At 38.4% G+C, this 109,091-nt stretch overlaps 3 protein-coding genes across 12 annotated transcripts; 1 reads left to right on the top strand and 2 right to left on the bottom strand.

Annotated features, from left to right (window-relative positions):
• Positions 1–732: 732 nt before the first annotated feature.
• Positions 733–10,239, bottom strand: LOC121865777 (cytochrome b5-related protein-like; the record flags this gene model as incomplete). Of its 2 annotated transcripts, none has more annotated exon segments than XM_042365337.1 (4): positions 733–871; positions 1,337–1,515; positions 2,210–2,438; positions 10,105–10,239. In XM_042365337.1, coding segments are annotated over 3 exon segments (544 nt in total), but the record flags the coding sequence as incomplete, so codon positions are not given.
• Positions 10,240–14,240: 4,001 nt separating this feature from the next.
• On the top strand, positions 14,241–34,589 carry LOC121865776 (protein phosphatase methylesterase 1-like). 2 transcript variants are annotated; one of them, XM_042365335.1, is made up of 10 exons: positions 14,241–14,453; positions 16,719–16,926; positions 18,197–18,306; positions 19,856–19,974; positions 20,967–21,093; positions 21,690–21,755; positions 23,319–23,502; positions 26,516–26,681; positions 28,693–28,825; positions 29,711–34,589. In XM_042365335.1, the coding sequence occupies exons 1-10, from the start codon at positions 14,386–14,388 to the stop codon at positions 29,727–29,729; spliced, it is 1,200 nt and encodes a 399-aa protein (XP_042221269.1). In that variant the 5' UTR covers positions 14,241–14,385; the 3' UTR covers positions 29,730–34,589. The 2 variants fall into 2 exon arrangements, with proteins under 2 accessions (XP_042221269.1, XP_042221270.1); XM_042365336.1 differs by lacking the exon at positions 14,241–14,453 and adding an exon at positions 14,500–14,790.
• Positions 34,590–45,793: 11,204 nt separating this feature from the next.
• On the bottom strand, positions 45,794–84,969 carry LOC121865774 (calcium uptake protein 3, mitochondrial-like). Of its 8 annotated transcripts, none has more exons than XM_042365326.1 (13): positions 84,756–84,969; positions 76,794–76,935; positions 76,269–76,379; positions 75,868–75,915; positions 75,646–75,728; positions 72,792–72,959; positions 67,521–67,599; positions 65,832–65,952; positions 64,493–64,621; positions 55,742–55,899; positions 54,848–55,005; positions 53,654–53,749; positions 45,794–46,830 (listed from the first exon to the last, which is right to left on the bottom strand). In XM_042365326.1, exons 1-12 carry the CDS (start codon positions 84,855–84,857, stop codon positions 53,678–53,680), a joined length of 1,371 nt encoding a protein of 456 aa, XP_042221260.1. In that variant the 5' UTR covers positions 84,858–84,969; the 3' UTR covers positions 45,794–46,830; positions 53,654–53,677. The 8 variants fall into 8 exon arrangements, with proteins under 8 accessions (XP_042221260.1, XP_042221262.1, XP_042221263.1 ...); XM_042365328.1 differs by having other exon boundaries at positions 45,794–46,827; XM_042365329.1 differs by having other exon boundaries at positions 72,804–72,959.
• Between the last annotated feature and the right edge of the window lie 24,122 nt (positions 84,970–109,091).

Here is a 109,091-nt window from a genome sequence, read left to right as displayed (position 1 = left end):
ACTAGCCAGTATAACACAGGAATGTGTACAAATTGACCTTGGCATGATCTGACATTTGATCGGCCGTGATTTAGTGTAATGTGACGCCAGGTGAGTCTCATGTGAAATGGGGCGTTCAACTGAACCCCCACCCCTCCCATGAATCCACCACTGAAGTCTGTCTGGTCTTGAATGAACTTACACTCAGTGTTGTCACAACACTCTCTGGCATACTGTTTCAACAGTTCACAACTCTCACTCCAAAAAAGTAACCAGGCATAAAACTTTGTTTGCATTCCTTCACATTACTGTTCCATTGCAGGTAGTCCATTAGAGAATTGTGTATAATACTCTCTAGTACGTACTGTATTTTACACACTATGCTGGCCAAATTCCCCAATCTGTAATTATTCATACAGTAGTGACTGTCCGTTTTGAATATAGCTCTCACATATGCTAATTTCCAGTCAATTAGTTCTACATGTAGTTAATACAGTACTGTACACTCTTCTGAGAACTCCATATACTGTAACAAAATGTTTCTTCAAAAGAAGGTAGGTTATTTGCATCCTCCCTTGCAAACACAGAGGCAAAGATTCCACTTTAGGCATCCACTTTGCCCTGGTCCAAGTCTACATACGATAACTACGATACACCCAATACTGTATCGTTAATTTTATTGGTCACCATCACCCCTATTAAAAGAGTAAATAGTCTTAAAATACTAATACTGTCAAAGAACACATAACGTACCTGCAAATATGATTTTAGTATAAGACTGGGTTATCACACTAGCAATCATCAGTGCCACAAAGGTCAGGGCTAGTGAATCTTGTATGAACCTCATGTACAAAGTGGGTCCCTTACCAACCCTTTTCAGAACTGGTTGTACCTAAAAATGAAACAGTAAGTATACCATACAATTTTACAAATAAATTAAATAAATAAATAAAAGATAATGAAAAAATCATGACATAAAATCGAAAAAAGACAAAAAAAACAAACAATATAACTTGATCTTCTTTGAAAAATGATGATAAAAAATTCTGTACTGTATACAGCTGCTCCTCGTCTTACGACGGGGTTAGGGACCCAAATCCAGGTCATAAGTAGAATTGGTCGTAAGTCGAAAATGCTTAAATAATACATAGAAAATCTAAAATGGATGTCTCGTTTTCTTCTCAGCACCACAAAACTTTCACTTTTAAACTTGCCAGCCATTTTAAAGTGAATTACAAACGAAAATTTTGTATATATATAAAATCACCAATGGAACAGAGACAAATAGTCCAGTACAGTACAGTACAGTACTGTATTATGATGTAATAATGATGTGCTTGAGGATGCTTACTCCTACCTTTCTTTTAAAAGTTTTATAAAATCCATTTTCGTGGAAGGTGTACGGGGAATTACGGGGTGTTAATATGTCATTAACATAATACTTGTGGAGCAAATTTTCAGCCGCTGTACCGATGTGAGCACTTTCAAAGGCCTCAGTGATGTCTGTTCCTTTAGTTGCCAAAAGCCAGTCCTGACCTATGGAAGTAATAAATATTTCATTACCTATCTTACTTACATGCTGCATAAACTGGAATCATAAGCTAAACATTTTAATAAGTTATCAATCGCAATGTTAAAATTACAGTAGTTCCCAAAATAAGTATTGTTACCCATGGGGTTGATGTGGTTCATGGTTTTGTGAGCAGTGTTAGTCCACTAGTTTTGGAATGGTTGATATACACTATTACTGACTTTGTGGATCAAATTATCTAGTAACCCTTTTTTGTAGAGAACTGCCAGAATTTAAGAATGACCAGTTAGATTGAAGTAGGGAAGATAGCCTAGATATATACTGTATAGCTAGATGGGTGGAGGGAAAAATTAAGAAGGAAGTAAAAGGGAGAGAAAGAAAGAGACGAGATATAGTTAGCTAGATGAATGGAGAGAAAAATAGATTTGGAAGTAGGAGAGAGAGAGAGAAGTAAGTGGGTAGAGGAGACAAGGAAATATCAGAAGAAATGTAAAAGAGGGATTATGTCCTGTCTATCCTTCATTGATACCAAAAATACTCTACCTGTACTTCTAAATGAAACTGAAGATGTGTGACATGACACCTTAAAATTCATCACATTTTTCATACTGATACTAATTCCACCTAAGAATTTAAGGTTTCTCCTTTAATATAAGAAATATTATATCCTAAGAAATAAGTGTACTGTACTAGCCATACCTCCAGGATGCTTCTCTATAAAATCAGTCATATCATATAACTTGTTGTGTATTCTCCAATATGGACCCACATCATCATCAATCCTCTTGCCATTCATCCATCCATGTGTTGTTTTGACGAGTTGATCACGACCAGTTGGGTAATGCAGGAAGCCTGTGTGTGATAACCAATTCTGATTCCCTTTGGATTTGTGGGAATCTTGCTTGAGGTCTTGTCGAGGTGCCATTTCCTGAAAGAGAAAATTACAATTAACTGTAAAGTATAAGATAAATTAAAGCAACATTACCACTGAAGGTGATGAAGGGTACAATTAATGCACTTGTAAGAATTGGATTGCTATTGTCGCTTTGTACGTGAAGAAATGAAATATTTACCCTACTTTCACATCCACAAAAAAATTTAAATTTCACCATGCAGCTTCCAGAAAGATGCTTCATTGGTACCAGATATCAAAGTAAGTACTTTCTGTTTAATATGTAAGGGGTCCAGATAAGGTTAGGTAGGTTTCTTTGGTTAATTAGGTTCTGTCCATTTTTTGTATATTTTTATTACTTACTATCATCCAAAGAACATCTGTGGAAAAAATGAACGAAATCAAACAGCGAGTTCTTGTGTTAGCCATCTACTCCAGGATTACCCACCCATTTCTTGGGCAAATGCTTTGTTTGGTAGATAATTAGTCCCCTAAGCTCACACTAGCAGCACTACTTTGTTTTTCTCGGTGGTAAAACAGTACTGCAGCCTGATCCACATTCTATGTTGTCATCCACTTTTTGTTTGTTACAGTGCAACAACTGAGCCGCTTGGTTCAAGCGTACTCTCAAGTCCACAAAAAAAGTAAACTTACACCATATCAAAGTGAATGCTTATATAGCCACTCAATTCTGGGCGGTTTCTCTCATGTCCACAAAAATTTTTAAATTACACAGTATCATAGTGAGTTCTTTCTGTTTAATATGCTGGGGGATCTGGGGGATGGAACCCCTCAGCTAGGAAGTTAGGTAGATTTCTTTGTTTAGGTTGGTGAGGTCTTCTAACAACGTTTTTGCCATACTTCTTTTTATCAACTAAGATTAGGTGGTAATTGTGCAGATTACAGCAACCAAAGAATTCAGGAAACTCACTTCCCTCTATCGATAGAACTACTTTTTCTATTATCAATTTCTTATATACACTTCCGTTGCAAATTTATAATAATGAAGTTATTGAATTTTAAAAAGAATAAAATCAGAGCACCTGTCCCGAACTCAGACTCTGACCCTGACTCGGCATAAGGTAAGAAATACTGTAACGGCTATTAATATTATTGTGAAGGCTGATCACACGACTCTGGGTTATTACTTAGAATATGGCCCTAGCCGGGGACGAAAGCACTGGGGGGGTGGGGGTAGATGAGGTTTAGTTTGGTTGTACTGGTATTGTATAATCCACAAATCACTTTGGGTTATTACCTAGGATATTCGTCCCCGGCTAGGGTTACTGGGTGGTTACGTAAGGTTTAGTTTGGTTGTATTGTATAATCCACAAATCACTCGTTTTTTGGCTCTCCACCACCCAAAACCCTGAATTCCCACGCTCTTCCCCAGTACAGCTCCTCCCCGACTTACGACTTACTCGACTTACGACCACCCGCACTTACAACCTGCCTCAGTCGTACCAAAATTTGGTCAAATTACGTATTATCAAGTCCTTAAGTCAGTACACAGACAAAATTTTCGTTTGTAATTCACTTTAAAATGGTTGGCAAGCTTAAAAGTGAGAGTTTTGTGGTGCTGAGAAGAAAAAGAGACACCCATTTTAGATTTTCTATGTATTATTTACATTTTCGACTTACGACCATTTCGACTTACAACCTGGATTTGGGTCCCTAACCCCGTTGTAAGTCGGGGAGGAGCTCAATTGTTATAGGAAGGGGGGGGGGGATAAATTACAAACGAGTGATTTCTGACAAAAACGAAGGTCAGATTTGAACAAGAAAGTCCATCAGAAAACCATTTTTTTTCAAATTCCATGGTTGCTGTAATATGCATATTTATCGATTAGGTTAGGTTTAATTTAGAAATAACCCCATTTTAACACATTTGCCCAAACTACGAGTGTCCACTGCAAAACAGTGAAATTGTGACAGTTTAAAAATAATTTTCCATGAAAAATCAGTAATGGGTGTCATCAATAATTACGAATAATCATCTAGTTTCCACACTGATTATATACTCATATGGGCTTAAAAATCATATACAGGCAACATGAGAGAGAGAACTAGCATAATATAAACTGTAGTCTGGCTACTGTAGTGGAATTCTCCCCTACAAACGCTGTTTGTCGCTGCCTAGCCGACCCCACCAATTCCCCAGTGTATGCCTCGTGGTCTAGGTCAACCAGCGCCGCCATACACCACGGAGCGGGGGTCAACTGCTAAGCCACGCCTACCCCCGCTATTTAAGACCTGACCTCGTGGTGATCTCTCTCTTTCTACCTACACCAACCAGCCAGCAACACCTCCGCCTGCCTTGCGGTCTCGCTCCTCGCCTGCCTGGCGGTCCCTCTCTCCGCTGAGCATGGCGACCCACAAGCTGTCCTTCTCTGAGCGTCCTCACCAACCAGCTCTCTCTACATCACGCTTGTAACCATGCTGCCTTCCCAGCACCAAGCTGCATTGTACATCCAATACAACATGTATATAGAGAGCACATTGTGAGTTTCCTTTCTCAATCCCATCCTGAGTGTGAACACCAAACAATTTCATACCCCACACTACCATGTGTGGCATGACATTGACATATAACAAGGAAAGATATACATACATACCCTGTACTTTCTTTCTCAAATTGTATGGATCAACTTTCACCTCAGCCAACAGTCTATATCCCACAGCAACAATATTACCAAATTATGGATCTTTATATCTTTAGCCCAGGCCTTGAAGACAAGTTATCATGAAACTTATCCCCTTTTTATTGTGGGGAATTGCCCTCCCGGGCACAGATAATCAACCCACAATGTGGCCCGGGTGGGTGGGTGGTGGGTGGGTGGGTGGGTGGGTGGGTGGGTGGGTGGGTGGGTGGGTGGGTGGGTGGGTGGTGTGTGTGTGTGTGTGTGTGTGTGTGTGTGTGTGTGTGTGTGTGTGTGTGTGTGTGTGTGTGGAATAAGAGTAAAAATAGAAATTAGAGATAAAGACTATCTTAATCTAAAGAGCACCACGAATATACAGGAAAACTATACAAGGCCATTCCTAACTTACATATTGTGTTTCATGGATATACAGTACTTGTATGAGTATGTTACTGAATATTGAACTTACATATTGTGTTTCATGAATATACAGTACTTGTAAGCGTATGTTACTGAATATTGAACTTACATATTGTGTTTCATGGATATACAGTACTTGTATGAGTATGTTACTGAATATTGAACTTACATATTGTGTTTCATGAATATACAGTACTTGTAAGCGTATGTTACTGAATATTGAACTTACATATTGTGTTTCATGGATATACAGTACTTGTAAGCGTATGTTACTGAATATTGAACTTACATATTGTGTTTCACGGATATACAGTACTTGTAAGCGTATGTTACTGAATATTGAACTTACATATTGTGTTTCATGGATATACAGTACTTGTACGAGTATGTACGTCTAAATATTGAACTTACATATTGTGTTTCATGGATATACAGTACTTGTAAGCGTATGTTACTGAATATTGAACTTACATATTGTGCTTCATGAATATACAGTACTTGTATGAGTATGTAATCTAAATTTAAAATCTAATTTAAAAGCTTCATAAGAAAAATATGAAGTTACCAATTACCCCAAAACTTCAGAGGGTAGCAAACTTCGGTGTTACTATAGTATGTGGTCTCCTGGGCTGGAGCTACTGTAGTATGCGGTCTACCGAGCTGGAGCTACTATAGTATGCGGTCTACCAAGCTGGAGCTACTATATTATGTAGTCTACCAAGCTGGAGCTACTATAGTATGCGGTTTACTGAGCTGGAGCTACTATAGTATGCAGCTACTGAGCTGGAGCTACTATAGTATGCAGCTACTGAGCTGGAGCTACTATAGTATGTGGTCTACTGAGCTGGAGCTACTATAGTATGCGGCTACTGAGCTGGAGCTACTATAGTATGCAGCTACTGAGCTGGAGCTACTATAGTATGCGGTCTACTGAGCTGGAGGCTACTATGATATGCGGCTACTGAACTGCTGAGCTATTATAGTATGGTGCTCATACTAGGCTGAGGCTACTATGGTATGGTGGTCTATACTGAGCTGGAGCTGGAGCTATAGTATGCGGTTACTGATGAGCTACTATGCTGAGCTGGAGCTACTGATGTCCACTGAGCTGGAGCTACTGGAGCTACTATAGTATCTACTGAGCTGAGCTGGAGCTATAGTATGCGGCTACTCACTGGCTGCTGAGCTGGAGCTACTATAGTATCGCGACTACTGAGCTGGAACTACTGAGCTGGAGTATTTATACTGAGCTGTAGCTATTTGCAGTATCTGTCTGAGCTGGAGCTATTATAGTAGCGGCTACTGAGCTGGAGCTATTATAGTATCGCGGCGCTACTATAGCGGAGCTACTATAGTGTGCGGCTCTGCTGAGCTGGAGCTACTATGATATGCGACTACTGAGCTGGAGCTACTATAGTATGTGGCTACTGAGCTGGGCTACTATGATATCTGACTACTGAGCTGGAGCTATTATAGTATGCGCGGCTACTGAGCTGGAGCTACTATGGTACTGAGCTGACTACTGAGCTGGAGCTATTATAGTATGCGGCTACTGAGCTGGAGCTATTATAGTATGCGGCTACTGAGCTGGAGCTACTATGATATGCAGCTACTGAGCTGGAGCTATTATAGTATGCGGCTACTGAGCTGGAGCTACACTATAGTATCAGCTACTGAGCTGGAGCTACTATGATATGCGCAGCTACTGAGCTGAGCTGCGGACTGAGCTGGATACTATAGTATGCGGCTACTGAGCTGGAGCTACTATAGTATGCGGTTACTGAGGAGCTATTATATTATGCGGCTACCGAGCTGGAGCTACTATGATATGCGGTTACTGAGCTGGAGCTATTATGGTATGCGGTTACTGAGCTGGAGCTACTATAGTATGCTGAGTGGAACTATTATATTACCGAGCTGGAGCTATTATAGTATGCGGCTACTGAGCTGGAGCTACTATATCTGCGACTACTGAGCTGGAGCTACTATGATATCGACTGAGCTGGAGAGCTATAGTATGCGGCACTGAGCTGGGAGCTACTATAGTATGCGGCTACTGAGCTGGAGCTATTATAGTATGCGGCTACTGAGCTGGGCTACTATAGTATGCGCTACTGAGCTGGAGCTACTATGTATGCGGCTACTGTTAAGCTACTATGATATGCTATCGAGCTGGAGCTACTATAGTATGGGAGCTTGGCTACTGAGCTGGAGCTACTATAGTATCGGCTACTGAGCTGGAGCTATTATGGTAGATATGCGGCTACTGAGCTGGAGCTACTATAGTATGCGGCTACTGAGCTGGAGCTATATAGTATGCGGCTACTGAGCTGGAGCTACTATGATATCGGCGGCTACTGAGCTGGAGCTGGAGCTGCTACCGAGCTACGGTATGCGGTCTACTGGGCTGGAGCTACTATAGTATGCAGCTACTGAGCTGGAGCTATTATAGTATGTGGCTACTGAGCTGGAGCTACTATGATATGCTACTGAGCTGGGAGCTATTATAGTATGCGGCTACTGAGCTGGAGCTATTATAGTATGCACTACTGAGCTGGAGCTACTACAGTATGCGATCTACTGGGCTGGAGCTATTATAGTATGCAGCTACTGGGCTGGAGCTACTATAGTATCTATGAGCTGGGAGCTACACATGATATCTGACAACTGAGCTAGACTATTATAGTATGCGGCTACTGGAGCTGGAGCTACTATGATATCTTGACTACTGAGCTGGAGCTATTATAGTATCGCGGCTACCGAGCTGGAGCTACTGCATGCGATTCTACTGAGCTGGAGCTACTATGATAGCTATTATGGCGGCTACTGAGCTGAGCTACTATAGCGCGGCTACTGAGCTGGAGCTACTATAGTATGCGGCTACCGAGCTGGAGCTACTACAGCATGCGACTACTGAGCTGGCGCTTACTATGTCACGGCTACTGAGCTGGAGAACTACTATAATTATCTGCGGCTACTGAGCTGGAGCTACTATAGTATCACGGCTACTGGCTGGAACTATTATGGTCGGCTACTGAGCTGGAGCTATTATAGTATCACGGCTACTGAGCTCGACACTATGGTATGCGGCTACAGGCTGGAGCTATTATAGGCTACTGAGCTGGAGCTACTATGATATGCGGCTACTGAGCTGGAGCTACTATGATGTCACGGCTGCTGGGCTGGAGCTATTAGCATGCGGCTACTGGGCTGGAGCTACTATGGTATGTGCGGCTGCAGAGCTGGAGCTACTATAGTATGCAGCTACTGAGCTAGGATGGCTACTGAGTATGCGGCTACTGAGCTGGAGCTATTATGATGTCACGGCTACTGAGCTGGAGCTACTATGATATGCGGCTATTGAGCTGGAGCTACTATAGTATGCTACTGAGCTGAGCTGGAGCTGGAGCTACTATGATATAAATGCTCTTGAGCTGGAGCGAGAAGAGCCTGAGCTGGAGCTATTATAGTATGCGTTACTGAGCTGGAGGAATACTATGATATGCGGCTACTGAGCTGGAGCTATTATAGTATCGGCTACTGAGCTGGAGCTATTATAGTATCGCGGCTACCGAGCTGGAGCTACTATGATATCGCGGCCTGCAGGCTGGAGCTACATGCTGCGGCTACTGAGCTGGAGCTATTATAGTATCTGGCTGCTGAGTTACAGAGCTGAGCTACTATAGTATGCGGCTACTGAGCTGGAGCTATTATAGTATGCGGCTACTGAGCTGGAGCTATTATAGTATGCGGCTACTGAGCTGGAGCTACTATAGTATGCGGCTACTGAGCTGGAGCTATTATAGTATGCGGCTACTGAGCTGGAGCTACTATGATATGCGGCTACTGAGCTGGAGCTATTATAGTATGCGGCTACTGAGCTGGAGCTACTACAGTATGCGGTCTACTGAGCTGGAGCTACTACAGTATGCGGCTACCGAACTGGAGGTGTGTCTACTGGGATATTTACACTGTAGCATCCATTAACCTAACCTAACAAAACTTAACTTAATCTAACCTAGGTTGGGATAGGTTAAGATAGGTTAAGTTACCTGTAGGTTAGGTTAGTTTAGGTTGACATATTAGATTAAGTTAGGTTAGGTTGGGTTAATAAACGCTACAGTGTAAATATCCCGGTAGACCAACTCCAGCTCGGTAGACCACGTACTATAGTAGGACCCAAACTTCACTTTAACTGTAGTACTCTACAAAGTGATATTACTTAACTTAAAAATATCTAACTGCACAGAGATAAATGCAAGGTAAAAATTCATTTTTATGCCAATTTTCCCAATTGGTATAAGATACAGTATTATTTGTCTAGTATATTTTGGTGATTTTTAATTGACCTAACCTAACCTAATGGTAAAAATCCCGAAACACCTATTTAGATAAAAACGAATACTGTACAGTATTAACCAAAAGGGCAAATCCGAGAAACACCCAAAAAAACTAAGACTGACTCTACCGTCTGTATATTGAAGTTATTACGTTTGTTAAAAGATTTTCGTTATTACTTTTGGTGATTTCGATGTTCAGTAAGACAATCCAACTATATTTACTGTTTGGTTAAAATATATTACTCCTTTAACACAGTGAAACATATACTTTACCATGTAGAAATATATATATCCATAACTCACCGCTTTTCTTCAGCGACAAACACAACATCACTATCTCGTTGTTGACTGAAGTTTTTCCTTTAAGTGCGCCGGGTCAAGTTATCAAGTTATTCATGTCATCATACCGCCGTTGCCATACAGTACACCGATTCAAACAATATTCCAACTATCTAAATAATTCCTTACTACGGTATATAATTTGATATTTTTATATGGAAAACAATTTATTAATAATGGTTAATCCCAAACATGGATCAAATGAAAAATAAAAATAACTTAAAAAATAATACTAAAGATGATAAAAATCTGGAATTACGAGGAAAAGTAAACGACCAACTTTCGTGTTTTAAAACAAGGTGTTTATTTATATCCCAGTGATAACATCTTGATAAAAGAAAAAAAAAAGAACATCTTCCTTATTTAGTTGTAACTTAGGTCTGGGACAGAAACCTCTTAGCGAGACTCGGCAGCATTCCTTTAAACCAATATAGCTCATGTTATGACTGCCACATATTCAAGTTAACTTTTCCTTATTTTCGATGGTTCGGATGATGAATATTCTCGCAACTAATGTACTTTTCTCATATCTGTGGTGTCTATTCTTACTTTTTACTTTTATCCTCTTCACCACTGATCGGCTCGTTAGCCGCTTGGGCGATCGGTCACGTCTCTGTCAAACTGTTAGATAGGGTGGAATCAAAGGCATTTCGTCTTATTAGCTCTCCTCCTTTAGTTGATAATCTCTCTTCCCTTTCTCTTCGTCGCAATGTTGCTTCACTCTCTCTTTTACAGGTACTTTAACGGGCAATGTTTGGTGGATTTGGCATCCTGTGAGCAAGGCCGTAGACTCGTAATACACGTCTTGGCGGCCGCTGTGCCCGCCGTTTCTGTATGGATGTCGGTCACACAAGAACAAACCATTATAGTACATCCTTCTTTCCTCACACAACCAAACTGAGGAATGCTCTGCCTTCTTCTGGGTTTCCATCCTCTTACAATCTGTCTCACTTGAAAAAGTTGGTTTTCCGGCATCTTCGTGGTGTAGACGGTTCGACACAGCAGTGACCCAAATTGTGTTCACAGAAGAGGGTATTAGAAATAAACTGTCCAGGCTAAAGGTCCATAAAAGTCTCGGCCCTGACATGGTGTATCCTAGATTGCTAAGAGAGTTGTGCAACGAGCTTGCAGAGCCCCCGAAGATTCTGTTTTGTAAATGCCTGGACAAACAAATGGTCCCCAGTGAATGGAAAGTGGCTTATGTTAGTCCTATCTTCAAGAAGGGCGATCGTCACTCCACGAACAACTATAGACCGGTGAGCCTGACCAGCATAATATGTAAAGTACTTGAGAGTATTATCAGAGATGCCGCAATGGAACATCTACTACGAAACAACCTTGTAAAGGATTGCCAACACGGTTTTATGCCGGGGCGCTCCTGCTTAACACAATTGCTCAAGGGATTGGATATTTGCACCCATATTCTGGAACGGGTTGGTAATATCAACAATATTTACTTAGATTTTGCCAAGACTTTCGACAGTGTACCCCACGAAAGGCTGAAAATCAAACTGGGAGGGTACAGAATCCGGGGAAATGCCCTAGCGTGGATAGAAGACTTTCAACATGACCGCAAGCAGTGTGTGGTGATTAATGGCACGAAATCGTCATCTGTACCTGTCACAAGTGGGGTACCACAGGGCAGCATATTGGGCCCGCTGTTGTTTGTTTACTTTATAAATGACATACCTGACGTTGTACACTCCTCCATACAAATGTTTGCCGATGACGCCAAGTTATTTCAGGAAATCAAGAACCAAGCGGACTGTGAAGAGCTGCAGAAGGACCTCTGTGGGCTCCAGGAATGGTCGAAGAAATGGCTGCTGAGATTCAATGTCACGAAGTGTAAGAGGATGCACCTGGGGCGTACCAACGGTAAGGAGGCGTATCATATGTCCCAACGGGATGAAGAAACTGCACTAGTTGAGACTGAATGTGAGAAGGACCTAGGTGTGTATGTTGACAATGAGCTGAAGTTCTTAGGCCATTAAGAGAAGAAGGTAAATTAGGCAAATAAATTATTGGGTCTTATAAGAAGGTCGTTCAGATATCTAGACGGTCCGTCCCTCGTAACGATCTTCAAGAGTGAAGTGCTTCCCCATCTGGAGTACTGTCACTCCATCTGGTCCCCGAGATATGCTAGGGACTGTCAGTTGGTTGAAAATGTTCAAAGGAGGGCCACCAGACTGGTGCCTGCACTTCGGCACCTCAGCTACGCCTGAACTTGCCTAGCTTATACTTCAGTCGGGCAAGGGGGGACCTAGTTGAGGTGTATAAGCATCTCAGGGGGCACTACTCAGTCGAGTGTCCTTACTTGGAGCTGGCAGACGCTCGCCCCACAAGGGGTCACAGCTCAAGATTGAAGAAGCCGCAAGTCCAGAAAACTGTGAGGGCAAACTTTTTCGGAGTGAGGGTTGTAATCTCTTGGAACAATCTACCAGAAAGTGTTGTGACGGCACCGAGTGTGAGCTCTTTCAAGACAAGACTTGACCAACACTGGAGCGGGTTCAGGTACATTCAGGAGCCGGTGCATGCCCACTGCCCAGTATTTGCCAACAGTGCGTGACAGACGTGACCGATCGCCCGGGCGGCTCGTGAGCCGATCTTTTGGTGAAGAAGATAAATGAAAAGGAAAAGTAATCAGAGACGTGACCGAGCGCCCAAGCGGCTAACGAGCCAATCAGTGGTAAAAAAAACAAAAAAACATTTCATTGTTATCCTAAAATAAATGCAGTATTAATGAATCTTAACGTTCGTGTTCTGTGGTTACTCTAAAGCGTGTATGAAACCTCATGTCTCACATAGTTGGTCTTAAGGGCAATAAAAAGATACCAGCAACATCAGTAAGGGCAAGCTTTTTCGGAGTGAGTATTGTAAACTCCTGGAACGACCTGCCAGTGTTGGGAACACCGAGTGTGAGCTTTTTCAAGACCCAGACTTGACCAACAGCGACGGAGGCACAGAATACAGACAGATACATTCTGGGGCCAGTATATGCCCAGTACTTGCTAACAATGCGTAACAACTATGTGGCAAATCGCCCAAGCGGTTTTAGTGGATCCTCTCCCCTATAACTGCCGACTGATCACCTGCCGTTCGCTTACCAGCCAATCAGCTTACAGCCAGCGACGTCGACAGACAATGTCTCAGGTATGCAAATATCCAATACCTTGAGCAATTGTGTTAAGCAGGAGCGCCCCGGCATAAAACCGTGTTGGCAATCCTTTACAAGGTTGTTACGCTGTAGATGTTCCATTGCGGCATCTCTGATAATACTCTCAAGTACTTTACATATTATGCTGGTCAGGCTCACCGGTCTATAGTTGTTCGTGGAGTGACCGTCGCCCTTCTTGAAGATAGGACTAACATAAGCCACTTTCCATTCACTGGGGACCATTTGTTCATCCAGGCATTTACAAAACAGGATCTTCAGGGGCTCGGCAAGCTCGTTGCACAACTCTCCTAGCACTCTAGGATGCACCATGTCAGGTCCGGGACTCTTATGGACCTTTAGCCTGGACAGTTTATTTCTAATACCCTCTTCTGTGAACACAATGTGGGTCAGTGCTGTTTCGAACCATCTGTCCTCAAACGCAGGAAGGTTAATTGCATCCTCTCTTGTGAACACCGAGGAAAAGAAGCTGTTCAATGCCTCAGCTTTATCCTGGTCAGAATCTGCGTAACTACCATCTTCAAGCCTCAGGTCTGATACTCCTACTCGCGTTATCAATTTCGACTTTGCAAAGCGGTAAAACGCCTTTGGGTTTGACTTGACCTCGCTTGCAACCAGCCTCTGGAACTCCTTTTCAGCCCTTCTACACTCTATCTATGCTTTGGTTCTGGCTCTTACATACCAAGGTTGGTAGATAACCTACCTTGCTGGCACACATCCTCCTGTCCTGCTCACCGTTTGACCCAACCCACATCTTGAATTTCTGGGTTTTCTTCTTTGGGGTTATCCTTCGTTAGATAGACTTACTGTTTGCTACTGAGCATATTCCTACACTTTATTGGTTTTTCCTGAACCAGTGTAACTTAAATAAAATAGCTGCTTAAACATGTATTTATTACCATCGGCGAAATAAAGTGTTTAGTGTCGTCGTCCACCATCATGTTTATGTCTGGCTGAGGGAGAACGAGTTAATGTATCGTTAAGTGTACCTGTCTGTCAGGTGTTACTGACGTAAAGTACGTGGCGAAAGAGGTTGCGGTTGACGTGAGATAAGTTGGTGGCTGAGGTTAACGATGTCTGACATAAGAAGAACATTAATGAAGAACTCGCTACCCCCTATGGGACCCCCAGGGGTACCTGGGTGAGTTAACACCTTACTCCTCGTTCACCCTCACTTAATAACACTGACCAGTAACACTTGCGAGAAACATTGACAACTAACACTTACCAGTAATACTAATCATTAACACTATCAGAAACACAGACGAGTAACTAATCAGTAACACTGACAAGTAATACTGGTAACTGACTAGTAACACTTGCCAGTAACACTACTAACCATTTATACCAGTAACAGTGACAACTAACACTAACCAGTAATACCAGTAACAATGATAAATAACTAACTACCGTTAGTAACACTTCCCAACAACACAAAATATTAATTTTGGTAAAAGTGGAGCAGACAGCAAACACCAGTAAGAGTTGTTCGATTTCTTTAAAAGTTTCCACATGTTCTTTGGATGATAGTAAGTACCGTGATAAAAACAGTATGACTGCACAAAACCTAATAGAACCTGATCTAACCTTACCTTACGTAACCTGACCTGACCTAAGGAGACTGCTAACACTAGAAGCCGTTGTTCGATTTTAGTAATAAAATGATATGACAATAAACAAAACCTTATAGAACTTAGCTTAACTTCCTAACCAGGGGGCTCCATCCTCAGGATGCCCCCAGCATATTCAGCAGTGTTGCTAAAACAATCATACAAACCTTGAACATGTTAGCATGGATTAGTCTTGGAAATCAAAAATAATTTTTAGTTATTTATCCATGCTACCGTGTTTGGGGGTAAGCATTGACTTCACACCTTGGCTGACCACCGATTAATTGCCTGGTTTGTATGTTTCTGGAGGGAAGGAAGGGATGGACCGATTGAAGCTGCTGGTAAGGAATTTTGAGGCCACCAGTCTGTGTGGCTTAAAAGTGTCATGGACTGTACTTTTCTACTGTGTGGTGGAGACAACAAAAGACAACTTTGTGCTATATACGAGTATATGTACAGGTGCTTGTTTGTGGTGTGTCTATTGAAAGGAAATGGAAGGATAATTGTGACACACAATATTGTAGCCATTTTAGGTAATTTTTCATTATCTCCCACAGTTTCCGTGTAGAGGGATAGTGATATTTTAGGCATTTATATGTTTGTGTATACAATCCAACTTTGTAAACATAATAACTTAAACAGATAGCAACAAAATCTTAGATTTGTTTGATTGTCAGTACCGGTATATTCTATCATTAGTGTCCAGTTATGGCAGCTTGACTGTATTGCAGAGCAGTAAGGGATGTGACTACCTTTATTTGTGCCCCTCCAGGTGCACAGCAAGATGTGATTTACTAGTAAAACATTTAAGCTCTTAAAATGATGAATTTTTCCATAAGAAATATACTATTACATACTGTAGCGACTACTTATCGCTACAAGGCACCCTGAACAGGCTACAGGCATGGACTATGGAGAACAAGGTCACCATCAATCATACCAAAACCGTAGTCATGCACATCAATACCGCCACCACTCCAGTGCAAGCTCCAGCAGTTACAGTGGGTACTCATCCTCTCCAGTTAGTGCAGTCTGCCAAACTCCTGGGTGTACCTATAGACCACAAACTGGACTGGAAGGCCCATGTAAACAACACAATCAAGGCAGCCTCGTACCGACTTTACATGCTATGACGACTCAGGTCACTTGGGGTACCCACGCCAGAGCTGAGGACTATGTACAACGCATTTATTCTCCAAAAATTAACATACTGTATGCGTCACCAGCCTGGTCGTCTTCTCTCAACTCCACCCAACAACGTCAGCTAGAGAAGGTACAGAAGAGGGCCTGCAGAATCATGCTCGGCTCAGACTACTCCGGCTACAACAACGCTCTCTCCACCCTGGAAATGCCATCCCCCAGTGACCTCCACCACCATGCACTTGCAGGGTTTGGCAGTAGACTACTGCACCATCCTCGTCATCGACACCTACTGCCACCGGCAGTCCCCCGCCCACCTTGCGCAGTCTGCCACTACAACAAAATTCAGCCCATAAGAGTTAACACTGATAGATATAAGAATAATAAACAGCTCCTGATTTATGTACTGTACAGCCCTGTAAATGTATTGAACGTATATTATTATGTCTAAATCACATGTAAGTTTGTATATTTTCAGCCACCGGCTGCAACTCTATTAATAAACCGTTTATTATTATTATTATTATTATTATTATTATTATTATTATTATTATTATTATTATTATTATTATTATTATTAACAACTCTGCAGATTATTCCAAATGTGAATTCTTCACAAGGTAGAATTGTTACAACAAAACTTTTCCTTTCTGTAGGTTGAATCGAGGCGGCCGAGGACGTGGAGGGATGATGGGAGGTCGGCGGGACTACACACCAACATCCTGGAAGAAGTACTGGGACAGTAGTGAGGACGTCACCCTGGAAGGTGATATTTTCCGTGTGTACAAGCGTGGCACGGCAGGTCCTCTGTTACTGCTCTTACATGGCGGGGGATATTCAGCTCTCACCTGGTCACTCTTTGCTGTAAGTTCTTCTTCTAAAACTTATTAATATAGCTATAGTTACTGTTTAGATTTTGGGATCATTATAGTAATGGTTATTTAATTTTAATTTCTTTTGGTACAGCAATTGCTAATTTAAAATGAATGACTTTCCACTAGTCTATTCAATACAGTACAGTATCAACAAAGTGTTCTAAAGGAATTAGAAAAGGAAGTTCTTGAGTGCAGTACAACTTTTCATCCATCTTGAGTGTTTGTTCATGTCATCTCATTGTGCTAGTGGTATCTCACTACCTTTGGATCCTTTAAAACCTATCATAAGGTTCTCTTTAACTGTAACTTTGGATCAAATATCTAATTAATATAAATTTAGATAGATAAACACCGCTATGGATTAGGTAACACAATAGATACATAAATACTGTTGAAATATTGTACTACTGGTACAGTAGTAATTTAATAAATCTTAAACATATATATTGGCTCCTGAATGATTGAGATTCTTGCAATGATGATTCAAGATGTACCAACACATAAATTTAGGCCATAATATCTATCAGACTTGTACTATGCTTGCTGCCCTATTTAAGTTTATGTCCCATGTCAGGAGCACGTCGGAGAGAACTACCAACAACCTTCGCTGCACTTCTCCCAACCTGCGGGAATGTGTTACAATCAGTTTTGCCTTGGCAACCATTGTTTGTTTATATTTTTAAACAAAAGGGAGTTGCTGTCATGATTATGTAGGGATGAAGTTTCCCAGCTTGTTTGTATTTTGCCACAGAGCATCCACCTTGTCTTTCAAGATTCATCTTCTGGCCAGAAACATAAAGCTGATGTATCAGCAAGCTCAAATAAAAAGTGTCAGCAGGATTCCTTTCCCTAGCAATCAATGAAAGTTTTGATTACCAGGCCCAAACTGTTCTTATATTCTTTCATGGTTTGCAAATAATGGGTATACATATCACTTATGATATATTAAAGGATTTAACTAACTAGTGCAACTTTTAGCTAAATATTTTTGAAAGCTATTATTGGGGATTTGATGGAAATTTAAGAGTTCACTCCCAAAACCCATATTTGCCAAAAGCTGACTTCAATCCATACAAGATCTTTGGGAAACACGGTAATCAGATTTCCAAATAGCTAAAGTTGTTACCTGTTACAGTATTATTTATATAAAAATTTACATTGAACTCAAAATGCTGGTTGCTGTGATATTTTTATAGAAGAAATTTGTGAACTAAAACCTGTGATAGTTCAATACAGCATGATATTAACACTTTCTGCAGGAGAATGTCAGTGAGATGGTGGAGTGTCAGGTGATGGCCATTGACCAGCGTGGACATGGGGACACTCACACCACAGATGATACGGATCTTTCTGCTGAAACACTTGCCAGGTATGTGTACCACTATGGATTCTCTGGTTTAGTTATGTAATTGTTAACTGTTGTGTGAGTTTTTATGATTTACGTATTTGGAAAAGATTGGTATTGAAGAGTTGATGGAAAAATTTAAGAAATGGAGTGATGGAATGGAGCCAGAGGGTATGAGAGGGAATGTGGTGAGAACAAAAGTACAGTAATAATTAGTGGTGTGGGTGAAAGACCTGTAGTGGAGAGTGGAAAATGGCCTTGTGTTATTTATAAGAAAGGTGTTAGGAGTACAGTAATTCAGAAATGTGTAGTGAGTGGAACCATTGGTATACAAGTGATGTAAATGAGAGACTGCAGGGGTGGAAATGCTCAAAATCAACAATGGGGATATATCCCTGGATTGTGCCAATGAGTTCTGCTGCCTGGGTGACATGATTAGCGCTGGAGATAGTGCTGATGCTAGCTTAGTTGCAGGAGTCACGTGGCTGGAAAAAGTTTTAAGGAGCTATTGCCTTTATTGATGGTAAGACGACCTTCTCTGCTTGAAAGGAAAGTTATATGCAACTGGCATGAAAAGTATGATGTGTGTCAGTGAAACATGGGCATATAAAGTGAATGACATAAGTAGGCTTGAGCGAATTAAAATGAGAATTGTGAGAGGTTGTGTAATGTGAAGTTGAGAGGTAAATAATCCCAGTTCAGAACTAAGAGGGTGGCTGGATATTGAGAGCATTGGCATTGTTTTGCTAAGAGGTAGGCTGAGATGGCTTGGGCATGTGTAGAAATTGGAGGAAACCATTTGGGTCAAAAGATGCATTGGGTTGAATGTGGATAGGAGGAGAGCAAGGGGTAGGCTAAGAAGGACATGGGGAGAGGTTGTGAGAAATTACTTCAGAGAGAAGCACCTGATGATAGAGGCTGCAAGAGACCACTGAACTGAGGGAGTTGCCACCAGGTAATCATGGCTGACCTATGCAAGCATGAAAATACTCTGTAAAACAGTGATGATGATGATACCAATCTCAATATTTTGCACATCAGGGTTTTGTTGAATGCACCTTATTTAGTGTATCAGTTATCATTTTTCTTTTTTGATTGAGGATGGTTGAGGCTGAATATCTAACTGGTAACTTACTCACTATGTGTCACATAAACATGTTTGTCTGGTTTTGATATCTCTTATCATTTTATACATTATTAATATTGCAGCATTTTCTTGTACAGTACAGTATTGTAATCTTGCTTCTGAGATGAACTGTATAGTTCATAACATTATTCATTCTTGCTGCTGTATATTAAATTTAAACTCCATGTCTTTGTATCTAAGATTTTATTAAGGCAGGTAACTTTGTGTGCACTTTATCTTTCTTTAAGGGCATTAGCCCACCCGGGCACGGGTCATTTTTAATGACCCACATCAAGGCCCGGGGGGCGAAAATATAATAAAACAATAATAATAATAATAATTATGCCAATGATGATGATAATGGTAATAATAATAATAATAATAGGTAACTTTGTGTGCACAGTATTGTGTTAAAATATATACAGTGTACTCTTTCCATGATGACAGTGACATTGGTCGAGTTGTAGAGGAGGTGTATGGGCGTCAGCAACCACCATGCGTGCTCATCGGCCACAGTATGGGTGGAGCCATTGCTGTCCACACTGCATACCATGGATATGTTGTTGGTACGTATATAAATACAATATTAATTTGGTATATCCTTAGAGCTGTGTAATACCATAGTTACCGGTATGTTACTGGCACATATAATTTTTTGGTAGTTCAGTACTGCAGTACTTTAGACTTGTGTTATCATATAATATTATAATCATGTTAAGTAAATATGGGTTTTTCAGTTAAAATTTACTTCTGTTCTTACCTTTGGCATTTTTGGTGTTCACTAATTAAATTGGCTTGTTAAAAAAAAATTAAAACTGGAAGGTGAAGGGAAAACAGTTGACTAAACAACACAAAGACTAAACACCGGAAATATAATAATGGCCAAATATTTTAAATTTACTGAGAGTTTGATGACATGTTTCATCATATCAGTGTTAGAGAGAAGTGCCGAGAAATAGAGCTCCAATATTAAAGTTTGGATATTGCCGGGAACTACTATTGAGTTAATTATTGATGGATCCGCAAGGCCTTGGGCTGTGGATGATTTGAGTACCTTAAAGTGAATTATACTATAGTCAAAACTTTGTGAACTCAGAAACAGTTACTCTCACCCAAAATTTTGTGGCAGTATCCCTCAGGTTGGTCATCACATTTCTCATTTTATCACATGAATGGTAGTGTTCTTATTCAAGAGAAGTTGCCATAAACACTCACAGTGCCTCCACACCTTCAAACTAATTACCAACTACTGTGCACCAAAAGAAGCCAAAGTTGAAGATCTCACTTTTTTTTTTTTAAGAAAATTGTTGAATCCAGAATGGGATAAGATTTGATTGGGCAAGAAGATTGTATTACATCTCACTTCAGCATAACTTTGTCATCATGGATATTGCCTTTTTGCCACTTAGTATAAAACATTTTCTGGGAAATAGCCAACTTTGCCTAGAGGCTTTTGATGTTTATCTCATCTCACATGTTACTCACCTATTTCTGTGGATATAAAAAGGGATTTTATGTCTCAATCCTCAATACTGTGTATATCTACTGTTTTCTATAGGTCTAGCAGGTTTAGTGGTAATAGATGTAGTGGAGGGGACAGCCATGGATGCCCTCAGCTCTATGCAGAGTTTCCTCCGTGGCCGCCCACAGAACTTCAATTCACTCCAAAATGCTATTGAATGGAGGTGTGTTCTAGCAGTTGTTTTTAAATAAAAGTGTTCTGGTAAAATATCATGTAGTACCAGGAATGTGTCAACATCCACAAGTTTTTCTTGCTTTCAGTGTGCCTTTTTTTTATACAAAGATGAGTGCCCTTTTTGCTTTCAAATTACTTTTAAAGTTACTTGTATAGTGAACTGGTGACTCAGAGAGCATATTTTCAAATCAGTTAAAACTAGATGCAAGTGAACTCAAACAGGATCCTTCATACCATTTACAATGGCTTGATAATATTATTGATTTCTTGTACAGTAATAAATTTGTGTTGCTATTGACAAAAGCAGTTAGCTGTAGTTTTTAAAACAATTTAAATTACACTATATCTTTAGAACAACATAAAAATGAGTACAGTATATAAAACATTTAAATAAAAAATTTCTGACTGCAGTTTATTCAAGATCAATCCTGAAGCCCTCCTTGACCCTTTCTCTGTACCTGCCATGCTGTTATCCCCCAGCCTACCCTCTATTTCTTAAGTTCCTTCAAGTATCATCATTTTAACGATACCCTGACAATGAATCTTTAATGATGTTTGATGAATAAATAATCATTCTCCTTTCAGTGTGCGCTCAGGACAAACCAGAAATGTTGAAGCAGCCAGAGTATCAATGCCAGGACAAGTGAAGAAGTGAGTATTACTGTGGTGTTCTGTGGAGAGTTGGTTGAAAATAAAAAATTAAATGCCAGCTGTTTTAACAGAATGGAATATGTGTGTGTCATATGAAGTTGCTACTTATTTAATATATAACTGGGCTTATAAAATTTACACCTTGATGAACTAGAGCTTTAAGCTCTGACACCTTTCTTTTAGGGAGTTGAATCCTTTCAGAGGCCTTTAGATCAAGAAACCATTCTCATGTCTGAGGGTTGGTGATCATGGTCCTCTAACTCAATTAATTTTGAGCTCTCTCTACCAATCATTCTAGATTTTGTCATCAGGGATTTAGGTTTTAATTGTATTCATCTTTTCTAGTCTGTCTTTCCCTGGTACTTTTGCCTTGAGTATTGCTAATTAATATTTACACCATTATCCTCTCATCCCAAAATATATATTGCATATTTATCTCATTTTCCTCATTCTATAAATTTAAAGTATTTCTCATGTTTCTCTTGTCTTGCATAATACGGTACTTATTTATTTGTTTTCATATCAATATAACTTATCTCAAGCATTCTCCTGTAGCATCATATTTCAAATGCCGCTCACCTCTGCTGAAAGCATCCATGATTTTTACCCAAAGAGTAAAACTGATCATAAAATGCATTTCAGCAGCCTTTTTTCAACTTCATATTAATACCCTTCATGATGTTTATGCTTGATCTTATCTTGTGTTAATTTCTTTTACACATCTTCCACCGCAAGTAAGGTTACTGTCCATACAGTAAACTGAAGTACAGTACACAAAATTTTCCACTTGTTTTGTGTCTGCTACCGACCATAATTTTCATATTAGGATTTATTTTTAATTAAGAATAAATCATTACTTTTGTCTTTACAGCATATTCTTCACCTTTTCCAATTATCAGTTACCGCAAGCAACTTTTGTATAGAAGACTCATCACTGTCTGCAATAAGAACAATAAAATCTGCATATCAAATAATGTACATACTTGATATAGTTTTACCATTCTGAGAAATTATTTGTAATTTCCAAGATTTATGTGATTAATAACAGCCATATGAAACCAGTATAATCCAGTTTGTAAATATTGAGCTAAATAATCTGGATGTCTGAAGAGCAGTGAAAAGCCTGGTATTATGGTGGTCATTTGTGTATCACTATGATGTACTATGCCTTCTCTTGTGTTGATGATACATGCATAATTTTTTCTAACCATCCCCATCATTCAGACCATAGTACTGTACTGTATTGTCTGAAATATCTTTTAGAGGAATCAGTATGGTCATTTAGGTTTGACATTAAGGGAATGTGTTGCCATTTTCCTTTCACTTCAAAATATATAACAGTTTCAAGAAAATGAGGGAAGCATGTTTACCCTTTTGGTGTGGAAAAAGCATCTATGCACTCACAAAATAGTTTCCCTTGTCTGCATAAAATGCTTACGGTATTTGCAATGACCACTAAAATCGAGCTAACATTATGGGGAAATTTTTTTGAACAACTGATAAATTTTTCAGATGAATACTGTACATAGATAAGATAAATTTTCATGTACTGTATTATCACAGCACAGAGACTGGTTGCTGTGGAACTTGTGATGTGGAGTCATCCATGGACTACAGTAACCAGAACCAGGAGACTGGGGGCACAGTACGAGCTGATGTAATCCTTGAGGAAGGTAGTGACTCTGATACAGCTCAAGCTAACCAGCCAACACCTGCACCAACAATACCCAATGAAAACAAATTACCGGTAATGATTGTACATTTATCAGTGTAGCTTTCAATACAGTGGACTACTGAAGTTGTAAAAAATGGTTGTTTGTGTAATTTTTATAGTACAGTATTTGTAGAAATTTATGTCTATCAGTTTGATGGTTCATGCAAAATTTCCTCCACACAGCATTATGTGGTGCATCTCCTAAGGGTTCCTTTATCATTATGCCCCTCTTGAAGAAACACTGTACAGTAGGGAGTGACAGTTTGGCAAAAGTTTTCAAAATCTAATTGCTTGGGTTGGATTATTTGTCTATCGGCCACGCTAATTCCGAATATGTTTGAGTTTTTTACATCATTGCATTAGAAGGTTTGTGGATACTTTTGGGTTTGGCATGAAAAACGCGAAAAAACTGTAAATAATAAAGGGACTGGCAATGTGGCACAACCTGTTAAAATCAAGTTATTGAATTGGATTATTCGACTACTGTGTACACTGGTTCATAATATGCTATTGTTTTACAACTCAATGCGCTACAAATTATGCCGATATTTTTGCTGCAAGTCACCACATACGTATATTTCGAAAACCAGGGCCCAATATTACCAACGGCGTGGATAGATTCCGTGGAATGAATTCAGGACATTCCCGCTCATGGAACATTACCAAACTCCGTATATGTGCCAATGGCAGGCCAATGGCAATATTTACAGAGTTTGTTGAGGCTCCCTGGACGGGAATGCCCTGAACTTTTCTTTTTTCTGTTCTCGTGACCTCTTCCTGACTCTCTCCACTTTCTTCCAGTTAGTCACTTTAGACTTGTCCCCTTCAGTTATGATGTTGTCTGCAGCTCTGATGGTGTTTGCGATGTGAGCCACTGCATCATTGGATACCTTGAACCTGTCAGCAGTTTCTCCGATCCTGTCCTCGGCTTCTTTCTCCCTTTTCCTTTTCTCTGATCTTGCTCTCCTGTCGACCATAGCCTTGAACTCATTGTCATTGACATCCTTATAATCACTATCTTCTTCCTGAGCACTGTCATCCACTGCCGACACTTTACACGACATCCTCTCCATCTCCTCCTTACTCTTTGACCTCATCTTCTCAGTTTTCCTCTCTTCCTCAGCCCTTTTCTTTGCCCTCTTCGCTTCCTTCTCCCTCTCTTCTTTCAGCTTGGCAGTCACAATTTTGTCAACGCCATCAATGCAGCCCTCCCTTCCCGGTTTCCTCTGGGCTGCCAGGAAGCTTTTCTCTCGTTCGTGCACTTTGCTGTCGTCTGCCACATCAAACAACTTCTCAGCTATATCCTCGAACCTCATCTTCAGCTTCCCGTTCTTCGTTTTCTTCCTTTTCTGTTTCTGTCCATTTCCCTTCATCATCATCGTCTCCCTCCGCATCCTCCACAGGTCGTGGACTCTCATTTTCACCCTGATTTCAGAGATAGTGGGGACAGTGGCCTTCCTATACACATCCAGTACCTTCTCAGTCACCTTGTTGGTGGCATCCATATAATCAAAAGCATTTGTTCTTCTCCTTAACCTCTCGTTTTCTGCTTCATAAGCCAGGGCACTTCCAACTTCCTTGTTCAGAGGCAACTTGTTAGATGGCAGAGGCATCCGAACCCCGAACACCTTATCGTTACCCTGGCGCAGCTGAGTGTTGCTAATCTTAGGACGACCCATCTTGGTGGCGGCCCTTTGAACTAACTGCAAAACAACACAGAAAAAACAACTTTCAGCACTTCAATATCACCACCTATTGAACAATATTTTATTCAAAAGTACGGACTGAGATTTTGTCCTTAACTGTCCAAGTCAAGCTACTTGGGCTGAATTCGTTGATCAGTCCTGGGACGAATATTACCAACGGCGTGAATAGATTCCGTGGAATAAATTCAGGGCATTCCCGTCCAGGGAGCCTCAACAAACTCTGTAAATATTGCCATTGGCCTGCCATTGGCACATATACGGAGTTTGGTAATGTTCCATGAGCGGGAATGTCCTGAATTCATTCCACGGAATCTATCCACGCCGTTGGTAATATTGGGCCCTGGTTTTCGAAATATACGTATGTGGTGACTTGCAGCAAAAATATCGGCATAATTTGTAGCGCATTGAGTTGTAAAACAATAGCATATTATGAACCAGTGTACACAGTAGTCGAATAATCCAATTCAATAACTTGATTTTAACAGGTTGTGCCACATTGCCAGTCCCTTTATTATTTACAGTTTTTTCGCGTTTTTCATGCCAAACCCAAAAGTATCCACAAACCTTCTAATGCAATGATGTAAAAAACTCAAACATATTCGGAATTAGCGTGGCCGATAGACAAATAATCCAACCCAAGCAATTAGATTTTGAAAACTTTTGCCAAACTGTCACTCCCTACTGTACAGTACTACTGTATGCTCTTCCTCCATGTTATATTTAGCTTTACATTTATATTTTCTTCTAATCACTCCACTCTAAGTACCTGTACTCTCTTAGTCCAGCCACCTGACTTGTTTTATTGCTTTTCCTACTATTTGTTATGTGGCAAATTTCAGCAGCCTTAAATCTCTTTAAATGTGTAAACAAAAATCGTGGTGTCTGGGAAATGTATGGGGGAGAGAGAAAGAGAGAGGAATGAGTTAGGGTTGGGCTGGGTATCTCTCGACTTTACTCCTTCCCCCATACAGTTCACAGTTGATTGATTGAGTGATTGGGTAAATTATGTGGCGTCATAGCCTGTGGCTATTTGACGCCATAAATGAAATTCACAAGCTAAAACCCACACAGTTCACAGGACATGAGTATACAGTATTGGATTATTGAATTCATAAATGGCCACTTCAGAATCACCCCCCCCCCGTCCCCCCAATTTACATGCACACACATCTATGGTGTTATTGTATTATTGTAAACAATGTAAAGAAAGTCTAATGACAGCCTAGGATAGCATGGGATTTCTTTTTTCTTTTTTTTATACTAATTACTGAGCATCCTGATGTAAATGTACTGTACTTTACTTGGAATTCTTTGATTGGTTTGATCAATTTAACCACCAGGTAAAGAAATATACATGGCGCATAAACCTTGGAGAAACAGAGAAATTTTGGTCTGGCTGGTTTCATGGGTTATCATCAAAGTTCCTGGCAAGTCCTCCCTCAAAGATGTTGCTGCTTGCAGGCATCGACAGACTGGACACTGACCTCACTGTTGGGCAGATGCAAGGTGTGTCATTGTTGTGTATTAGCTATTAATTGTATTTGTTGATTTTGGGGGTAATTAATGGTTACTCCTCATTTTCTTTTACGAACACCCACCGATACAAACGAGGTTAAACTTTAAATTTACAGTATTTTATTTCTTCTTTTCTCTTAAATTAAGTGATTGTAGATGTATATAAGGACTTAGTCTATGATGTACAGTCAGTTCTGCTATAACGCGATAGTTGTGTTCTTGTAAAACATCGTGTTATAGAAATTCGCGTTATAGAAATAACAGGGCTTATGGAGAAAATAGGATTAGGTGCAGATTACTACTCGAAATCGAAAAAAATTTAGTAGTTAGCCTAACACAAAGGTTAGCACAGTCTAAATAAATGTTACATTCATATCTAATAATGAAATCATACAGTAAATGTAACACTTTACCTTGAAAAAATATGAATAGTTCTTGATAGGGGAGAAGGGTGATTTTGAGGATGATAACATCGAGCTTCTCTTCAAGGGTTATGGCCTTTCTTTTACGATCATCACCGGGAATGCGACCACCAGAACGCTTCTTGGAGATATTCTTCTTTACCATATTCACAGTTAATACCACAAAATTGGAGAAATAGTAAGCAAAATTCGCGTTACAGCAAACAAGCGTTCGCATTATACAAATATCGTTCCTCTATTCATAAATCGCGTTAGAGCCAATTCGCGTTGTCAAAACACGTGTTATAGCAGAACTCACTGTAGTGGGATTTTAAAAAGTATTCTGTAAGTACGGTATGCACATAGTATGTGTTTTGACTTACGTACATTTTCGACTTAAGAACGTCCTCAGGAACGGAACCTGTTCGTAACTTGGGGACCCCCTGTATGTAAAAATGACTGACATAAGGTGGTTAACTATACAGTATGTGGGAGTGAAATATGAAGGGTTGAAGAAGAATGTAAGCAGTTTGAGATTTATGACTAAGAAAGAATATCTAAAGAAGGAAAACAAAAGAGAATGGTGGGATGAGAGGGTGGTAGTGCTCCTAAAGAAGAGAAGGGCATATGAGTGTCAGTTATAAGAAAAAGGTCACAAAAGAAGGGGGAGGAACATTGAAATTAGAAAATATATAAGGTAATAATGAAAGAGTGCAGGATAGGATATTACTGATGAGAGGGGGAACATTGTCACAGGGCTTTAAGGAGAGCAAAAACCTGTTGTGGAAGAAATACAATAAGGTGAGAAATCCAAGAGAACAAATGGAAAAGGCAGTTAAGAATGAAAGAGGGGATTTATTTCAGAAAAAAAGAGGAAGTGAAAAGACTACAGGGAGACTACTGTATTTTGAATAATTGCTAAATGTAACAGATAAGAGAGAGAGAGAGGTTTCAAAGGAAGCAGAGACAATGATGACAGAGGAATTGTTGAACTAACATTATTATGTGGGTGTGAAGTATGAACTCAGGATGCAAAAGGAAGGAGTACATTAGAAGTGACAGAAATAATGAGTTTGGGGTAAAGAGGGTGAATATCCTGAAAGCAGCAGTTTGTATGAATATACAGAGAGCTGATGTTAGGCTTCGAAGCAACAAGGATAAACCAGATTTGGGTCTTGTTATGGAACAGGAGTATACATCCTTTAGAGCTAAGAGAATAAATGAATGACAGCAAATGAAGGGAAATTTTGTGTTTGTATGTACAGTATTTTTCATTCTAACCACCCTGCATGAAGCTGGGAAAGGCATAAAACAGAGATAGAAAGAGAAGATGTGCAGTCCTCTTCACTAGTGCATTTAAAGGGGCTCGTCAGGTTTTGTGCAGTGTGGCAGCCGTGTTTGTTTTCATTCGACAGAAGGAAACTTGTAATAGTAAACATACTATGGAATCAAAGTAAAACAATATTAAAATAAATATCTCAATGTAATGATTTGTGGAATGTTTATATGACGAGCCCCTGTAAACGCACTAGTGAAGGGGACTGTACAGTTATATTTTCAATTATTTTTAATGTTAAATATTTATATATACCAATTTGCAGGAAAATTCCAAATGCAAGTGTTGCCACAGTGTGGCCATGCTGTGCAAGAGGACACCCCAGACCGTGTGGCTGAGGTGCTTGCTACCTACCTCCTCCGACACAGGCTCACCACTCCCAAAGCAGATTTCCATCGGTAAATAAATAGCTTCTATTTTGTATTTCATTAATTTTCCAGTATGGTACAGTACTACTGGTAGGTATTGATAAATGGATTGAGATACAGAATTTACACCTTTATATGTAATGACCAACAAATGATGAAGTGTATTTTCATATACAGAACTGTATTGAGCCAGAGTCTTAAAGCATCAATTTTCCAAGAACTGACAGCTACATCTCAAAAATGGGAGTATAAATTTTCCTGAAATTTTCAGGGATTAAGACAGTTGGTAGCTGAAGGATGCACCTAAGAGGATAGTGGCTAAAATACAGTATTTGTTTCTCTTAGGCAAATTTTTAAATTTATTATTATGGGAGGGGGTATGGGTAACCCACCCAACTGTGGAAAATGGCTGTAAAACATTGAAATTGATGATATAGCAGCCAAGTGGATATGGCATTTGCTTCTTGTTTTAAATGTTTAGTTTGTGCCTGGGGCACCCTAAGTCCACTCAGTTGACAAGGGGTCCTAATTTTACATTTGAAAAAATAAAGGCTGTGAAGTGCAGTGTTGGCCACAATGCCTTATTGTGTTCTGCATAAAGGCTTAGTTTACAGTGTGCTGTATCTGCAGTACGGTACTCCTAATGGTCCATCACTCCCACAGAACCCATTTTCAGCTCTGCAGAGGTGCAACAGCCTAAATAATTTTAGGATCTTAAGAATATTCTTGAATTTTTCAGTTTTATCTGAGAACTTAGTCTATGAACTTTTCTAAAATATACTGTAAAATTAAGAGGGTGAAGGCCATTGGTACCTGATAAATGGACTTAAGGGGATTAGTTACTTAAAACATTTTTGCAGTTTTAAAATTATTAGTCCCCTTTTCATAAGTCTGATTGGATTATTTTTCTTACAGAAGTTTTCCTGCTTGCTGATGTAAACATGAAGACGATTGTGAAGATTCCTCTCGAATATTCGAGTGTTTGTGTTACCCAAATAGTGTAACTGGTAATATACTTGTGCAGTGGGTAGTAATGTTGTATTCACCCAACACATAAAAAGGTAAGGACATGTGCCTAGTAATTGATCGTAGATGTGCAATTTTTTTTTTTATATGGTGTTATTAAATCATACCTGTGACATACAATAAGTGTAAAGGTTATTTTTTAAATGTCTAATTCTTCATAAATTTATGTGTCCTTGTACAGTATATACGGTATTTGTGTGAGGTCCTTAATACTGAGGAAATCTATCAGTTGCAGAAAATTTTCTCACAAACATTGCAGCTCACTTAGATTTACTATACTGTAGTATAAAAATGAATTGTTATTTGGTCTTAACAAAATTGCTCAGGGTTGGGAAATATTGGTGAGTGGTTTATACCCAGTAAAATATATTGATTTGAAGCCTTCAGTAAAGTGAAGAGGTATTCTTTATAACCATTATAAATTTTTTATCAATATTAAATGAAAAGTAAGTTATTGCTCTATCTTGCTACCAGTAACTTTTAGGTAAATTACATCCCATTTATAGATACAACTGCAGCTAAAAAAATCTAATTTATTTTTTAATACTGTACATTTGATTACATGTGAGAAGTGAACATGACCTGGCATCTCGGGGAAATTGATGATGTTCCTTTGCTGTTTATAAACTGGGATAGAATATTTGAAAGATATATCTTCAGTTTGATTTTGGGGTACAGTCCACCTCAGTATGTCCCAAGTCTCCTGTAAACTCTTGTAAGTTTGCAGGATTCACAGTTACTCAAGATCAGTAATTTAAAAATTGTAAGTTATTGTTTTATGTCGTTTCTTAATATGATGTGATCTTAAATGTTTTTTAAGTGATTTTATAATAGAGGTAAAAGGAATTTTTTTTTAGGCCATATGAAGGACATTCACCTATCCACGACAGACAATATGGCTTTATAATTGACAGATCTACTGGGCTCTAATTACCATAAGTACTGGACACATAAAAGATACTGTATAATGAACATAGGAAAAACATTAGATACGACTTGTATAGACTGTGAAAACATTCAACAAGGTGCTTCATTGGAGTCTGCTTAGTACACTCATTAGCTGTAATAGTATTACCAGAAAGACACACCAGTGGATCTCATTCTTCTTTCTTGATAGACAGTTAATGTAAATGGATTCTGCTCCAGTTGGGTTACTGCTAAGGCCTGATCTTATTCACCACATACATCATTGACTTAACTGATTGTACAGTATATCTTCTGAGGAGGAACTTTTCATGGTTCAAAGAGGTTGCAGCATGAATGATCAATTTAAAGTTACTCCATTTTCACCCAGACAGACTGCCAGGATAGGAGAAAGAAGCCATGAAATATATTACATTGAGAATGCACAGGTTCAGCTAAAAAGACCAGAAGGAACAACTTGGTTGTTATGGTTGACAGTACACTGTCATTTGAAGGTTTAAATGAGAGTCAACAAGGTGAACTAGATTGGTCTGAACTAGTTGTCTTTCACTCTTTGATGTAGAACAGATAGTCACACATCAAAATGTGCTAATTTTAGAGCAAACTTTATACAAATTAAGCTAAATAAGTTATTATGTACTGTACAGTTACATAGCTCTTGAGTATATAAAGTAGTAGTGCTAGAGCCATCCATACTAAGTGTATGTAAATGCAGGATGGTATGCAGATACTGTTTGGCATTCCACACAGTGAAATACATGCAAACAATTTTAAGAATTAAGAAAGGCAGTGAAGCTGGTTCTCAGGTTAAGGAACTTGATCTATAAAGACTGTCTTGGAAAGCTCAAGATTCCAACCACAGTGTACCATGGAATATGTGGGAATATTAATAATAAGTTTCAAGATAATGCAAAATACAAATGAAGAAAAGTGCCTTGAGATTTAAACCACACAAGAGCATTACAATAGGGTCTTTTAAGCTGCACAGACCAGACTGAGGCATAACTACCCTGTAATAATAATACCCTGTGTGTATTGTAGAAGTATGGAACAGCCCACTTGAATCAATTGTCACATCTCCAAACGTGCTAACATTCAAGAGATGATTTATGAGAATAAGGATTTTTAAGATACAGTACAGTATTTTATATAATTACATAGCCCTGAGTATATATATTAGTGTCACTAGTCTGCCTGATTTACTACTAATTATTGTCCTGCATTGAGATGAAAATCTAAATATACAGGAATAATGTCTGTCCGTAATACATACAAGCAGAAGCTGATAAAGATAGGCAGAATATAGCATGTATGATCACAGTATTTATATTATGCAAATAAGGTAATTAACATTTCCATGTGTACTCTCATCATCTTTTGTTATCAAATGGAAAATTTCAAATGGTAGAAACCATTGTATAAAGTTAATTTTAAAAGTAGAATACTAATGTAACAACATCACATGGAAGGAAAGTCTGATTACAGTACTCTTAATTCTAGCCACTCTGTACCATAGCTGCATAGGACTTACAAGAGCAAAAATTTAGTATTTTGGAGTACATTTTGTCTTATTAATGAAAATAAATTAACATGCAAGGGCAATTCATTATTCAAAATGAATTTCTGCCATGGAAGAGTAACTTCAAAATTCAAATAGGCCTGAGGCATCTGGTTTTGCGAAGAATATAGTAATCATGGGGCTTGAGGGAATACAAGTGAGTCATTAGCCATTCTCCTGCTCACTGGAAACCTGGATTGTTCAGTTTTGTGAGGCAAGTATTGTTTTGGCTATTTAACTTCTTTTTTGGTCTGTGGTTTTGACTATTTTGACCTCAGGTTTTATCAGGAAAGTGTCACAGTTGTCACACTATTTTTTACCTATGATAAACACATTTTCATTTACAGTGGAATTTAAAATAAATTTGGATAACATGTTTAGTGTTTAAAACATTATAAAAGATGGTACCCCTGTGGTAGAAATATTGGATTAGTTTGCTAATCATTCTGTTGCACATGGAGATGCTTTGCCAGCTTATATAGGTTAATGGAAAGTACAAACATCGAGCTGTAGTTTCTACAGGCTTTAGAGCAAGTAGGATTTTAACCAGAGCCTTCATGTGTACAAATTATTGAACTGAAACTTCATATGGAATCCATTTTTGTGCAAAGTTTGCAGAGAGATTTCATTTCATTATTAAATTTAAAAGAAATGTTTATGGTGAGTATCATTAGCTACATATGAGGTAAACATACACCAGTATTGTACAGTACAGTATATTCATAAAATAAGAGAATTTATTACCATGTCCTACAGATTTTTTTTTATAGAGGTACAGCATTACACTCACTTTCTATACAGTACACTTGGAATAGATATCTGCAATAGAAGAAAACTATTTTCTCTAATCTGTCATTTAGATGTGAGTAATTCATAATTAAATAAATGAACTGAACCAGAACATATTCAGTGGCCATTAAAAATTTTTATGACTTAACTTTTCCCAGACATTTCTAGGAGTTAAAAGGTCTGATGATAAAGAAAGTTATTAGCAACTTGTGGACCATGTCAGTTTCCTCAATTGTATCATCACATTATTTATGATGGGAGTTAAATTTTAACAGATATTAATAATAAAACAGTACCAGCATCCTCTTTATGAAACTTGGTTTATGTGTGTGGCAATTTAGATGTTGGTTTCTCTTTCATCGAGGTATGGCATACATTTAACATTTTAGTTCATGTGGAAGCAGTTCATGAATACAAGTGGGATGGGTGTCTCAATTTCTATGGTATTTTTTAGAAGAATCACATACTTGTGTTGATGTCAATTGTCATAAGTACAGTATATGATTAACCAACTCGGCTTATATTGTCAATCTCAACAATATGACAAGAACATCTTTGGTTGTTCAATGGTAATATTTTCTACAGGATATTTTACAATTATGTGTAATTGTAAATGTTGCCCCTTATATTTTATTTAGTTTTTGTGATATACATTTGGGTTAAATATAGGCAATTCATTTAGTCATTGTAACTATTCACATCTCTGTAACTATACACTGTGTACACATTTATTATAAGCTCACATATTTATGCAAAACACATCATAATATCATTACACTGATATTCACCTGAGGAATTCTCAAATAAGGTCAAGTGTAGCCCATGTATCCCAGCACGTGCCTCTTGGAGGTGGATGATGCATGGGGACATTGAAGGTTAGATGAGTAGTGTAGGGTAATGTGGCAGTGATCGGTTTTGTGGGAAAGGTTCCAAAAATTATTTTATCATTCTATCCTTACTCAACTTCATACTCTCGCCTCACAATTATTATAATAATGATCTCTTGCTCTTCCACTGTGCATACGTCATCAAACTCAGTCTCCCACGTTGATTAAGGTCTTGTTATTACAAATTATATTGTGTATGGAGCTATTTCTTCTTTAATGTAATTAAATTTCAACTGTTATGTCACACAGTGTCATAAAACAAGATACATGTTTAGCTACTTTTGGCTCCATTATTGTGCCTGCCCAGCTCGTCTGTAAGTAACATGTCACTGCTTTAACCAGTTATGAGGAAAGAATAATGGCTTCTGAATTACTATTGAAGATCTTATTAGTGTCCCTTTTATAATATATAACTAGTCACACTGGTATGGAGTGTTGTGCCATTTATCAGCTGAGACACCACCTTGAACATAGTATAACCAACACAGGTTCTTGTGGTGCCTTCAGAGGTAAGCTACCCATATCATCTTCCTCTGCTCATGAAAAATGTTCCCTTGATTAAGAACTCATGCAAACAAAATTATGTGAATATAAAGTATGTCAAACAGCAGCAGACTTGTTTGAAATGTAATTCCTCTACTATTTTTTCCCAGAACATTTTCACAGGTTCTGGATTAACATCTCCAATTCTTCCTTACCGACTCTTCTAACTTGTTTGTAGTAAATTCATTTACAGTTCCCTTCAATATAAAATATGATTATTTTTTTTTTTTTAATACAGTTATCCCTCACTCTATGAATATTCTATTCTCACTACAGTACTGGGGATATGAAAGCTATTCTTTCTTATAAAAATATGGACCTTAAGGTAGTGTACAAGAGGTCCTTGCCATACGTTGTGCCAGCATATGCCATTTCACATACTAATTGTCACTAACCATTACGTATAGGAAGAAATTTTCATGATACGTCAATTGTTTCACGTGTGTTGCCTGCATCGTCCACTGTTTTATACCAAGTCTGTGTGTACCCGAATATGACGTACAAAACATTGTTAAAAACATCTAATACAGTAGTCATCTCTCTGTTACCTGGAATCTTTAATCCCAGGGAACTCTCCAAGAGCTGGATTTTTTTTTACCGAGAAATTTTGGGAAAAATCTCTCCATTACGGGCATGGGAACGAGTTTCCGAGGATGAAATCGTGTGCATTTCCTGAAATTTTGTAAGAAAATCTCTGTTCCAGGCACGGTTACAAATTTTTGAGAGATTGCATCATGTTTCTGACAAGGGAACGCATGCCGGGCGCATGGGTGGGTAGGCTTAGAGTGCTTGTGAGCAACTCTTAGTTCATTGTTTGCTGCCAGTGTACGAGCTTGATCACTGCTGTTTTTGCACATGATCTGTGCTGTGCAGTACTGTACATTACTGTTTCTGCTCATAATCAGCCAAGTATACCATTAAAGTAGTGTTAAGACAGAAAAAGTTGTTTTATAGTTATGTATGAGTATACCTGTACTGTACATTCAGATATGTACAGTAATGTACATATCAGAGTGGATAGCATATGCTAGTGTGTAGAGGTGCATGTACAGTAGCTAAAACAACTATCTGTGAATACTTTGTGGGAAACAATACGAGACCATGGACGATAAATTTTGGTATATGAGGGCTGTCAGTAGTCACTTGTAAAATTTCAGAGCATATCGACCCCCAACAGTACAGATAGTTGTTTTAGCTACTGTACAATCCCTCTTTCATGGAGGGAGAGAAGAGTGACAGTTATCAACTCCTGCTACAGGAGATGGTACAGGACAAAGGCAGGCCATCCTGTATCATCATGTCACTATTTGGCCTGCTTGCATGCATTGCTCAAGACAACAGCATTTGCTGGTGAGTACAGTATGTTATACATATATAGTAGTATATTTTGTTTATTTACAATATATTGTATGTGTCCAGTGGCGTTTGCACAAATAAATACAGCTCTCTGACTGTCCTTGCGAGATGCATAGTTTAGACTCTTGGAAAAGTTTCCCCAGTACAGTACCCAGAAAATTTCTGGGGATGAGAAAATTTGTCTACCTAGAAATCTCTCAATACTGGAACTGCTCTGCACCAATTATTCTGGCTAATAGAGGTATCAATGTAAACATAATAATAAGTAATAAAATAGTACTATAAGAGTTAAATTTCTACCACCAAAATACGTCAGTCACCTCTGACATGACTTTGCATTATATGCAAGTGCGGTAACTACAGAATTTTCAGAAATGTCTTTCAATGTACTAGTGTGCCTTATGAATAAAAAATACTGTACTGTATGCTGTACAGTAATATAAAGAAATAAGAGTGTAGAGGTATTTTCTGTGTAGAAGAATATCGAGTCATTGGGGAACCTAATCCATTCATATAGTGAGGGATACCTGTAATGTACCCCAGGAACTGAAGTACCACTGGCACTCTATTATGCATCTGTTCTTTTTAAATTGCTTAGTTTTATTTCAGAATGTTGTAATTTTGAAATTTCCACAGAACTGACATATTCCTTATCTAACTGTCCTAAACACACAAGAAAATGGCCAGAAAGAAAAAAGAGGTACCTCAAGATTCAATCTATTTAATTTGCTTAACACAAACATTTTACACATCTTAGTCAATTCAAGAACCTTGTCCTGAATACAGTATATCAGAGCAAGTCCAACAAAATATTTAATACAAATTCAGTCACACCATTCCACAAGGTAATTTTTCAAATTTATTTTCTCAAATACAATGGAATTTAATGGTACTTTCAGAACTGTTTTGTAAAACTTATATCAACTTTAAAGCATAAAATCTGCCACTTGATTAAACCTCTGTTATTCTCTTCAGAATGTGAACTACCATTTTAAACTATGTTGGTGCAATCTAACAAAATTTTTTTTTGGCTTTATGACTGTACAGAAGTAAAATTAGAAATGCATGCTTTACTGCAGCTAGATAACTTCAATAGCCCATAGGTGTTCTTGACCCTAAGTGTTATCTCTTACCCTTGTCATCTCGGTATTGGATTTCAATATGAGAAAATCTCAATGACTTCTTGACTCCACTAGGTATTGTTGTCACACTACCTTGACATGGATCTCAGAAAAAAATAATGGTACAGCGCATTTAAAGAATTCATGTTACAACCCCATGGTGAAAGTTGAGTGGGATAAGCAAGAAAAAGCCCCAAGTGGGAATAAATGAAGGGTGCAAGGCATAGCAACCCTGGTTAAGTTAAAGGGATAACATGATCCTACCTTGCTAGGTGAGAGCACTTGGAAGTTCTACATATAAGCCCATTTTTTATAAACATTCAGGGCAGTAAGTCCAAAGATGAATCCCAAACGTTGGGTTACTTATCGATGTTCAGGATTCCTCTTCGGAATTTCTGTCCCAAATGCTTAAAAAAACGGGCGATAATGTCAAATTCCTTATCTGTAAAAGTGGGTTGCCGATAGTAAGGGCATCCAGCCATAAAACTAGCTTCAAATTTACCTGATGGCAACTACGATACCATGCCATCAGGTAATCACAGCTAACTCGCACAAGCATGGATAATGGCTATAAAAGGTGTTGATGATGGGCATGGATATACCTGTACTGTAAAACTAACCTCTTATCCAACAGTCCTTTCTCCAACTTCATATTTACAATTCTACCATTTCTGGCCACTGGTAGCTCTGTAGAAAAATTTATATTAGGTACTTGAAAACTGGGGGGTGAAAAGCTCTAACAAATATAAGCATTACTTCTAAAAGAGCATTGGCAAAATGAAAGTGAATCAGAATCATTACACTTATTCCCTTCGCGACAGGGACGTCACTTTTAAAATTTTATGTGACAAATGCCATTCGATTTTATTTAGCTTAGAGGGGAGCCCAGACACAAGGGGGTTAAAAACTGCTCTTGGAGATCCCTGATTTGGCAACACAACCAGCACTTAGCTGTATAAAAACATTTGATTTTTGTTAGACTATTACTTATGGCTGACAAAATGTAAAAATTTCCTACAGAGGATACATACTTCAAACTAGGATTTGTTATGCTGAAGTAACATGCAATTTATAACTACAGTACATGGCCTCTGTGCTTGCTGTCACTTGTCAGAAATTCACTAAATGTGCATCAGTTCTTAAGACTTGCTCTTTTACAATGGCAGATGTTTTCACTAACACTACCGTGACTACATTTGGGATTTATTTTTGTGAGAAATGGCTAAATAATATTTGCTTAATTATTACACCTACCCCGGTAACAATCAGGCACTTAAATTACAAGCATGGCAATTAGGGATGAAAATAAATAACATCATTATTCTTTAACAAAACTGTAAGTTAATACTGTACATGAAAAAAAAAGGCTTACGACTAAGCACAGTCCACAATATAATTTGAATTCTGATAACAATAACAAATTAAGTACAAAATATCGTGTTATGATTGTAACATTTATAAAAGTGACATATCTAGTATTAACAATGAAATTCATGATAACTAACTGTGAGAAATTGTTGATTGGCAATTTGCTGTCAACCTTGCAGCTGCCGTATGATTTGCACAATTTCTTATTGCATAGACATGGCATTTTGTTTTAAGTCTTTTAACACAAAAACATAAATTATGTACATGCAGGGAACCACTCAAGTTCAAGAGTGTTGCACATGACAACAGACATGAGAGATGGGATTATTTATTGATATTTTTTTTTACCAAGGTGTATGTTGACACTGGTTTTGAATAACTGTATAGTTGTCCCTCTTTAATGCCGAATTTGCAGGAACACAAATTGCATTTTAAAAACAAAATTTCTCAAATACAATGATTGTTCATAAAAAGCGGTTGTGCACATTGAATACTTCAGCTGTGACGAATTAAAACAATTCTCCAGAAAGCCTTGAAAATTTAAAATTTTTGTCAGTATGAGGAGAATCTTCAACAGCTGACAGTTTGCTGGTGAGTGTCACTTCGATAAGTTTAAGAGGAGGCAGCCTCTTCACCCTGATGCTCTTTTTCATGGTAACATTGTCTACCCAGTGGTTACTTCAAGAGAGATAGAAAAGTTAAGCCATCAGTGTGATTTTTGGAAACCCTAAACTATCTGAGGTTTCTTTGAGAACACTCATGCTGTGTGATATAAAGCAACCAGCATGACAATGAATGGAGTTTGAAAGGTAGTATGGAGGGATTGTGTTTACAATTTAGTAAGTTTTGACATAGACAAGATGCTGTTGTAGCCCACATAACCTGGGATAGAACAATGAAAGTGTTTTCAACAAAGTTGTTTTTGATTCGAGTACATTATGGCATTTAATACACTACTGACTGTACTCTGCACAAATTTGTTTGGAGTACAATATCTTTTACATTTTGTATGCGTAAATTTGTTGAAGTGAAAGGAAATACAGTGAACCCTCACTTTACGCAGTCAATTGAACCCACGGCGGCCCGCGTAAAAGTGAGAAACGTGTAAAGTGAACAACATAACATATGGGATTAATTGAAATAGAGACCGGGCCGACCCCCAAACTCCACTTTTTCAGACACAATACCTACGTTGTAGTAAAAATAACTTCTTAATTTTATGATGGTATGCACACACAATTAATAATTAAGAGAAATATCAATAATATTAGGTTTTTTAACACTTACATTAGTAGAAAAGATGGCTGGGGATGGGGGGTTGGTTCCGAGGCAGAGGGCAGATTATTGGCCCTCACCTGTATCAATTGTATCACTATCCACCACAGAGGCTTGCAAGGCCTCTTTGTCAAACCCCTCAAAGTCCATATCCTCACTATCATTATCACTATCACTGACTTGGGCCGGCTATGGTGGGTGGCGGGTGAAGAACTCGGTAATGTTTTGATGACTGGGCGACCTTGTGTGCACCCTGCTCGCGCTGCTCTTTGCATAAAAGGGTACACACACTGCGAAAAGTGAGCATTCCGGTTTCAGCAGGGTACCGCGTAAACGTGGAAACGCATAAACTGAAACCTCGTAAAGTGGGGGTTTACTGTACAGTATTAACAAAAACTTTCAAGAACCTAACCCATGATGAACACCACCACAAGGGACATCCTTTCAATTATGACCAGATTCTTTGGCTTCTCATGGTGGAAGCCTATCAGTGTCAACATACTGTGGTGGCCTTCAGGCAAATACAGATTCACCAGTTTTGCTGTATCTTTGCCCCAGACCACCTCTATTATATTTAGTTATTATCAGTACTTTAAAAAAAAAAAAAAAAAAAAAAAAATATATATACAGTGGTACCCCACTTAACGTGGTCAATTGAACCCAGAGGGTCCCGCGTTAAGTGAAAACCGCGTTAAGTGAATAACAGAACATATGGGATTAATTCCAATAGAACCCAGCCCGACCCCCAAACTCCACTTTTTGACGACAAATAACTATGTTGTAGTAAAAATAACATCTTAATTTTATGATGGTACATGCACACAATTAATACTTAAGAGAAATAGAGAAATACAGTCGCCAAGTTAATGTCCATTCAAATAATGGACTCAACTCCCTCCCCCTCTTCTCACACTACACTCACTGGCTCTTCCCTCTGAGAAATTTTTGGGGGAAAACCAGGTATAGTAATAAATAATTCCTCAAACTAAAGTTAGGATAATATAATTGACATTGCTGGATTCCTTGTAAGACCAGGAATATTTTGAATATAAATGTCATATATTTATCACAAAAGATAACATAATTACCTAGAACAATTTTTATCTAAAAATTGTATGTTTAATGCAAAATATATGTTGTTTATATTCAAAATGATCACCAAATTATAAGAATTCCAGCAATGTAAATTATATTCTGGCTGGGTAATTTGTATGAATTTTATGAGCTAAAACAGGCAGTCAGGCAGGGTGGCGGGTGGGGGGTGGTGCGAATCTAAAAATAGCTCTCGAGCCGGACACTCACCGCGTATATGATGAAAAATGCCGCGTTAAGTGAAAGTTCAGCTTTGGCAAGGCACCGCGTATATGCGAAAACGCGTTAAGTGAAAGCGCGTTAAGCGGGGTAATACTGTGTGTATATATATATATATATATATATATATATATATATATATATATATATATATATATATATATATATATATATATATATATATATATATATATATATATATATATATATATATATATATATATATATATATATATATATATATACACACAGTAGTGCCAACAGCTCATTGCTGGAATTCTTATCAGACATTGATGATCATTGATTCTCAAACAACATATATTTAAATTAATTTTAGATAAAAATTTAAAAGTATTAAAATTTAGTGGTTATCCCACACATCTCCTTGTGACGGTTGGTGGGGGGTGGGGGGTGGGGGGTGGGGGGGAGGGAGGGACCGACCGACCGACCATCTGTTACCCCGTGAAGAATTATTTTTTTTTTTATTAACTGAAGATATTTGTTTTAGCTCATAAAATTCATACAAATTACCCGGTCAGAATATAATTTACATTGCTGGAATTCTTATAATTTGGTGATCATTTTGAATATAAACAACATATATTTTGCATTAAACATACAATTTTTAGATAAAAATTGTTCTCTAGGTAATTATGTTATCTTTTGTCCAAAATATATGACATTTATATTCAAAATATTCCTGGTCTTACAAGGAATCCAGCAATGTCAATTATATTATCCTAACTTTAATCTGAGGTATTATTTAATACTAAATGTTAAAAACTCTTGAATGGAGGATTGGTGGGGGTGGGGGGAGGGTTGGGACTGACCACACGGTTGGAAGAGGGGGGGAAGGCAAGGTGGGGTACTTTGATTGACAGATAGTGTCGAAGAATATTTTTTTTTTTTTATTAACTGAAGATATTTGTTTTAGCTCATAAAATTCATACAAATTATCCGGCCAGAATATAATTTACATAGCTGGAATCCTTACAATTTGCTGATCATTTTGAATATAAACAACATATATTTTGCATTAAACATACAATTTTTAGATAAAAATTGTTCTCTAGGTAATTATGTTATCTTTTGTCCAAAATATATGACATTTATATTCAAAATATTCTTGGTCTTACAAGGAATCCAGCAATGTCAATTATAGCCCATCTAGCTTTAGTTTGAGATTATTTATTACTATACCTGGTTTTCCCAAAAATTTCCACCAGAGGGAAGAGGCCAGTGGGTGTAGTGTGAGAAGGGGGAGGGAGTTGAGTCCATTATTTGAATGGACATTAACTTGTGACTGTATTTCTCTATTTCTCATAAGTATTAATTATTATTGCATGTACCATGTAAAGTTAAGATAGAATTTTTACTACAACATAGTTATTTGTCGTCAAAAAGTGGAGTTTGGGGGTCGGGCTGGGTTCTATTGGAATTAATCCCATATGTTCTGTTATTCACTTAACGCGGTTTTCACTTAACGCGGGACCCTCTGGGTTCAATTGACCGCGTTAAGTGGGGTACCACTGTATATATATATTTCTTTGTGCTTTTTGTTGTGTATAATAGTTTATTTTAGTAAAATACCAAAAGATGAGGTAACTCTGTACATGGTGACTTTGGAAAAAATGTTGAAGAGACAACAGCATGTAGACAGTTACAGCAAGTAAAGTTTTCGTGATATTAAACTGTTGCCCTAACTATATAGTTTTCATGTGTGAATATCATTTACTAGTTGCAAAACTTTTTTTGGCAGGAGCATACCAGTAAAATTATTAGAAACATGTCTATCGTGAAAATTTTGAAACAGTTTGGGGTGCCTGACATATCCTATAAACCTGAAAATGTGAGATGAAAAGTTGAATGGCGGTATGTGAAAATTTTCTTCAACCTAGGGTCACTTTGGGCAGCTCAAAAACGACTTGGGAGACACAATCCAAATATTACTCATGCATATTTACAAGATTGCATGATATAAAAATTGTACAGTAATGGCATTATGCATGGTACTGATAACAATACAGTACAATGATAGAACTAATCTACAGCTGGGGGGGTAAAACAAGTGGCAGGTACATGCATACTGAGCACCGGTACCTCATACAGCACATGTAATTTTGTTGCTGCAGATTTTGTACTTCCTGAGTTCACGAATGCCTAAAAACACCCTCAGACTGTCTGACCAGGCTCTAACAGGTACAGCCATTGAATTAACGCTGTTGTCCGAAGTCACTTCAAACTTTCACAGGAAAAGTCTGTTGTTTGCTGAATTTCTGTTGACACTTATGGATAGCCCATTAGTTGATGCACCAATAGCATACTTAACAAATGCTTTTAGTCTTCAAACTTAAAATGGCAGCTTAAAAAACCTCAAACACTGTCCAAAGTCACCCCATCTTACAGTATATAAATTTCCTAATTAAATTAATTTCATGACATTGTAAAATACTGAAAACAAAACTATTAAGAACTCTAGTTGTAAAAATCAGATGACAGACATTATATTGTTCTTGCCTGTCCAATAAATCAGTCACTGGATTAAATAAACCAGTCATTCAGTAAGATAACCTGTCATTTGGTAAAATATAATAAAGCTAGAGCTAGAAATTCATTTGAAGGGTGGAAACAACAGTCCTTGTATCACAAACACAAGCTGAAGATTAACAAAGTGTTCCACAAACTCTTGAGCTATGGTTAATAACCTCAATACAGTAGATTTTTTACAATGTGAACACATGATACAGTATTTTAAGTTACATTATTATAATCTAAATTCTACCCCCAAAATAAGGTGACAAATTCATTGGTAATAACAAGTTATAATAATTTATAGCTGGTGCCTATAGTACTGCCCAATAATCATAATATAATCACTAAAATACTAATGGACATTAATACCAGTAGCTAATACACAAGACAAATATAAAATCATCTTTGGCTATCCACATCAATAAGGCTCTAAATTCAATTCCTTTTACATATTTCTTCTAATTAAATAGCTCCATTTCTTAGTACAATATCTTTAATTCACAATTATGTGACAAAATTACTATACCAATGGAGTTTTTTTCCAGTTTATTTAGCATTAAACTACCAATGATATATCTCAAGAGAGGAAGTCTGGCAATCCACAGGTGAAAAAGCTTTATGTTCAGACCCTGAATGTTCTTGAACCCAAGAACTGTGTGTTAATGCACAATCTTACATGCTGTTACTGAGACACACACACAAGGAAGAAAATTCTATCACAGGAGGTAAACCATTCCATTGTACTACGAGAATAATAACAAAGTGAAGCAGTGTGATAACATCTCATTCAAACAGTAAAGCAAGATAAATGGGAAACTGTTGATGTATTAGTACGTCAAGTTGTGGCATTTAGGTTACTGGTAATGGAAATACCCTTCCAATGTCTCCACTTAAAATGTCCACTTGAAACAAAGAATATGCCAAGCTGAAGAGACCAACTGTTTCACCTGCTTTAAATGGTTAATTCTATATCATGATAATACAAGAATGATAAATTTAAGATGAAGTACAATACAGTAAACATTTAAAATAAAATATTCATACAGGTTGACAATCCCTTATCCGAAATCCTTGGGACCAGATGCATTTCGGTTTTTGGAATTTTTCAGTTTTCAGAATGGGTAGGTTTTTTTTTTTACAGGGATCAAGCCCCACCGGGCACAGGTCACTGACCCACATTGGGGCACAGGGGCTAAATATAATAATAATAATAATAATAATAATAATAATAATAATAATAATTCATAGGTCTAGGTCGTGTTTCTCACTTTTGATCTTTTATCATTCTTGTACTGTATTTCTTTATTATTATTATTATTATTTTATTATTACAGTATTATTGTTATTATCATTATTGTTATCATTCTTATTTTATTTTTGTGTATTTTTTATTAAAATTTTTATTTACTATGAATAATTATTATTACTACTGTATTATCATTATTATTATTATTATAATTATTATTACTATTACATTTTCACCCCCCAGGCCCCAATGTGGGTCAGTGACCTGTGGGCTGTTACAAAAAAAAAAAAAAAAAAATTGCTCCACAAAAAAACTTTCGGTTTTCAGAGCTTTTCGGTTTTTGGAATTTCGGATAAAGGGTTGTCAACCTGTACCAATAAATCATGGAAATAGAAAAGCTGAAAACACAAAAAAAATGTTTTACTGTTGCTGAAGAGAGGAAATAGAATTATTATTTTTATTTGTATACAATCAATCTTCAATCATTAACAGCAAAGATAAAGTTTGTTAGGGTACAAAATAAGAACTTTAACTGGGCATAAATATTATTACATTACTAGCCCCTACCTGACCTATCTCCATTCATAATTATCACTTCTTCATAATCCCAATATTTTAATAAACATATAGAGAAAGATATTAATGACAACCAAAAAATCATGTAAAAATTAGCTTATAACAGTAAATCTTGGTTTGTACCATATTGTTGTGTCACTACCTTTGTGAGAATCCACCAATATGTTTGGGGAGATGGAAGGCCCAGCCTCTTTCCCAGCCCAAGCCAAATGATGTGTAATTTGAAATAATGATGAATGCACTCTTCAGATATGGATTTTCACCTATTCAGAGAATTATGTTAATATATTGCTGGTAACCCTGAATATACCTGCTTTACTTCACAGTAAAATTTGTGTTTCTATGCTGAACAATAGTTATAATTAAACAGAATCTCTTAGGTATAAGAACTTAAAGAGGGCCAAATTATAAAAGTCACATAACTCTCCCAAGAATTGCTGTCAGCACAGTCAGCCTGCTCCCAAAGCACATCTCAAACCCAAATGGCAGACTTACACTCAAGTTTGCCAAGACTCTCCGTTCCAACAGTACAGTATCTAGAAGAGAAGTGACAGCAATTGAGGTATAGCCATCTTCTATACTGTATATACAGTATATACAGAGTATATATATTTTTCCGTGGAACATTAGACCTAGCCATACACAATTTCCTCCATACAGTTCAGCCACTGACAATCATGTTCTCACATTTAGCTACTGCCTGTCATTCTGCTTTACATACCTGACAAACAAATTTCTCTATCTCCTTGTGAAACATATTGTTGTCAGCTCAATCGGGTTGGAAGAGGAGCTCCATAACAGGAATCTCTCTCTCACCACCACCTTCCGATCTTTTGTCTTTTCTTACAATACAGTACCACAAGGACTAATCATGTATGGTACAACCTGAAAGCCCCAAAATTACTTGAGAAAGATTCTATATGAGTAAAAGATATAGAGCCATACCTCATGGTAATGCTTTAAACTCCCAACAAAGAACATGCAAGTTTGACTTTCAGCCAGAAAGAGTTGGAGGGGCACTTCATGACTGTCTGTGCGTCATGTCAAGTCCCCAGACTCCAGAGACAACTCTCACCTGAGTTAATATCCGACAAACTCTGTGAGAACGTCAAAAAGATTTTGATTTTCTATAAGTGCACCCCAGCATTGAATACATGTGACATACATAAATACATAAAATCAATTAGCAATCATAACTCTTTAAGTTTGATTTAAAGCCAATCACTAATCAGACTTCTTTTGTATAGTTAATGAGATTCTGCAATAAAACTAGGTAATGGTGTACCAGACTGTGACAACTCTAGCACATCATGCACCAGAGATGACAACCAAAATCCTTTACTGTAAGCAGTACCTGACCACTCGGATGATCACAAGAATCCTTTACATGAGACTTGGCTGCTGGGGCTGGTCAGAATTCATGGCTTCCTTTATGTGAGACTTGACTGCTGGGGCTGGTCAGAATTCATGGCTTCCTTCACACATGCCTTGAAACCTTCCCAGCCTTCCCTCACTTGTTGCTGCTGAAAGAACAGATTTGTTGGGTTATTTATTAGTATTAAATATAAAAATTAACCTTGGACAGCGTATTTTGATATTACACTGTTCTAGAAAAAATTATGGTAACAATATTGAAAATAAAACTGACCAACTTAAATGTATGAATAATAACAATACCCTGTAACAGGAAAAAAGCCTATAATACAAGGTGATTTTTTTATTTAAGAACCCTAAAAATTCCCATACAAGTAAAAACTACATCAGTTAACACTCTTGGGTTTAAGGAGGTGGCCTCCGGCGAGACTCTCGGGGTCTGGCTGTTTACTCACCTCACCACACTTGACTGCACTACAGGAGAGATAATTGTACAAAATGAGTCATAGCAAGCTTGCTATTAAGAGATAAAAAGGTGGAGTTTGTTGCATTAGCATTGTAATACATTATCTATAAATGGTTTTAAATAGGTAATCACAATAAAATGATTAAGTCTATACGTAAGTGACAGTATAACACAAATTGTAGTGCATGAGTGCTTTGGGGTTGTTGCGGGTCGGGTCGTGTTGCGTCTCTGTAACAAGCGTGTTCGGCATTTGGTGCCTTCATTGTTGAGCGGCAGAAATTGGACAGTGATTACATAAGAACATCAAGATCGTCTTAGTGATGTGAAAGTGTAAATCGATGTAGGATTTTTAATGCTATGCGCAATTGTATTTTTGAAAACTCTATCTCTACCGAGTTGAAGGTACAGCCCAGGTCAAGAGGCCTACAACCACAAAATCATTGCCATATGACAAAACTTTTATATATTTTTTTTCCGGAGTTGTGGTCACGGCTGTGATAAAGGCCAACCAGGGAGTGTAGTACTGTGCCTTTTGTTAAATCAGTGACCGCGGAAGAGGTCGTGTTATAGGTGCCACAGACTTTTAATTTTAATTTGTTTGTGTGTTTTCTCAAGGACTGAAACTGTGCCTACAATACACCATTCACAGGGAGATACAGTGTACACAGTGATAGCACAAAGAGATATAGTCGTTGATGAGAACTGGAAAAGAAAGTATGAGGAAATAATAGTTAAAATACAAAAAATAAAAATAAAAATCAACAAGCTTGGCTATCCTAAAAGTTATATTTTATTTTTCCTTGTTTCTAAAGTACTGAGTGGGCGTATAAAATCCGTTATTCATAGCAAAATGCAGTGTACATAAAGATAGCACATAGATACCGACAAATTGCCGAAGTGAACTGGAAAAAAAGAAGAAAAACAGAATACAACTCTAAAGGCAACAGGGGAAATTAAAACCAGTAGAGGGCAGCTAAGTACTGTTTTTTTTTTCCATCTTTATTTTAAAATAGGTGTAGATCTATACACAGTCTGCACTCCAACCCCCCCCACCCCCTCCCCTCCACAACAGCAACAACCATGAGGGGCATGATATGTGATTACTGTAGGGGAGCAACAGATATAGATGGTACAGGCCTGACCAATGCAGTGTTTAGGACGATGCAAGTTGCCATAAAGCATGAAGGCTGTTGCTGGTATTGCCCTGACTGCATAGTCAAGGTGAAAGAGGCGATTGCAAGCCATAGGGGAACGAGTTCCCTAAGGATGAAAATAGATGAAGCTGGAGCCTTGCTGGTTGCCAAACTAGAACAAGTTGGGAGAGAGATCCTTGCTAAGACTGAGGAAATAGCTGATAGAATGGAGGTGGTTGTTAAGAGGAGTTATGCTGAGGCCTTAGCAGGGCCATGGTAGGTGGCAGAGAGTAATGCAGGATCAGAACAGGTTCTACAGCTGCTAGGGACTCTGAAGAACTGAGGAACAACGGGAACGTTTCCAGCGCAGGAACATTGTAATAGTTTTTGGAGTCCTTGAGAGCCAGGCAGAGGGAACTGAGAGTAGGATAACACACGATAAGATGCAGCTTAAGAATATTTGTACAGAGGTTCTGAAGATGCCATCAACCCCTCAGGATATGAGGAGGCTGGGGCAAAAGCAGGGGGATAAGCCTCACCCCCTCAGGATCTTACTGGTGAGTGAGAAGGAGAAATAGGAGGTTATTCAGCAAGCAAAAAACTTAGCAAGGAGCGAGGCATCTCGGAGTGTATTCATTCACCCAGATCGCATGGTAATACAGAGGGAACAGCACAAGAAGCTCTTGCAGGGTTTGAAGCAGAAAAGGGAGGAATCAAGGAGGAACGGGGACGGGTGTACATGGGTTATATTCAGGGGGAGGGTAGTGGAAGCAAGTGTGCCGACACAGAGCCAGGGGGCAGCAGCACATCCTCCACCCGCTCTATCTCCCACCTGGGAGGTGGCACCAGCTCCACCTACCAGCTGGGAGGAGGCGATCGCTGTGTAAACAATGACATTTCTAACTACACTCTGCAAAATACAGTGTACTTTGCAAATGCTGCAGCTTCTGAGAATGGAGGGGGGCCGGAGTTATTACTAAAGAGCAGAGACGTTACCAAGAACAAATTCTGGCTTGAATGCTATGTACACTAATACTGACACATTCCTTGATAAGAGAGAGGAATTTGAAACACTTCTGAAGGTACAGCAACCCAATATTGTAGGAATTGTAGAACTGTTGTACAAGAACAGGAGAATCGACCCAGAGGAATGCGAGTTCAGAATTGCTGGATATGACTCATTTACAAACCTTTCTCAAGAAACTTGCAAGAGGGGTGTGGTTATCTATGCTAGGCAAGACCTTAGAGCCAACCAGGTGAGGGTACAGGGAGAGGATGTTTTTGAATAGTCCAAGTGGTGTAAAATTAAATTAAAGGGAGGGGACTTACTTATTGTCGGGTGTATCTACAGATCCCAAACTGTGGCCCACTAAATCAAAGGAACTTAAGAGCCTTAATAGACGATGCAGCGATGCTCAACCCTAGCCACCTCCTTATCATGGGGGACCTTAACTATGGCAACATCGACTGGAGAAACGAGTTCATCCCAAATGACTTGAATAACCCTGCTACTCTTTTTGTAGAAACTTGAGATAATTTTCTGTTCCAACATGTTAGAGACCCGACACATTACAGAGGGGAGCAAACGCCCAAGCCACTAGACCTCATCATAACAAATGAGGAGGGTATGGTGGCCAAACTGGAACACCTTGCCCCAGTTGGCATCAGTCACCATATAGTGTTGTCATTCAGATTTAACTGTTACCTAGTTCAAGATAAGGCCAAGCCAAGGTGCAAATATTACAAGGGAAATTACAATGGGATGAGGGAAGAGATGAGGGGTATCCACTGGCTTGACTCATAACTAGTAAAGTGACCCATTTGAACGATAAATATATACCCAAGACCAAACCCAGTGCCTCTAGGAATACGAGGGGATCCCTACACATGAACTGTGCGGCAATCGACAAAGTTAAGAAGAAAACCCAGAAATTCAAGACGTGGGTTGGGCCAAATGATGAGCAGGACAGGAGGATATATGTAAGAGCCAGAAACCAAGCAAAGATAGAGTGTAAAAGGGCTGAAAAGGAGTTCCCAAGGCTGGTTGCAAGTGAGGTCAAGTCAAACCCAAAGGCATTTTACCGCTATGCAAAGTCGAAATTAAAAACGTGAGTAGGAGTATCAGACCTGAGGCTTGAAGATGATAGTTACGCAGATTCTGACCAGGATAAAGCTGAGGCAATGAACAGCTTCTTTTCCTCGGTGTTCACAAGAAAGGATGCAATTATCTTTCCTGCGTTTGAAGACAGACAGTTTGACACAGTACTGACCCACATAGTGTTCACAGAAGAGGGTATTAGAAATAAACTGTCAAAGCTAAAGGTCCATAAGAATCCCGGCCCTGACATGGTGCATCCCAGAGTGCTAAGAGAGTTGTGCAACGAGCTTGCCGAGCCCCTGAAGAACCTGTTCTGTAAATGCCTGGATGTACAAAAGGTCCCCAGTGATTGGAAAATGGCTTATGTGAGTCCTATCTTCAAGAAGGGCGATCATCACTTCACGAACAACTATAGACCACTGAGCCTGACCACCATAATATGTAAAGTACTTGAGAGTATTATCAGAGATGCCGCGATGGAACATCGACTACGAAACAACCTTGTAAAGGATTGCCAACACGGTTTTATGCTGGGGAGCTCCTGCTTAACACAATTGCTCAAGGTATTGGATATTTAGACCCATATTCTGGGATGTAGTGGTAATATCAACAATATATACCTAGATATTGCTAAGGCTTTCAACAGTGTACCCCACGAAAGGCTGAAAATCAAACTGGAAAGGTACAGAATTCGGGAAAATGTCTTAGCGTGGATAGAAGACTTTCTACATGACCGCAAGCAGTGTGTGGCGATTAATGGCACGAAACCATCATATGTACCTGTCACAGCGGGGTACCGCAGGGCAGTGTATTGGGCCTGCTGTTGTTAGTTTGTTTCATAAATTACATGCCTGATATTGTACACTCCTCCATACAAATGTTTGCCGATGACGCCAAGTTATTTCAGGAAATCAAGAACCATGCGGACTATGAAGAGCTGCAGAAGGATCTCTGTGAGCTCCAAGAATGGTCGAAGAAAATGGCCCAACGGGATGAAGAAACTGCACAATTTGAGACTGAATGTGAGAAGGACCTAGGTGTGTATGTTGACAATGAGCTGAAGTTCTCAGGTCATTGCGAGAAGAAGGTAAATCAGGTAAATAAATTATTGGGTCTTATAAGAAGGTTGTTCAGATATCTAGACGGTCCGTCCCTCATAACGATTTTCAAGAGTGAAGTGTTTCTTCATCTGGAGTACTGTCACCCCATCTGGACCCCGAGATATGCTAGGAAGGAACTATCAGCTGGTTGAAAATGTTCAAAGGAGGGCCACCAGACTGGTGCCTGCACTTCGGCACCTCAACTACCCTGAGAGATTGGAGAGCCTGAACTCACCTAGCTTATACTACAGACGGGCAAGGGGCGACCTAATTGAGGTATATAAGCATCTCAAGGGGCATTACTCAGTCGAGTGTCTTTACTTGGAGCTGGCGGACGCTCGCCCCACAAGGGGTCACAGCTCAAGATTGAAGAAGCCGCAAGTCCAGAAAACTGTGAGGGCAAACTTTTTTGGAGTGAGAATTGTGAAATCTTGGAACAATCTGCCAGAAAGTGTTGTGAGGCACCGAATGTGAGTTCTTTCAAGACCAGACTTGACCAACACTGGAGCAGGTTCAGGTACATTTAGGAGCCGGTGCATGCCCAGTACTTGCCAACAGGGTGTAACAGAGACGTGACAGATCGCCCAAGCGGCTAATGAGCCAACCAGTGGTGAAGAGGATAAAACACAAAGCACTCAAGCTCCCAAATGTGAATATTCCTCATTTAAAGTTTCTATTTTTTTTACATAAATTATACCTAATGCATTTCTAAATGCTCATTATTTTTGCTATTTGAATGAAATAATAATTGTAAATGATTGGTTAAATGTAATGCATAAAAATATTACATAAATGTATTATGAAAATAAATGAATTTTTATACACCTGTACTTACATGTTGTTAGATGTTGGAGCACTTGGTGTTTTCCCCCCTTCCCCTCCCGCCCTCCTCCATGCCATACTTAGCCTGAACAAGGCGACTATATCTAGTTTTAGTGGGAGTACAGATAGTGTGCACTTGTGAGGGAGATGAGCGGTCACGAGGTAAGCCATGCTGTGATGGCTGAGATGCCACATGTACAACACTGTTTTATTTTTCCTTTTAGCCACAACAACATGCTGGGCAGTTCCTTTACACTAGGACTGCTTGTTGAAGGGCCTGATAAACTGTCACTTACACTAGAAGGGCCAGTGACACTGGGAGAGGCCTCAGGGGCCACACTATCATCACATGGTGTAATCTCCTTGTACTTTTTACGTTTTCCCACCCCTCCACCTTTGCCAGCAACACGAGGCATGGTTCAAAACTATGAAAACCCTGTTATCTATAAATTAAATCACTGTGATAAACGGTAAATCAGCACAAGCCACGAGAAAATGGTGGGAAATATACGGTAGGTCAAGGTTACGTCCTGTGCCATTGAACAACAAAGGACGACTGTTGTGGTCACTCATGTGCGTCTTGAGTATCTAGCGTTCATATGCAAAAAAAAAATTGTTTTATTGTATTTTTTTTAATTCATACCAAGTTTTACTTTTTTTTTCATTCATAATAAATGACTGTTGAACAGGACTCCTTTATGTTTTATATTTTATTCTTGGGTGCTAAATAATACAATACCTTCAGAGTATAAATGACAATAAATTTTCTCATAAATACTAAGGGAAAAGTAACAAGAAATGTTTATTTAAGCATATAATTTATCTAAAGCCCAAAATTGTGTTTTGTTAACATTTCCCACCTCACATATTCATTAAAGAAAGGACATAAACATGGTAAGCATAAATATTATTTCAATTCATATTTTTTATTTGACATTCACTTCAACGTAACACAATTAATGTATATCTTTTCATTTTGACGTCCAATTACTGTAGAACTCTGCAAATTATTCTTGTATGTCCTTGAGAGATAACTCATAGGTCATATTATTTTAATTCAAAATATACTATAATTTTCAATAAAATATTTGTTTTTACAATATTCTTATAAAAATGCTGTAGCATTTATGAACTAATTTCTGTTACTATTTCACAAAGTTGTGTTCCACCTCGAAAAAATTAAGCAAAAATAAAGCGAGTCTGGTAGTTGCCAGATACCAGTTTCTGATAGTATAATTTAAAATGCACAAGGATTAGTGTACAAGGAGGAACCAAGCTTTCCATTCCATATCTAAGACAATGCTATAATGCAGTCTAAAAATGTAAAGTAGCTGATACAAAGAAAAACACCACCTTCAGACTTAGTACGGCTCCTCTTCATACAACAGCCTTCATTTCACTCTTGACACACTGCTTGAATGCATCCCAACCTTCGCTGCGGGACGTGTGCTGCACGGGGGTAATCATGGAAGCCACATTGTTAAGGTATGTTATATATTTCACACAAATTACTAAGCATTTAAGTCACACAAGCACAAACACACAAAACTGAATCATGATATAAGATGATTAGTCATTAGTAATAATGAAAATCTGAAATTCTATTGTTGGTAACTTAATCCAACACACTATGATCTATGGTGTCAAGCTGTGTCTTGTATGTTTGATGAATAAGGTGAAGTTAAGGACTAAGGCAAAAGCACCTGAACTCATGAGAAAGGTGTGACTGATAAGAGGTAATATGTCATCCCTAACAGGTAATCAAAAAACAAGGGTAACTCAAGAGCTGGTCAGAGGCAGTGTCAGCAGGGGTTGGTAAAAATTTTCTCAGTAAATGAATGGGAAAGGACATGAGCCTTAAGTATAGTTATGTCTGCTGAAAAGGGAAGATGCACATCTTGTTGGTGAGACCTAAAAGAAATGTGGGTCTGCAGTGCTTCTGCCCAATCCACCACTTCACTCACAGCAACCAAGACAATTGGTTCAAGGAGAATTTTCCTGGACATGGAAAGCCACTTGGGTTCCAAGTAGGAGTTACCGGTATATCATGTTAAGATCTGACGGGTCAATCTTAACAAGCTCTGGCTGAATGCACAGGTGAGCACTTTTTTGGCCATTACAGTATCATTAAAAATCATTCTTCTCATTTAAAATATATATTTCAATATGTTCATCATGAGTACAGTACCAATTAAGAGATATTACTGATACCTAATGAAGCCCTCACAATGGAGTGTAATTTCTTGAGGAATAGGAAGGTTGTACCCAACACCACAGTAACAATATTTCCCCTAAAACAATGAACTTATGACACAGGGATTATATGACAGGGGTGACTTTATCTATGATAAATTAATTGGAAAAAAATAAATAAATAAAAATAAAATATAAAAAGATCCTAAAAGTGAAGTAGAGGATTGCATATTACGTAAGTGGGGTGAAGGTGTACAAGTTATAGGACACCACATAAACCAGACTCCACACCATGCCAACCTGAGAAAATAACCTCACACCTGCAATCTTACCCATAAACATCATTCCTCCTACCTTAAAACCACGATGAAGACGGTCTCGCATTATAGCTATGAACTCCTTGTAACTGAGTTGACCATCCCCATCATCATCAAAAATCTTGAAGACTGTGTCAACAATGTGTGGGCTCAGCTCTGCTCCTGTGCAAATCTTGACTGCTCGGTGAAATTCCTCTGTAATGCAAGAAATATGTTCATGGTGATGTTGAATAGAGTTAATTTGTACATAACAGTTCATCAATTTTAAAAGTTCCTTCAATGGTGGTTTTCATAATTTAATCATTTGATAATACAGAAGCTTCATAATAATTCTTTGAATATCTCTAAACTTTCATTCACACACATGCCCATACAGGTATATTCCACTCATAGTATATCTGAGTAGCATAGTATATATGGTGGTGGAGTTAGGGATACAGTCTGAAAGCTAGAGTGAGTAAGTCTACTGGGCTAGCCACAGAGCCTTACACTGTGCTTTCATAACTAAAAGAATCAAACCACTATACTGTACATCTTTTTAAAAACCTCAAAGTTTTTCCAAACTCTAAACCACATTACAGTACATGGAATAATGGATAACTTTATATAAATATGTTGGCTAATTATTCAGCCATGTTATTACAAAACTATGTGAACCCTTAGGCCCAGGGTGATGTTCCAGAACGTCCGCCTATTTTCCCACCAATTTTTTTTTTAATTATTATTTTTGGAAATGTTGATTTTTTCTTGATTTAACCCCGCGTGGGGGGGGGGTACTGCCAGCAGCACCCTAACCCGGGGCTTAAGGGTTAAGAGAGGGATACCTGTAAACAGTACTTACATCCATCTTGCACTCACATATTCCCTTACCCATACTTTTGGCTTTTCTGAAATTCTTAAGTCCCATAAAATAATAATTGTATTAACTCACCTTGAGAAATAGGTTGGTCAGCTAACGTGTACATTCGCATTGCAATGGCAAAGTCATCAAGGGTGTTGAGAAACTGACAGAATGACTTGAATTCACTAAATGTGATGCCTTTCCCTTCAGGAATACGATCCAGCAATCTCTCGAGGTACATTTCATACCTAAAATTAACCAAATGTCTATGACACAAAGATATCAGAGACCAACTTCTAATAAATATAGCATAATACTGGAGTAATAATTATGAATTTCAAATATTTGACTGCAAACTTTGCATTTAAATATCTGCCTCAAAATGAAAGACCAGTAAATGAGGCTTGATGACATAGGCAGAGCACCACCCTATTAATAGTAAAATGATACAAATAAAATAGTAAGAACCATAATCAAAATTTCAAAGTTCTAAAAATAATACCAAACTACAACAATTTACAAATACGTACAGAACAATATCATAAATCACTGCTAGTTTTACAACACAATATCTATCTATGTATGTCACGTAAGCTTTCTTCAACAATAAAAGATTTATATTTACATAATGTAAGCTTTTTCCAACAATTAAATTACAGTAGCACATGGAAGATCTTTCCTTCAATATTTCGGTTGCTGATTATCTCCACACACTTTAGTAACAAGATCCAACAGAATAAGTTGAAAAATTTGCTGGGGAATTCTGCAGCCTTATCTAGCTATTCTATAATTGAAGCAGTTACCCTTTGCTTGTAATAAATATAGACTGCATTTAAAGAAACAATCACAGCAAGGGTTGCAAACGAGGAAATCTGTTCTTAACAAGAAATAGAGAATATTTACTGGGAGCTACAGAAAGACTCAAAGAAAAGGCTGGTCAAAACCTTGCTTGGCAAGACCTGGACTCTGAAATAATTGGAGAGACTGAGATGTTGATATGGAGAGGGATGGAGAGAAAGTCATGGCTAGAAAGGAAGACCAATGAGGAAATGCTGTAAAAAGTCAAAGAGATAAAGCTGATTTGAAACTATCAGTAGCAAAGAAAATCTGGCTTAAGCCATGTTCTGAAGGGTTCCAACATAAGATTTAGTTTTGGGGGGATGCTGTGATGGAGAGGCTTCCTGATAGGAAGAGTTGACTTGATGTTCCCCTTGGCAGGAACATTTATGGAATGCTCTTAGAGTTAGACCAAAGAAAAACTGTTGTGGAGAAAGAACTGAACCATGAATCTGCTTTTGTGTATAAAACATAAAATGACAATCAAGACAGACTTTGACTCAGTGTAGTATAAACAAGATGTAAAGTGAGGAAATAAAGGTAGGATAACACAGATGACAAAATAATGCAGAAAACTGAGAGAACAGCAATGTTTGAAAGATTGTATGGAGTTTAGGGGGTGGTGAAGCAGTTATGTATGTGACAAAAGAATTGTAAATGTGATACTAAGGCCTCACTGTACACCTCCATGGTACTGCTTCCAAGGCAAGCTGCTTAATTAAATATTTTACTTTATGCATTAGAGAAATAATGCAAAAGAAATTAAAGGACAAACAATAAACAAAAACTTATGCCCAAGATCCATAATGAATATTCATTATATTATACCAATATTAAATGCTTAAGTTATCAATTCATAACAAAAAAAGGGTAGTTACTCTAATGGAAAATTCCCAATTCAGTAAAACCTTCATATTTAAGCTTTCAATAAGGTTGCCACTAAAGTTGGAAACATCCTCTACCAAGACACACCAAAGTCCAAAATGCCAAAACTGGACAATGGTGATAAATAATGTTAATAATTGAAGTCATCTGAGATCTTGAGATACATCAACATCTCAAGTTTGGATAAAAGTCAATACAAACAGTTTGAGTTGTCATGTTTACAACTCCTATATGCAAGGATGGACATGGAAAGCATGCATTTCTGTGTCCCCCTCTAAGGATGAAACAGGACTATTACACTCCTGGGATACTGTCTATTCCTTAAAAACTTCAGAGAAAAGTTATCCATTTCAGTCAGAGGAAAAAGACAAACAGCACAAAAGGTGGCTGAGTTACTAACAAGGAGTACAGTACTTCACACCACAGGAACAATTGCAGATTAAGTGCAGTGGAAGCTTTGTGAGTGTCAGTGAAAACGTGAATATAAAACTAAACTATTCCTGGTCTATGAGCAACTATACCGTCACACACAAATTTGTTTCTTCAATCAGCATTTAGATACAGCATTAGTTTTAACCTCACAACACCAGAAAGCTTGATTGATTCTCCGAGTAACTACCACAACACTTCAAAATTGACTTATTTCCATCTTGAATTTGTAATCCTTAAAATCTCATAAATCAGTTAACAACTTTGCCAATATATTAGGGAGCAATTAACAAACAGAATATCTAAACAATAAGAACTTTACTATTTAGTGGTGCCGTGGATGGCACTAGTCACCCAAGGATAAGAAGCCATGACAATAGCAAAAATAGATATGCACGGTGTTCAAACAGTGTACAGTACTGAAATATTACAGGACACTGAGGGGTGGAGTGGCTATCATCCAGAACAGGTGACTTGGCATTTGTTCCCTTATCTGTGGTAATTTCAGTTTCATACATGACAAAATTATTTTCTTGGCCACCTTTACAATGCTTCTCCCACATGGTTGTGTTTGACAAAATCCTCAAAACCGTAGCTAGCCTTTAAGTATCAATGTTATCATACATCTACCTCTTACTTCATTACATTATTTCTAACCATAATCTATCTTTCCCCATTTCTTTGATACTCTTCTGTCCTTATACTTCCCTGCTGCCATCTGTAGCTACGACACTCTTTGTTTTCTTCTGAACATTCCCATTTCATATTGTAGCAATGAAATGAGGTTACCTTACTTACTCCCTAGCTAAACCCATATGCAGAGCTCCTCAACAATTTTAGTTCAAGTGTTTTGAGATTTGTCAGTGTTGTTGGTCTTAGATACTTCTTGGTGATACTGAGATGGTCAAAGACCAAAACATTTGATGAAGGTCCTGCATGTGAGTCATGGCGCCTTTAATGTGGAAATGGGAGATGTAATGAGGACACAGGGACATAAATAGACAGAAAGCAGATATTGAATATTATCAGTAATTATCATCACTGTTATTTCAAATACAGGAAATACAGTAACAGAGAAGGGGGTTTCAACTAAAGTTTAGGTATAATTTGGAATACTCACTATAGTTTGGATTTAATGAATGCATGTACAATATTTTAGGTATACTGTATCAATGTCTACTAATTAAGGAAGAGTATGTTAATACAAAGCACTATATGCCAAGTGATGTTCAAAACATCCCACTTTACTACATTAAACAAACAGCCACAGAGGAATTTTTACTCTCATGTTGGGTTGTAAAATATTTAATTTGAATATGTAACTGTGGGAGCCAAACAAAAAAACATTTTCCTGGTCCAGTAAAATTCAAAATCTAATTTATGACACTTTATATAGTGTATATGCTTAACTGCAAAGTTACTGGTGTTCCAGCCACTTAAGTTTGATACACAATAAATGTCCTCCACCAGTAAATGGCCAATGGCAATGCAATGTGAGCTGACTTCTTGCCAGTTAAACACATCTCCATAGATTCCTTATACATTCAGCACAAGTTTGGGCTAACAGATGAACATGAGCTACGCATGATGGTTTTCAAATCAATATATAAATAGTTATGATAATGTACAGTAAACTCTTGATTTACAAAGTGGTTAGGTTCATGGAAAACACTGCACAAAGTAAATCAGTATACAATATATAAAAAATACCCTGGGCTTGTGGATAAGTGGGTTAGGTTCCAGGCTTCCTTTAGTTGCACATGACTGACCACAGGGAAGGTAAATCCTATCATCAGCAGGCCAGTATTGACATAACCCACTAAAGATGAATTGTTCTCTTTACTCAAATTCCCTTCAAAAGATATTATTCTCTGTAGTTTCACTGTAATACTGTATACTGTACAAGAAATAACCTTTCTACTGGTACCAAACTTGGCAATCTAAAAATAAGAATTCAGTTGTAATGTTTAACCAGTAATTTTAAACAATACCACAAAAAGATCTTTTAAATTTATGAATGAGAAGTTAAGTGTACCATCTAACTGAGATAAGTCCACCATCTAACTGAGATAAGTCCTTGCATAATCAATTAAAGATGAGTGTGCATGACCAGTGAGTGTTGGATAAAGCAAGGAATACCAACTGTTGAAATTTACCTTTGCACGAAATGCACAAATGAAAACTCTCTTCATATAGAAAATAAGTGACTGCATATCTTGTCCTTTGAAAGCAAACTTTTTAACGTAAGAGAACTAGCAAGTAGACACGATCTGCGTTTACAAAAGTTAATCAATTTGTAGCTGCTACGCATTTCAATACAGTCGTGTTATAAATACCCTTTAGTCATCCTTACTCGTCACTGTTACTCAGTAGACTTCTTAAGTCCCAAATTTCTAGGGAGGAACATTTGGCAAGAATCAAACATTCTTGACCCATTTGGCCACTATGCTATATTTTGGATCAGTGAGTTTATAGTTTAAAAAATTGGTCACAATTACTTGACTGAATAAGCAAAATTGAGCAAAACAGATACCTGTAATGTGTAAATTAAGGGTTTACTGCATTTCAGGTATTGGCCAAGTGTTTTTATCACAAAAATGGCAATTGGGTGACCCTGTCCAAGAAAAAGAATTACATACCTGATTATTAACAAATAAGGCAGTGCATCATCATTTTGTGCCAAACATGTAAGAAATCTGGAGTATCAGTGTACACCTAAAGAATGAGGAGATGGATGGAAATCAAATCTACAGTTCCCTTCTAAGGGTCGGTCCAGATTGAATCTTCTACGTGGGACTTACTCAGCGATTCATTAATTTTGTCTCAAATGCAGCTCATATTATGGTGTCTTGTGGGGACTGGAGTGCCGGCTCATCATAAACCATTTTGTGATAGTGTATATTGTGGGATGACACTTTAATACATGTATTGTATTAGCAATTACCATGTCAATTTTCTACAATACTTGTGGCAGTCATATTTCTGGAGATGTCTGATGACAGCAGTCATACATGATTGCATGTTACTTAAGAAATTAAAATACTATGTATCTTTAACATGTATCTTTAACATTAATTTTCTAAACCAAAAAGTCACATGACAATAGATTCATTTAAATCAAATTAGTAAATTATTCAAAATATATTTGCCATATACAGGCATACATAAGTCAAATTTAATGCCACAAAACATCTCTACACATCTGATATGATGGGAAAACTCAGTATATGAGGTCTTTGGTGAATCTGTGGAATTTTAATGTGAAAACAAAACCAAGTTTTATGGAAGGTAACCCTCTGCTTACAGAACATTTCCAGAAATACAGTTAGTGTACACATTACTGAGCATGTACTGTACACAAAGACTAGTACAGTCCTGCAATCACTGCTGCTCAAGGTTGTTTACTTATTATCCAGAGTGCAAGTGTGGAGTGTTGCAAGAGGAGAAACATGTAAGTATGTACAGTCACCTGGACATCCTCTTTGTGGGCCTGGATCACAACAGAAAGTCTCTATCATAACAGACAGTAGTTAATCTCAACTCATCACATATAAGCTTTCACTAACTTCTCACATAACTTTATATTTTTCCCCCATAGCAAGTTGGGCAATAAAGCTGGCCAGTATTATCATAAATTGTACAGACAATGTGCCAATGATATCACAAATAGTAGACCAATAAATCACAAATAGTTTAATTAAACTAAAGAATAGCAAGTATTTCATATATGTGTTTCAAAGTCGCAGCCATCTTGACATTCCATGTGGTCTAATATTCAATTGTTAAACTGAAAATCCAAAGCACATCAGAAACATGAACATTAAATAAATAAATATACAGTATATACTGTATATACACTAGACCCTTGCTTTATGCGCCTTCACTCTATACGAATTCGCATTTATGCGGCGACCCTATTTCTACTCCAAATTCATTTTATGCAGAAAAGATTCCTTATTATATTTTCTGTAGAAGATATGGCACACTAGTTTTTATTATATTATATTATACTATCTATATTTCTAAGCTATATTAGAGTATTTTAATTAATTTTCTACAACTCTTATAGCATTAATGCTCCAGAAATGGTTGTGAAACGTGGCACAGTGTGTGTGTGTGTGTGGTGTACCGCACTGTATGTGACGTCACAGACGCGGCTGCAGTGGTGAGTCAGCCACTCCACACACTTTCACTTTCCACACATACATCCATGCTCGTCATGTGTCTTAGTTTACAGTTTTATATTATATATTATAGTTTTATATCACATTATCTTTATTTTTAACCCAAATTAAAGTATTGTAATGATTTTTCCACAACTTTTATAGCATTACTGTTAACTTTTAGTTGTGGAACGTATCCTAATTTTTCCCATAAAATTAAGTATTCACTATACAGTATGTGGATTTCCATTATGCTGTGTTGTCGCAGAACGCAACCATAGCATAAAGCGAGGGTCAGGTGTGTGTATATATATATATATATATATATATATATATATATATATATATATATATATATATATATATATATATATATATATATATATATATATATATATATATATATATATATATATATATACACACAGTATAGTCTGCATTTGCGCGGTCAATTGAACCCGTGGAGGTCCGCGTAAAACGAGAAACGCGTAAACGAAATAACAGAACATATGGGATTAATTGAAATAGTGACTGGGCCGACCCCCAAACTCCACTTTTTCCGACACAATGCATACCTTGTAGTAAAAATAACATCTTAATTTTATGATGGTATGCACACACAATTAATATTCAAGAGAAATATCAATAAAATTAGGTTTTTTAACACTTACGTTAGTAGAAAAGATGTGTCGGCAAACGTGGATGGCGGCTGGTTCCGAGGCAGAGGGCAGATTAGTTGCCCTCCGGTGAATCACTTTCACTACTCGCAGAGGTTTGCAGGGCCTCCAATACAAACCCCTCAAAGTCCATATCCTCATTGTCACTATCACTGACTTGGGCTGGCTGTGGTTGTGGTGGGTTGCGGGCGAAGAAGTCCTTAATACTACGTTGACAACTAGCATTGATGTTGTCGAGATAGATCTGGATATACGGCTCCATAACTTTCGTCAGATGGTTATTAGACTCTTCATACCGATGCTTGTCTGGGATGTTGTCAAGGATGAGCTTAATTTTCTCCCCCAACTCGATGATTTCCTTCACACAATCCTGGCTTGGTCCAGGTAATTCAAGGCTTTTCTCGGGTGGTGGGGATCCAGTGGAAGCCATTGTGACGGGAATAGCGGGCACAAGAAAGAACTGCATACGCGGACTGAGAACAATGAGACTGGCCCAGCTAGGTCAGCGACTTCTACCCTCTGGTGGCAGGGGCACGTCATGTTACATTAGACCAATCACAGCTAGCGGCGGAGGGAATGTGTGGGTGGTAAGGATGCGTGGCCCAATCACAGTCCGATACGTCATATGATGTCAGCGATAACATAAAAGCGGCCTAATGCGCACCCCTCACCGCGCCGCTTCCTGCGTATGGTCAGGAATGGACCGCGTGAGTAAAAAATGGCGCGGCGGTCTAGACTTTTCCAGCCGCTCGCCACGTAAATGATGAAATTTACTGCGTAATTAAAACATTTCATCTGGCAAGGCACTGCGTAAATGACCAAATGCGTAAACAAAAACCTTGTAAATCCAGACTATAATATATATATATATATATATATATATATATATATATATATATATATATATATATATATATATATATATATACTATGATCAGGTGTATATATATATATATATATATATATATATATATATATATATATATATATATATATATATATATATATATATATATATATATATATATATATATATATATATATATATATATATATATATATATATATTTCATTTTTAGTCCATATAACACGGACTTTGAACATATAATCAACGACCTCACCAGCCAGGACTCGAACCCTGGACCTAATGCATGGGACCAGGGAACGCTACCGACCATACCACAAGAGCACTAAAAGCAGTTCTAGTCTGTGTGATATTTCACACAAAGCCTGTTCATCGAGCTGATGGCGCCGTGAACCTCTCAAAGTCCGCGTGTTATATGGACTAAAAATGAAGTATACATGGTACCTCGCGTTTCATACCAGCTGGATTCGGTAAAATGCTACTGACATCCACATAAGCAGCACGGGCAGTTCCCACTGAGAGGTTCACGGCGCCATCAGCTCGATGAACAGGCTTTGTGTGAAATATCACATAGTCTAGAACTGCTTTTAGTGCTCTTGTGGTATGGTCGGTAGCGTTCCCTGGTCCCATGCATTAGGTCCAGGGTTCGAGTCCTGGCTGGTGAGGTCGTTGATGGTTGTTATATTATGATATATATATATATATATATATATATATATATATATATATATATATATATATATATATATATATATATATATATATATATATATATATATATATATATATATATATATATATTATATAATTTTTTTAAAAGTAAATACAAAAATAATTAGCACATCTATACTATGATCATTGAATCACAGTCACTATGTACTGTCCAATTTGCTTCACAATGGAGTTTTATGTCACAATTTGTGTTATGGTGCAGGTTATTTTGCTCCCTGTATGTCTATTTTTCACAAACTTGAAATATACCTACTGGTCAGACTGAAGATAGGTGTAACGAAGCAAGATTTTAGCAAAGTCTAGCTCAGTGATTGCTGGCAAGCCCTTGGAAAATTCATTGAATTCTATTTCTAACACCTCAGTTTGAAGGTTCTCCATAAACCTGTTGAATGAAGGAATAACAATATTATTACATCTTTGCATTTTAAGTACCTGGGCACTGTTAAATTCTTGGATGCTACTACTCATGCTGAAATTAATGAAATAATATAACATTTCAGTTTAAATATTGCTGCACCTTTTCAACTCCTTAACCCTTCATCTACCAAGGAAAGATTTTATGGTTATCTTCACAATAAGAGGTGATCAGGCTGTAAAAAAAATTAATGTCTTTATAATAAACTGTATAATATAAGTTAATCATATCAGAGGATAAAACTAATGAATATGAACATATAGGCCAATATGTACTCTCTGATATGGCGAGGAAGGGAGTCACCTACAGCTACAAAGGCTATTTTTAACCTGTTGCTTGACAATCTAACAGCAGAGCCTTGGCATATATATAGTGGTACATGTGCTGCATACTGTATACATATACGGTATATACGAGGAGGGTAGACTAAGAGTTAAAGATAAATTATACCCATCCACATGAAAACAGCACTTAATAAGACAATTCTTAAGCTATATGGTAACAAAGCTTGGTCAGTGACAAAAATACTGCAAAGTAAGTTACAAGAGACAGAAATAGGTGTGCACAGACTTGAAATGAGAATTATGAAGATAGAATTATAAATGATGAAAAAAAAAGAGAATTATTCAATGTAGATCTAACATTGTTGGACAGAGATAAATCATTTGCAATGGTAAATTCATCTGAAAACATACAAATTAACTGGAGACCTGAAGGGAGATAACTGATGGGATGACCAAGACTTAAATTGATTGAAAGTATTGAAGACCTTGAATAGAGAGAAACTTTGTTTAAGGTGTGCTGGACTGTTGGAGAATTCTAATCCTTACCAAGGCACCTCACTTACTGTAAGACCCAACTACTACTGTATAATGATCCTGGTGTGCATAAATGAGGTGTTCCTTGGCTGCAATTACATTATTTGTTGCAATAAATTCTTCTTGATGCTTAAGAGTCAGGACCATGACACTGACAAGGTCTGTCATGAGATTTTTAATGTGCTAGGAATCCTATGGGTCACTAATCAAGAACTGTAGGGAATAAAATTTTATACAGCATCTAAGTCTGTCTCTTGAAAGTGAGTTCTCCTTTTGCTAAGCTTTAAAATCAAAATAAATTCATCCTTATTTAGGTGATATGTTTATCTGTTACAAATAGACCTTTCTGAGCTACTCACATCTGGAACTCTTCAAATTTGAGGTCTTGTTTCCCTTTACGTCCAAAAAAATGAAGTAAGAGCGTAGTGTCAACGACGTGACTCTTCTGTAGCTCATCCTCCAGTACTTCAACATCGTCACCTGTAAAATTATAATTGCACTCGAGATACAACCGATAGTTAACTTCCTAGGAACACAACACTTAAACCAGAAAGGTAGTAGTAACCTTTCAGTGAGGTAATTGGTAATGTACAGTTCAAGTAATCATTCTTACAGTCTTACTCATGACAGAACTACTCTATGCAGGAAAACTCTATCTTAGCCTTTTAAAAAATAGTTCATCCTCTACCCGTGAAACCATCTCAAACAAGTGTACTATTGGAGATAATCTTAGGCAACACTATTCTGATCCCTCTTGCCTTTTTTATGAACATTAAGGTTACTCATGCCAATGTACATCCAGTCTGGCTATCACATCAGTTGTTGAATTTGGTTATAATTAACATGTAAATGAATTGCACAACTGTGAGTCATTTCAACTTTTTCAATTGCAAACAAAACTCAAGTAACTTTATCTTACCAGTCTCAATCTAACCATCAGGGGCTAACATGATATGCAGTGGGTTAATTACTTTCTGCAGAGGTATTCAAATAAGACAATCACCACCAAGTGCCATCCAGATATAGAGTTGGTGACATGTTCATTCACTTTGTATGAAGAGCACAATAAACATGCCTGTCACTAGCTCCACTGGATGCCATCCAACATCAAATATTTCACTGTGTACCTACAGTTAATCTAAATTAACCATCCTAACTTCAACTTATTTCAACCAAACAAATTACTTTAACTGGACTTAATCTAACCAAGCCTTACCCAACCCAATATAACCTAAATTAAACTATCAAAGTACATGAACTTTAACCTAACCCAACTTAACCTAACCAATCCCAAATAAATATATCCTACCATAACCTTACATAATAACTCCAATAAACCAAACTTAATGTATCCCTATCCATACCTTACCTTATTTGTCAATTTGCGGCCATTTTGAGAACCTAACCACCGCGAATTTGGGGGCCCCCCTGCAGTTTACAACTGCAGTTAACTTGAGACAAATAATTTTCATCATTGCTGATTGTACTTTGTACTTTCATTACTTGAGTTCTGTACCTAATATTTGGGATACTTTTTTACTTTTACTTAAATACATTTTAGGATTGTTACTTTTACTTGAGTAACTTTTTAAAATTGTAACAGTACTTTAACATAAGTAGTGAAGTCTGGTACTTTTTACACCTCTGCCATTCGGACTAGCTGCATCACAAGCCCAAGATGACACCATCTGCTGGGGGAGTACAGTATAGTGTATAAGAGTAGTATATCTGGCTTTTTTTACAATATCTGTATGTGTACAGTGGTGTTTGCAGAAAAAAATACAGCTCTGCGCCAACTATTCTTGCTAACAGGGACATCACTGTATATCGCAATAATTAGGTTATGCCACGCAACAAGAACTTGTAGCCCACACCTCTGACATGACCTCCAGAATCCTCTAAAGTTTTGTTCTGATATTATTGTTCTTTTATTACACGGGGGAAAACAAATAAAAGAGTTAACTTAACTCACCTAACCAAACTTGACCTACTCACTGTGTAAATAAACAAAACCTAATCTGATCAGTTCAATCTAAACTTAAGTTTACCTGTATCACTTGACTTGACTGCCCCCTCCAGGGCTCGGTTTAGCCGGTCTCTTCGAGCAGTGCTGAAGATTTTTTCCAGCTGCAAATATAGGTAAGTGTTACATCTTTTCTTCCTAATATATTAAGTACTTGGCTGAACACTTCACACCACAACAATCACTTCTGGCATTACATAACATAACTAAAAACATTAAGAAATTTAATATATAATACTTTGTTGATGAAGAACATTACATAATTAGGCATGATGACTTTACTCAAGTTGCATTATAACTTCCACAACTTTGTGGGGGATTAAAAAATTACTTATTTATTCTCAAAATTTACTATCCACCACTAAACTGTATAGTTTAGTATTTTCCTCATAAAAGTAGGGAAATATATTCACAATATTCCTCAAGTATCCTGCCCACCAGCCACCACAATACTGTATACAACATACCATCACAAACTAAATGTTGAATAACCAGTGCTAACAATCTACTAAACTACTAAAAAATTCTGTAAGTATGATTACACAGAAGAAACTGCTTGCACTACACAGAACATTAAAAAAATCTGAGAACAAAGATTTATTTAATGATGTATCAATTAAGAACCATTACAACACTATTAGACCCTGGTGTTGGTCTTCCTCCATCACCACATACCTGCTACTCCTGCTTTATTAAGTTTCCCATTGGCTCGGTTAGATCTTCTCCACATAATACTTTTTAAAGTCATGTCTTCCCTATTTAATCTATAACACACACACGAAATATATATAAACACCTATCTGAACCCAACAAATTGTCTCACTTAATTTTTCAACCATTGTTTTTCCTCTTAAGATAATTTACATACAGTGTACAACCTTTGTATGTTTTCAAACTCTCTCAAATAGTCATTACACTAACTACACTTAACACAACTAAATAAGTCAGTCACATTCATGAAAACCAGTCAGTGATGCTCTAACCCAACTACCAATTCATCTACTCTGTAATTTAAAAATAATCTACAATCAATAAGACCATTTACTCATGTACACTTTTTTCTGTTAATATAAGGTCACTTTTACTTACACATACAGTAGCCTTTTGTGATAAACCCGAGACACCAAAGAATTCACGTCTTAAACATCAACTTATACCCACACCTTTCTTTAAAGACAAATTTTTCAGAATTTTGTCAAATGTACCTTTTATTCACTGAAATCACACACAGTTTATATATATATATATATATATATATATATATATATATATATATATATATATATATATATATATATATATATATATATATATATATATATATATATATATATATATATATATATATATACACAAATAAAGTTATACCAGAAAACAAACAAAAACTGGTCATCTCTTTAATTAAAAAATATACAGTACTGTACAGACCACAATTCACAAAAAAAAATAAGTTAATATAAATTTTTGCACTTGGACTTACTTATCTTAAAAGTTTTAATTCTCTGTCAAGCAACATGAAAATTACATCCAACAGGTTATATCAGGAGTTCAATTCTGGGATGATACCGTTTTTGGATCCCAACTTTGAACCCCTGACATGACCTCTCAACCCACTAGACTTGGTCACTACTGTATTAGTTTGGCTTGTCTCTACAATAATGATTTGGAACATATAGGCTATATCTAATCCTTAATTTTACATTGCTATATTTCTTAATATTATACAATAAAACAGTGAAAAAACCTTTATCATATTTGAATGAACTGAGCCTCAATGAAGTATGGCAAGTCATTATTAGAATCCTAATCTGTTTTTTCATACTTTAAGAGCTAACACAATTTTGGTTGATACAGGACACCTCACACATCCCCATCACATACACAGGATGCTTAAAAATTTCATCCCTCCAGAACGTTTAGGAACAATTTCCTCTCAATAAATAACTTTCAAATGATGTCTTCCCAAACTCTGCAAAGGTAATACTTAAAAAAAAAAAAGTAATGTCCTATCAAACTATGTAAAACTAATAATATATCTCCTAAAAATAAAAAGAAATTGAAATAAGTAATGTCCTACGAAACTCTTGTAGAGTAAATGAAGTCCAACTAAACTCTTGTAGAGTAAGTGATGCCCTACTAAACTCTTGTAGAGTAAGTGATGCCCTACTAAGCTCTTGTAGAGTAAGTGATGTCCTACTAAAGTCTTGTAGAGTAAGTGATGTCCAACTAAACTCTTGTAGAGTAAGTGATGTCTTACTAAACTCTTGTACAGTAAGTGATGTCATTCTGAATAAGCAAGAATCAGAATCCTTAAAATCAAAATAAATTAAGCTCTTCTAAACACTGTAAAGCCAAGTCAAAATCCTTAAATTATATAAAATAGGCAGCATTCTCAACCATAAAATTAACAAGTCAAATATCTTGAAATATAAGTAAGGAAAGGCCTCTTAAAACTCGGTAAAATATGGAGACATGGTACAGTAGCTAAATACAATAAAATAAACACAAGCATTGTTTAGCAGAAAAAATAGCAGAGAAGAGGAAAGGTAAGAATTGGCTTCTTGAAGCTCCAGTGGCAGCACGCACGCACGCACACACATTAGCTAAAATTTTTTTATTAATTACTTTACTGGTCTCAATATGACACTATCAATCCGAGGCAGCAAACAGCCTAATTACCAAATATACTTCATTCTTCCATCAATCTTCTTACCTTAGCATCATTTCTTAAACTCACCTTTATTACTAAAATAATTTTTTTAATTTTAACTAAAAGTAGTTCATTAAGTTTGAGGTTCAATAAATACTGCACCTGACTCCAATCAATCTATGTGTTCCTAAACATCATGGTATGAACACATATTAAGACAACATACAATATTCTCAATGCTAAAGGAACCATACTCATTGTGTCTTCAACTCCTGTAATAATATTTGCTCAAAGCTTCTTGCATAAGCGTAGCTTATAAAAACTATTCTTATAATAACAGCAAATCTAAAAGTGCTTCTCTTAATATTTCATTTGTTTGTTCACTGTTTCATGTTTGCTACATCAGAAGAACTATGATATTATTGTTTTATGTTAATCACTACCACAAAGTACAATTAATATAAATCATACAATTGCTATAATATGGTAATAGTTTATACTACAGACGCACGGTACCACACTAAGACACTGCTTCCACAAATTCAAACACATAATACTGTACCACACAAATTTCCCCAATATGTTATTCTCACAAAACTAAGCTGGACACACGACAAACAACATGGCAGCAGTCTCAAAAAAATCAGTGAGTATCACACTATGTCGATATATCTCCAATATTAGGAAATTATATTTTGACATATAAAACTAGTTTTCCTCATATAAGGTGGGTTAGATAGATGACCCCAAAGCTAAGGATGGAAACATGTTTCAGTAGAAAATCAAGAGAAGAAAATGAAAAGCAGATGGTCAACAAATGTACGTACAAGTTTTCAGGGTCCCGATCTTACTCTAATTCTGTCAAACTAAATGGCTGTATGCTCCAGATGGCGGGGAATAAAAGTTTACACTATCAAAGAGGAAGTAAGGCTATCTTAAGAAAATATTGATTTTCCTTGTCTAAATCACATGTGGCAAACAATGTCCCTCACATCTAATGGCATGAAAGCCCACAGCAGGAAATCATGGTTACTCAAAACCACTTCTGCTGGAAATACAGTTGACTACATATCTTCTTTGCCTACATATTAACAATTACTGTACTGATAATCTACACTTCCAATCAGATAAACACATCATCATTAAAGATCCCTAAATGTCCTAGTTAATGTGGTGAGAGATACACACCCCACCCCCAAAAAAATACTTGAGACAGGGATTAATATGCATTCTTGTCGAGGAACATACTGAAAAATCACAAGAGCCCTAGACAGAAATTTGGATTTGAAGAGAGAAAACTAGGTGAGGTCTCCTGATTCTGGACTTCTAACCCCAAACATATACAGACCACCTTTTTTTTTTCTTTCCATCACATTTTACTGAAAGATAAGACCAACCTGAACCTTATGCTGATGAGGATGTCAGGTCAGAGGTGTGGCAGTGAGCGAGTGTATGTGAGTGAAGGGATGACCAGGTGGTTTAAGTTCCTACAAGAATGTCAATGAAATGTAATTCAAGTGTTGTGAGTATAGCACTCGTAAAGCATGAACATGTGATTGTTTTCAAAGGGACTAAAATGAGGGAATACATAGCACAATATTCTAACAAATTAAGTTCTTTGTTTAATTATCTTTAACATAACAGTTAGCTAAGGTGAAGTAATACTACTCACCACAATCTGATAAACTAATGTAGTGCCAATGTGTATATGTAAAAATACATGAGAATATGTACAGTATAAGACTTTTCTCACTAGTGTATAATGCAAGCATATATATGTGTCAATTGTATGTACCAATGTCCATGTATGCATATACAATAGCATACCAGTCTGTGTATAATAAAAATTATATACTGTATAACAGTATATAAATGTTGCCAGTTAAGTTTTCAAAATGCTATTTCATTATAATGTCTTCTATAAATACCATACTAGTGGTATTGTATGAAGCCTTCTTTTTTATTATTAAGATAAAAAAGTATATTGGAAGAGTGATTTATTCATATGGTAGAATGTTCCTCTTCTTGAGTCGAGTACAGGTCTTGTGTGTCTTATTTGTGCAGAGTTTGAGTGATGTTATGTCTAATGTATAAGTATCACAGGCATCTACTGAGGATATGATGTATGCTATAATGCCAAGGCAATTTGAGTTGCAGCTGACGGTAGGCAAATGCAACTTAACTCAATCTACCACATAGTCATGGCCAAGTCTTTCCTATAATGTGCACACAATTTATCTGAATAAAAAAATTATTTAAAAATTCCTTCTGGGTAACATAAAAGATTGTATTTATAATCTAACAAATACACATAATAAATTATAGAATTAATATGTTCTACATCATCTATCTATAAATAAATATTAAAAACACTCATGGGTTCTCAACAAAAAATCTTCAATTAACATTACACATCAAGTCTTTTTGATGACACAGTGGTAGAATGAGCTCCAGCATTTCTGTATTAGCAAAAGTGTGTGACTGCTGTACAAAAATAGTGAGGAACAATTTGGGATGATAGCCCTATCTTGAGCTATCACCCGTCACACGCCACAGTGAAGACCTTCAGAGACAGAGCAGTTAGAAGTTGAGAAATAGCGAGGCACTGGTGGTACGCGGCACGCACAACATCTGCAGCTATATTACCCCCACACGTACGTTGTTGGGTGACTGGCCCACGAGCAGCTCACTTACGACCTGCCTTGTGTCTTGAAGACTCTTGAGCTTCTTGGAGTCCATGCTATCACTCTTGGACGTATCAGATACCCAAGAGGCATAGGCCCGGAATACACCAGCAGTGATCATCTCCATTAACTGTTACACGAGATGCTGTCATCAATCCCAAATACTGTACTGAAGTAAACACCTGACTACTTGGATTATAACATCATTCCTACTGTACCTTAACTCTGCTCTTGTACTTATATCTCTGCATAGTTTGTGTATCTGGAAAATCAAGTAATATTGAACTACAACCTAAATATTCCAAAAGTAGTAATAAACCAAACATATCATACCTGAGATAAGGAAGGTTAAATGAAGCATAACCTCTCACACTTACACTTAAGGAATTTCAACGACTATTTAGGTAAACAGCCCAAAGATGATGCGATGAAACTGGACATCATAGGACCCCTGGCTAATGTATTGTCAGTCATTAAGCATATAGGTTAAAAATGGTGACTGAAAGACGAGATGACCAAATGCCCTGCTGTCTTATCTTTCATGTACTCACTCTACTGCATCCTGCTTGTCCATTCCACTCACTTCTGGTGCAGTACATACTTCCTTCATCCTATCTCCTTTTTGGTCTTCCTCCCCTTCCTACCAACCACCTCTGAATTATACACTCTGCTTCACTTCCTACAATATATATATATATATATATATATATATATATATATATATATATATATATATATATATATATATATATATATATATATATATATATATATATATATATATATATATATATATATATATACACACACACACACAAGATACTTTGACCTTAGTAAGTAGCATTATACATAAAGGATGATGAAAAACATTAAGAAATTGAAGTTTTTGTGAAAACAAAGCATTTATTTTGGAGATTATCACAGCCATAAAGGGGCTGATCTACTGTGTCTTTAGGTTAAATAATAACCTGCTCCCAGGTCACAGTGGAACAAGGTTGATTTTTTCCACAACAATTAATTCTGCCCAAATTCCTACTCTACTCTAGAAATTAAAGGTATTTTCACATTACACAAAACAACAACAACTAAGTTTTACTTGGTAGTTTTTAAATGTTACAATTACCAAATTTTTGAGAAAATGACTCGATCCAAAACAATGGATTAACCTCAGTATAGTGTATCGTTTATATACCAGATACAGGCATACCCTGATAACCAATGCATATAGGGATGGGGAAAAGTCGTTGGTTAGTGAATCAACGGTTGTCAAAGCAATTAATATCCCAAGAATATAACAAATTCAGGGGGTAAGGGATAAGCCACCCTTCAAAAATTCCCATCTACCTTTGATATAACTTTGTTGTTCACACTGTCAAGCAAAAAAATAAAGCAGACAAATAAAGAAAGCATAATAAGCTTTAAATGAGCAAAGTCTAAGTTGAGACTGTTATTTACCTGTGTTGAGAATGGTAGAGATGGTCTATGGTGGCAAGTTCAAGTCTTTACCAATCTTTGCTCGTCCATCGCCACTCTTATTATGCCTTATTACATCACATCAAGCTGCCCATAAAAGTGGCAGCATAACATATGAAGTTGGAAATAACGAAAAACACGAAGTCAGAGACAAATGTTAAGTGTAAACAAGAGCAAAGAGGAGGGAATGTGTCAGAGGCAGTACGCAAATCCCTTTCAGGGCAAGAAATTTCACCATGCCACTGCCAGCCAAATTAAAACCAGCTCTGCCACTCCTCTCCCAATCGTCAGATCTCCTGGGTGTCAATGAAACTTGCGAGGTATTTCCCCTATATGTAATCATTGGTTATGCAAATCAGCGGTTATTGGGGCATCAGTTTTTGGGGTATACCTGTATTATGTAGGTGGTACATACAATTTTACCCCAAGCATTTTGGTTACCACTCATCAAAGCTTGTGGAGGTGGCCAACATCTAAAACCAGCATGTAATCAGTAAATCTGTGCAGATTGGGCTGGCTACCACACTAAAGAAACCACCATCAACTGCTTGTGATGGAATTCAGGAGGAAGAACTTGGATAATGAAGAGATAGTTCTAGTGATCCCCTTGTTACTATCTTTTAAGTACAGTCCTCCAAAATTCAGATGTTCAGCATGATTTTAAGTTCCTCTGCTGCAGCTGACAAAATACATGTTGGTTTCCCCAATAGATTGGTATTTTCCATAAAAGTTAACCCATACACGCCCAAAATCATGTGCAGCCACAGACCAGATGAGGCAGGATAGGGACATATCCCCTCTAATTAATAACCTGAATATGACACAAAGTAAAATTATTAAGATAAGCCGGAAGACATAAGGTCATATCACTGATAATGACTCCCGGTGGTTATCAGTGCAACAATGTCCCTATCAATGGTAATTTAAACCACCAGTATTTTAGTTGTCAATTAAATACTGTACAGTAATATAAAATCTATACCATTGTATCCTAAGCCTATACACCCTACAAGTCTCAACAAAATAATGATTAACATACTTATACAGTAATACCCTATACTGTACTGTACAATATACTACAGTGTACGGTTGTATATCAATAATCAAGAATAACAATGAGAACAAAAAAATTCAGATATGGTACATAATACTGTGCAGTATAAAGAAATAGGTTTCTTTGATAATTATAGAAGAGCTTGGAAAAAACACAAAAATGCCAACATATTGCAGGTACATGAGGTGGTCCTCTGTAATATACACTGGCATCAGCTACATCCCTCAGCTGAAAAGGAGCTTTTTTCTATCTATCAACTGAGAGAAGATGAATATGGCAGAAACCTTACCACTAGAAATTCTTCTTTGTCAACTCGCTCATTACCATCTGTGTCGAACATGTTGAAAGCAATGCGAAATCCTGTTTGAGGCTCTGAAAATAAGTTCTCATGTTTACTTCAAACTATATTAGGTAAAATACTTCAATATTTCAAAAGAATATTACACAGTACTAGCAATATTGCAGTTAAAATGTTCATTACAAGCAAATTCACCCTCACTCACTCACTTACTTGTAAGAATAGAAAGCAAAAACAAGTACTCTGTATAAGAAATAATACCTGCAAAAGAAAAAAAAAGTTTATCTGAATGCAATTATTATTTAGGTTTCCTATAGTGTATACATACTGTACATATAGTGTGCAGTATATAGGGAATACTATAGAAACTGGTTGTCCTGGGGTCTTATAGTCTCTGATAAAAAATGATGAGCAAATGTGACCATGTGATGTTTCACCCTGGCTGCTGTTTAGTAATAATTGTTTCTCCCGCCTCTTCTATTTTATCTAAATTTGACAATTTCCATTTCCTATTATTACAATATATAATACAGTATCACCCTTCTTAAGTATGGAAGGCATTATTTGCACCTACAGCAAGTTTGTTACAGGAACACCCAAACATGGTCACTCACCCTTGTCAAATATATTTCTGAACATATCTGGTGATCCCTTAGCTAAAATTGGAGTTTCTTGAGCAAAACGTTCAAGGTCCTTCTCAAATATTCTCCTTCGCTTCAAACGTGCTGTGGACAAGATATGAAATTAAAAAAATATATAATTCTAGTTATAATGGCTTATATTGTAATACAGTACCTGTAGTGTATCCCAGTACTGTACAGTCAGTGAATCCTGTGGCCCACAATTTATGTAGTACTGTAATTGTAAGGTGTTACCACACCTTACAATTGAGGCCTAAGCCAAAAAATTCTTCACATTCCTGTTATTGTGTAACCTGGCTAAGGAAAGCAAACAAACCATTTGTACAGATATGTTTACCCCACAGGAAAGCGATTATTACCTGGTACATGAACAGGTGGCAACCAATATATTGTGAAGAACTTTACCTGGAAATAATTGTTTATCCTTATGACTACAATTCTAAAATTGCAACCCCCACTGACAAAGGTCTCCTGTCAAGTAAACAATGACCAACTCACGCCTGGGCTCTGAGTCGGTGACAGATTCTATGAAGTCCTGCGGGGTCATGTAGAGCTGACCCTGGTACTCTGCAGAAGCAAACTTGATAAACCGGCGCTCACGATGATTGAGTTTTAGACCTCGCAAAGACAGCTCATCAGTCTGTGGGGAACATTATGTAATACAATAAGAGGTACATAACTGTTTTATTCTTGTATAAACTGCCACAACAGCTTAAGCTAAAGATTTCTTAACAATACACTACACAGTAAATATTGATTACACGTATATGATAGTGGCTCCATGTTAATTCTTCTTCAAAACAAACAGGCACACACACCCCAGCCCTCAAGGGATGAAGATGTACCTGGCACCAATCCTCACCACCTTAGTCAGCCTGTTGATTTTTCCCTTAACTCCTCCTCACCATGATACTGTATATCAACACCCTTCCTTCAACAAATCTGTGCAGTATAAAGGTTGATCAACCACAATTAATATAAAAAAGTGACAATTTCAACTTATAAAGGAAATAAAGTGTTGAACAGTGGATATTCCTGACATATCCGTGCACAATGGTTGCAACCGATGTAGACCTCAGAAGTCCATGACAAGATTGAATGAGAAATCAAGACTCCCAGCTACACCAGGTGAGAAACAAGAGTTCACCCCAACACCTTGTGTGAGCTAGGAAGACGTGTCAGGACCACGTGATGAGTGCGACCGGCCAAAGGGAGGGAGCTATACATGAAGCTTTGTTGTACCGTGGGAAGGATCTTGTCAGCACCAATTTACAACTCAAGTGACAGTTTACAAGACCGGTCTCCTTATAACCACTGAGAAAACTTCCAGATCCATAGTTTGCATGTATGTTCCCCCTATGTTTCTTCTCAAAAGCTTTTGTTAATTAAGCAACCCATGCCCCAATGCCACCATCTGTAACTTTATCTGCTTATTGTTTTTCAGCCTTTTGGATGCCATGTTCTTTCAATAAACCATACATTAGTATTATTGTTAAAAGGTACTGTATTATTATTATTATTGTTATAATTATTACACACACACACACCACTATAAAGAACATGACTGGGTTGGTTGGTTGAAAGATGGACAAAGGTGAGAGGAGTTATATGGGTGGACAGGAGCAGGAGTGAATATGCTTGTGGCTAGGTATATGAGAGGGGGTATTGGGCAAAAGTGTGTGTGTAATAATAATAATAATAATTAAAGGTTTATTGAAGGAGCTTGGCAGCCAGAAGGCTGAAAATATACAGTTACATATCTGGGGAATGGGTTTTGAATTACAAATAATATACAAATAACATAAGTGATATAAATAAAATATATAATAACTAGATGGGGAAAAGCTCAAGCTACAGGGCATTTCAACATAGTGACAGTGCAAGAAGTAGTATTTACTGGGAGTGAATACACTGGTTTATTACAAGTTATTGATAATTTTTACAATGGTTGGGACTGGGCTGTCCTTATAGCGATCAGTTCGTGCACGTATGGGCTGGATGCGGTTGTGGTGTCGAACAGCAATTCTCGGGCTAGGGATCTCAGGTGGTAGTAGGAGCCGGTGTCGAGGACGGTGCAGAAGCTTCTTAACAAATTTGCAGATGAGGTCGTGGTGATGGTCAGTGAGAGTCGAAAGGGTCAGTGTGTTGAGCGCTTCTTGATATGTGGAGTAGGAAGGGGAGAGAATAATCTTGCATGCCCTCTTTTGCACTTTTTCTAGGTGTTTACGTTGTGTGGCATTTAGGGAGGAAGACCAGGTAGGGGAGGCATAGGTGAGCTTGGGAAGTATGAATGTTGAGTAAACACTGAGGAGCTCGGAAGCAGGAACTCCGAGGGACTTGAGTCGGCGGAAGAGGTGGAGACGGAAACTGGAGGATTTGACAACTTCACTGACGTGTGGTTTCCAATTTAGTTTGTTGTCTATGGTGATGCCGAGGAGCTTCGTGGAATCTACAACCTGGAGTGTGTTCGGACCTAAAGTAATGGAAGGGTGTGTGTGTGTGTGTTAACATTCTTGATTAATCTTAGATTTTGAGTGTTTTAAAAGTTTAGCAATTCATTTCACTTATTTGCTTTTGTTAACCATAGATTCTATCCAGTGACACAGTACTAGTAAGAGAAGCAATACTAGTACTGTACCAAAGTAGTAGTAGAAGTAACAATACTAGTACAGTAACAATATGGCTTTAAGGGGAGGTTGGAAGCCATTGTCTTTATAAAAAAGTACAGTACTAATAGTAGTAACAACAGGGCTAATTGTATTAGTAGTAGTAACAAAATTACTTGTACTAGTAGAAACAGTATCTGTAGTAGTTAGTAGTACAGGGTAGTACATACAGTACCTGCACTAGTAGTAGTAACAGTAGGTAAAGTATGTACAGTACCAATAATAATAGTGTAATAGTAATAATAGTAGTATTATCAACAGTATTAGCAGTACTGTACTAAGAGTACCACAAGCATTAATATCCCCCAATGTCTATAACACAGCTAACCTTCTGGCCCAACCACCTCAGCTAAAAATACCCGCGAGGCCTACAGGTAAACATAAAAGTGTCTCACGTCCGATGACTTGTGGTAAATATATCCCCCAAGACTATATTTCTATGACAACATGAGGTAAAAATATCCCCCAGGCTCTGGGTGACATTATGTAACCCAATGTACAATGGCAGGAGGAAAATAATATATCCTTCAAGTGTAGATGCGAGTTGGCTTGAGGACATATTTAGGTAGATTGCATAACCCTACCTGCCACCACGACAATACCTCACACACACAATGACGCAACATTAAAACAACACATTTTTCGAGGTCACCCATTATTACACCCTACTTGTCTTCTCCACTGCCCACACACTCAACTTTTTATCAGTGGGACATTTCACTATGACAAGTATTTGTGTGGGTGCATGTGAACTGGAGACACTAAAAACATGTTTATGGGGCCAAGATGAATTACAGCTGTAAGTCACCCATGAACTTTTAAGGTGAACCCTAAAAAATTTACAAATAATTCACCTGTAGTGGGGATACAGTATACTGTATTAACGTCTCTAGTATATTAAAAAAAAATTATATATATATATATATATATATATATATATATATATATATATATATATATATATATATATATATATATATATATATATATATATATATATATATATATATATATATATATATATATATATATATATATATATATATATATATATATATATATATATACTATATAGATAGATATATATATATACTATATAGATAGATATATATATACTATATAGATAACCAATATATGTATATGTAATGTGCTCTATATATATATATATATACTATATATATATATATATGTATATATATATATACTCTAATAACTAACCATATATATGTATATATATATATATATGCTATATATATATATATATATATGCTGATAACCACAAGGAAAAGAAAACGAAGTTCCCAAAAGCTTTAGGTGTAATCTTTGAGAGGGTGAGAGTACTGGCCCTTGAAGATGTGAATTACAGCTTGAAGCTGTATTTTCTTTCACTAATTACCAACATATACCTGAATCAGATGCACCTACGGTGATTTATTTTATATATACATATATATATATATATATATATATATATATATATATATATATATATATATATATATATATATATATATATATATATATATATATATATATATATATATATATATATATAAAAGGCTTGAGTTAAATGAGCTCCTGTAGTTCAGTCTGCAGGTCAGTAGAGGACTGGGTAGGTCAGAAGAGGCCAGGCTAGGTCACAAGGTCAGTTGAGGCCAGGAAAGGTCACAAGGTCAGTAAGAGGCCAGGCTAGGTCACAAGGTCAGTAGAAGCCAGGATAGGTCACAAAGTCAGTAAGAGGCCAGCCTAGGTCACAAGGTCAGAAGAGGTCAGGCTTGGTCAACAGGTCAGTGGAGGCCAGGCTAGGTCACAAGGTCAGTAGATGCCAGGCTAGGTCAAAAGATGAGACTAAGTCACAAGGTTCAGTGGAAGCCCAGCTAAGTCAACAAACCATAGGGGTTTATTCAATTAGTTGACTCAGTAGAGGCTGGGAAGCATACCATGGTGTGTGTGTGTGTGTGTCTAACTTAACCACTACACACATCCTTCACCTGCAACACTAACTTACATCCATACTCCACCTACACTACCCTACACCCACACTACACCTCGTTCACTTTCCTATGCCCACTCTACACCACCTACACTACTGTACCTTACACCCACAATACACTTCCAAAGCCCTTCAATAAAATTCAAAGCCCACACTACTCACTCGTAATGCCCAGACAAAGAACTGACCCACACTAAAACACATTCCTGACCATGCCATAATCACCTTCCCAGTAATTTTATTGTGGGTAATGTCACAATATCAGGGCATTATCTTTCTGGCGGTTAATGAAATGTTTCGATATTGCAAGGTTAACCTACGCCTAAATAAAAACAAGGGGGCTCATAGAACTTAACCATCATCCTCAAATGGTTAAGCAGCCGCAGTAAAGAGTCTTATCCATTAGGCCTACACTTCAAATTTGAAACATAAGTGAATTTCAGAATCAGGGTAGGAGTCCATTACGCTTCAAAATTTGTAGCTAATAATGAAAAATTTAATTTTTAACATTTCTATTTGTTGACGATGAGAAACGTTAATAAAGTGTCATCAACATGTTCCAAGGTGTCGGTTGTCACTTTATCAAATAGCTGAAGGACAGACATGAGAGAGATTGCGTAATCTTGTTTACATCCGCCGTCGTTACCTACAGGAAATCTCACCCGTGGACTCTTTTCTCTGGTCATTATATAAAAGCAAACATATACCTGTACATTCATACAGAGACAGACATAGATTCATAAACATGCACATAGAAACACATACGTAGAAGCACATAATTATACAAACACACACCAAATTCCAGAAACACACACACTTACACATCCAAACACATGTAAACACACATACATAAACATCCAAATGCATAAACACACACACAGACCACCAAGGAGGACCAGGATACTGTGAGGTGAACCATCAGGTATGCATGAAGGTGGCTCAGGAGGGCCATACAAGGTCACCTCCACCATCTTCTTTATTATGTCCTGCTGAGACACCACCTGCCCGACGCCTCAAACTACACCACCACCACCTGGCCTTCACACTACACCACCACCACCACCAGGCCTTCACTACACCGCCAGTGCACCACCACCTGGCCCTCATACTACACCACCACCACCTACACCACCACCACCTGGCCCTCACACTACACCACCACCACCTGGCCCTCACACTACACCACCACCTGGCCTCACACTACACCACCACCTGGCCCTCACACTACACCACCACCACCTGGCCCTCACACTACACCACCACCACCTGGCCTCACACTACACCACCACCACCTGGCCCTCACACTACACCGCCACCACCTGGCCCCTCACACTACACCGCCATCACCTGGCCTTCACACTACACCACCACCTGGACTTCACACTACAACACCACCTGGCCCTCACACTACACCACCACCTGGCCTTCACACTACACCACAACCACCTGGCCTTCACACTACACCATCACCTGGCCCTCACACTACACCACCACCACCTGGCCCTCACAGACTCACTGTGACCAAATTTAAGGAAAGCAGAACAGTTTATAACCTAAATAATGGGGTAAAATTATCATTTCGGTCATCCACCTATATGGAAGTTGAAATTATGTTTTACCGATGGTTTTTTATATGTTTTCAACAATTCTGACATTCATTTCTATCACAAATCACTACATTTTGAGCTATCCCCCCCCCCCTGCTTATCCAACAATAACGGGGGACCCCAAGTGGTAACCAGGGGTTTTGGGTGGGGGGAAATAAAAAATATAATAATTTGTGATAGAAATGAGGGTCAGAATCATCCAAAACCTAACCTAATCTATCCACCTGTGTGCTTACCTTAATTAGACTCATAAGACTCTGAGTTGGGGTCCCAGACCTTATGGAGCCAATGATTGACAAATAAGACCAGTTTCCATGGTTCCAGATTTGCGCCATAGAGAAATGTTCCTTTGTAGTGTGACACTATAATTGCACCTCTTCCTCTTGCTAGACTTGGGAATAACATTTCTTCTCCCACAGTACCAAAGGTGTTTTTAAGCTTGGTAACTACAAGGATGCAATTCGTGTAGAAATTTCCACGCTTCTCCAGCTTTACCGAAATAATCGCTGTTTAATCTGGGGATGGTTTGTAAGTAATTGAAATCACAGTCATTGCACAACGGAGACACCTTGGAAATAAATTCAAATTCATGTGGGTGGTGGCGGGGGCCTATACCAAACTGTGATTGGTTGATCCCAAATCATACCCAACAATCAACATCCAAAGAACAACTGTGCAAGCATCAGACTCTAGCACATACATAATGCAGTATATAGTAACCAACAAATGAACACACAGGAGCTCTTTGTGACGGTGGTAACATAAACAAGAACTTAGAAAAAAAAAAAAAAATTCCAACAATTTATTGCGATTTTCTCGGAAAGTAATAATTTGCGTTAGATATGCTACAGAAGAAACGAGTCTTAGAATTGCCTAAACTACCAATTCCAACACTTAAAATTCTAAAATCCACTGGATGACTGAAATAATAATACCCGTACAGTACCAATTAAGGGGCATCAGGTATACCAAAGACCACAAGGACACAGGAGGAAATTGATGCTGTGCAGCACTTGGTGGTTAACAGTCCACGAAAAGGGTATCAGAGGTGTTCACAAAAATTAGGTTCTTCGACCAATGTCAAAAATAATATTTAAAAAAAATTTCCCTCCCAATTTTATGGTTAAGGGAAGCAACAGTCATAATGTATTACCAAATATCTAATTATGTCAATGATTAAACCTTGACACTCAACTTTCATTTTATCTCCTCACACAAACATTTTGTAATTTGTTCACAGTTCACCTTACACCGATATTAGGGTAAGAAAGCATGAAGTATGGGTGCATTAGAAAATTAGCCATCGCATAGCTGGGTGAAGTTCCTATGGGGGGTCCGACTAATTACCCAAATGTAGCCGCAATGAAGTCAAATAATGGTCCTGGATGAATAAATCGGACTGCCAATCACTTCTCGACGAGTATTTGGTGTCAGAAAGTCACAAAAAATTGGAAAACTTACTTTAATCTGAGTTAATAGATCGCGTGCATGTACCGACGGAGTGAGGAATTACCCAAATATAGCCGCAATGAAGTCAAATAATGGTCCTAGATGAATAAATCGGACTGCCAATCACTTCTCGATGAGTATTTGGTGTCACAAAGTCACAAAATATTGGTAAACTTAATTTAATCTGAGTTAATAGATCAAGTGCGTGTACCTAACCTAACACAACACAACTCAGATTAAATTAAGTTTACCAATTTGTTTTTGACTTTATGACACCAAATAATTATTGAGAAGTGATTCACAGCCCGAATTACGCTTGTACGACCATCATTTGACTTCATTGCGGCTACATTTGGGTAATTCCTCGCTCCGTCGGTACATGCACGCGATCTATTAGCTCAGATTAAAGTAAGTTTTCCAATTTTTTGTGACTTTCTGACACCAAATACCAGTCGAGAAGTGATTAGCAGTCCGATTTATTCATCTAGGACCATTATTTGACTTCATTGCGGCTATATTTGGGTACATTTGGGTAATTAGTCGGACCGTCCTATGGGTGGTACCCTGGCACCACTGTGTTGCGTCAGTGAAAAACATGTTTTTTTGTACATAGTTTAGGACAATAGCTTGCCTTGTCACTTTTCTAAAATATCATGAAATAATGAGGTGCAATCTGAGCTTACTTTCTACTCTGTTATTATACCTCGCATAAGAGGCAAAAATACGTTTTGTTATCGTAACTCACCACTCGACGAGTAGGTTTGGCTGCTTGAACCACTGCTTGTTTCTCAAGCCATTTCCATCCAAAGTATGCAGAGGCTGCGACTGCCGTGCCATACAGGTACATTCTTGGGTTATTACTGATGTTTCCATGGGACACATTTGTTTTAAAAGTCTTTGAACATTGAGAAAATCGGTTTCGTAACTGGAAATTCGGGAGGGTTCGCCTGGCTAAGGCCGCCATGTTTGTTATGAATCGATCAGCTGATACGGTGCCAAGAGGTTGACGAGCGCCAGGTATGAAACATCACCACGTATTACAGGTGTTTAACAGTAATTACTGCTTTGAAATTAATTCAATTTATTTTGAAACTCATTGTTTCCACAATACCAATAAGAACAGACATAAGATAACTAAAATCCGAATTACCTACAGGGGTTGGGTGACGAAGAGTTGAAAATTCATTATCATCTTATCCTCTCCTTTAACACGAAAGATATATCTCTCATAATTTTTAATTGTTGATAAAATGGTGTAGTTACTAACCTTGTTACGCGCTTAAACACCCTAGTTGTTGAAACGCAGGTATAACAGTAGGCAACTAACTAACAGGGATGTATTACCGCCTGGGAAGCTATTGGAAGCATAACGTATTGTCTAATGGTAGACCCTGCTGCCATATGGCATCACTAAAACTGTGACCATGTCCCAGGCTGCTGACCCGACTTTCTGCCTCATTTACACACAACTGCAGGGTTTCAATTGTTTCTTTTACTTTGTTAACACAGCATACATATATAATTTCTCACTATTTATCTTTTTTTTTTAGTTTATTAATTTTTTGTCCTTTATTATTATATTATTATTTAATTATTTTATTTTCAATTTCGTGTTATAAATTTTATTTACAATGAATTATTATTATTACATTTTCGCCACCCTCCCAGACCCCGATGTGGGTCAGTGACCTGTGCCCGGGTGTGCTAATCCCCGTAAAAAAAACAAAAAACAACCTAATAACACGCACTTCTGACAAACTTTGGCAGAAGTGACTCCAATTTCCCCCACAATGCATTGTGGTAAACAACGATGAAGTAATTATGCATGGGGGGATATTGCATAAGTATAAGTAAACAAACGAGGATCATTAAGGATTATCTCTTTACTTGATGTTCTCTCATCTGAATGGTACTCATAATGAAATGGTGGAAAAAATGCTCTCAGTAACTTCATAAATTTGTTTCTGAGGGAACAGCTGCAAGGTCCTTGGTATTGAATGATAAAATAATTTAAATAAACGATTGATGTAGTAGTATAGGAGTAGCTGGCTGTGTGAGTGTGTGGTTTCATTCACTTGCTTCCCCGTGTGAGCGGTCAACGAGGTTAAGAGGGAAGCCACTGAAATTTAATATTTTCATAAAGGCTTGTGGTTCAAGATGAAATTTGAGTTAGTCTGAGCCCTTGTGACTAAAAGATGGATATCAAATTTATCTCATACTGGACAAGTAGAGAACCATTTAATAGCTAGTTTTATAAATGCAACATACTATAAACCGACGTGAAAAAGAGCGTTCCCTGACTTATCAATGTGCATATTTTAAAAAGTCTCTTGAAAGTGAACTGAAAGTGCTTATCTGGAATTGAAGTACTGTATGTCAAAAAGTGGGGAATATGGTCCGGTCAGCAGATTCATATAGCAAAAAATGTGTCGTCAGTTATCGTCCATACAATCACCGAGTCATTGTGTCGTGCTCAAACACACTTACTCAGAGACACACTTGCTCACACACTCAATCAAACATGCTCTCGTTCAAACACACACTTCCTCACACAACTCTAGGGAGGTTGACGCCCAGGTTTCACTTGGTGTTGACCCTAGAATGTGACGAGAGGCGAGAACTGAGTATTTTCCTAGCAAGCCAATTATCTCAGTGTGTGTGTGTCCCTGCAAACAACTTAACCGAACCTAACCCAACCTATATTGAGCTAAGCAAGAAAACGTAGTTCAATCTAATACTAACCTATCTAACACTAATTTAACCTAACCCATTATAAACGTAACCAAATAACTACTCATCTAACATAATCTATTCTATCCTAAAGCTAGCAACACTATTTAGTATTAGTCAGGTTAGGCTAGATTTGGTTGGGTTAAGAGAACTTCAGTGTGATTAGGTTAGGACTAAACAGGTTAGACCGTTGGATTAAATCAGGTCAGGTGGGGTTAGGTTAGTTTAGATAAGGTTAGATCTGGTTATATTAGGTTAGATAGGCTTAGGCCTGGTCTGGTTAGGTTAAGTCTGGTTAAGGACCATTAGATTAGCGTTGGTTTGGTTTGGTTAAGGAATATTGGATTAGCGTAGGTTTGGTTAGGTTATATCTAGTTATATTAAGTTTAGTTGGTTTGGGTTAGAGACTAGGGTGTGAGGCAGCCACAAAATTGGTTAAGATAGGTTTTATGAGACATTTTGAAGTTTAAATATTGAATGAAAAACAAGGAAGTCACCTCGTTAGCCATACCAGCGTCAAAGCTGTTGGTTGAGTCTGATGTTGCGCTTCATCAACTAAGGTCTTTAAGCTAAATAATTACACTAGTCATCTACAATTAAAAATGAGGGGACTTCCTCTCTGGTTCGTTGATTATCGCTGCAAATGTTTGACGCTTGAGTCATCGCTTGAAAACAGTGGATGGTTGATGATTATTATAATAATAATGAAAATAAGAAATATAATAATGATAAATTATCATTTACTATTTGCACGTCTGAGAGAGAACACTCTCCATCTCCTGTGACTCTACATAAGACAGCAATTTGATGAATAGTTACTGGTTACAGTTGTCACACGGGCCAAGAAAATCTTTTAGGTTAGGAAGATATTTAGCTAAATTATATAAAGATACATACAGTCATTATTTCAAAGAAGAGCACGTAGGAAGTTTATCAGAAATCTTATACGTACATGAATTAACTGTTAAACTCTGGTAACAAATTTACGCTTTAGGAGTGCGCATTTAATATATACCTATTTTTACCCACAATAAGGCATACGAAGACAAATTACGTATCAGTAAAACTTCATTATGCAAAAGCTAACATTTTAAAAGATCAGAATCACACTGAAATATTACATGCCCCCTGAAAATTGGTGGATGAGTGCGACAGACTTGGCCGCTCGAGCGAAGTCGTCAGTAGAGGTGGGAAATATGACTGCATAATGTAGTTTTAATGATACGTAATTTGTCTTAGTTTGCCTTATTGTTGGTAAAAATAAATATTTATTAAATGCGTCCTCCGAAAGCGTGAATTTGTTCCCAAAGTTAAACAGTTAATTCATGTAGAAGATTTCTCATAAACTTCCTACGTGCTCATGTTTGAAATTATGAATGTATATATCTTTATATAATTTAGCTAAATATCTTTCTCGTCAGAAACGGTAACCCCAACGATTATGAATAAACTAATTTAAAAATACATCATTCCTTCAGGATGAAATCGGACAGATTTGTAACAGTCAATCAACTGTAACTCTTGAGGAGGGAGGGGGCAGGGCATCTTTTCTCAGCTGGGAAAAAACTCACTCTTCATGGTGAGTGAGAGTGGATGAATCTGAGGATAGACATACATGTCGGAGATAGATTCAAGAATGACTAAGAAAAGAGGAAGGTGAAGTTGTATTTATCACACTGTTGAAATGTCGACGTTTGGTGTTATGACGACTTGTAAATAGAGCAGGTCGGCGTGATCAACATTTTCCCAGAAGCCTGATGAGACGGTCCGCCGTCTGAGGCTGTGTACATACACTCGCTTAGGTTCACATATTAACTTTTCATGTTAGCAGAGACTGTTGATAGAGGTGGTTAACTTGGTGTAGCCTCGTAAAGTAATGAGAAAATTTGAAAGGCCTAAGTTTTGGTTATTATGATCTTGATCCATCTAACTGAAGCTAACGTACCTGTACCTACTCTACCTGTAACGCATCCTAACTGTAACGTATCCTAACCTAACCTAACTGGAACTTAATCTAAATTAAACTAACTTAACCAAATCGGGGGCTAATGTAATATAACCTACAGTATATTAAAGTAAACTACCGTAAACGAACTTATTTACCCTAAATAAAACTAACGTAACGTATCGTAAGTCAAACTAACCTGAAATAAACGAAACCTAACTGAAACTAACGTAATGTAACCTAACTTAAATTAACATAGCCTAACCTAACTGAAACCAGCGCAGCCTACTTGAAATTAACGTCACCGCATATAATCAAAGTTAATTGACATGAAAATAACCTAACCTAAACTTAACCTATCTAACATAAATATAATTTTATTTATCCTAAACAAAACCTAACTTAAATATAACTTAACCTAACCTAAACCTAAAATAATCGGATCTTAACCTAACCTAATTTAGGCATAACATAACACACAATCTAACCTAAACATAACCTAACCTAAAACAGTAACCAGGAATGACGAATATATTCCATCTCCGTATGCACACCGCCGAACAAAAGATTAAAAAAATACTTTTATTTTTACGCCAAGACACTCTGTGCTGGTAGGTGGATATTTTTAGAACTTCTCAAACCAAGATAATGAACTTCTCGGTTACACAGACAATGGTCGTGCTGGGCGGTGCTGTGTGGGAGGTACTGTGTAACCGTGTGGGTGTGTGGAAGATACTATGTGGGTGTGCGGGAGGTAACATTTGGGTTTGCAGGAGGTACTGTGTGGATATGTGGGAGGTACTGTGTAGGTGTGTGGGAGGTACTGTGTAGGTGTGTGGGAGGTACTGTGTGGTTGTGGAGGAGGTACTGTGGGTTTAAGGGAGGTATAGCTGTTCAGAATACCCACACGGTGCATTTCACTACAAGTAACCTTACAGTCGGAGGTCACACAGCTCACAAATCCTTCACACACACTAATATAAAAATGGGTATTATCATTCACTTTTCTATTTCAGGTGCTTCTGCCATGAATTTTTTAAACACCTCTCACTTAGTCTTTGTTGTAATAATTTACATTCAGGTAATAAGACCAAGGACAACTGAAAAACCCACGAGAAGCTTGTTTCCAATAGAGTCCTTATGCCAGCAGCATCTGGAGTTCGAAGGGCCAGGCTGTCATCCATCCAAGTACTAATCGACCCAACATTGCTTAACTTCGCTGATCGGACAAGAAGCGTTATTTCCAACATGGATAATTAATTATTGTATATAAAATTAAGTTGTTAGATAAGAGAGAGAAGGGGAATGTGTGACATTTAGCTCACTAAGTATGGGGGTCACCCACAGTTTCTTGCCCCATATGCACCGGTGTTCTGGCCGCCTCACTCGTGTATTTTACTTTCGCGTGCGGCCTTGTGGCTAGGCCAGTGTACAGGGGAGCAAAGTGGCCGCAGTCCTCTGGTCCACGCCTTGTACGACCCACACTCACCTCACTTTTTATGATTACTAGGCGAGACAAAATATTATATAACACACACCACTCTAGTGGCAGTATACTCACTATTGTTTGACCTTAAAATCGACGGCTGTGGTAGTACTCGTTTCGTTTGATCTTTAATTTGCATTTAAGGGTTGTTGTGTTATGGAAGACATCCACAATATTGCTAAAGTTGCTTCCTAAAAGCTGGGAACGTTATATAGATGCCAAAGCTACTTCACTCCTGAGCAGTTGCTTCAGGTTTGAAAGATTCATTCGTCCTAACTTGGAGTACTGCTTTCATATCTGGAATGGTTCTACTGTCCAACTGTTAGATAGGGTAGAATCAAAGGCATTTAGTCTTATTAACTCTTCTCCTTTAGGTAATAATACCTATTCCCTTTCTCTTCGCCGCAATATTGCTTCACTCTCTTTTACAGGTACTTTTAACGGGCAGTGTTCGGTGACTTTGGCAGCCTGTGTACCGCTGGCAAGGCAGTGGGTTCTTAGCACTCGTCTTACCCACGGTGCTCACAGTTTCTGTGTGGATGTCGATCACCCTAGAATAACCCGATATAGTATATCCTTTCGTCACACAGCCAAACTGTGGAATACTCTGCCTTCTGTGTTTCCATCCTCTTACAATCTCACTCCCAAAACTGGTTTTTAGGCATTTTCGTGTAGATTAACATACCCCTTTTCTCCTCTAATATATATATCCCCCCCCCCCCAGGCCCCGTTGTGGATTGGTGACCTGTGTCCGGGTGATGTGCCACTCTACCCGAGATCACACTGTTAGGTGATGTGCCACTCTACCCGAGATCAAGCCGTGCCCACAATGCCATTATCAGCCACCCGGGTCACTGGTGTCAATCATCCTAGTCACTTACCCTCCTTGAGCTCCTCCTAACCACTCGCCTGCAACAATTTTACCCTATTACTCACATACTGTACTTGCCTTGAGGATAGGGGTGCATTGTAGCTCCTCCAAATCCCCCCCCCCTATTTTAACTAGCATTTCCTACCAATTTCAATGTTGTATGCTAGTTTAGCACTACTTTGCAGCACTATGATGTCTGCCAGTGGTGGTGTCCCGAACCTCAGTATCGCAATGATTGTGGACGCAAGGAGTATTCTTCGCCACTCTTTAACCATGTAGAGGGCAGGGATTTCTCAGGTGAATAAAATCGTCTTACATTAGCCAGAATGAATTATCTAAGTACGCTGTTGCCCTTTAAAGGGTTAATACACCCATAAATGAAACTCATGAGTTTAATGTTAGAAGGGTCAAACCTGTGAGAACAGTAATAGTAATAATAGGACAATGAGATATCCGTATTTGCACTGTTGTTTTGCTTATTACCTTCTGAAATCAACCTTTCAGCTCATTTTAGGCCTTACCAATTGTTACACACAGTGTTCATCTTCGTGAAAGATCACGGGCAACAGTCAGCTAATTGCACAATCAGACACTCGATTCTGGTACATTTGCGAGACCAGTGCCGGATTTAGACCTGTGGAGGCCCATGGGCAGCCTCTTTGTGGAGCCCCCCCCCACTTATTATAACTACCCAAGAGGGTGGGGTGGCGAGTGAAGCGAGCCTAAACATCTGGGAGTTCCGAAATTCTAAATATATTATTAGCAACACAAACAATAGCATTCATTAAAAATATACGGTTCATAGGAAAATCAGGTATTCATGAATTTCAAGGAGTAGCTAGCCTAATTTCTATCACGCTTCATGCTGAACATAGTTTTACGTGATGGAATAGATAAACATGAATTTTAAAGAATGAAAATAAAAATAATCCAAATGAATAAACAAATAAATAAAATACCTGTATTGTAATATGTGGAGGCCCCTGGGCAGCTGCCCACTCCTGAATCCGGCCCTGTGCGAGACAACCAACCGTGTCAGTCAAGTGGGCCAAGTACCAGGAATCACACAGGTTGGAATGGTCAACCCACAGCATCCGCCACACGTGTCTCGGTATCTGTCACCAGTATCAGTCAGGTGGGCTATGCATTCAGCCTCACAGACAGACAGACTTGATCTGTCGCCTCTTTTGTGAGGATGTTTCTGAACCTGTTTGGTTTTATAACCTGTCATTGGAGACAGAATCATACTAGCAGGCACAAGTAAACCAGTTGAGTTTTTGCAGTATTCACTATCACCATTGTTTATGTGTTTTGTAAGAATGCACAGTCAGATGATTCAATGTGAAGAAAAGAGGGAACAGATGAATTCTTGAAGGTTAAAACTTAAAAGTGAATAGAACTTAGAACAAAATTACTTTTAGACTCCTTTAGCGTTTTCTTCATACATTAAGATATTATATGTAATCTCTCGAGCTTCTCCTTAACAGGGACACAAAGAGAAAAGGTAAATCGCCTCGTCTTCAGGTCTGTTCAGAACTCGGCCCTCGAGCCAGTCATAGTCAACCTGAACCAGCCTTGCAACCTCAATGTCCAGCCCGAATTCTTTATCAAGCACGTTTTTTCTAAAGTAAGAAGACTTGAACAAACCCACTTATTTAAATGGCGATCTACATTTACATCTCGAGCAAATAATTTCTAAGGATTTTATATGAGTTACCCGTCAGAATTTCTCTCCCCTCCAGGAAGCTTACCTGTCCTCAGCATAGAGTAACTCTGTATATCCCATACGTACTTACAATCATCACGCCGACCCAGAATTATACATATCAATCAATAAATTAAGAGTATTCACCAATAATTCCCCAATCAACAAAATGAACTAAGTAATGAGTATCAAGTCTTGATTAATTTCACGATCTTCTATACTGCATTTACATTATTTATCTATTACCAAAGCCTATGAAAATTTAAGAAACAGTTTATTTTACTTGCTGTTTATACTCATATCCTAGAAACCACTTAATGTTTACTACCTACTTTTTCTTTGATTCAGCAAAAAATCCTTGCTATTTTTTTCTTACCCCTTATAAATGCATACTTTTAGACAATTTTCCTATGGTAAACTAATGAAATTACACGCACTCCCGAACACATGCACAAACACACTGGTTAACCTTATAGACAGAACGTAAACATTAATCACTTCCTTCCAATGTTTGATCAATAATAATCACGCTTATAAATAATAATGAAAGAATGTATTGTAGTGGATTCCTCCCCTACAAACGCTTGTCGCTGAGTAGCCGACCCCTCGAATTCCCCAGTGTATGCCTCGAGGTCTAGGTCAACCAGCGCCGCCTTACATGACGGAGGTCAACTATTAAGCCACGCCTACCTCCGCTATATAAGACCTGACCTCGTGGTGACCTATCTCTTCTCTACCTACACCAACCAGCAAGCAACACATCCTCCACTCCTGCCTGGCGGCCCTCGCTCCCGCCGGCGAGCACGGCAACCCACAAGCGGGTCCTCCTCTGAGCACCCTCACCAACCAGCTCTCTCTACATCACGCTTGTAACCACGCTGCCACTTCCCAGCACCAAGCTGCACTGTACGTCCAATACAACATGTATACAGAGAGCACATTGTGAGTTTCCTTTCTCCATCTCATCCTGAGTGTGAACCAAATAACCCGTACCCCACAGTATAAACCGGTTCCTTACTTAAACTATCCTGGTTATGAGGTGCGCCAGTTCAAATTTTGCAGGCCGTGCCTAATATTGTCAGACCTGGCCGCTAGGTGGCTCACGCGACGATGTTTACTGTACATGTTTGGCGGATCAGGCGCCAGTTTGTAAACATAATGCTCTCCAAGTTCCCTCATACATTCCAGTTATTTTGTGCTTTTTTGAGTGGATATTTAGTAATTATGCCTCGTCCTACTAAAAAGAAACAAAGCAGATGCCCTCAAGATGAAGGCAAGTAAGTGAAGAAGCATCGTGTGTTCAGCTATAAGAAAAAATTGGTATCATTAACTCATGGAAGGTTGGGTATCGTTTGCTCCTGTAGGATGGCGTTTTTCTGTCAATGATTCAACAGTGAGAACCATCTGCTAGTCTAAGGGGGAAATAAGGTGTGCATTTACCGATACTTCCACCGATTCTGTGATCAATGTTTACAGCTTCACACATTGTCTTACCTAGCTTAACAGGAATACCCCATTTGGGTTTGTCTGATCTTAAGTATGTAAAATTCACTTAACTTAATTAACATGATTAACGCTAATAATAGGATAACAAAAGGCATATACAGAATATGCATTATTTATAAGCATTTTCCCTTTTCAGAAGTGTTATTACTAGAATTAACAATATAAATTCAATTATTGCCACAATGATGTAAAGATCATTTCGGAATTTACGGACTTAGTCATATCTGCATTTTTTCCTTCATATCTATTTCTATCATAATTTCACGGGCTGATAAATTTTACCGTCATCCCTCGGGCCATGAGTTGGTTATCCGAGATGGTCTGAGTTGGACTGTAACCGAATGGTGTTTCTGCCCTTATTTTTTTCGAGGGGATGGCATTCCAGTAGCAGTATTTTTTTAATCTGTCAGCACCATACCTCTGAATAATCTAATAACATTGAACAACAGAAGTGGTGACAAAATCTTAGACACTAAACAAAAGGCAAAAAATCTGTTTCAAATTTGTAGAACCTACTTTAAATAATAAGTTAATGAAAAACAGTTCTTCACCAGTTTGAGCAACATTATTTATGTAAGATTATTCAAGGCAATGGCATCAAATACAGTAAGTCTGATTCATCATTTTATAGACAGTGCTGTATAGATATTTTGATATATTGTAACTGTGTGACCTATATGCTAATGAAGGAATATAGATTTTGGAATTTGTATATCTGTTAAGACATTAACCTGTGGTACTAGTATTTTAAATTTCAAAACTATTTTATTTTCACGAAAATAAGCAAATGTTTAGTTGAATAATGAATGGAATATTGGCATTTCTAAAGTACATAATGCATGTACAGTACTGTACTCAAATATTGGGCTTAATGAAAATATTAATTAGGCCCTTTACATTATTTAACCAACATAATGTGGAACAGTTAAATAGGACAAAGGGAGTGATTTCCTAATAGATCTATTCTTCATTAAGTATTTTGTGTAAGTCTTTGTTCTTTTTGTTTTTATTTTAAATACCCATATACTACACAAATAATAATAATAATAATAATGGATGGCCCTCGAAATTGAAGATAGCCGGCCCTAGGGCCACCTAGGCTTGAATTTATTTAAGGTGTAGAAGCTGTCGCCAACACAGCAACCACACCCTGAGTTAATGAACTGCATAACCCAGTGTCAAGGAATAGTCCGAGAAGACCGGGCAACTTGCCAACTGCACTGGCTAACCATATATCCCGAACACGATCCGAAATCGATTAATATCCGGGTCCCCAATTACTGCTGGGTAGACAGAGGCAAATGGCATAAAGAACTTGCTCATAGTGTCACCCTGCCTGGGGATCGAACCCAGGTCTGCTTGCTTGCGAGGCAAGCATACTGACCACACACACATAAATATATAATGTTTCTTCAAGATACTGCATTAAGTGTTCTTGAGGTGCCTGGTCTTTAGATCCTGGTGCTAAATTTAGTTGCAGTGAAATATGTTAATATAAAAGAAACATTAATACCGCACCAAATTTTGGCCTCCAGAATGGTAACCCATTCACTAAGACAGACCCTGTTGACATTTCATAAATTTCTCTATTAGATAATTTAGACACCTTACTAGATAACCCATCTTAATATTGTAAACCAAAGATAATAAATCATAGAAAATGCATATACAGTAATTTGATAAAACTCTGATTTGAGAAAACTAGACTTCTTAAAGCTTTGCATATACTGTACTGTACTGAATATTATTATAAAATAAATGCAACAGTAATGGCCACCCTTTGCCCATGAAATGACACCTTCCAAAATCCTCTTGGGACACTGGCATTTTATGTTTACTGACCAACTGCATTAATGTTTCTTCAAGATGATGCATGGTCTTCTAGATCCTGGTGCCAAAGTTGTAGAGAAATCTGTTAATATAATTTTAAATATTGTACCAAAATTTTGGCCTCCAGAATAGTAATTCATTCACTAAGACAGATTCTGCTGACATTTCATAAACTTGTCTATTAAGTAATTTAGATGCCTTACTAGATAATTCCTGTCTTAATATTATAAACCAATGATATATAAATAATGGAAAATGCAAATAATTTTATCAAACTCTGATTTGACGAACTAGACTTCCTAAAGCTCTGCATATACTGTACAGTACTTTACTAATTATTCTGACAATTATTATTGTTATTATTATTATTATAAAATAAATGCAACAGTTATGGCCACCCTTTGGCCATGAAATGACATCTTCCAAAATCTTCAGACTTAAGAGAATAGCATTTCATGTTCACCGGCCCACCGCGATGAGGTAGGTGGCCAAGGACCGGACCAGGGTTAAATGTCCGAAAGGCAAACCTTTCGTTCGTGGTACCCCAAGCCACGAACTCACCGAGTTGAAACTCAGTTGAGTACTTTGGGATTCCCAATGATAGCTAAGTTATCATCGTGAATCGCTCACCCAAAGGTGATATGCTGGTGACCTACCCACAAGAAGTGGCTGGAAATAATAATAATAATAGCTGGCACTTTGTTTCTCGAAAGTGCAAGTTCTTCCAAAAATATTCACTAGCACTCAAACCACAACAATAAAAGATCACAAAATGTGACAGTTCTATTCTATAATTCATACACCCTAAGTTTTAATATGGTACTTTCTAAACTCTGTAATTCTCCATCACCATATTTTGTTTCGAATCATAACTTTCAAAATATGAAAGTTTTGGGTTTTTTCTTAAAGGTCTCTACAGAAGTCAGCTGCTTTATGGATGTTTGCAACCAGTTGTACAATTTGAATGCTGTATAGGAAAAGATTGGGCAGCATTGTTAACACACGTCCTAACCTTTACTTTATCTCTAGTGATGATCTCGTTCAACTAGACACTAATGCTTTTATCACTCAGCTTTCTTTCAGTACATTATTGTTATGAGATGAGTTGAATGCAAGTCGTAATTCTTTTCCCAGTTCTCACATCTAGATACAGTATACTCTGGTTAATAGGTTTTTTTTTTCCCAGTCTAACTAACACATGTACATATGACGTGCACATGTAACACTCACATATACACACAACATACAAAAATTATATAGGGATGTTTACTAAGGAAAGTAGACAGGCGATGACGCAGGGACACACACAGTTGTCTAAGTTGGATGGTTTACACCCCAGATCTAGCGCGATCTTTCTAACGTTCACCTTTGACCTGAGGACTAGCAAAATCTATAGGCTTCTTCCTCTATTAGGTTATTGTACTGGCGAATATAGTCTAATTATGGGCATCCGTGAGATATCTGGCATCATTATGAGCACCTATGAATCACATGGGATCATTTTGAGCACCTGTGAGTCACTTGTTTTCACTATTCACCCTAAGTCATCATACAGACCTGTGATAGTTAACAAAATATAACAATTAACCTTAGTACTTATGACATTATGAAGCGTGGCGGTCGAGCAGATACAGTGCTCGCCTCTCCTGTTCTGGAGGCCGATTCCCGGGCGCTCCCAGTTCACCCAGTTGTAAATGGCTACTTAAGCTTACAACTTGGGGAAGTGAATGCGGTCGAGTGCAGTACCGGCCATGTTGCCTCCTTAGTATACAGTGTGCTGTGTCTATTGTCCCTAACGAGCAGTCCTGCCTATGGGACCTACTTTCACCTATGACATTATGAAAGAAACTTACCATATTTATGAGCAGTATTATTAACGACTTGTGTCAGTATTATAAGCATGCATGAGAACACCTCGATTATCAGAATGTGTCAAATGCTGTACTTTTTAAGAAGCTCGTTGAGAAACCTCAGACAAAGAATGTCTCCCAATAATTCCTTTGCCCACAATATCAAGGTCATCTATGTATCGTTCGTTGAAATTTCCTCCGTTTTCTGTGACATAGCTTAACTGAGTCAACTAAATGTGTTATAATGTCTTCATTTAGTGGAATAATTTGATCACACTTCCTCAGGACCCACCACTAACTCGCTACACTACGCCACAGTGTCTACAGCCAACCGATCACTTCCCAGAACCCGTCACCTGCTGAGAGAGGACTTGGCAAAACATTCTTCCAGCGACTACCCACCAGGGGGGCCTCCTCTAGTGGCCGATGGCGCCAAGTTGCAAGTCGTATACACTTTCTAAATATAACGTCCTTCATCGTCAGCGGCTATCTGTCGAGCGGCGGTGGTCACGAGGCTGCCTAACACCCCGCTGACCTGTCAACCATGATTTGCGCCACCAGGAATAGTGTTCCGGGAATCAGGAATGGGAATACCGCGCCCTGGTATAGCTAGTTAATGGTAGGAGGGAGGAATCCCCTCTCACCTACCCTCACGCTGCAACTACTACTACTGTGTGGGGGCAGGGAGGTGTGTGGGTGGGCAGGAGGGTGTGTAGGTGGGTAGGAAGGTGTGTGGATGGGTAGGGAGGTGTGCGAGTGGGCAGGGAGGTGTGTGAGTGGGCAAGAAGATGTGTGGGTGGGTAAGGAGGTATGCAAGTGGGCAAGGAGATGTATGGGTGGTCAGGTAGGAGTTTGGGTGGGTGGGGATGTGCGTAGGTAGCTTATCAAGGAGGTGTGTATAGGTGAGTGGGTGGGCGGGTGGGGTGGTGATTGAGAGAGTGTGCGCGGGCGCTACAGGGTCTGCCTGTATATATAAACGCGTATGAGGAGCATCTCTGCAGGTGTGTGAGTATGTGTCTGACGGACACACTTACACCCAAACGTGTACTACGACCTTCTCTGTGTCTTGACGCACCTGTGCAGCAGTCCGCATGTGATCACCTTGTCCAGCTGCAGCAGCCAGGAGTCAACTTCGTCTGCACTCTGCACCTGTCTAGTCTACAGTGTCTTACTGGTTAGTATACTGTATATATATATATATATATATATATATATATATATATATATATATATATATATATATATATATATATATATATATATATATATATGAGAGATAAAATGTTATTAATTAGAAAACTATGTTAAAGAAAATATAATAATGAATCCAATTTCACTTAAAAAATTATCAGTAATAAATATTTATATGATTTGTTAAAACAAGGTATGGTAAATTTTAATAAGTTTAAAAGACCTGGTTCAAATATTTAAAGGCAAATCAAGGCGAATGCGTTCGTTGGGATTAATTTTTATACAAAATAAAACAATCGTTTTGTTACAATATAATTATCAAGATATAATAATACTACAAATCAAATCAAAATATATACAGGTAAGAAAGAACTTATTAGGAATTTAAACTTGTAATTGGGCAGGGTTACGAAGAAGGGAATACGGATTTAGGAAGATCCTGTAAGAACTTAAAATATGTTGTAATATCCAAATCCGAGTAAATTTTACCGTCCTTACAAGCAAATCCTGATAGAAAAGGCGGCTCAAATTACAGTTTAGGGTGAAAATGGCCATCAGTGTTGTACACAATTTAAAACATACAGAACGCAGAATAAAATTGGATGTCGTAATTGGTAAGATACCTCCCGAAATGTGATTGTATGGTGTTGAAAGCTTTCAGTCGACGCAATTTTGTTATTGTTAACCGTTGATGTCAAATGAGTTAAACATTAATTTCATAAACGTGGGGCGATTGGGAATAGTGTGCGGGACCAGTAGAATTTAAAACGGCGAGTTTAGGATTTAATTTTTTTTTTAAAGTCTATAGATGAGCACTGCGCATATCATTTTTTTTTATCAAAACATTAAAAACCCCTTTTCTTCTTCCTTCACTCTTGCTTGCGTCTAAATTTATTGAGGGTAGTAAACGGTGTGAAGTTTTTATTACAATTCACAAACATTTTACTGATTAATGAATACCTTAATTGTCTCTGGGAGGTATTTCTCAACAAGCCAAGTTTGTTTCAGTGTTGGAATGTGTGAGAGTGAGCCATCCGAAAGTACGAAAACTAAATCACGCCTTTGCTTGGTGTAAAAAAAAAAAGTAGAACTTACGAGGTTTTTGTCAGTCTGCACACTTCATAGTATGGTAAAATGGCTTCGGTCAGTGACTCGTATCTGTTATAATCAGATTCAATTCAGTTAATTTTATTTCGCCGGGGCGCTGATAGAGCGAAAGCCTTGGTCTACAGGTATTTAATTGAATTGAATTGAAACCGTTTATTTAGCCAGAAAAACACAGATACAGAGTGGATAATAATAACAATATTAACATGGCTGAGCCAGTTGAGAACCTGAGCTCTCTTTTAGGCACCTCATATATACTATACATTTATCTCAAGGAAGTATTATGTAACATTTAGTAACATCTGGAATAGTACAGTAGCATGATGGTAATAAGAACATCTCATAATGTTACCACGGTTATCACTTCAATGTTTATTTATTTTCTTTATTTACCTGATTTACCTTCTCGCAATGGCTCGAGAACTTCAATTCATTCTCAACATACACACCAAGGTCTTTTTCACATTCCGTCTCAATTAATGCAATCTCTTCGTCCCGTTGGGACATATGATACGCCTCCTTACCGTTGGTACGTCTCAGGTGCATCCTTTTACACTTCGTGACATTGAACCTTAGCAGCCACTTCTTCGACCATTCTTGAAGCTCACCGAGTTCCTTCTGCAACTCTTCACAGTCTGCTTGGTTCTTAGTTTCCTGAAATAACTTGGCGTTATCCGCAAAAATTTGTATGGGGGCATGTACAGCTTCAGGCATGTCATTTATAAAGTTTTAATTTGAGAGCTGGGGTAGTAGTAATAACTTAAAACCAGAGATAGTAGTAACTTCTGAGTTGGGGTAGTATTACCATAGTAGCATTAGTAATAATGACCTGTGAGATAGTATAGTTGTAGTGAGTTGGGGAAGTAGTACTTAAAATAAAATGAGCTTGGGTAGTGGTAACAGGAACTGCTGCAAGTACTGTACAGTACATAGCTACATAGCTGGTGCTACTACCATCACTACCACCATCATCATCACTGCCCCAGCCTCCACGAACTATCATCATTAGCCCTACCACCGTCAGTTAACCACAGAAGATGGTCAAAGTACACCCTGGATGGTTCACGGGCGAAGACTAGCTGTATATTCGTCTCAATAATAACGTCCTGAAATTATTACCCGGGGAACTCTCACGTACGCATTAATGCATAAAGATAACCCGCACTTCCAAAAGGAGAATGTGTTCAGGTGTAGCTTATCAGCGGTCAGTGGCAGATTCAGAGTGAGTGTAGCGAATGTTAAGCTAACGCAATTCTCCACGGTGAGGCGCGGCCGCCACTCAACTCCCTGAATGATGGCGGGCAGTGATGGACTGCTTACCCCGTCCCTCCCTCTCCGAGTCCCCGCTATCACCACAACATTTACTTTTTTTTATTGTTTCATTCTTTCATATTTTACTTAAGCACAGTTTATATATATATGTTGTATTTCTCCTCATCTATCTACTTAATTCGTAAGGGTATCTGTACCTCTAAATAGGAAAATCGCCATCTAGAATTTAGGCAAGTGTTAGAGCCAACACCTCAAATCGCCTTTTAATTTTTCTTCTTCAAGTTTTTGCCTCAGCTACACTTAATTAAGATACAGGACCAGAGGCGCCTCTCTGATATCGTTACCAATTTATTTGTTCAATTATCTCAAGCTTATCTATTTACATTTTTTTTTTAATCAGGAGACTTATGGAGAGGAGTAATATTGGAACTGGTTGCTGAAGACACGTATTGGCTCCTTGATATACGGACCCAACAACAACATGGGATCGTCACTTCAACATTTCATCTTACACCTGTTATGGCCATTTTCGGATTCTAGAATTACTGAGAGTTGGGTTACGCCGAATTCTTTTCTAATTTGGATTTTCCGGTCATGAAGTGTGAATTAAATGATCACATTCACGACTGTGTAAGTATTGATGGTAATATTGTGTGCGTATGCGTGTGTGTGTGTGTGTGTAAGAAATATAATGATGATATGAATATTAATGTCTTCAGTCTGATACATATTTAATGATTAAGTAAAAAACTAATATAAGAAAATTATAAACGACGCCACAGCTATAAATATTAAGAGACGTATCATAAACAAGTGAGAATATTTATAACAGTAATAATGCTCACTCTCCTGGGTTTTGATTCACAATGGTTCGTACGAAGGATGAACATATTTCTCATAACTGAAGATATAGCAATACATGCCTAACTGGTTGACTAAAGCTAAAACGCAAAAATAAAACCCGTAAATAACTTGAAAATGCTACATAAAACTTAATTTAATGCATGCATGTTTAGTTAACAACAAGCGTAGTCTCTGGTAAGTTTATAATGTCTTAGCTGGCATGAAGATTACGTATCTAGTTAAGGTAGAATCACTGTAATTTTCACAATATTTGGAGGTCATAATTGTTTTATAGCTTGGAAGTCATTTTTGTCATAACTTTAAGGTAATTTTTGGGTTATAACTCGGAGGAAATTTTTGTTTAATAACTTTAGTGAGTCCGAAGCTTCATACGCTGTTTGTTACGAGGAATATCAGTATATCACCTTAGGAACCTTTGAGAGTCTGCCTCCAGATCACACATCCCTCACTGATACCATCAAACTTATTGTCCATATCTCAGTAGCTGCATGACAGATCATCACCAAACTTGACCGCGGGTACTCATATGAACGACTGTAATCTTAAGTATAATTTCAATTTTAAAGGTCAAGGATAGAGTTCATAAACAGGCTGGTAAGAAGACGAAGAAAAAAACAAACATGTATTTCTTGTATGTCCAGTCTCCATGATTGTGATAGTGTCTCGGTTGGTACCTTTACTAAATATTATTCTCCTTATTAGCCATTTAATGTGGTGGTTATTGACAAGTTATTCAGATTTTTATTATTTCTGCTAGTACACTACTACTATTATAACGGTATTTCATTACAAGATTATCTATATTATTAGTATTGGAGTTACAGATATTACTCATACTTTACCGTGCATTAGTATTTGTGTTTTTAATTATTTCAGTTAATATTAAATTTTACAGGTCGTTTGATGGAGTTACCAGCGGGGCACCGAAGAAAACTGTATTGAACAATGTTCCAGGGGGACTAATACATTCTTTCTCTCTTTTGTGACTGTTAACTCCTTACATTATTCGACATTATGTACATCCCCATCGAAATTATTATTTTTTTTTCTACGTTGAAGATTTACTAACAATAATAATAACTTTGTCAATATGAGCACAACATGCAAGGCTTACAAAATAATGTTACAAGTTAGAATTTAGAAGCTATATAATGATTAGGTTCATCTTGTATATACACAGGGAGGTTATTTATAAGGCTGTACAGTACATTGCACACTTCTATTAATAAAAGGAAATTGAAGAATGATAATAAAATATAAATAATTTCGGTTAACTTAAATATCGACATGAAGTTAACACATTGTTATGTTCTTCAAATTAAGTGTTGAAGCTGTCGAGCATCAGCGTCAACACCTGTCTGACACCTGGCGGACATGTGGCAAACGTGTGTTTGAGATGAATATAATAATATATCAGGAAAATACAGACAAGAGAATCGAGCAGAACGTGTCCTGGGCAACTAGCTTGTAGTTTGTTCTTTTCTTCCTCATGATGGCGAAAGATTGCTGGTTGCCTTGAGATAAACCACATAAATGACATATAAATATAACAACAAAATTAGGATCACTTGAAGATTAACCGCCCTAACGCTAACCTAACCAATCTTACCTACCTTAACCTAACCTAAACTAATTCCACCCCCCCCCCCTTCCAGTTATCGTTAAGGTGGTCAATCTTAGTGTGAAATATGCTTGGGTGTTTAATATTTAGGTGATCCCCAAAATACACTGAGACTCAACCTTAACTAGATACATTCACTTAACACCAGCTAGGAGTCATTCTTAGAGGTGGAGAATGTTTGGAAATGTTGAAGCCACTTGTGTACGAAATTTTGTTTCATCTTGAGTGAACCAGATACATGTGTGTGTGTGTGTTTGTGGTGATGAAGACACATGTACGGAGATACACGTGTAGTTTGAGGACACGAGTTGTGATACATATGTATTTGATAAATACACGTGTTATACATATGTTGTGGTACACATGTACAGTAGACATGTGTGATGATAGACACATGTGATGATGAAGATATATGTCGTAAAACACATGTGTGGGGAAGACACATGATGACAGGTATGTGGTGTGGACAGGTGTGTGGTGAAGAAGACGTGTGGTGAGGACAGGTGTAAGGTGAGGACAGGTATGTGGTGTGGACAGGTATGTGGTAAGGACAGGTGTAAGGTGATGATAAGTATGTGGTGTGAACAGGTGTGGTGAGGACAGGCGTGTGGTGAAGACAGGTATGTGGTGTGGACAGATATGTGGTGTGGACAGATATGTGTTGATGACAGGTATGTGGTGACGACAGGTGTAAGGTGAGGACAAGTGATGAGAACAGGTGTGTTGTGAGGACAAGTATGTGGTGTGAACAGGTGTGTTGTGAGGACAGGCATATGGTGAAGACAGGTATGTGGCGAAGAAGACTTGCATGATGAGGACAGGTGGGTGGTGAGGACAGTTGTGTGGTGAGGACAGGTGTGTGGTGAGGACAGGTACGTGGTGAGGACAGGTGTGTGATGAGGACAGGTATGTGTTGAGGACAAGTATGTGGTGTGGACAGGTGTGATGAGAACAGGTATGTGGTGAGGACAGGTGTGTTGTGAGGACAGGTATGTGGTGAAGACAGGTATGTGGCGAAGAAGACTTACATGGTGAGGACAGGTGTGTGGTGAGGACAGGTATGTGGTGAGGACAGGTATGGTGAGGACAGGTGTGTGGTGAGGACAGGCAGGACAGGCATGTGGTGAGGGATAGGTGTGTGGTGAGGACAGGTGTGTGATGAGGACAGGTATGTGGTGAGGACAGTTATGTGGTGAGGACAGGTGTGTGGTGAGGACAGGCATGTGGTGAGGATAGGTGTGTGGTGAGGACAGGCATGTGGTGAGGATAGGTGTGTGGTGAGGACAGGTGTGTGGTGAGGACAGGCATGTGGTGAGGACAGGTGTGTGGTGTGGGTAGAAAGTAGGAGGTAGAAGTAGAGAGGTGGAGGTAGAGGTACAGAGGTAAAGGTAGAAATAAGGAGGTAGAGGTAGAGAGATGGGGATAGAAGTGTTGTGGAGGTAGAGGGGGACACATTCATTCACAAGGCAGGGTGTCAGTGGCAGGGCTCCAGCTTGACATGCACTCCACGTGCTTCCTGGCTGCCGTCCACCCCGTCACCACACACCCGCCCTTATTTCTCCTTCTTCCTTCTCGTATGTTGTCGTACTCACGTTGTATTTGTGGTAATAATAATATATTTGTTTTGTTTTTCAGGTGTGAGGAGGTGGGCGGCGTGTTGGGAGGCGGTTTGGGTGATTTAGGGGCGGTACGAGGGGGTGTTGGGTGGCCACGCCCCCTGGGTTGTGAGTGCTGGGATTGGCGGGTGAGGGCGAGTGAGCGGTGAGGGCCGGGTCGGGCAGGCAAGGCTGGCCAGTTGTTGGTGTGGAGCTGGCGCCTCAACACGGGACAGTAACATAATGTTTTATACAGTGGTGTGGAGTGAGTGTGTGGTGATGATATAGAGCCATGTGGCGGCTCCTGTGTGCGCCACCGAGCCTTGGGTCCGAGTAGGCGGGCCGCCCCAGCACGCTGGACATGTGCCCTGGGTGGTGGGCGGGTCGCGGCTGCCTCTTGCTGCTCCTGCTGCTCCTGGTCCCCGCCGCCCCCACCACCACGCCCGGGGCCCCAGGGGCGCCGCCCTACCGCTTAAAAGCGAGGCCGCAGCATCAGCAGCATTCCTCCGGTGGGGCTCCCTGGGTACCCCGGGCGCGTCGCCCCCCGCCGCCTTCCGACCTGGTGTCTACGAGCGCCGCGCCGCCGCCGACCCCAGCCAGCCAGGTGGTGCCGCCCCTGGTGCCCGGTCCCGGCAGCACAGCCTCAGACCCCAGCCTGATGGTGCGTAACACACGCAGTACACCAACCAACATTACCAGGAATTTTCGACACCATCACAAATATCGCCAACAACTATACAGTGAAAACTCTGGCCGAGTCATGAGGCTATTAACAGACGGCACCGTCCACTTCACAGACAACCTCACCGATCCCCACAGTAAGTGTTAATTGTTATTATGTTGAACACCATTCATCTGCTACACGTGTTAACAACCTCCCTCCTGCTGCAGCGCTCTTTCAGTAAGTAAGACATTAATATATATTATTGATATAGTGTTGACCTCTACAGTAAGGTAGCCATTATTATTATTACCATGATGTACTGTACATTTCGTATTTAATGACAAAAGTACACCCCAGCAAGGGCCTGTCAGCAGGTCGCCCCGCTGAAGAACGCCATTTCAAAATTTCACTTGTTGAAGAGCGAGGGAGGGAGCGAGGAGACCCACCTGTAGATGGTGGCTGGCTGGTCCGCACCTTTCACCCATAACGAGGGGACCACACCAACCTGGCACACACTACCCACTAATTACACGTCTGTAACGATCATTTTTTGTCTTACTTCGCCGAACATTACAATACATGTATTAATTAATGCTATTCACAGCTTGTAATTAATAACAATCAGTGTGGATTAACGAGGGAGCGTGAGGGGGAAGGCCTTGCTACTTTCAGTCATTCACAGGTGAGGGAAGCCCTGGGTGGTGTGTGGCAGGCCCTGGGGTGCTGGGGGACACCTCAGGCGGGGCCAGAAGGTGCAGCTGGGTGCAGGTGGGTGGTGAGGGGAGGACCAGGTGGGTGGTGGTGGGGGGAGGGCCAGGAGGGTGGTGGGGGTGGGAGGGCCAGGTGGGTAGTGGTGGTAGAGGGAGGGCCAAGCAGGGCAACACGGTGGCCCGCCTCCTGTACCGTCCACCACCACCAGCAGGTCTCAGGGTAGAGGCACTCACCTGCTGTCTGCTGGACCTACCTGCTGACGGATATACCAGCTGACTGTTAAAGGTACCTGCTATATGTTGGAGGTACCCACTGACTGTTGCAGGTACTCATTGGCTGTTAGAGGTACCCACTGACTGTTGGAGGTACCCACTGACTGTTGCAGGTACTCATTGGCTGTTGGAGGTACCCACTGTCTGTTAGAGGTACCCACTGACTGTTAGAGGTACCCACTGGCTGTTGGAGGTACCCACTGACTGTTAGAGGTACCCACTGACTGTTGCAGATACTCATTGGTTGCTGGAGGTATCCACTGTCTGTTAGAGGTACTCACTGACTGTTAGAGGTACCCACTGACTGTTAGAGGTACCCACTGACTGTTAGAGGTACCCACTGACTGTTGCAGATACTCATTGGCTGCTGGAGGTATCCACTGTCTGTTAGAGGTACTCACTGACTGTTAGAGGTACCCACTGACTGTTAGAGGTACCCACTGACTGCTGCAGATATCCGTTGGCTGCTGGAGGTATCCACTGTCTGTTAAAGGTACCCACTGTCTGTTAGAGGTACCCACTGACTGTTGCAGATATCCGTTGGCTGTTGGAGGTGTCCACTGTCTGTTAGAGGTACTCACTGACTGTTAGAGGTACCCACTGACTGTTGGAGGTACCCACTGACTGTTGCAGATATCCGTTGGCTGTTGGAGGTATCCACTGTCTGTTAAAGGTACCCACTAACTGTTAGAGGTACTCACTGTCTGTTAGAGGTACCAACTGTCTGTTAGAGGTACCAACTGTCTGTTAGAGGTATCCACTGACTGTTGGAGGTACCCACTAACTGTTGGAGGTACCCACTAACTGTTAGAGGTACCCACTGACTGTTAGAGGTACCCACTGGCTGCTGGAGGCACCCACTGGCTGCTGGAGGCACCCACTGTCTGTTAGAGGTATCCACTGACTGTTAGAGGTACCCACTGGCTGCTGGAGGCACCCACTGGCTGCTGGAGGTACCCATTGATTGTTAGAGGTGTCCACTGACTGTTAGAGGTACCAGCTGTCGTTAAGGGGCAGGAGCATCATCGTTGAGGGAGGTCGGTGTGTGGTCGCAGGTGGGGGGGGGGGCACTCGGTCACCACCCAGAATTTTTTAATCTCAGGTTCACCTCGGGAGTGTCTGTAGTCTTACGTGTGTGTGTGTGTGTAATCAAGACTTTGAAGCTAAGAATTTCATCCACAAGTTTGAATGATTTTGTTGGGATTACGTGAAGATTAGGACCCCCTCCCCCAGCTTATTTCACTTTAATATTAACCACCTAACTTAACCTAATCGAATCGAATCTAATCTAACTTAATATAATCTAACCTAATGAAAGTCAACTTGTCCCAGCCCAACCTAACCTAACCTAATTTAACCCCCCAGGTATCATAGGTCGTTAAATCACTGTGTGAAATAAACTAGAGAAGGGTGGGCTAATCTTCAGGTGTTCGTAATTTTGTGTACTGGGGTGAACCACGGGTCTGTACTCTCAGCCACAGTTATAGTACCGTAGTGGGAGTTTTGCTCGAACTACATGACATTGAATCACAAACACATATTAATTCTGTAAAGCAAAGTTGATTAAAAGTTGATTAGCATATTCTGTCTTAGTTACACACACACACAGAACGAGCGTGTCGAGACTAATAGGAGAAAAATATTTAATCATCGTTCAGACGTAAGTGTTGGTGAAATATAGCACGAGTCGTTGCAATCCCTCACCCAAGTCTGGCCTGTGTACACCTGTGTGTGTTTCGTTGTGTGAGTGGTGCGACTACATATACTCGAGGCTACTGGTGTTACTACGTACTGTATGCTCAGGGATATTGAAGGCTCAGTATTAGTTTTCCTTCGAAGTGATTATGATGGGCAACACTGA

This window comes from Homarus americanus, unplaced genomic scaffold, assembly GCF_018991925.1.
Source record: "Homarus americanus isolate GMGI-L3 unplaced genomic scaffold, GMGI_Hamer_2.0 scaffold13495, whole genome shotgun sequence".
Lineage (NCBI taxonomy): Eukaryota > Metazoa > Arthropoda > Malacostraca > Decapoda > Nephropidae > Homarus > Homarus americanus.
This window is presented reverse-complemented; position numbering and strand designations above follow the sequence as displayed.

Coding starts and splice junctions, on each gene's coding strand:
- LOC121865776 (XM_042365335.1), top strand. CDS start 14,386: ATGTCTGACATAAGAAGAACATTAATGAAGAACTCGCTACCCCCTATG. Junction 19,975..20,966: donor ATACCATGGATATGTTGTTG/GTACGTATATAA, acceptor TGTTTTCTATAG/GTCTAGCAGGTTTAGTGGTA. Junction 21,094..21,689: donor CAAAATGCTATTGAATGGAG/GTGTGTTCTAGC, acceptor TTCTCCTTTCAG/TGTGCGCTCAGGACAAACCA.
- LOC121865774 (XM_042365326.1), bottom strand. CDS start 84,857: ATGTACCTGTATGGCACGGCAGTCGCAGCCTCTGCATACTTTGGATGG. Junction 76,936..84,755: donor CCAAACCTACTCGTCGAGTG/GTGAGTTACGAT, acceptor TGTTCCCCACAG/ACTGATGAGCTGTCTTTGCG. Junction 65,953..67,520: donor AGTCAAGTCAAGTGATACAG/GTAAACTTAAGT, acceptor ATAATTTTACAG/GTGACGATGTTGAAGTACTG.